Raw genomic sequence first — 144179 nt, forward strand, 5'->3', positions numbered from 1 at the left:
AAGTAACGTCCGGATTGAAACAAAATGAGGCTGGAAGGACGGAGAGCTGCAGGGAAAACTGCCAAAAAAAAGATGGATGGAGAGATTTAGCTTTAGGCATGCATGAAGGATAGGAGGAGAAAAAAGTGCCACAAGGATGCCAGAGGCATGCCGGATCAATATGATCAATTTTATTCAATGTCAGTTCCAAAAACCTTTTATCCTTTATTTACCCAGGGTTGTTTCAAAGCAAGAAAGGCTCTCTGTTGTTTAGTAATGCTGTCATTACTAAACTAACATTTTTGTAATTAATCTACAAACTGATACTATGACTTTAAACGTTTATTTTACTGTGGATCAGAATTTAAAAAAGGTAATACAGCTTCTTCAGGAATTGCAGTTTTTGAACATGAGGAAGGGCTACGCTTGGAAAACCATATGCACCATAGCATTGAAATAAAAATGTAATTTTGTTTTGTCTTTTGATGTTTTTGCTGGTCTTATTAGAGACTTGTATGTAATTGAAGCTCATAAAGGAGCTTGAATCTATGGTTTTTGAATTATTGGACAAAAACTAGTGTATATGTGGACTTAGTCACCATAATCCAACTATACTCATTTTTAAATTTTTACACACTGTGTAGTATAGATGTCCAGAAGGTCATCATGGCCACTAAACCCATGTCTCAGTTTTATAATACATATTAATAAGTAGTTTTTATACGCCACATTAGTCCAATATACAGAAAAAACAATCACATAATTTACACTATAAAAAACTGTATGGCACTTTATTTAACGTTTTATGTGTGTCACAAATATACTGACTAAATGAGTTCATCTACTACTGTTTACACTTGAGAGAGTTCCTACTTACAGTTGCACTAATGCACTCATCCACTGCTTCACAACTGTCTGATAGCACGCCTGTCTCATAATTACGACTTAATCATCGACACTGTAACAAGACAACAGTGACGAGTAAACAGACTCGTTGGCAGGTTGTTTAAACTCAGAAGTGATTAAAAGGAAGTGCACACCTGCCGTCTGTCTGCCTTACTCATCGCTGTCAGTGTTTGTTTTCAGTTTGGTGAGACAGGATCCTTTCTGAATGCCGATTATGCAGCTGGATCTATTTCCTTCTTGTTTTACCTCTCCGACAGCCATTTAGGACACATGACATCAAATAATTTTGCCAATATTAAGTAACACAAATTGTAATGACACAGTCCTTTATAACGCTTAACAGATGAAAAAAAAACAGGTGATACATACTCTACATCACTGGATTCTTTTAAACAAGTATGTACAACAAATTGTGTGTAGCTGTGAAATGTGTTACATTTGGGTATTTGTTACTAGTATGAAAAGTGGAGCAGTGGAGCACCTCCTCCATTCCCAATTATTTCTTCCCTAAAGGTTCCTAAATCTTACACGCTGCTGTGTAGTAAGTGCAAATGTGCTTATGTATATCTGGTGTGATACACACGTGTGTGTTCGCCTAACAAATTACCGCGGTGGGGTGCTGTTACTATCAAGCTCTCTCTAAGTGCCATTTCCTGGAAGAACAGTCTTTTATATATGTATATAAAACACATTGTCGTTATTCCACATTCTCCAGAGACAGATGCCTGGAGCCAGAAGAAACTGGATCCTCCGTTCTCCTGGCAGTCAGCGAGCTGTGCCCAGAATCAAAATGGCTGAGCTTAAGTTTCAGGTCTCTCCGCTGGCTCCCTGAACGCCTGTCGTTTTTTGTTGGAGACAGACTGGCAGGCACAAAGCCACGCTTAAAGTCCCTGGGCAGGCTGCAACAGACACTGGGCAGGCTTGGGCCTCAAATCCAAGTCTCAGTAAACTATGATTTCAAACACTAGATGGTTTCCGTTCCAAACATAAAGCAGCTACATCCCTTTACAGCAGCTGGCTTTGCCAACTCGACGGAGGATTTCCTCTCAATGAGTTTAAAGTGCCTTAAAGGGTTTTGCCCGGCAGGTAAGCTTTGCCTCTAGGTACAGATCCCAGATTAGTATGGACAACATCTGTAATATAATGTGTCATTAATGGTTAAACAGACATTAAAGCAGTTTCCATCCCGGCCACAAACGCATTCGTACCTGCTGATAGTAGTTCATGGTTTTAGGCAACTGCAGAAACATGATGCAGTTAGACCAAGGCTGGTGGGGAAAAATACTGTCCTTAGAATGAGAGGTTTAAAGGGGCTGTGACAGGCTTCAGTTCCCTTGTTGGTTTCTAGGATGAGAAAATGTTTAAGGGTAAAAATCCCCAAAACCAGCGCCATTGATATCCTCAGGTATCCTTTGGCTAGTATATGCTGATGTGGAAATATTCGGCTGAAACCTTCCAGTTTGATTATATCCAGGAGAATAACACTCTCATCTCCTGTAGATCAAATCCACTGTGTGATGATTACAGGTTTCCAGTAAGCATTCCATGCTGGTTCAGTTCCTGCTATTTTACCTTACAGTACTTTGATATTTCCATGTCCCTTCAGTCTGTCAGTTTATGTACATAGTTGACAGGAAAGGTCCCACTCCTGCTTGGGTCCCCCTCTATGTGACCAAGCTGTTAGGATACAGAGTGGTGCAGTATTAATGATGTGAACGCATATGAAAAGTCAGATATTTTACCTCATGTTAAACCTCTTAAATTGCTACCCAAGAGGAACAGCCACGGCACTGTAATGAAATCAAGATGATGTAGTTGCACTTACCCACCAGTGGAGGTCATTAGTGGCCGTGACCACAATGATCTCATCTTTAAAGAAGGCGAGCTGCTCGGAACTGACTGCTCTGCAGTCAACTAAGGCCTTGACACGCTTCTGATGTGGCCTGCTGCCAGAGACCTGGAGGAGACATATGATATATATCTAAGTCCACCAGCAAATTTATACTGACTGTGAAATCTCACAGGCTTTTTAAGATTTTCCTAAAAGTTGAAGAATGTGAATAAAGAAAGGTGGATAAAATTGAAAGAGGTTTCTCTGTGATTGTACCATGGCGTTCCTGCGGGGTCGTGGGGCACAGGTCACAGTAGGTGAGGATGATGGAGCCGGTGCTGGAGCTGGGGTGAGCAACGGACTATTCCCCACTAAGCTGCAGTACAGCTCCTCCTGGCTGCCCACACAGTTTGAAGACAACACACCACACTTCCCCTGGCTGCCTCCTCCACTGCTGGTTCGACGATAAGATGTGGTCTTCTCTGAACTGGAGGGCGGAGAAGTCACATGAAATAACGCTGATCGAACATGGCCCCAGTCACATGAAGTTATTTCTGAACAAATTGAAACTGGGGACATTTTCATCTGTGTAAAATTAAAAACTGTCCTATGGATAGTTTTAGGAAAAGTGCTATTTATTTTTTTATTTTCAGACACAGCATTGCATTGCATCCAATCGCCCAATTTGCACCTGACACAATCATGTTGACAGAAGTGTGTTAAACAAAATGTGTTATCACATTATAACAGTGCTGTCTCACCTGACAGGCCCTATGTGATTCTGAGAGGATGTGGGTGCGACACTGCTTTGAGACCCAGAACTGGCGCCAGGTTGGCCCTCCCAGGTCTGCTTCTGTCCCCTGTGCGCACCTCCCTGCCCATGGGGAGACCTGGGGGGTCTCCCCCCTTGGCCTTGGCTTTCTGTGTTGGGTAAAGGTGAGCTGTGTCTCGCTTGTGTCTGGGGACTGGAGTGGGAGTGGGAGGCCGGGTTGGAGTAGCGTCGTGGAAGGGGGTTTCCTTCCTGTGTTATGACCAAAATCTGGGGGTCTGAGCGACCCGTGGAGGGGAAGAAAATTAAGACAAAAATGTAAACAAGAGCAACACTGTGCATTGTGTCTGTTTATAAAACTAAAAATGTATTTACTTAAGATATTCATTCATTCATTCAAAAACATGTGTGGTGTCAATGTATTATAAAGACCTGGAGTGAAACTTTGAGTGTGCTATTTGAACTAGTGCAATGTGAAAGATATGACTTGTCATATATACCCCTTTAATTTGGTGTATTGCAACCAGACTGTGCCTGTGAGATGAAAAGCCTGAAATATCTGCATTGTTGAAACCTGACTCAAAATACTGACTCAACGTAACAAATGTGACAGAGTGGTTATTTTGGCATTTTGTGCTTTTCACACTTCAGTAAGCTCACCTCTCTGGATGGATTTAGCTGGCAGTGGTGGAGGTGCTGATGCTCCAGGGGGGGTGCTGTTGGCTGGAGGATTTCTGTATAGGAAGTCTAGATTCTCATATGTCTGACAAGGCCTGCTTGCCGCATTACCATTGCCACCATTCGCCGCACTCCCGCGGGCAAAGGAAGCTCCACCACCTCCGTTTGAGGACAGAGGATTGCGGTTTTTGGGTAATGGGCTCACCTGGAAGTGGAAATAAGCGCAAAGTTAATTGCTAGTTTCTCTACAACTTTAATTTTTTTAATTTATTTGTACTGCCCGTTGCTCATTAGTGGAGGAAATTGCAGTGGAAAAGCTCGATAGTGTCCTTCTCCGAACTTTGTAAAGGCTGCTTTGGCAGAGACAAAGTTAGTAATGAGACTGGCTGTGTGTGCTTGTTTTGTTTACCCTCTCATCCAGGTCATCCTCACTGTCATAAAACTCCTGAGACTGTGTCTCCCACATGAACTCCACATGGATCTGAGAGTTAAACTTCCCACTCTGGGCCAACTCCAACTAAAACACAGACACAGGAGCACAAACATGCAAGTCTTTTAAGATACACATCATTTTAGGAATCAGCTAAGATGCAGTAATTGTGTGCTTGGCTCTATCAAACAAACTACATTGCCACTGGCTTGCTGGAGTAGTTTGGCTTTTTGGTGTTCTTGAGTTTTGGGGTTTTAAATACAGATAAGTACAAACATCTTAATGATATGAAAAGGGCAGCATTATATGTGATATCAGCATAAGCCATCACACATCTCTATGCAATTTTGGAAAATCTATAAACTAAAAACTCTGACCAACTGACAACTGACTGCAATAGTCACCCATATCAGAGTGATCTTGAGTTCATCAGATGTTTCAAAAAATGAAATCAAAAACAATTAGTAAATGAAAGAAAAAAGTCCAGAGCCACACACATGGGCCCACATCTCATCGCAGCTTCCAGATCTAAAAAAAGATCGATGCAAAATATAATTAATTCAGCCAATACGGAAACAGAATGAGCTATAAAGGTTGCTTACTTGTGTAACCTTTTGCAATCTCAACACAACAAGCCTGTGACAGCAAGCATCTAACAGGATATTACACAAAGCAGGTCAGGTTCAGCTGGGCAGATGGCCGGTAACAAAATAAAACCAGTTTGTAAATGATACACAATGGGACCTGGTGAGGATAACATTGCTTGCCCTGGGAGTGAGTTCTTAGCCGAGCTTTGCTGCATAGGGAGTTATTTCAAGGTAGTATTTCCAGCTGTGGAAGTTGTCTTGTTTTGTTTCTGGCATTGGCTTTGTGGTAGGCATTTTAATGTTGCAACTTGATTCCTCAGTTGAACCACCTGACTGTGTGTGTCCTTACGATGTCAGAATTAAAAAACGCAAAAGTTGAATTTATGAGAGATGAGCTGGGTCTCACCAGCTCGACACACTGTATGTGCTGCAGCCTCCGTGCAACATCAAGGGCCGTCTCTCCAGCAGAGTTCACTAAAGGAGAGTAGAAGAAGAAATGGTTTGCTGTTGATTTATTGTTTGCACTGGGTAAAAGAGAAATATAAGAAATTGATTTTACGGTACCTGTGTGTAGGGCTGCCTTTGCTTTAAGCAGTAACTTGAGAGACTCTGGCTTGCAATGAAGGACGCTGTAGTGAAGAGCTGTGTTTCCTTCTGCTGTTCTCTTCTCCAGACAGTTGCTGTAGAGTGAACATACAGTACAGGCAGATGGTGTTAAATGTTACCAACTTTCCAAATGACTCAATTAATATTGATCAAAACTTTATTCCTCTTCATTTAAAAAGGAAGTATGAATCATGTTTGACTAGTTGTCAGTGTCTGACCTGTTCTGGCAGAGGAAATCCACAAGCGCCAGAGAGCTTCTTTCCTCCAGACGCACAGCAAGATGGAGAGCTGTCTCTTTGATCCCCTTAAACAGGAAGACAAGAGTACAAATTTGGCCAAATCCTTGACAATGGCCTCAAGTGGCTGACAAAGCCGGTCGAAAAACATGCCACTAGAATACAAGTGATGCTAATGTCAAAGGTTGATGTTTAACTCATTTGTGTTTGTGCATTAAAGATTGCACAACAGCTTTAAGCATTATCTGTTTATGTGAAGTGCAAAAGGAGGGGCAGAGGAAAGTGCCTGCGTAATTCAATGAGCTTGTCTCACTTGTTCTCCAGAGACGTGAGCCCTGACCTAAAAGCTGAAATAATAAATGAGGGCTATCCAACACAAACAAACACACACGTGCACACACACACACACACACACACACACACACACACACACAGTGAAGTCAGCGGTGTTACACATGCTGCTTATGCTGAGCAGGAAGTGTATGACGGGAGGGCAGAGTGTGATTCAAGACGAGAAGACGAGGCGTAGAAGGGAGACAACAGAGGTGGGGAAACTAAGATGAGACGGATGAGGGGAGAAAAAAGGAGGGAAAGCTTGGATTAGAGGCCAGAAGAGATGGGAGGGCCACCAACTATCCGCCCACATGAACCATGAACACAAGAGGACAATTAACACATACTTCACATACTGTAACTATCCGTACAACTCCTACATACTGTATGTGGCATGTTTTTAAGGACTAGAAGGGCTTTATTTAATTTTAGCCATTTAAGTCACAGTGCTTCAGTGGCAAGAACAAGGTAATCAAGTTATGAAATAGCTTTAAACAAGCTGGATGGTTGTCAGGATGTAGCTGTCATCCAACCTAAATGCATGACGTCTGTGGGAATATTTGAGTTTCCATTTGTCACGATATGAAGTGGGTTGATTACACGCATTTCCACCCTAACAGGACACATTTCAGAAAGAGAAGTCCATGTGGAAATCCACTTGTGGCAATGAATTATCGTCACCTGTCCATCGGGCAATGTGAGTGGTTTGGCCAGGTCAGCTCCCTCAGCATAGAGCTGTAGAAGAGAATGGACATCACGGCTCCTCACAGCGTCAAACAGCCGGCCAGGATCTGCTTCTTCTCTACGCAGGACATAGCGACGCTCAGCGTATTTCGCCACAATGTACTCCTTTCTGGCATTCCTGGTTGTTAAGTAAACACAATTTAATGATAAAAAAAAAACATTAAGTATGATAAATACAATCAAACACTTGCTTAATTCTTCTTCTCCTTCTAACTTCTTAAAAAGGAATCAGAGACTCACATGTCACTTTGTGGCAATGGTTTCACAGAGTCATTTGGAAGGCCTGCCTCCATGATGTCATTGAATCTGGTGTTTCCAATACTGACAGCCAGCTGAAGTTACACATAACGCAGCCACAAAGACATGACATAAAAGCATTTCAGTGGAAAGGTAGATGGTTACATAACGTTTGTAATTAGGAATTCCTGACAATACAAAATTCAAAGGAAATGTGTCTGGTTTTGTGTGTCTCCATGTCTTTATTCAGTACCAGAAGCTCAGAGGTGCTTAGTAAGTCCAGAGTGAGTGACTGGATCCTGGAGTAGTGGACACCCAGCTCTCTGTGGATGCCAGAGCACTCTATACAGGTCAGGATGCCCAAATTGGTTGACAGCCATGTAGGATCTGAGATACAGAGAGCAAATAAAGACACCAGGCTGTTAGAAAAACAAGACTCTTTCAAACAGCTGGAATTAATAAATGTTGTTTGTTATGAATCATAAAATAAATCAAACTGGTAAGAAAATATTAGAGTATTATCTCCTGATGCGTTTCCACATTTAATTCTGCAATGATCAGCTATGACTGGCTGACCTGGAGCTCCACAGTCAGCGCAGGCCTCATTGCCAGGCATGTGCCGAAGTTCAGTAATGATGGTTCTGGAGAGTTCTTGGAGCCCGCTGTCCTGGAGGTGGAGCTGGTCTCCTCCCAGTGCTGTGTTCAGGGCCTCCTCTTTACTGTTCTGTAGCACTGACACCCAACTACAGATACCGGTACACATACATACAATCAATAATAGAGGCAAAACATTTCTGGTGTCAGGAGAAAGATGATTGATCTTTTCAGTCTTTTACCCAGAAGATCAAAAGTAATATACCATGTGTTTCCCATGTGTTTGTGTTCAGTTGAGTGCAATGAGTAATAAGTCATCATCACTCTCACTTTCTCAGTTTCATGACTTCTCTACCACCCAGACAACTCATACTGAACCTCACATCTGTCATTTCTGAAGATCTGGTACTTTTCTTTGCAAACCATTTCCACCTCTCTGTGTCCCGATACTGACACAGCACATCTGCCTCAAGGCCCACACACAAAGGAGGCGTAAAGGACAGAAAACTCCATATGCACTCCCCTCAGTCCCCACATCACAAAGCACAAAGTTCCCTTGCTTGCCGTCTGTGGCTAGAAGCAGATGTCCCACCCAACACCAGCTGGACCAGGGGGCTCCTCGAGGACAGCTTTTCCTCTCTGCAGCCTTTAGTTTCTCTCCAATTTTTTCCCCATTGTCAGTCCTGCTTGCTCTTCAGTCTATACATCATCAGTTATATGATCTTCCATTTTACTGCAAAGTGTTTATCTTTCTATTTGATCATCTTTAGTACACCTCTCTTCATTCTGAATGCAGTTGTAGCTGCTTTTAAAACTGTACAGCTTCTTCCCCATACAGATGGAAGCTCAAATAAAGGTGCATGACATGTAACAACTTGCTCCCACAAAGAGAAAATACAAGAGCCTACAGTCGTTTCAACACTTACATCATGCATTCCTGCTTGTCTTCTGCCTGGAAATGATATGTCCGATTGTCTATGGAGATGGAGAATGGTGGTTGGACATTGTCTTTCATCCTGACAAAATGAATAACTCAATAAAGGATGGAGTGAGGAGGGTTTTAACATTAACATGATGGTGGCAATTAAGACGTAGAAATGTCGTAAAGCAAGCATGACGCACACAATCACCCCTTCATGTCACAACAGTTTAGATTAATTATGAGGCATTCATCCAAAGTAAAATGTGCCTGATTCTAATTTGTATTAATGTCGGGACCGAACAGGCGAGCCTCCACACAGCTGCACTGCAGATGACTCTTTAGAGAGGTTAATGATCATATGTGGAGGGTAAAGCATTAAGGGTCAAAAGTTAGGAATGAACCTACGAGTGACCAGGTCAAAGGTCCTCCTGTCCTCTGGGTTTGGCCGCACCTGACAGGTCAGTAGGTTCAACTTGGCTGGTGGTCGATTGATCTATAGACAGATACACACACTAATGTGAGTATGTATTGGAGAATTTGGACAGATTTCAGCTGATGGATGCACTTTGATCTGAATTTGAATGCTTGGTGACAGCTGAGCCCATGTATCCTCACCGTACTGTGCGAAATGGTCAGGCAGCCAAATTTCACTCCACACTTTCTCTTCTGCCACACCTTCCTGATCCTGTGGTACAAAATGTCAACAGGACAACACAAAAAAAATCAATTGAAAAAAAAAAAATACAGATTTTTATACATATTCTATTGGCATTATTTTACTATCATCGACCTGGATGATTGTTAACATGTGTGACAGTGTTAACATGTAGCCTTTGGACTGAGAAATGGAGATCAACATACTGTGCTGGCCCACTCTTGTTTCCAGTATCTTCATTGAATCAGGTAAAATGCCTGAAAACGTGCTCTGTTTTGTGTCAGTGGCCTGAGGGAAGTTTGCTCCCCTCCCTTCTCTCATTTACCCTACTGAACCACATCCCCTCTCCTTATCACACTGTAATCTAGCTCTGTGTGTGTGTGTGTGTGTGTGTGTGTGTGTGTGTGTGTGTGTGTGTGTGTGTGTGTGTGTGTGTGTGTGTGTGTGTGTGTATGACGCCACAGTTGGATCCGCTCAGTTAGCTGCTCTAAGTTCCACAAGAGGGGCCCCTGCTTGAATCTTCATGTCACAATAATGAGGACCAGGTGGGATAGACAAAGTGAGTTTGAGTTCTCCTTCTCTCTCCATGCATTACTTGCTTACTCTTCATCGAGCCCTGATAACTACTGCCCTTAACAGTGAGCAGTATTTATCACTTTGAAAACATTGGAATTTGTTAAACACATGACAAAATTGTGTTGTGACAAAATCTATTGATTTTGCTAAACTATGACATGTTGAATTCCTGGCCACATTTTGATGTTCAAAGCATGTTGTTCACACATTGTATTCTTGCGTAACTAATGCTTTTACACACCCGTCACTCTTCTTGAGTAGGAAGCCAGATTTTTCCGTCCCATACTGCTTGTTGCCCTGTGGCTGGTGGATGCTATACCCATTGCCAGAGTTCTTCCTGTTCAGATACTCCTGGGATAAAAACAGATTTAGGACTGTATTTCAGCTTCAAGCCAACTCTGTAGACCATGGAAATCTTAAAACAATATAGAACAACTGTGCCAAGACAAAGTAATGTGATAGTGTCAACTAGCAATTAAAGCTATCTGCTGCTAGACTTTTCAGAGAACGCACTGATGCAGTATGACTGAAGATCTAAAGTCATCTCAAGGTACATTATATGTAATAAGTATGATAATTATGTAACATGAAAGCACACCTCTTTCCCCTCCATTTGCAGAAGTAATCTGAGAGAATCCCTCAACTGAGTAAGTTGTTTTACCTCCTCGTCCTGGTCCAGACGCACCTACAACACACAAAACACACACCATAAACTTCACTCAACAGCAACAATAAAAGAAAAAATAATTAGTTGAAAGGACGGCATGTTTTGTGTTCTCCCATGTTCATTTGGTGATATGTAATGTTCCTTTTTGATTTGTGCCAAGAATTGGGTGTGGAAAGACAATACATCAGAGTTTTGTGTAATGGCCTAAATAATGCAGAACAGAGCTCAGCACTGGGGTGTGTCATCCTCTGAGGCTGAGCATTTTGTATTAAAGCAGCAGAATGACAAGAGTCTTGCATGCATATTATAAGTAAGACTATCAGAAATATTTCAGCATTTTTCCTCAGAACCACTGCACCAATTTCGTCTGCAGTTCCTTCTTCAGGCTGAGGTCTGGCATGTCTGAGCAGTTCTCCGTTATGCCCATGCAGAACCAGAAAAACCTCTAACGTTTCCAGTGTCACAGTTAACAGTCTGTTTCCAGTGTTCTATCCAGAAAAGGGAAGAAGGCAAATTTTGTGCAGACTGGAAACCAGTCGAAGCGGTTGGAGAAATAGGTGTGCACCAGGGAAGGAACGCTAATGAGGGATTCTTTCAGTTCCATCTTTTGAAATAGGTGGAAGCATTTCTCGGAATAGACTCTTGTAAGTCTCTGTCTGTGGGTCCAGCTGAGGGAAAGTTTCACAGGAGGGAGGAGAGACTGAGGTTTTGGCTGTTGTGAAAGAGTAACTGAGAAAAAGTGCTATAGGATGTGTGATTTTTACTATGGATGCCTTCTTAGACACAGATTTAAATATTGTTGGGACTGAACATTGGTTGATAAATGAAGAAAAAGAGTGTGCTCGTGTGTGGCTCTTTTGATTGAGGGTATGATTATATCAATATGTATGTGTGTGCGTTTGGTGATAACATCAGTTTGAGTCAGTCAGGACAACAGCAGCTAGCACAGAACCTACACCATGACAAATATCCTTCTGAAATCATAACAAAGCTGAATAAGACATAAGATGACTAACATTTACCCCTATGAACAAATGTACTGACTGACTGATGTAATGCAGGTCAACAGACAAACCAACTTCTGTGCATTTACCGTGTGAACAGAAGTGGCAAGCTTCTCAATAAAGGGAGCGAGATTCTCTGCGGCTTTCAGCCCATCCTGAAAAAAACTGAGATCAGAAAAAAGAACCAATGCTGAGTCATGATTGAACTTCAGTCCAAACATCCGAATTCACACCAACCAAAACATCACATGCTGAAGCTGTATAAGCAACTCTGTTCCCACATAAAACCCTCAGTATGATTAAAATGGGTAAATGGTTAACAACAGTAATAATAGCTTATAAAAGGAAAGTGAAGACCAGAGAACCACAACTATTATGCACAATCCTTCGCTGAAACCCTGAGGTAGAAATCAAATCCATATGCTTTTTCAGCCAGGAAAAAGTCAACTCTTTAACTTGTTATTTCACATCTGAAACAAAATGGCAACAAGGCAAAAAAATAGGAAAGGTGTTGTCGGCTGAGACTGACCTGAGCTGTGCCTGGAAATATTTGATGAGGCTCTGGAGAAGATCAGGGCCCTGACGCACCTTGAGCTCCTGGATCTTCAAAAGATACTGAAAGCATAAACACAGAGTTAAAAAAAGCTTCAGAAATGGCAGCTCTCCATGGAAAAGCAAGATGGATCCAAAACAACATGAAGCCTGAATGTGAAAATAGGGCATCAAATAGAGCCACCATTTTTCGTAGCCCATGGTTAGGTCTCGTCCTTAACTGCACATCTTTAATAACCTGTTTTGTGCATGCTTTTTAGTGTGTGGCTCCTTACTCTCTACACCGCTTTATATTGTTTCAAAGGTCATACACCTTATTTCAACACTCCAGCCAGTCAGTGAACCTTGCAAACTGGAAAAAGACTTCATTCAAAAAATATGAATAACACAGACACGGTGAAAGCTTTATCGTGAATAATTTCCATCCTGCCCAGAGTCTAAATTAATTTTTTAAAAAGGGTGAAAAAAATGCTCTTGAAGGTAAGGTATAAGGGTTTTTTGGCTCTGTGTGGAAGGAATGACTACATTGTCTTTGCTCCATAAAACCCAAGTCTGAATCCATCTGTCTCTCTGTAGCTGAAGCAGAGACAGGCTCACTGAAGTGTTTCTGCTCTGTGTATATTTGTGCGAGTTTGTGTGTGCAGCGAGAAAAAAAATATAAGAAAGACAGACAGAGAGACGAAGGGGTGGAACAGCTTGCAACAAGTGGAAATTTCATTTTCCCTGCCTCTCCTCTTTGCCTCAACAGCTGGTCTTAGTCAGGATTAGACCATTTTTTCACAGGGTTTTCTCCAGCTACATGTGTATTAACATTCTTAGCTGAGACTACACCACCTGTATGTAACAGCATTGCCAGTGCATTTAACAAGAATTTCCCCCAGTTTGGCTTTCAGGTGTGGTTCATAATAAAGCTGCCTTTGAACTGCACTTTCTAATACATATGACCTGGCTCTGCTGCAACTCTGCAAAGCTCATGTTTGTCTAAATGCATATTTTCTCCATTATAGGAATCATTGGAGAGAAACAAAAGGGATAGACCCTGGACTGTGAAAATGGAATCCATGAGGTAGACCACCCATGTGAACAAAATCAAGCCAACCTCAGGTATGTGAAAGGTGTCTGGGTCTGATATTTTAACTGGCACTAATCCCCCACCTCACACATTTGCAGCTGGAAGGTCCGTCTCTCTCTCTCCATGTCCTCCAATCCATCTGATCCCTCTGTCCTGATCTGCCCCAGCTGCCTGGTCTTCTCCTTTCTCTCCTTCTCTAGCTTCCCTCTGATGTATCAGGAAGGGAAAGAAAAGAAGAGTGAACGTAAGAAAGCAAGGGCTCATAATTTACTTGCACAATGTACTTCACAATTCCTTAATTTGTCTCATCCACTCTTTTTGTAAAGGTTAACTTTTTGAGCATTTCAAGTGAGCTGCTTATTTCCACACACATCACAACATCAGAATGAGATCAATTGATGGCTGCAAAGTGCAATGGTTCACTTTTATTTCACAGCAATGTAACAGAAAAAGGCCCAGGGGAATGAATATTTATCCTATTAACCTCTGCTGTTACACCAACTTCTGTGACCCAGTAAAAGACTAGCAAGAACTGTAAATGTGCAGCATGACTCTTTCCTTAAGCAATAACATCTGTCTCAGGCTTCAGATTCTTTTCTTTCATGAAGCAGTAAGGCTGAAAGATGAAGAACAGGACTATAATCACACAGTATGCAGCCATATGAATGAGAAGTAACAAGCTAAGTGTAAGAGTGTGGTTGATTACATCTTTATGTCATACTCCTTCCAACTCTTCTCCATTTGTTTCTTGAGCTCCTGTAGAGAAGAGAAGAGAAGAGAAGAGAAGAGAAGTTTCAGTGGGTTTTACATGATATAGTTAATAATTGTCCACATACAGTCAGGTGAAACAGTATATTACAGTACTGCCTTATTCAATGGCTATTACCTGCGTAGATCTGAGTAGAGCCAGACAGTTAATGCACAGAGACACGATTACTCACAGTATGATAACTAGTTCACTATCTGGCTGAACAGGATTTCAGTAGCGCTTTGCCTTCCCTCACAGTTTAAGTGAAGCAATGTTCATCTGTTAAATCAGCTCTTTCAAAGACAGGGCAGTGACAAGGGCTTACAGAAGCATTAGCCTGTTATTACTCACTAGTCTGTTGGCATGACAAATTAAAAGGCCAAACACTGGGCAAGACAGATCGGTTCAGTTTTGGAACATAGCTCAGCTTTACTCATTAATCTGCATAAACAGCCTCATCTTATCCAATATCTTGGTAAGCTCAGCTGCATCTGCGACACAGACAGACAGCATTATCTGCTTAGAGAGGAAATCCATCCAAAAACCGGTTTTACCTTGTGATAGTTTTCTACAAAAGCCCCAACTTCAAATAAACTCAACATGGGTACTTCCTTAAAGGCTGTTCCTTTGGTCTGTGGAGCTTGACAATACCTTGATATAATATATGGTAATAAAAGACCAGATATGGTTATTGATCTACCATCAGTGTTACCTACTCTCATCCTACCTTCTACGTTAAAGATAGCTGAAACAGTGTAAGGCTTAACACAAGACACTGTAAACTAGTCATCATCATGTGTCCACCAGTTTAGCCAGGGGTTTTTATTAGTATCAAAGTAAACTGTGAGAAAATCTAGACTCACTAGTCTGCTGTCGCGGAGTTCTGACTTCAGCACATTTTCCAAAGGAAACGCCATGATGTTGTTGAGGTTTTGCACCTGAAACGTGTAAGAGCAGAGAAAATGAGTAAAGAGGTTAAAAACATTCCACATAATGTTACAGGTGGCTCTTACCTCTTGCAGTATGAGCAAACACTCACACAGTCACATTGTTCTACACACTCCTATCTCCCTATGGACTTACATTTCTGGGAATGAGTGCAAATAAACCAAAAACATGGTGATTAAGTCATTTTGAACAGGTGACTCATCAAAAGAAAACACTGGGCAATGATCTGCTCCATCAAGATTTTTTGATCTAAGGGGGAGCATGACGCAATATTGTACAGAAAAGTGGAAGTTGAGATTAATTTGAGGTTTGGATGGAAATGAAATGAGTCTATGGTGTATCTGGGGAGAATGAGTCATATAACACTGAGCATAACCTCAACTGGTTGTGCTTTACAGTAATACATAATTAGCACAAATTCCAAAACATACATCTCATCTTTATTTAAGCATGCAGCATGGCTACATGCATTATCTTTCATTTCCTATTGACAATCCACCAGTTGAGCAATGTCAGAATTTACAAAGTGTGTAAATGTGACTGCAGCCTTTCCATGAATTAAGTGAGTTACAACCAAGCTGCATCTGACTGTTAACATAAAAAATGTCTAACTGATTCCGTGAGCTGACCTTTATATATTGACACAGAGGCCTGGAGACAGGTAAGATTGTTTTGGTTGGCATCCAAAAGCCGAGTTAACTAATAGATAATACATAGTTCTGATACAGGGAAATACCTACTCCCGAAGTGTCAACATGTGACACGAATCACTGAATGCCTGCCTTGTAAGCACACTGAGACAGTGGGACAAGCACGCAAACACACACACACACACACACAGGGCATTAAGGGAGGCGCTCAGGTTGATTTTGCAGTACAACTCCTTAAATCACCCTCCTGTTGGTCCACTTCCTATTCACATGTGTAAGGCCTAGTGTCCCCTGTGAGGCATTGATTGACACATGGGAGGGAGTGTGTGAGGTGGTGTGTGTTGACTTACACATGGAGGTCTGGGATGAATTATCATCGCCATAGAAACTATCAGTGGGAGGGTTCCGGACTGCCCCAGATTTTGGAACCAAGAAACGCGAACATGCAGCTGTTGAAAAGCCCTTTCCTCCATACATGCACGAATGTACGCCGGTGCACACACTCATACACACACCAAACATCTTATGGGGACAGATTGGGGCTTCTTTCAGCTCCTACTGTTTTGAATAAACTTGTTTTACAAAATTTTGCTGATTTACTTTGTTACTTCTTAAGACATTCTGCTTAATACCTCATTTGAGTATTTTAGAGCCAAGTAATGGACCAGCTTCTCTTCTAGTTTTGTCTTTCTTACCACCCCCTTTGTGTGTGCGGTTTGAACTCTCTAGTAAAAACAACTAACTTGAGGAAACCTCTCTTTTCCCTTCCCCTTTTTCTCCACACTCTTCTACTGTTTCCTCACCAGATTTTTGAAGAGCGCCGTGACCTCTCTGGTGAACACAGCTAGGTTGAGGAAGCCTGTGGAGACTTCGTTGTTGTCCTGTGTAAGGTGGCTATTCCCCAGGTTCTCCAGCACCTCAATATACTGCTCCTTGTTGTCCGCATGGGCTGAAAAACAACACAGATGCGCACACAGTGAGTATAGACATAAACAGTTAAAGATGACTCAGACTTGACTTACATGTGCAGAAAATCTGAAGAGAGCAGATTGACTTGCCCTGTGGCAGCGAGAGTATTTTAACAAGACAAGCATGTGGGATAAATTAGTACTGGTTTCCACTGATCCTGGAAAGGGAGACAGGCAAACACATAGAGACCCATGTTTCTCTGGGGCTTACGGGTCACTTTCCCAAGGGTCATGACATTAGTGGGCTCCAAGTCTGCTGAATTTATGTGGAAAAAGGCTGATGGAAAAGAATATGAGCTCCAACTGGCACCACGTTGGTTTGCATTACACTAACTGAGGTTTTACCCTACAGCTATTTTAAAGTGAGGCTTAGATGAGGACATCAAATAAACACAAGTTACAATTCAAACCAGAAGTCATCATTTTCAATCAACAAAGATGGGCACCTGCTGAACATTTACAGCCAAATTCACCACAGTCCCGTGGAGCAACTTAGCTGACTTTAGGTAACCAAACATTAAGGTAAAAATGAAAAACAGTTTGAGGAAACAGTAAAGGAACATATGGACCAGACATCTACAGAAGTTCCTAAAGCAGAAATAAGCGGAGTACACTAAGTTTGTCTCTTCTGCTCTAGTTTGCACTTCAAGACAAACATAAAATGGTAAATTGACTGTAGCTGGAGATACAATTGCTTGAACTGAATGGAAAGCAAAAGTGAAAGTTTGTATGACAGCAGAATTGTGAATTTAGGGAAAGAACACAGACTCACTGCCGGATGGAGATGACAAAGTCAAGGGGAACAAGAAAACTGAGCCACTGTGGCTGCATGATCATTAAAAATGGCATTATAACAAACAACATGCATGCATCTACTAAACAACAAACAGCTGAGTCAGAGAAGGGCTCAGTAGATGATTTCACAGTTGACCTTTAACTACTCAGTACCAGCAGAGCAACCCAACTCTCTAAGCCCTCTGCCAGAACACACACAGACTCGCAGGCCATAGCATCCTGGCAGAAAAGTGGTCTTCAGCGGGTTTATGGGAAGGGAGAATGAAAGAAGAGAACATCTCACCATGTGTGTGTGTTTTTGCATGTGTGACACAGTAATGGACCATCAGCCTGCGTGGGGGAGGAGTGGGCGTACAAATATATTCGAATGTGTGGTGAGTCAGACTGTCGATAAACATCAGGACTGATTAAGGGGTTCAACATCATAATGAAAGAAGTGGTGGCCTCCTGTTGTCATGTTACTAGAAGTAACCCATGTGATTGTACTTGGGTAGAGGAAAGACAGAAGAAGAAATAAAGAAGTGGTGTGAACAAGTATGGAGAATAATCAAGGAGCACTTCTCTGCTGATACAGTATTGCTGCTGACCGTATGTGCTTGCCTAATTCTGGACAGCTGGATTCGTGACTCACTTTTACTAAAAGCTATGAGTTGAAACCTTGAAATGGGAAGCAGGCTTGTAAGCGAGCACAGAAAAACAACTTCAGGATATGTTTTGCAGTTTCTCTGTTTCACCCGCGCATTTTTGAGGTGAACACTCACAGCTTACGCATGTTCATTTCTGTTGGATCCACGGTGACGTACTGTAGGCCCACATGACACATATACACTCACAAAACATTAACTCTGTGACCCGGTGGATCTGTTAGCTGTGTAGCACCTTGTTGTTGCTGAAAGTGCACATACAGTTTACTTTAACACACACGCACACACACACCACAAAACCATACACTCTGTATGGATATAAATACAATCATCTAACATCCCACGCACCCTGGTCCCATAACAAGGGGCCTCACTCATAAACACCACTGCCCACATGAGCTTGATGAGGTCATCTCAGCCAGGCTTCTACAATGACTTATGTGGAGGCTCTCCTATGCACTGAAGAGCTCATCCTGCCATAACAGACACTGACCTTTATTTTTAAAATAGATACCAAGTTGATATATTTTTTTGTGAGTTTTGCAAATTGTCCAAAGTTGTAGTGAAGTAATGTATTAGTACACTAAAACTTTTGTACTCCATTACAAGACGAAAGTTAATTGTTGACCCGGTAAATAGTAATTTGATAAAATAACCCCATAACCCCTTTTATGGTGTCTTCTTCCGTGCCATCTGATTTGTAAACTGACCAAAGTTATGAAAAAGCTAATAAGTAGAGTTTTGTCACACTACTATTCTCAAGGTCAAGAATGAACTTTCATGCATAGTTTTAAGTCAACACAGATAAGAAGTCCTCAAAGTGCTATCTGTCATAGATTTTGGATTGTTTTCTTCATCTGGAAATGTTTTGTGTGAATGAGATTATTTTATGCACTGCACTGCCACTTACCCAGTCCAGAAGTGTGTATAGCTTTGATCATCTTCCTCATCCTCTGTAGAGTTGTGTGGTCCATCTCCAGAGACTGCAATTAAAACGGTGAGACAAAAATAGGAAATTAAAAATCTGGGTGTGTGTGTGCCGTTCAGTTATGTTTGATTTTCTCACAGAGAGTGACTAAAGTTAACAGGTGAATCAGCATTCACCAGCAGCACAACAGTCTGTCTTGCATTGTCATGTTCAACCTCAAATGATGTCACAGCATTTGTCTGACTGGTCTGACTGACTCTCACTTTTCAGGTTGAAACACTCTCTGCAGAAAAAAAAAAGGCCTTCCGATAAACATGATACACGATGTAACAAGTTGCAAACAGGCTTCATTGTATTTGGATAATCAGTCTCTTGCAAACCAGCATGGTTTAAAACTGCATCCTGTTTATTCTCCTCACACAGGCCTCTTGTTTCACCGAGCTAGACAAACTGCACTCCACCTATGTGTCACCAGAAATAACTTTAATGAGCCAGTAATCTAGACTTAACAGAGACTCTGCCTTGTTAGATGGTGTTGTTTACATGCCCCAGTCCTTCACGGTCAAGTCCACTCCCTAAGTGTTAGTTTGCTAATTAAAAGGCAGTGTGGGTGTTGAGTAATGCGACTCCGCAGACAAAGAATGGGAAAGTGATTTTGTGGCGTCTGGAGATGGGGGTTGCCCGCTGATGCTGCTGCTCTAGTTTCTTCTGCTTGGTAAGTTAGTTGGCAGGCAAGGAAACGAGCTAGTGCAGGTCAGCTGAACAGGTTGTGTTTTGGGCATGAGGACACACAAACAGACGAGCCATCCTTCAGTCAAGACAGCCGAATTGCAGACAAGAAACTAGCTTTCACTGTCTCTTACGGTGTCTTTCTGTACCTGTAAACACAATTTTGCACACCTGCTGTCAGGGTGTGCATGCCACTGCTGGCAGCAGAGCTTAGTATTTCATAACTAACAGACATGTGATCCTGCATTAACAGGGCATGATGAGACACTTAGTTGCAAGAAAACCTACAGTATTTCATTTCAAAGTGTTACCCATAGGGGAAAACTTCACAGCTGGTCTTAAAAGAAGTTTTTTGGAAATGACATAAAGCCCATTATAGCTATAGGGAAAAGAAACCATTCCTTATCTGTCTGTCTTTCTCCCTTTATCGTTGCCTCTAATCAGAAGCAATAAGTAACAAGCAGCCGGGTGTGTGTGGTTAAATGGTGTCTCTGTCTTCCTGCCTGCCGCCGTAAACCACACACATGCCCACACATTGCCCTAGCCATTAATCAAGCTTGCCCCAACTGAGCAGACTAAACATAATAACCATAGATCTCGCTATAAAAGGGACTATTGCATTTACATCTGTGTGCACGCGTCGGTCTGTCTCTGTCTGTCCGTCTGTGTGTGCACACGTGTGGGATTCCAGCATGTCCCTCCCCTGAGCAGCAATTCCAGCTATGTATTTTCCAGTATGTCATGGCCATAAATAAGGACATTAGTCCAAGATAAATACATCAGACAGCTGTCTAAAACTGTTCTCTTTTTAAACCCTGGATTCTGCTGTCTCTGTGTCTGCTCAGCAGTCAGATTCTAGCCAGCAAAGTCTTAATGACCACCTTTCATCTTCTCTCACAGATTTTCTAAGACTCTTGTCATTACTGGGTGATGGATCAATTAAATTGCATCCTGAAATATCAGGAAATCTTGACTATAGAACAAATGAGTGATTTAGTAATTGACATCTGTTTTCAATTTGTAACAGAAAAACTATGGTGATTCAAACAGCGGACCGTGCTGCTGCGTCACAAGGAAGAGAGACAAGGAAGGATCATCTTGTGTGCACACTTGGTTTATTTGTTTTGTGATAGAGTTCATGGCAGCCTGTCTCTGTTTCCTCCTTTGCCCGCGGAGTTTTGGGAGAACAGATTTCAAACAAACAGAAACACACACACACAGACTTCAACCCGGCCTTGAGCCAAACACCAGTTCAAACAGACAAAACGCTCAAACTGGCCTTCACAGACATGCTTGCAAGCACGAACAAACATATGCGTGCCCGCCAACACTCACAAAAACATTCTATTCTGTCAAAAGGGCCACAGTGTCTGCTGTGCCATGTGTGTGTTCAGTTTATGTCCCATCTCAGTGTGACTCCCATGAGACTGAAGACAAGGCCAAGTAAACTCTATGTGCTGCATTACCTCAAGTAACCTTTACTTTTCTGCTGAGCCAGGCCAGCCTGCACAAAATCAACCTGAGCGCTGATATACAGCCTTTCCTGTAGACAATTCAAGAGCTGCACCAACCACACAGAACACACACACACACATAGCTTTTCTAGCAGTACTTGAATGCATCATTTATCAGTTTTGGGAAAAAGTTTTGCAAAATAGTGCAAAAACTATTATGAAGTGTCAAATTGCCGAAATCAGAACCAGATTCTTAGTCCTAACAGGAGTTCAGAGCAGCAGGTCACCCAAAAATCAGCAAATCATCATCACAGATATGTTGCCCAAACATCAGTTTTGCAACTAAAAACACCTTTGTACCTCTGAGTGAATGGAAAATGCTATCCCGTTAGCATTAGCCAGTGCAGCTTTCAGGATTAAATGACCGCTTTGTCAAACCCAGGAGCAAAGTCTCAGTGTTTATTTCAGCCAGCTGTGTTCAGCTGGTAACAACTTCAAAGACACCGTTCAACAACTTCCAATGTTTCATCTTCACAGTGCTGTAAAACCCCTAAAGCTACCACCAAAAGAAAAGCAAGCTAGCCTACAGGTGAGAGTGCATCCCTTCCCCTTCAGAGCTACGTATGTGCTACCTCCACAGGTAAACAACACACGAAGGTGCATGTCTGTCAGTCAGTCTAGTCTGTCTGTCTGTCTGCACCCCCCCCCCCCCCCCCCCCCCACCTGTCTCACCTCCTCCACGGTAGAAACTGTGTTCCGACAGTCGCTCATTTTGGACTGAAAGCTTGAAGTCCCCGGCGAAGACAAATCCTCGTTTGTCAGGACCACAAAGTCCGAAATGCTGATTCTCTCCGGCATGTTTCGAGGGAAACGGGTCTGACAGTCACTGAGGGGAAAAGTGAGCCAAAGTTTCACGAGTGCATGTCATTCCCATTTGAAGAAAGAGAAATAGTTTACTCCCCCATTGTGCACCATGCGGCAGGTGAAAAAACACTGTATTCCTAAGTGTGTTGGTGCCTGAAAGCGTCTTTAAGATGGACAGAGAGAAGCGGACCAGCGTCCTGACCGACTTCTTGTCTCAACTCTGGGAATGTGTGCGCATGGAGGTGTGCCACAGCGCTTCAGTCCGCCCAATGAGGGAGGGAGCAAACTCCTTCATCACGTGGGAATGTTAGTGCTGCTGGCACACTGCAGAGAGAGAAAAGTGTGTGTGTGTGTGTGTGTGTGTCCCAGCCTGTGTCTCTTTCATTCTTACTTCTCATTTCTATGCAAACTCTGAGGAGTGTGCACTGTGGTCACCATGGATATGCAGAATGCCGCATTCACAGTCCAAACTGAAAGAGGGGAATTTCATTGGATGAGGTGATGGTGGGGAAAATCAGTGCAGTGAGGCATAGGCATGCTTTAAGTATCACTGAATAATGGTATAACTCAAAGCCCTGATGTTGTGGCAAAAAAAAACTTGTTATAGTTGTTAGAGGTCTATTTTATGTTAAGTGCTCAGAATTAGGCTTTTGCGCAAAACACAACCGAAACACATGCAGCACTTGCACATATTCATCTCATCTCAAGCAAGGCTATTGTAGCTGTGAAGCTGCCCTTTAATCAGGTGTAACATCTCTTTTGGTCTTTTCAGATTGATCCATAGCTTAGGCTCCAAATCCTCTTCCTCTTCTTTCTCATCTCATGAAAAGATGTTTTTCATTGAGCGAGGATTTCTGAAGTCTCCTCCCATGAACCTTCTCCTGAAATCATCTGACAGAGTGAACAAAAAGGACAGAGTGCAACAGAGAGGTGGAAAAAAAAACTACAAGGGTTGTGTATAGAACATAACTCTTTCATGCCTCGCATTGTCAGGCCTGTCAACTTGAAGAAAAGAGGTGTATCACTGAACCTTGCCTCTGGCAGAGCAGAGATACAATACACCATGAAGTGCAGATGGGTGATTTTAGGAAGCTGCAAATATGTGGTTTTACCACAAAACCACATATTTGCCTACACTAACTTTATAAAGAGAAAATTAGTCCCAGCTCTATAGGCAAGATGAGGCTATTTCAATCATATTAATCCAAGAGAGAAACAGACTAGCTTTGTGGTAGAAGGGTTTTATCTGTTCTCTGTATCTACTTTCTGCTGCCTCTCAGTGAATAGTGCAGAATGGATGTTGTGTCTTAACTGTGTGTGCTCACAGTGGTGCTGTGTTTATATTCACAAAGTTAGACAAACTTGTTTTTGTGCCGCAAGTCTCTTCACTTTACACTTAACTCAGACACGCCAAATTGCACATTGCAAAGCATTTGGTATCTGTGTCGTGTAGTTCTTGCACACACGTGTGCGGAGCCGTTAAAGCGAAAGCTTAAAGGAGTGGTTATCAAACTGAAAGCACTGAGCGAAAATTCTCTGGAAGACCAAACAAATACCTCGCATGCTTTCCATTCAAGTTACGGAAATGCACCATTCAAAATGTGCACTAAAGTCTCAAGAGAGAGGCTGGAAAAGTCTCTCTAATATCCTATCAATCATCAAGAAAAAAACTCCCACTCTTGCAAGGAAGAGATGGCACGCGACAAAGTCCAAACAATGCAGAGCTACATTAATAGGTTTGCTGACCCAGTTTACCACGCAGGCCCTCATTCACTCATTGTTTCTGTTGCATGCCTGTGGTGAATGTGAGAACATCAGAGAAGCAAAGATAAAAAGATGTACCGATGGATAGAAACAGTTTGCATGGATACATATAGGTGTCTTTTGTTGTAATATATATGCAATATATCTGTGTGTCTGCATGCTCATTTTGCATGCACCCAGTTTTTGCTTGCATGTCTGGGCTGATGTAATGCAAAGGCCTTCTGTGCCTCAACAATACCCTCCTTCAGTTTCTTTGCAGCCCCTAGTAAAGAAGCAGAGCCTTTGTGTGCTTGCCAGCCTTCCAGCCTGGGTCCTATTGTAAAAGTGAGCAAACCGGTCTGCTCAGCCAACCCAACATATAGTGGAGAACACAAGTCCAAGGACAGGGAGGGGGGGAGTGAAGAAATGGGGAATCAACAGAGGCAAATAGTTTTGGAAGGTGAGGAGGGGTGGCCAAAGGTGGAATGACAGAGGAAAGGAGAGAGATAGAGAGAAACTTGATTGTCTTTGTACACAAACTGGAGTAACTCACTTAATGTTTTCCCTCCTTGTCTCCACCCTTATCCTTCCTAATCACCACATATCTTTTCGCTGTCATTTCCCATATCATTCTCTCCTGCTGCTGTTAATGGTAAATGGGAATTTTCTTTCTTTCTTTCTATCTTTCTTTCTTTCTTTCTTTCGTACACCAAATGCTGCCCCTCTCGTTCTCTGTGACGCACACAAGCAGCAGCATGGAGGTCGAGGCGACATCTTCCAGTAAAGATTACAGCTGCCAGGATTTCCGCGCTGCTTCCCAGCAGCCCAGTGGAGTAGCAGCACACGTTCTCCCATCTCCCTCCCACCCCCCAAAAAAAAATCTGTCTCTCCCTCTCCACTCGGCTTGTTGACTCAGCTCCACCAGTCCTGCTATCAATTTACTACCCCTGTCAAGTCAGGAGGCCCAGGCTTACCGTAAAATACCCCCTCTTCTGGTCGACACGGATGACTGAAAATGGGAGGACTGGGGAGAGTGAGAGAAAGAGAGAGAGGGGTTTGATTTATTGTTCAACACAGGTCTTCAGTTTCCCATTGGAATAAGCATATGAAGTGTCTTGAACAGGGAGGGGCCCCTACTGAAAACAATCCATCTCAAGAACCTGCACAGCTGCACCGAGATTAAGTACTGGGGAACACCTCTGCTGCAAAAAGCACTGTGACGTTCAGTGAGACATCATCCCTCATTCAACTGACTGAGCAGTATCAGTCTCAGCCTAGTGTCCTCTGTGGCATAGCTGGCAGCAGACTGTACCTGCCCATCAACCCCACCCTCAGACATGCCCCCGTCATCACAGTATGGAAACAAAAACTTTTCCACAGTGGGTATAGGTAGTCAAACTTGTTTGTGATTCATAATCCATTGTAAACGCAGTGTCAGTGTGTCAATAAGGACATTACAATAGAATTCTGAGAGCAGTTCAACTTTTCCTTTAACCATTGCCCCTACCTGTTGAATAACTTCTATCTACCCATTTAAAATCTGTTAAATGGATGATTAAGTCTGTTTTTATATATCTAAGGAGAGAACAGTGTGTGCAAAATCTTTATGAAAACCTACAAAAACAACCTGTTCAGACCTCTATAGCTGAGCTCAAGGCTTTCACTAACTCTACATGAGATTGTGTGGCCTTAAATGCACCAACCAGAGTAGCTAATGCTAATGAGTAGCTCCATGCTTCGTTTAGTGGCGAGCTGTCACTTCAGTATTGCCATGCCAATACCCAAAGGGGCTGTTTTCGGTTTTTGGCAATTGAAGCGCTGAGCTAATAATATTTACTTCAGCCCCTTGCTGTCACAGCTATTGGCCTCAAGGACCAGGACAGAAATGAGGTGGTCTGCTGTTTAGATAGCATGTAAACCACACGGTCAGAGGCTATGTGTGTGTATGTGGTGTCTGGCATTTCAGTTTATGACCTCTTGTTAAACACATGAGCTGTTGCATGCAACATCTGTTAATAGACACTTAGTGCTAATAGACACCTGATGTAGTTTCAAAAGCGAACAGACACAAGAGTTCGCAGAAAACCGCTGCGGTTGACAAGCTGCATGAGGGGACAGACTTTATTTGTGAGGGTTAAAAATGTATGCACACAAGCTCCCCTGTTTTCTTGCTCCCCACATCAGCTGTGTTGGCAGTATTTGATCACTGTGATGATTTTTTCACAGACAATTTGTTTCCTGTTGTCACACACAACCTTTATAATTCTGTAGACCATAAACTTTAGAGTCTATATAAAATGACTTCAGGAAGAAATAAGCTAACATGTTGAGCTCCTTTCTACAGGGAATTTAGAAGTTCCTCAGAAGGTGCATATGAGCTTTCCAAAATAGCAGCCAGTGAGCATTTAACCTTCCTCTTCACATTGTATTTCAACAGACTGATAGCTGGATGCAACATGAACAAAAACTTGCAAATCCATACATTTTCTTGCAAATGTCTTTCCCCCCAGAATGCATTAACACAGCTCCACAATGACCCACTGAACTTTGACCTCCTCTGTGTCCGTTCCCCTTTGTGAGCTGGTTTCTAAAGCAACCAACTCACAAAGAATGATGGGTAGTTTTTGTGTACCTGTCTGGTTGTGTTTATAGCTTTTTCAGCGTCATTGTCACTCCTCATGTCAGCCTATTTTCTCTCCTCTGGGAATGTCACTTCTTATTAGCGCAGCATCCTTAGTGACCTTACCCTTGGTGGATTTAGACAGAAAATACTCCAGATTTTGATTTCACCTCATGGGTTCCCTCTATAGGTTTTTAATACAAAAGCCCTTTTGTTGTTATGTTGTTATATGTCCATTTTCCAGTAAGGCTCTTGTAGAGGTAGTGGTTTAGATTTATTCATGTTAGTCTAGATGTATTTTCACTGCACATTTGTTGAAAATAATGTTTGCTGGGAATAACTAATTCAAAACATTTCTGCAGGAATCGCAGAGTACTGAAATGGTAAAGTAAGGAAAACAGAATTCCAAATGTAAACCATGGCTTCAGTATTTATTTGATTTCAAACAGACCACACAATATTACAAAATATTAAGTGCTGCATGTCATACAAAAACAGCCTTCTGTAAAAAGGCCAGTATCAACTTTCAAAAAATTCTGAAAAATAGGTATAAATACAAAACAAATTATGTACAAATACCAGAAAAATAATGCTCATTGAAAAAACTACAAATTCTGAACTCTCGTTCTCTAATCTACTCCATAAAAACTCGCACACAAACACACCACAACACCCAATTCCCAAGCTGTCAAACACACAGACACACATTTTCAAGTTTTGTTAGGACAGGACAGTTAGCTTATCTCTGTACTGTACAGGGAAAGCCAAAAATACATCTGCATGAAATTCAAATTTCCAAATGTCTAGAATGCTTCGAAAAAAAAAACTGATCACAGTCACAGCTGCTCTGATCTCGGGTGCATGTCTTTGACATTTTAAGGGTTGCACCACCACATATGGGAGCACAAATCTGAACAATAGAGATACAAATTCCTCAATGAATGAGTCCATTCATTTCAGCAACAGGATAAGAAATCACTACTCTAATTAAACCTTAATTACAACAATTAACCCCCCTTCCACTGCACCTGCAAAACAGATGCTGCATTTAATTTATTTTGGGTTATTTCCTCAGAAATACAATAGTAGTTTTACACCGCTAAATCAAAACTCCTCTCTTAAAATCAGCAAAATCACATCAATAAAGGAGCACCTGGATTTGAAATAAAGCTGCCAAACCAACACGAGTGAGCATGACCCCCTTGCAAGTTCACCCATTATCAGTCATTAACTCTGCATCTGGATCCAGTATCAGCTTTCAGAGGCTGCCTTTCCCATTTTGTCACAGAGCGCAGCACCAAACAGGTACAAAGCCAGACATGAGGGGCAGGCGAGAGCAAACCTGATCAGATTTCACACAATACTGTATGTTCTAGCTATAGACAACTTATTCACAGCGTAATTTAGTCAGTGTTGCACATACTAGGAGTCTTAAAAAAAACACATCCTGTGTATGGTTCTTGGTGGCTTTAACTCACTCCCATCCAGTGATTGAATCCTGTAAAGCTGCATGGCAGTTAAAGCTGACATAATACAAGGCTGCCCCCTATGGGCCAAAGAGTGGCACAAACATTTAGACTTTGGAAACAAGGAAGAAAAAAAATTCCTGAGTTGTCACACTGTAAACACCTTCTGATACCCAGTCTTTTTTGCTGGTGATGTGATCTGCATAATAATTCCTGTGTTTGTTTGAATTTATACATTTTGTAGAGCAGTCTAAAAATGTGACAAAAAGTCAATAAAAATGTTCAAAGTGTTTTTCTAATGGTCGAAGATCACTCACATCAGCATCAATCTCAGCCTCACCCAACACATTTATTTTACAATCATATGTACAAATTATTTTTAGTTCATTCCTCCTCCTCCTCCTTTGGAATCATTTACATTAAAACAGGCAAAAACAAAGAGAGATGGCTTCATAGTGTAATATTTCCTACCTCAAGAAGGCATTCAATTAAATACCCCCACCCCCCACCCCCATCTCTAAATTTCCTCCCCCTCCCATCATCTATCTCTCAGCTCCTCAACAGATCCCCAAGATCATATGTGTCGAAGAAATCTGACACTCCCTCGCTATCCTCCAGGCTCCACAGGTAATCGTCGTGGTCCAAAGGTGGAGAGAAGCTGACGAAGGGGGTGTTGGCGTCTGGAATGAAAGAAGTGCCAGGAAGCTGGTCCTCGGTGATCTGGAGCAGGCTGGGGGGTAAACCCAGCAGACCCTCGACGTCCAGCAGAGAGGAGGTGGACGCTGCCGCTGAACAGGTGGCTGGAGCTGCTGTAGACATGTCGGCTGTGTTTAAGGAGGAGGAGGAGGAGGAGAGAAGGGCAGGGGTCAGAGTTTGATTTCATGTGTTTGATTGTGCGTTCACACTGTACAACACTACACAACAAGGTCTTAAACATAAACATATAAATAGTCATTTAACTTTACATTTTTCTCATTTTATATTATTTTATTATTTTTAATATACAGACAGCCCGACTTACATTCAATAGGCTCCTCTTTGATGCTGCAGCTTGTTGGCACCACCGGAGTTGCAGCTGGAGGGCCGAGGGGTTGATGGAACTCCTTTTTAGGAGTGACAGCGCTTTTAACTGGGCTAGCATCTTCAAGACCTTCCTCTGGACACAGGTAGACTTCAATGGGGCCATTCTTACTTTTCAAATAGATCTGTAATGATCCCTGCTGTAAAGAGAAGAACATGGGAATTTAGATCAATGATTGAACTGCCTCAGACATACTCTATCTCTACCCAAATGTTAATGTTACAGAAAAAAAAACTTTAAAAAAGGGGCAGTAGTTTTTAAATATACATTTTCAGTGCTCATAGTTTCATTGCATAGAAACTGAAAGAAGATGAGAAGTCATTCTAAAATTCAAACATAGACGTGCTCTCACCCCTGCGGTGTCTGGCACTTCCAGTTTGGTGTCTGCAGGGGCTTTGACAGCAATGACCGTCTGATCTCGGAGGCTGCCGATGGAGCGGATGTCCTGGTAAGTCACATAGCCCAACGTACAGTGTGGAGTCAAGGGTAACAGCGGCAGAAATTAAGTGGTAATTTGCATGCGTAATCAGACCCAGAAGACCGGCAGAGATAGATGCAGATATACACACACGGCTGCAAGTAAAAAAAGGATATCTCTGATTATCTTCATATTCTGTCAGCTTTTTGAGCTGCGCCGTGCTGGAGTGGATCAGTTCATCCAGAGACCTCTCGACTCTCTCCAGGTCTCCAAGCTCTTTCCTCAGGGTGCAAGCCTTCTCTCCTCCACCTGCACCGCCCTCAAATACATCTCCAACCCTATGAGAATACACACACACACATATAAATAAACAAAAACCAAAAGGAGCAGTTATCTGAGTGCACTGAAATTTGTCTGTAGCTGTTGTAACGACTCAAAAGACACGAGAAAAAGTGTAACAGATAATAGGCACTCTGTATGGTTCAATAGAAGTTGTTGCAGTGCCCACTAACAGGCACTAGGGGGCAGATAAGCTAATTGTAAGCAAAAATAAATACAGGTAAGTAAAAAAGAGTTGTGTTTACAGGGCTGAATTGCAGCTGTCGTGTGTTCAGCGACCAAAAATGCCATAACTGCCCATAACTATTCCGTGGGTCTGAAAGGGCCTCTCACCAAAAATCAAATGTTAGCAAACATCTCATGTTGAGGAATTTTTATTAGTCACTCGTTACAGTGCCTAGTAACTTTTTAAGACAACACGTTCTGTGATCAAGTGCCGTTTACACTGTGAGTTTCTAAAACGTTTTCTTTCCACATATGTGTCTGCTGTTGAGGGTATTGCCATACCTCATGTTACATTTCCTCTACTGCATTAGTACTCACAGCCACTGGATGTTGTTCTTGGACTTCTTTCGGATGAGCTGGACTCCCTCTAGGACATTTGTGATGTCATAGATGCGTCTCTTCTGGACCTCCAGGACCTCAGTGGCCCAGTTCAGGTCAAGAACTCCATCAGGAGACTCAGCAATCAGACCCACAAATTTCTTGGTCAGCAGGCCCAAGGACGTGTCATACCGCGTCCGCTCGCCTGGAGACTTTGGAGCTGACAGTGAAGATGCAGAAAATAGCACGTGAGAGTTAGTAATAAGAGCAGGGTCAACAAAGGCTCTCTGCACTGCATTAGATTTATTTACATTAAAAAAAAATCAAATCTGTCCCACAGTTTGATTTTAAAAGAAAGAAAAAAGAAAATTGATTGTCAATAGTCAAGTGTTGACTATTTCTTTGCAAAAATTACATCTAAAACAAGCCATTGCTCTTTAATGTGTTACTCTATGGCCACGTCCCCCATACAATCTACCGAACTGCTCCACTGCCTTACCCTACCCTGTTGGTAAAGAACAATTATTCCACAACTTCCTGAGACTCTTTATACATCCAGCATTTTATTAGTCAGTTTGTTTTGCTCTTTTTTTTATATAAATTAATGTTACAACTTCCTGTTAATTTTTATGCAATTGCCATTTCTCTTTTTTAATGCACCTCCAGCTCCCCTTAGAGGAAGTTTCTCTCTTTGAATTGCCTCTTTTTAAAATTGATTTAACTTGAACAGAAGCACTTGAGAGATGTTTATCAGCACAGACACCGGTAATAGTATTGGGGCACCTCTGTTATCTACCCACAAAACCCACTACATTACACCACCTCTCTCACATGTGGCCTCTGATCTGTGGGGGTGTACTCACTCCTTGGACTTGGTATCCGGGCTGCGATGCTGCCTTTCCCTTTTGGTGTGCGGAACTCCGGCAGGTAAAGTGGGTCCTCAAGATCCAGCTTCCTTTTAGCCTGAAAAGAAAATGGTTTATGTGTTTTAGGAAAAAAATAGGAAAAAAATAGTCGCAGTGTTCACTATGACCCAATCACCACCATATAATGTGAATATATTCCCCATTGGTCTGTTGGATACAATCCTTTGTCCTTCCTGCTTGGCAAATCCTATTGTGCTTACATAATGGAAAGTTAAACATTTAATTATAAGAATGGAGTGTGTAGGGAAAGTCCTGCCCATCCATGAAAATGTGGCATCAATGCTGCTAAAAGTGCTAAACAGGGGGTTGTTGAAAAGTGCAGTGTCGTAAATGTGCCAACAGCCCTCAAGTGCAGGAACAAAGCAACCCCCTCACACTTTCCCAAGCACTTCAAGAGGGGCTGGTGTGTGTGTGTGTGTGTGTGTGTGTGTGTGTATGTGTGTGTGTGTGAGAGAGAGTGTGTGTGGGTGGCTAGGGAAGGGGGGTGATTGGCTTGTTCTCAACCCGCTGCCAACAAAACGCAAGGAAATCCCTGGAATCACTCGTTGACCTCTCCTCCCCCTCTCGGGCCTCCCCATGCCACCTTTTTCTAGAGCTTAACACACAGGCTCTCCACACAATCAGATGATTACTTCACTATAAAGCCCCTCTCACACATAGTACCCAGTCAGGTACTGGAATAACCTTTCAGGCTTTATGACTGGATTTTCACCATTCACATACGTGGCTACATTCAGGTACATTTCCGCCTTGTGCCTTTTCATTCATGCCATGCAAATGCTGGTTCAAGACCAACCGACATCTATGAGAGCACAGAGCTTGTCCCTGCAAAATCGCTGTTTTCATTTACAACAAAGCCTTACTGGTATTTTACCTAAACTTTTACCAAGGCTTGAGTTGGAAAAGTGGTGGTACATTGATCCCTGCTCTCATTCACACATGAACCCATAGAGTAAATGTTCCTGAATATGAAGATATGCTGCATGTGAGAAAGGCTGAACCCTGGTGCACCATACACTGAGACATGCAGCTTCAATCGAAAGCACTCGCACAACCTTTGGATCACATTATAAACTAAATATCCTCATGTGACCTACATAAGCCCATAGGAACAAAAGTGACAACAAAAGTCACATGAGCCCAGTCTCCCTCTCAGGATTGAGAAACGACCAACTGTCTGAAAAATGATATGTTGCACAAACTGGCGACACCCGAATAAGCAGAATTCCTGCCAGTTACTTGTTAACTTCAACAAATGTTCACGACTTACAGGAAAGTGTGCAGTCGATTTGTAATCCTTCCCCTTGTCACGCAGTATGCCCACACAAAACACTCTGGTGACTGAGCTAACGAGGCGTGGGATTGCAAGCTAGATGTCACTGAGGCTGCTGGGTAATTTGTAGCATCTGGGCTTAGGACTTCACCTCCGTCACCTATACCTTATCCTTTCAGCTCTGTAGTATTTCACAAACTCGCCTTTTCTCCATATTTTTTCACAAATAAATGGGTTTAGGCAACTGGCTTCTTCAGATATGGGAAAAGTGGTGACTTGACTTAACCATATATGGGTGTGCCTATGTGAGTGTGCAGATAATGAAGGCTGCCATTGTCCCAGTGTGCTCCCTGACATGTCCACCTGTTGACTGGCGACATCTGGAGCAGCAAGGCAAGTGTATGTGCTGTAGGCGGGTCAGTTTTAATCCCTACTGGCAGCCATACACAAACTTCAGCAGGACACAGAAATACAAAGGTCAGGGCAGTGCTCTTCGTGTACATTCATGAAGACCCATGTGGGATTAAGAGCTGTGGTTTTGTTGGCTCGGAGGCCTGACAGTAGCGGTTAAACACCAAGGGTCACAGAGAGGAATTAAATGACACTGGCTGGAGCGTCTACAAGCAGTGACAGCTGTTGTTTAAACAGAGGGAAGATCTGTCTGGTTTAACTTGTCTGTCCAATACCACCAATCCCAGCATAAGTATTGTGTAAAAAAAAAAACAGCCTTCACATAAGAATAGGGTTCATAACTTCCATGACCTAAATATGCAGATCAAGCTGCACCTTGTCTATATTTTTTCAGGCTTGTAGGTCTACCATGTGAGAGCCACAGCCACAAGCATGGTGACATGTTGCTGCTGAGGGGGGCCAACGGTTTCACCCTGCAGCTGTATGGGTTAGGGTGGGGGCTTGTGTGCTCCCTTTTTTGCATGAGGGATTTCTCTGATGAGTCAACCATAAAGTGCAAAAACCATTTCATCAGGCGGAAACTCAGCATGCTAACAAGCCCCAATGATTTATAAGCAAATCGTACATTTGTTGCTTGAGACAGAGATCAGGACACAAAGCATCCTGACAGACTACATCTGATCATTTGCATCAGTCTTACGCAGAAAGCTGGACTTTATAGTACATGTGTTACTCAAGTTGAAACTGAATTTTAAGTTGCTATGTTGTTACTATGCAGCAAGCTCCTGTTTAGGCTAATTGCTGTGAGAGGAAATAGGAAAGGCCTGAGCCAAAGTTCCTCCTACTAGCTCATGTGCTATAACCTCACTCTGCCTCTTTACACCCAAGCACCTCACGTGGCTTCTTCTGTTTGCTGTACATTCTTTGGCTGATTCCCATCTCCTCTGCTCTTGTGACGAAATCTCCACAGAGGCGTCTCACAGTCATGTGAAGTCACTTCTGCAGTCCGGCCTCTCTTCAAACCAACAAACCTTGTCTGTCAGGCTGAATGGGCCTCAGATTCCATCCAAGCCAAGGGCATGTTACAGTACGCCTGCAAATATCAACGCCTGCAAACACAAACCCCTCACTACCACACCCTTGGGTTGTTCTAAGAAAAACAATGCTTGCTTTGCTGGTGAGATTGTCAACGTGTTCTTCAAGAGGTAAAAGAGAAGGGTGGATCTGACCATTTGGCCTGGTGGTGGAGAGGGGGGAGCAGTCTGCTTTGAAATGCAAAACTTCCCCTATTGAGGACATTATGCTCCAGGGCCAGCGCTGGCCCGAGGCTGGGGCAAAACAAGGTGAATGAGAGGGAATAGAGACATAGAGGGAGATTCTGGCAATGTGGCCAATGTCACACCAGAGTGTCATCAGTCTGAATGGAGGCTCACCAGAGGGGCCCCAGTTCAACTCGGAAGTAATAAGAAAGCTCCTAGAAGAGGTTTGTTTTTGGCAGAAAGAGTAATTCGTAGAACTGATATCAATGCTGATGCGATATTAGCGGATTTCCGTGAAAATCTGGGAACACACACAAAAACTGAGAATAAGTGGAACATTGTTTCTGGTAAACATTATACAGATGCACCTAAAGATTGCTTGTTGTATCTGAAACAGACAGATTCATCATTTGTAGGGCCTCAGAGCACTGAGGATGAGATCTGATTGAAAGTAGCCGACAGAGAGAGAAAGGGCTTCCCTGGACTTTGGAGGGACACCTGATTCCTGTAACACATTTACGCCACTATCAACCTGAAACGAAACAGGAGTGACACATTATCAACAGTCCACACACCCCGGTTAAAACTCAAATAGCAATCACTGATACGCTGCCTTTTTACTACAGTTAGCATGATCAATAAGTAATGATGAGATCTCTGCTGCTGAAGTTAATTACATTCAGTCAAATATTAACTTTTTCTGAGTTTTTTTTCGAAAGCACGTGCCCCTTGAGCACACTTTCAAGTGTGGGATTATGCATGACTGTTGTATAGATTTGTCTAGTTTGTTTGTACTTAAAGGAGCTCAGGTGTTCATGCTGAGCCGAGCATCCTGTTACAGAAAGCTAACTAGACGGTGGTTATTATGTTGTTTAATTTGAAGGAAGTGTGCTGTACACGAGGAGGCAACACTTCCTGTAAACATAAGGCCCACGAGTGAACATGCAATGAAGCTGCGTCAGCAAGCACATAAAGAAGACACCGTGTGTCTACTATCTTCAAGTTTAGTGATCAAGCTCTCCTCACTTACGACAGCACATGAAACTGCAGAGCCAGATGATCTGCCAGCAGTCAGGCACACTTTACTTTCCCCTTTAAACAATTATAATAATGACACCCATGCATATATTATTGTGTCATGTTAAAGTACTATTACACAGCCTCTTTATGTCCAAATTAATAAAGTGACTTACTTATGTTTGGGTTATGTGTTGGCCTTTTATATTTTGTGAAGAAAAAGAAAGATGTGTCAACAGGTTGTATGAAAATGTATTTTTAGTCCATACCAGCTGCAGCAGTGATGCTGTGTGGCTGAAAACAGACGCTCATCCTAATTTTGACCCTGTTCTGTGGATCTAAATCTCTTTATTTAAGGAATATGGAGTGGACTCAATGTTTTAGCATTTAGGACGTGACCTTAAATGACTCAACACCACGTACAGAATTTCAGGTCTGTGCCAGAGACCATAAAGCTGCCAGAAAAACCCAGAAAACAGTGACTACTGACAAGTACTATCCAAGTATTTCTAGGAATAAATGCGTGGAAATTAAGTTAAAAGAGGAAGCAGTGAGATCATCACCTCTGAAGGAAGGAAAAAGCTTTAAGATCATTTCAAAGGTCATTTTTAGAAAAGAAAATTACATTAATAGGCTTAATGTTTCTTTAATTTCTAGAACTTGAACAAGACACAAGTTTTAATCTATCAGGTACACATACTTTGAACTGTAAGGTGTTTTTACCCCCTTGATTTGAAAGTTTACCTAATTTACTGAGCTGAACTGAGGAAGTTTCATAATCATGGGACTTTTGGACTTTTGAAACCCGCTCTGCAATTTCAAAAGTGCACCACTCTTTCACACCCCGATCAAGATCATTTTCATGGCAAGTTCCACATGTACACCTGTGACAGTGTGCAATAACTGACTTAGCTTTTTCAAGTCATTTATAAACAGAAGTTCATGTGGTCACAGCAAATCCAAACACATCTATGCAAAGTATATGTGGAAGAGAGAAAGAATGGGCGAAACCACTATCAGTGTGAAAACACACTCAGCATACTGCCTCCTTATCTGCAAGTTGTCACTATCTTCTGATGATAGCATTGCAGTATGCTGTATTATAAACCCAATAGGCACTTTATTTTGGTCTGGGCTAGCAACAGGCAACCTGTCACATGAACTGGTCTTAATGCTGGATTAAAAGAGGAAACCTACATTTCCAAGTCAGTAAACAAAATAGAGGATGTGATGTGTACAAACCCAAGAATGCACACAGACTTGTATTGTAATTACGTTCACCTTGGCATATGATAAGCCAGGTGGTAGCTTATTTCTCACTTTACTTATGTCCAACTAATCCTCTTGAAGGGCCTATTAGTGAATACAGGCTGCGGGGGCAGGGGGTTAACATGAGATTTGGAGACCCTGCGCACACTCTAACCCCTAACCCATTTAGCCTCACTGCAATTCACTAGATCTAAATGACTACAGGGCCGGCTGACTGGTAAAGAGGCGACCAAACTCAACGAGCAACAGCAGGTGTGGAGCACTAACACTTTGCTGAGTGCGATCCCGTCCTCTCCGATCATAGAGCTTTTCAGATAAGCCTTCAGGAATAGGAAGCACGCTGTTGATACGCGGCAGGAAAACAGCTCACATTGGATTTGTCTTTCATAAACGAATCTCCCTCCCTGAGAATGAACTTTTTGCTGTTTTTCAGGAGTTCTTTTCACCTGTGCGTACACACACACACACACACACACACACCAGTTGCCCAGATCTGACCTATGACCTCCACCTCCTTCCTACGGTGATGTGAACAGGTTACACAGGTCCTGAATTGCCTTAATGACAGGTGCAGTTGGAGCAGCTGTCATATGGGTGTAATGACAAAAAAAGCTGCTCATATACAAGTGGTGCTAGTGACTTGGGGACATTTCTAGTCAAAATTACAGCAGATTTTGAGCGCGTTAATAGAACAGATGAGAATAAAACGCTGTGTTGACATTAGTGTCTTCCATCAGGCTGTTATTGTTTGATTGTGTAAAAGCTACAATGTCCCACTGTGGGGGCCACTCATCCTTCTTTTTCACAGAGAGGGGCCTCAAACACTCTCCAAACACTATCAACGACCCCCGCACACCCCCCACCCACCCCCTTTACCAAAACCATCACACACTCTCCAAACACCATCAACTGTCTGGTCTCGTCTGGCTACAGCTGGACTGCGGGAAAAGATGTCACACAGCTTAACACGGCAGGCACAGGGAACACACGCCATTCACACACATCCAGCAGCAGCAGCCACAGTGGCTCCTCTGTGGCTTATCGCGTCAAAACATATTTGAATGTGCCCCAAACGTCGCTAAACATGCATACCAATGGAAATCAAGAATTATTCCGCCCACACAGACGCACATAACTTACTGTGCTGGACACTGGTGACATTGAGATATTAAAACAAGGTGTGTGTTTGTGGTGTGTGTGTGTGTTTGATTGTATACCGGCAGTCTCCCGGAGGATGATCTGATGGGTTTAGCCTCTGGTCCGTGGGGGGTTGAATACAGGCTGTTGGCTCTTTGTTCGGCCGCGGCGGTGTTGCAGATCTGAGTGAAATATCCGGCCGGTACCGTGTTCATCAGCGGGCTGGACAGTCCGGAGCTGAAGAACTCAGTCTTCACTCCTCCGGTGGACAAAACCTTCATCTTCTGCTGGGAGCAAGGCAGACCCACTGCTGGCCGACCCGATGCCGGAGAGACGCCTTTAGGCATCCGCATCATTTTCCTGAGTAAACTAAATTTAACCGGATTGGTCAAGCGAAGGGAGAAGTGTGCTGGCAGCTATAAGCACCCAATGCTCTGCTGTATTAGCGAGTTAACGCAGTATCTGCTGCTGCTGTAGGCTTTGTATGAAATATATACCCCCAGCCTACGGTTGGAATAAGAAAGGAGCCGGTAGCTACTCATGCAGCTGAGATTAGACTATTAAATGCAAGATGCATGAGATAAACAGCCAATTCAGATGTATTGTCTAATAATGCCACAGCACACTGGTCTTTGTCCGGTAACAAAGTGCAGAGGAAACTTGCCTTACAAGTTACAATAAGCACTGCTGGCTAAATAAATAAACGACTTCAAACATCCATTATTTTTAAGTCCAATACCAGAAGGTCTCCAGGTCTCACTGAGATCGGGCTCCTCCTTGAGAATTTAACTTATTGTGACTCCCTCTGATGCGGAATCCGACCTGGTCTGTGGCTCCTGTCCGTCCGCCTCAGAGCTCCGCTCTCCATACAAGGGGACAAGGGCTAAGGAGGAACAGCTTTTTTACCGCCAAACTTCGTCCCGCGAAATTTAGATCTCCCGCGGTTAGAACTCGCCTCTGATTGGCTGACGGCACGTTCGGCTTGTGACATTTGCATAAAACAGTTGCACGCGGATGGCGCTGCTCTTCTTAAAGGGACAGTAGCGTCATTTAGAGACAAAAAGTTCTTTTATTAACAGGCTGGAGTTGGAGACAATGGCCGGCTATTATTTTGAATATGAATGATTTTTCAGTTTATATATTCACACATACAATAAGAGAGTTGTAATTTTGTCGTTACCACACGTTTTGTCATTATTACACCGTACAAAAAGCAGTATTTGGACTATTTTGCATGAGCAAGCTTCAACCTATTTGCCTGTACATAAATACAAAACCCATGTTGTTTGAATCAACAGATCAAAGTATCATAAACTCTAGTCAAGACTTCAGAGTGAATATGGAAAATTACAGTATTATTCTGTCCATAGCATGTACAGTTATTTGATGTTATGGTGCATCTATGAAATTACAATGATTTTTGAAAATGTAACTTAATATTCATTTAGAATATCTATTAATAAAGAGTTAGGTCTTGCACAGTGAAGAAGTTGAACATTCAGATACAGTGTAGGCCCATACATTTTTATATATCTTTGAAAGAAAATGTTGTGAACAATAGTGATCAAGTGATTAGATATAGATTCATATAAATAATATGTAATTGTGTATATCCTGGATCATTTCCTTTGTAAAAAAAAAGGAAAAAAGGAGCCATTTTATTGCTTACATGGGAATCCATACTCCACTTGATGAAAGTGTATTGTGGCCTGGTGCAAGGTGCTAGTGGGGATAGTTTGTAGATGATAATTGGATTCACTCAGTACCACTCTTGCTTATTGGCTCAGAGGAGATATTGAAAGAAAACAACCCCTCCCCCAACCACAGCTACCAGACCCAAGCCATACGACTTGACCCCCATTGGCCAAGGCAAAGCAAGCTTATTGTCATGCCATGTTATGAGCTATATTTCAAATGAAATTGTAATATATGAGTATGATCTGAATGCAAGTTAAGTTAACTATGGCCTGTTCACTCAGGATAGTACCTTTGGTTTCTTATGCAGTATCTACAAAGGACTAAGGCTGAGGGAAAAGCTGACACAGTTGCCTCCTTATTACCCTGGATTAGTTAAGATTATTCTTAATTGTCCGTTGGTTGAGAAATTTGCTTTGTAGATCACATGATATTGCAACATTAAAGATGTTAGAGACTAGAAATACTAACAGAAATGACATTGTAATCTTCACATAGTGCAACTCATCATCTCCACCCTCTGTTTCTTCCTCTTTCAGAGCTAATTACAAAATACAATTTTACTCAATAGAGATGTTGAGTAGTCCACAGTCGTGGGAGTCCAGATTTATATGTGTTTTTTTTCAGATTGTGTGATCTCTTTTGTTGTTTAATATGGTTTGAAATATAACATTTTAATGAAATGTTAAGATAAATCTCTATCTATGCATTTTTCTCTACTTGTCACTGAAGACTGTTTTCCAAACTGAATAAAATCCCATCAAGTGCATCTGGAATTTAAAAGGTGCAATTACATTTGTCTTGTGTGTTTTATAGCCAACATTGCTCACGATGTGGACAGGCAAGCAGAAAGAAAGTCTTCAGTAAACATAATGTTCACAGTGGTGATGGGCTTTTGTTTGACACATGCCCAAGCTTGTTCATGACATTGCAGTTCTGATTCAGAGTTGGTTGTATGTCATTCATGGGAATGATGAATTCCCTGGATTAGGCCTGATTTGCTTTGTTCTTCGTGGATTAGGCCTAAATTGCTTTGTTCTTATGCTCAATAATCTCCGTCTGGTATCAAACCAATTTGGATTTGTTGCAGGGTCAAAGAGTTGCACTTTATTTCAAAGCTGCACTTGACCTGCAGAGGTTCTTTTTGACACCCAAAGCAACAGTTTATCTCTGTTTTGAGTGCTCACATTCTTGGGATGTCAAGAGGACACAAGTTGGTTCAACCTCATCCAACATCCCCATCTTGTGGTGTGGACTGAGACCTGATCTTTAGTACTGAAGCCTCAAGCAGTATTCCTGGTTTAACTTCTCTCAGAGTTGAGCAAAAGTCAACTGGACTTGTTAAAGGTACTTGAAGATATTTCGCCTCCCATCCAAGAGGCTCCTTCAGTTCTGAAGAAGTCCAGTTGACTTTTGCTCAACTCCTAAGGAATAACTATGACCTGGATGTCTTCACAGACATAGATACAATAATGTCTACTGCAGTCTTATACAGTAACAGTAAAACACCTTTGAGAAAGGTGTTTTTATTTTGACATGGTGTCATTTGTGTTGAAATCTACTCTCTGCTAATTTTTAGCCCATTGTTTAGAACTGTAATAGACATTAAGATGCTCATTGCATGGTGTAGCCTCATTTGCATACATAAGGTGAGGTACAAATGACACTAAAGCCTCACAGTATAATGCAAATGAATGCAACACCTAGTCTAACTACACCACTGAAATTATGAATGAGTTCAACACCTCTTTAACAGTCTTAACAATGGACAAATCAGAATTAGAGTGAGCTAATTGGCCAAGTGTGCGTACACATACAAGGAATTTTTCAATGCTCTAAATGTACTTATACACAGTTCCAGGAACAGTTTTCAGAGTTAGAAATAGACATACAGCTAAAAACAAGGACAACAAAGCAACACAAAGATGGGTAAACATAAACATTTGAATATAATGCAAATACAATTAGGTGAAAAAAAGCATACATGTAGTAAATGAATAACAACAACAATGTACTGTGTTTAATACAAGTCATAGACTATATAAAGTGTCTCTTTAGAATGTACACAAGGATATGAAATCACTAATGTAATAGATTATTCCATATACATCATGGTTACATGTATGTTTGACAATGATGATAATTATATGTATTAATGTAAAATGAATGTAAATCAATGTGGTCAAAACAAAAGAACTTGGAATACAAACAAAATCAAGTGGAACCCATAACATCCTCCCTTTCATACTAAATAGCCAGCCTGATCATTTAACAAAATCTTTATTCTTTGAGCCAAGGACCCACTTCTACCAGTAGATGGAGTCACATCCTCATTATTAACAGCATGAAGGAAACATATTGAGTGTCTGAGTGTTTTGTTCGTCGTCTCTGTGTAAGTTTGGTATGGCACATAACGAGATAAGCAATAAACTCACAAAACATTTCTTTATTTGCTGTTGATGTTCCAGATGAGGCATCGCTAGAATTTGCCAATATGTAATGCCTGAAATTCCAGACAAATCCACAAGGTAGAGTAGTTCGGTCAGATTTTGAAGACCACCAAGTGCAGTAACATGTATTTCCCAAGATGCCAATGTATCAGTAGACAGTTATCTCCACTCTCTGTAAGTGTAATTAATGTCACTCCATAAATTTAGCCTGAGAATAGTGGTAGGTAGAGTTGTATACATGCTGTATCAAAGACAATATTCCTCAGCCTCCAAGGTCATGGCAACATATTTATACACATGCTAAGCTGGTGTTATGGATGTTGATATAAATGCGGTAATCATGGCTTTCAAGAATTATGATTGACGGGAATAATTGGTTTATGATCTTGTTACATCCTCTCTTCTTCACCGCTTAGGAAGTTCAGCTTCTTTTAACTGGTGTTAACTCAGTCTTTGGAAAATTAGAAGCACTCGCAGGAAACTCCCTTCGTTTGATTTCCAACCACTCAACCTCAAGATTCATCTGAATACATCCTGTTGTATCAGCATTTCATTGTCATCCAGAGCAGCAAAGGCTCGTCAGCATCATCCATATCTTCTGAGTAACACAACCTGAAGATCAAAGTCATTCAGCATCATGAAGGCCAAACGGTTTCACATTTTTACTTTTTTTTTTATTTCATTACATAAGAACATACATACAAACAAACTTTAGAATAAAGAGTTTATGAAACTCACAGCACATTGTCTGTAGAAATAACACAATCCCTACAAACATTTACAATTAACTCTAGTATAGAGTTCTGATTATACCAAAGAAAACCCAAACTCCCATTCAGAAAAATTACCAACATCCAAATTGACTCACACCTCACATACCCACAGCAGATATGTACACATTCATATGAAGTTGTAACAGTCTCCAGATTGTTAGAAATCAGATTTTTTTTTTTTTTTGGGGGGGGTAATGCAAGGATAATTAAGTGAGATGATGTGAGACTTTGTGTAGAAAGGGTTCAGGTTGGGTGTGGATTTTAGCCCACAAATGTTTGGAATGCAACACAAAAAAGGAAAATAAAAGAACACTGTACCAATATTTCTACTTCTACCTAGAGGGGATCCCAGGTTGTTTTGGAGGGGGGCATATAAAGCCGGTCGCGTTCAGTTTCCATCCCTGGCTTCTGCTTTGGTGTGTTGATTTGTCTGTCCAGGGGCCAAAGAATGAGTCTCTGTTTTCTTGCTCATGCACTACTGTTGATCCCCACTCATCTAGGAAACAGTCCACTTTTTTCCTGTCTTTTCTTTCTTTAAACCTTCCGCCTCCCTCCTCCTCCTCCTTTTTCTTCTTCTCCTCCTCTCCCAAATACCTATCCCACCCTTTTTGCCCCTCTTGTCCTCTTGCCCGGAGTGAAGTGGAGACATGTGTTTCCCTGCACCTGCATGGAGAGAAAGGAAGAAAAGTGAAGTCAGATCTCTCCCTCTCACCCTCCCTCCCTCCCTGCAGAGGAGAGCAGACAGACTGGCGCCTAGCATGGAACTTTCATTAACCCCAGGCAGATAGCAATGAATCCGCTACACATTCACTGGCCTGTCTAATTGGCAACCATGGTGAATGTGGCGGGTAAGGAGACCTCCATGTCCCAGCACATCAATACTAACATTATACTCGCTGGTATTTAAAGTTTTATTAATGAGTTGTTTCTTTTTTTAACGTCAAAACAAGGCACTGTTGTAATTCTAAGCGAATTGTTGGGAGATGTGCTGTTCCTGAGCACATTTATCGCACTGTTATCCATTTAAGAAGATATGAAGATTGATTGTTAAATAATAAATACATACCTTAATATGTCACCATCATCCTAATGGCACAAACGTCCCTCTTCTTTGGAGAAATTGCGTGTGAGGTCCGCAGTCTGAATGGGGAGCAAACAGGGGAGAAGCAGTCTTTAGACGCTGACAATACCTTTAAATCTAATTGCATAGAATGAAGAAACTGTCTGTGCGGGGGTGTTACATGTGTACCACAACATCACATATCAGAGATCATCATCTGCTTCTGCACAACAACAGTCTAAAATACAGTATCAGCGCCATGCATGCACGCGGAGATGCGTAATGCGCTACAACACAGGGAATAAACTGTACAAAATCCACAGACGGAGGCGGTAAATGTAATTATCTTTTGCTTCTCTGGTCAATGCAGGGGTGCGTAGTGCAAGGAGCTCCACAAAAACAGCTGTGTGTGAATGTCAGTGTCTGCTGGTGTTGAAGGACAAGCATTAGTCCACCGTGCAGCCCGCATCTCCCCTCACCTTTATTGACAAAACCATCTCCGGGGCGGCCGTGTCCACCGCCTCCAGCGCGATCTGCAGGTCGAAGATGTAGTCAATGACGTGCTGCAGGATCTCCACCTGGCTGACGGACTTGTTCTGCGGGATGCTGGGCACCAACTCCTTCAGCTTGGAGTAGCAGTCGTTCATGTCGCACAGGGCGCCCACCGGCTCCTCCAGACACGAGTGTTTATTCCGGCTGATGGCGAGACTCTGCTCCGAAATACAGCACACGGCCTTGTAGCAGCTCCTCACCGAGCGGACGGGACTGATCGCTTTCATGGTGAAAACAGAGATGAAACGGTGACCCCAACGAGGTTTGAGCGTAAGCTTGTGACGGGTTTCTTCCTCTTGTGGTCTCCTTGTCACTGTCCTGGAAAGCTACAATGCTCTGACAGCGACGTACAGTTAGGGCTTTATACACTGCGCGCCCGCTACCGCCCCCTTACTCGCATCGCGCTCTGATTGGCCAGTATAAAGAGCAGGGCCGCTCTCATTGGCTGATATCACCTTGTGGAAGGGTTGGAAAGAATGAGGAAATTAGGCTGGGATGCCTAAAGGGGATTGTCAATCAATTAGTTACCTCTTTCAGGTGGTAGGATTTATTTGAAATAGGTAACAAAAGTTCTCAAAGTAGGGCACATTACAAGTTTAGAACAATCCCCAGTAAAAAAAAAAAGTTATACTTTTAGTTTGCAACTGCTTATCACCAAGGAGAGACATGGCTGTTTCTTTTATAGATATCACCAGTCATTTCACTTTTATAAACAGCTATACTTCCAGACCAGGTCAACGATGTAACTCTAATAGAGTCATATTTTTGTTGATTACTGTAAATCCTTCATGAAGTTTGACTGCACATCTGTGTCAAGACCTTGAAAACAAACTGTATTCAAAACTGTATAGATACACTGTGTATATATATAATAGCTTACTATTTTCATATTTAAGAAGAGTGTGTTCTTGTGTTTGGACACACTAGCTCCTAAAGTGTGGACACAAAAATAAAACGTTGGAAAAAGGATGTTCATAAAATATAGGTAAAAGGTCAGAGGAAGGCAGACTATTTTCTACTGAAGTTAATTGCTAGGATGATGTTATTCTGATGATCGATCATTGGATCTGGATTTATTGACTGATTATTTATGTTTTGACAGTTTATTGGGCTTCTCTTTTAGTCCTTTTGTACTTGCCTGGTATAATCAACAATAATTCAAACTTGCAAAGAATATTAAGGGTACACTTTATATGTCAAGTCACTTACAGTTAAAATTTAACCTTCTTTGGGTGAAAGGGTTTAATGAACATTATTTTTAACAATTCCAAATGTTGCTCCCTGTTAGTTTACATCAAAGCACGTCCCGTTCTGCTCCTATTTGGGTCTTATTTTCCCCTTTTCTCACAATCCTGTTTTGTGGAGGAATGCAGGCCTGAGCCAGCTGTGTGTCCTATCCCGGCCCAGCTGTGTTGATCTAACGCGCCAGTCCCAGACATGCTGGCGCCAGCCTCCCGACGTCATCCATTCACCCCGACGCGCACTCCCCTCTTTGGCAGACGGCCCGCCCTCCCCCGTCCACCACCAGAGGGGAGAGAAGCAGAGGCGCTCAAAAATCCGATTGGCTGACCAGGTTTGTCACTCACGGACGTGGCTCTACGCCCCCACGTCTCCCTCCTCCCGTCTGCAGGAGGATTCGGAGAAATTAAAGAGGAAAACCTCTCCAAATACTCCATAACTTGTGTAATGATGAATACGCCAACACGGATTGGAGACGAATCTCTTCATTAAAAGTGACAGGAAAGCAGCAGCATGTGATCATTATTAAAGCCAGGACAAATCCAAATCTAACCCCACACTGACAAGTAATGCAGTTTTAGCGTAGTGGTTAGATAATGTGGTTGGACATCAGTCCCTGGGTGCCAGAATTGGAGCCTGTGTGTGTTCACGAGATATTTTGCAACCATTGTGAAAATCTCACCCACACAGAACTGAGTGTTTGAATCATCCGTTTTAGATTAAATGGTTTTATAATAACACCCCACTCTCTTATCTTCATTCTGGACACATTTGTGCGTAAATGCGCACTGCTGGAGATATCCTCCGCATCATGCAGAGGTTTCACAGATGTTCGAGTCACTGCCTTCCTCCTGGCAATCAACCCCCCCACCCCCCAGTCACTCAGCTGCCTCACTTCAGAGCACCACAATATTGAACCGTGAGACAGGACCTAAGCCCTGTGCTATTTTGGAGATATATTGTGTGAGCGGTGCAGAGTATCCAAACAAGACTTTGACCTTAAATATCTTTCTTAAATATGTCAAGGGGAGGACAAATATCGCCCCAAACTTCCCAGGTCTGGTGGGAAAACAATTCTTTGTATTTGCTGATTGAGCAAACTGCTGGCAAACTAAATGAAGCGTTTGGGATTACAGGCCTCCGCGACGTGAACATGAATTTATCCTGGATTCGCTGTCGTTTTTTAGGAGCTATTTCTAGGAAATCAAAAAATGCCAGCAGAGTATTTTCCTCCCATGACAGCGCTTGTCTGCAGATTCCAGAGTTCTCAGAGCGTAAATCTGTGCCACATACACACACACACACACACACACACACACACACACACACACACACATACACACGCACTAGTGTGTCTGAGCAGGGATCAGGTGCTTGTCGGAAAGGCCCCGGACACAATCGGGTCTCTCTTTCAATGGATGGGAGAATTCCGAGCCTGGCGTCAGTGAGTCTGCCTCACTCCCCGCCCTCCCTCTCCCTCTCCCCGCTCCTCCGTGCAGCTGGACGCAGACAATCAAGCCATCAACAATCGCCATGCATAATTAGCAGCGCCTCCTCCTCTCTACTTCTCTCTCTCAATTAAATTTCAATCCACTATATTTTATTGACTGCAAAATACTACTCAGGAGGTAAAAAAAAAATACAATCACTTAATAATAAGCCTAAACATCAGTTCCATTGCAATGATTGAATGTGTGTTTCCATACCTGCAAGGTGTAACCCCCCCCCCCACACACACACACTCATCTTTACCCCTCAAAGCACCTTCTCTCAACAGAGACACTTGTGTTTCTTTTTACTTTTGGTAACAACAGAACAGAGTGCAGAGTACTGAGGGTCATCTTGTGAGAGGAGACAGAAGGAGGGAGGGAGATGTAGAGACAGAGGGGGTAAAACCACCATACTGTCACGTGGAGAGGCAGTGTTGTATACTGAAGGGTATCTTTTTCATCCACAAGTGCAGGCCCATCTTGGTGGAATAATTAAGTGGCAAGAAACACACTGAAACTTAATTCTTTGTATCCCTGGTGTGTGTCATGCAGGATTCCTCTGCTCCTCCTCTGCTTCCCGCTTTCACTCCGTCCTTCATCAAAGACGCTACAGTCTCCATCGGCTTTGAACAGCCCACAGATCCTAAGCTTTTGTCCCTGTAATGACCCAGGCAGTGACATGACATTTTATGCACATTGTTGATTTGTACTGGTCACGTGTTATTGATGTTTGAGTCTCTTGTTCAAGCTTGTGCGTAATGATCTTACTTGGTTATTACATGAGAGGGCACCCAGTGTATCAAGAAAGAAACTCACCCACGCATGTCATTCATTGATTCATCCACTCACCCACTAAGTGTCCAACTTTATGTCTATGATACTTTGGTTCTCTGGTTAATTCTAATATATATATATATATATATATATATATATATATATATATATATATATATATATATATATATATATATATATATATATATAGTAGCTGGTTATAAATTAAATATTGGACAAAATTGAAACATAATTAACACAAATTTGCTTCCCAATTTCCAATAACAGCTGGATATAGTAAAAAAAACAAAAAACAATCAGGGCAAGCAGGTTGTGCCACTGCATACCTTTAATGTGCCTGGATGTTTGAGCAAAAATGAGTAATTTTTCTTTGCAACAGTAACAAAATCCCTCAGCATGTGGTCACTTGTGCCACATGGTGAGTTAACTTGGCACAGGGAGCGCTACACGGTTGGTAAAAACAGTAGCATGACGTCTTCTGTGGCTGTCTGATGGAGTAACCCTGTCAATGTCATAGTGATGTCATCTGGGTTATCGTGACTTGGAGACGGCAAAGGTCTGCTTTACAAGTCCGGGGTGTGGCATTTGAAAGGTGTGGATGTTTACGGGGCAGGGAGCATACAACACTGAGGCACTGCAGAGTTGCATTATGGGAATCATAGGATTGAGCAGTTTTGGAGCTTGGCCCATACTAGTAAACATAAAATATATCTTGGATGTTGGATATCTTCTACCACTTTAATTTGGAAATCTAAAACATTTTGTCTCTTGCAGGCCCCAAAATTTATGGTAGTTGAATGTTTATGGTAGTTGAATATAAAATCACCAGAATATTCCTTTAGAATGCCTTTTGATCTCAGGTGTGAGCTAACGTCTATCTGAGATGTATTTTGAATACAATTTGGATATGGACAGAAAGTGTGCATACGTCTTCTGTATCTTTCACTTGAAAGTTTTCAGTACTGTGAGTACAAAGTCAACTGGTGGCGAAGTAGATGTTCCATTAAACATACTTTGACGGAAATCCTGGCGGTAGTCAAAATGTGGCAATGTGGTGATTGGAGATATAACTCACATTAAACCAGAATACAAGCAGAAGTCAGAAACATAAGGCAGTAGTTTTATACAACTGTGGCAGCCCATTGTGGGAACTTTGCTGTTGTCATTCTCATGTTGTCAGGTGGCCCCGTCTATGTCCTTGGGAGTGAATATTTGACTGGTCCATGCAAGAATGAATGGAGGCCATACAACTGTATTGCAGGTGGGACACAAGCCACAGAAGGCCATAAAGCCCATGGCCACCACAGAGGGCCAAAACAAGCTGACTGCGACGTTCAATGTGACTAGGTGGAGAGCCTGCCAGCTGTTGGTCACACTATTGTTTTGTCGTTTTCATCGTCCCTGACTGGAACGGTCCGTTTATTCTGCAGCCATCCAATGAGGATAAACATCTGGCTTTATGTAAGCACAGTTAAGGTCAGACTTTGTGATCATGGTTAGGGCCAGTTGGTGTTGGCAAGGGTGATCTGATTAGTCATAACGCCTTCCATCATTTCTCTTCAGCAACTTCAAACAGCTTCTGAATTCAAATTTAATATGGTGAATAAATTGACTTATTCAGAGGAGACGTCGCTACATTCTTCAGCCTGCCCAACAGGCTGTCAAGCAATCAGACTGAGAATGATTACTCACAGCCACTCTAGAGCTGACAGAGAACCTGCTGTTGTAGTCCTCCACTGGATGACCATTAATGGAAGCACGACAGGCCCTAATCTCTCTTCTAAAACCATTCCTTTTTTCAAAACTGCAAATAAACACCAGAATGAGTGTCTGCAGACAGACAGCACAGAGACAAACTGTCTGTGTCTGCTTGTTGTCTCCAAATTGCCAGGGAAGAATGAGTCTGATCCACATCCAGGACTCTCTCAGTGCAGAGCTACATCCCAAATGTAGTTACCCCAATCAGGACCTATGCAACGATTTGCAGATGACTACCAGATGATGACCATAATAATTACAAAACACCAATTGTGTAATTGCTGTATTTACTGTTGTTTTGCAAGTGGGACATTTGTGGTAAATACACTTTTAACTCAGTTGAACTTGAATTTTAACCTTGTAATTACGGACTGTCTGGGTCCATACTTTGTGAGACCGCACACAGAGTGTGGCTCTTGTACATGAGGACACAAAAGAGTGTTTTAGAATTGGATCCAAATCCATTCCTGCACTTACATGGCTCCAGTATACTCCAAACAAAGTCCATTTTGGCCGCTAAGATGCTCTATAATACTCTGGAGAAAAAGAAAAAGTATTGAGACTGCAACTTGATCATTCAAGCCTGCAAGGTGCAATGGAAAAAACTGAAACGGAAATAAACCAATCCCAACATTTTTTAATAATTACAATGAGCCATTAGGTCGCAGTAAATGAAGTTAGATGACTGGCCAGCCTGTGCACATCGAGGTGATCAAGGCCGAACACGGGCCTTCATTTTGTTCGCAGACCCCACACAACGAAAGTTCAAGCGTGCGGTTCTGTGAGGAGGCGACATGGACTGGAGGAGCGAGATGGAGAGATACAAACAGGAAATTTGTGTGGGGGATCAGGAAGGAGAGTCCAATGATCAGGAAAAAAAAGCTGAAAGAGGTGCAGACAATAGTGTGGAAAATGACTGCAGGAGAGACTTAAGGGTGGATGACAACAAGGAGAAAGAAACATTCAGATCGCAAGAGAAAGAGAGATACTGAGAGAAAGAATGACATAGAGAAGCTTGACTGCCGCTGCAGGGGTTCAGCTGGTCAGGCTTCACAGAGACACACAGACAGAGGCCATTAGGTCCCTGGTGGGTATCTCTGCACCTGTGTGTGTGTCATGTGTTTCTAGGTCAAGTAGGTCCCTGAAATCTAAGATGAGCTGCAGCAGTGACTTTCTCCTTCTGTCACTGGCATTGTCTTCTTTTAACACTTTCTCTGTCCTCTGTTCCCTACCCCCTACACACACACACACACACACACACACACTACTGTTCCCGCACATGTCCATGGACAAATGGATATATGTAAGCACACTTGCATGAGCACACACACATACACACTTGCCACTCCTCCTCATCTCTCATCTCTTCCTTGTTCTGCTAATGAATTGAAACAGTGGGGACTGAGACATGAAACACAGCTGATTCCCACCGCTCCCACAAACACACGCACACACACACGCACGCACACACACACACACACACACTTACCCTCTCATAATCTGGGTCAGTGGTGCCCCTCTTGGTCACCCCTGGCGGAGCCCTCCAGACAGAGGGGGCAGAGTGGGAGCAGAGAGGTCTGGACTCTCAGTGACCTGATTAAAAGCTCTTACAAGGACTACTGAGCTCTGTAACCAATCAAACACAGCACACACTCTGGCCCTGCTACTGGGCTGTCTCTCACTCTGTTTGGCTGTCACACACTCGTCTGATTATATGCTTATATGCTCAGAGTGAATTATATTCTTTTATATGTAATGGTGAGTTTTCAGTCCCCCCCCCTTTCCCAATCCCAAACACATACCCTCTTCCTCCCAAGTCGCTTTAATCATCGTGGTGTGACGTGCACAGCATCATGGGATAGACATAAGGACCGAGGATAAATGGCCACTCTGCCAGCTGGTCAGTTCTGCATTGCCGTGGTCATCTAGGCATTATGGAGCAAGACTTATTTGAGTTTTGTGTGTGACACCGTTACAAACACATCACTAAAATTGTAATTGGCCAGTGTTTGTCTTTCGCTGTGGGAGTTTTTCCAAACTGTTGCATTGCTGTTCTTAATCCATCTGTGAACCATTTCAGGCCATGACCCAAAGTTAAAAAGACCATCCACCCACTTTGTGACCCATTGCATTTCAGTTCTTGCAGTTTATGAACAGCAATAAGAAACAAAGTAACACAATCATGAGTCACCCCCTCCCAAATAGGGTAACAGTACCAGGAAATGCCTATATCTGTTTAACCATGTCTGGTCTGTGTGTATTGTTTTATGGACATTTCCTGCTAACATTCTCTGAGTACTCTGTAATTTACTGGAAATATCCTCACACCGCTAAGTTAAGAATCTGGCCAAAGTGGATGGTCAAACCCACTCAAGATTTCTAAAAATGTCGTTTCCTCCAGTTCCTCAGAATGGCCATACGAGGAATACGGTCTGCAGAAGCCAGTTCTCACAGACTGGAAGCATTTAGGGTTTAAAAAAAGAGAAGAATTATTCTATATACACAGAGCAACAGAAAAAAAGTCTTGAGAAATTGAATCTTCATAGAGATTGCTTTTGAAATGAAAACTGCTCAGATTGGAGATTCATCAGGACACTCTTAAACCTAACTTTTTTATACCACAAACAATTTTATTCGCCTCCACTGCACTGGATTGAATGCAATAATCATAAAAAAAGGGGTCCTGGTAGGTGAGCAGTTTGAGGCCATGTTCAGACAGACATTAGCGCTGCATTACAGGTACTTCATTCATTTCAGTGATAGCACTGTACTGATGCATTGGGGACGCCAATACACGGCTAAGTCGAAAAAAAGCAGTCTCACAGGATACGTAAGCTAACCAGTGGGCTGTGTTTCAGCGTCTGATAAGCTATCAGACTCACTATGTTAAATGTCATCGCCATATCTCTGTGTTTAAGGTTTTCTGTACATACAGTATGACATTAAAGGTGTAATCTCTTTTTTCCCTCTCACAGTCGGATATCTCAAAACCTTGTAAAATAAAACAAAAACGATCTGCATGGCAGCACACCAGAGAAATAGTGAAGGCAGAGATAGAAATCGCTGCGTCAAGCCGATGACCTCAACAGACTGATAAGCTTCACAGTGAAGGACGCAGAGGAGCTCTTTCGGCCAAAACAAGAGATAGGACAGACAAAGCCCAGTTTATCAGAGGCGAGAACTAGTGTGAAACTGATCACCATGTCTCTGTATTCACGACAGCACAAATGTAAAAGCAAGTTTTCTTTTTTTCCTATGCTGGTCTTATGTTGAGTGTTCGCAGAGTATAGAAGTGTGGAGGATTCTGTCAGATGGGACATTACCTTTATCTAATCAGTGTTAATACATTGGCATTTTGTAACTGAATAGGCCTCAGTCTAATGTGACAGACAAGCTATGACAGTGTTAGTGGTCAATCAAATGTGTGTGTGTGTTCATTCACACCACAGCAGCCCTATAATGACTGTTTAACAACCTGAGGAGTGCTCACCTGTGTCAACGCGTTGAGTGACTGAGTTAATTATTGTCCTCCAGACGTCTGCAAGGCCTCAGAGAGACAGAGAGATTACAGAGAACAAACTGAAGATTAGATAAACCGAGACGCTACCTTTCTTTTCAGCTGCAAGACTGATCGATCTCAAGATTTAATTTTCATGCTGCTGTTTGAATATCACAGATAAGCCAAACTGTCATTGCTGTTATTCGCGCTTGTTTAAGATAATGCTCATAAATGACTTCTCTGTTCACGCCAGATGTGTGCCCCCCCCTTGTCAGGGAGGCAGATGATTCCACCCTCCCCAACCAACAACAACACTCCAATGTTAGGCTAACCTCCTGGTGACTTTACCGCAGCATCTGGCAAACGTTAGGCTTCACCTGAACCCACCGTTTATGCTGTAATCTGAGCAGCATTCTTACAGATGCGGCTTCAGTAGGCAAAGCTGTGTGTGTGTGTGTGTGTGTGTGTGTGCAATCATGTATGTACTCTTGCATCTGTGTGCTCTCTGGGCTCAGCTCAGCTCGCACGGTTTAAAAAGACAATTGCTCGGTTCAGGATGGGAACCAAAGAAGCCGGTGCAGGCACAGCAGGGGAGCTCTTTTCACTGCGCGCACAATAACCACCCAGCCCCAGAGAACAGTGTCTGGCTTGCCTTGTGAACGCACAGCAGTGACAGTGTGCTGCGCACGTGGTCGTGACGGGTCTATGTGTCCTTTTGTTAGCAGCAACTGATAAGTGAAAAAAAAAAAAAAAAGCAAAAACAGACAAGACCTATGAGACAATAATACCACACTCCCTGCACAGCTGGCATATTTTCTGAGAAGCTATTTCCTGTAAAAAATTCTGACACGGGAATAATGATGGCTTTGATTGGGCCCCAGTTAACGGGAGGCACTTCCTGTTCCTTTGTATTGGTTTCATTGTGAGGCGATGGGGTGGGAGGGGGAAGAGGGGGTGAGGCAGGGTTTGAGGGAAACAGCTGCTGGAGATGACACAGTCAAGAACATCCCTGTGACCCCCCACCCCTGCACACACACACACACACACACACACTCTCACACACACTCACACACACTCACACACACTCACACACACACACACTCACACACACTCACACACACACACACACACACACACACACACACACACACACACACACACACACACTCACACACACACACACACACACACACTCACACTCACACTCACACTCACACAGTCACCTCTTTTGCGTTGGTAAACCTGCTGTAAATTTGGTTTCAACCTGATTTACCCACTACTGACCCAGTTAAATTTCCTCTAATCTTAACTATTAGTATGAGTTGAGCCGAAGTAACGGCATACCTGTGAAACATTTACCCTAAATTCTCAAGGATATATTACTCAGAGATCAGTCTTCAGGCCATAATGGCATCTCAGACACACTAACATCTGTCAGTGATGCCTGTCATCTCTGGTTTGTAGTCCTGGAAAATGAGAATATCTAAATTAGTGCGGCTCTGTTCATACAACAGAGGGATAATACCTTTTGCACCCAATTACAAGAAATCGCGGTCAAACTGAATTTCCAAGTAATACTGAGAATGCTTTTTAACCTGCTGAGAAGACCAGATGGATGGGGTTTATCAACAGCACCATTCAGAGTATTAGTCAAACTGTTACTTATCACACTGAGTACCTCCTGTGATAGTCCATCCAAACACATGCCACATTGCCCGATGTGCCTCCACAAAAGTATGTAACAACTATACTAAAACTTGTGAGCACAATATCACCCAGGTTTGATGAATATTGTCACAACTAAACTGTGAACGACTGCATGAAAAGAACAAAGCTTCAACGGCAGAGATGGTTTTTTTAAAACAAAAAAATCTGCAGTTAGACCAAAAATAACTCACCTTTTGAAAACAGGGTGGTATTTTCTGGTTAAAAAAAAAACAGTTTTTTGAAATACTGTGAAAAGGTTAGGGTTGGTCTTGTCTGTTGCGTTTTGCACATTTCTAAGGGAAGCCGCACTTGTTATCTTTAAAGGAAATTCTATGGTTCTTGAGTTAATTGCTGCAAAAGCAGATGTACATTGTCTTTATACAAACCTACACACATGCATACTCTTTGGAATAGTTATCATTTTGACAACTTGCAAGGCAAGACTCATATGCAGGTATTCGAATGCACGCACATAAACACACACACTTGTGCTTTTATGCATACACACCCACGTTTTCTATCTGAGTGAGGTTTTCCATTAGCGTTTTTGCAGAGATCACAGGTTGCTCTGTTTCCTGCCACACAGTGTTTCGCCACAGCAGCTAACCAGTGTTCATGCTCTCTCTGCTATGCATTGAAGACGATCACTGGAAAATCATCAGCACAAGACACACACACCTACCACAAACACAGATGCTGTTCAGCTCTATCTTGCATTTGAATTATATTGGAAGAGCACCTGTATGTAATATCTAAAAAAAACAAAACTAAACTAAATCTGGTCAGTTTTCATCATGTTTTCTCTCAACTTGTATTTTAACCTTTCTCATCTAATTTATTAGCTTTCTCTCATGTCCTTTCCTCTCCCCGCTACCCTTTTTTTTTTTTTTTTACCTCTGTACCTTTCCTCTACTTTTTTTTCTCTCTTTCCCTCCTCACTTCCCTCTCTCTAGCAGTGCCAGTCTCTAAGGAGGGGTGATGTGAGCTCCAGATGTTGAAGCAGACTGGCTGGAGACAGAGAGGGCAGAGGGCTTCCCTGTACCTCCTCCTCTTCTTCTTCTTCTTTCTCCTCTCGCTTATATTACTTGTACTTTCTGTTTTGTTGGATCCCTTTGGCCTCTGTGGCTTCACACAGTTTCTTATTTTTCCCCTTATCTTAAGAGCACTTCTGTTTATGAGAAATGATGTTTAAATACCAATCACTTAGCAAAAATATGCCTTTATCTTTTAAACTGTTACATCACTTCACAACCACATCTTTGCCTCATTAGCTCTCTCTCACTCAGTTTCATAACAAATGTTGAAGTTGTAGTCTTCACATAAGGCCTTATGGGTTGGGTCAGGGGTCATCTAGCCTCTGAAGATACTATCTATCTGTATGTGAGCATCCATCAATCACTGTGGATACAATGTCACCTTCCTCACCTCTTGTCCTATACTGCATCTCTCCTTCTGCTCCTCCTCCTCCTCCGCACTCCTACTCTCTGTCATCTATTCGGGGTCCTGTGTTCACTCACCCAGTCCCCTCCTTCGACCCCCTCGCTGGTGCTCCCTTCAAAGGACACATTGATCACCGGCGGACACAGATAGACATTTAAGGGAGTTGCACTGGTTTCTCTGTGTGAGTGTGTCTGTGCAGCAGCAGGGGTCACGCTGTGAAATTAGGCTGCATGCCGGGGCTAATTGAACTCAGGGGTCACTAACATGCATCGTTGACCATGCATGTTACTTAGCATATCTTAATCTACTGATAAGATCGTGTGCATGTGTGTGTGTTACAGGTAATTTGAAGTAAAAATAACAAACTAAACAACAAGGTAGCTGTTAGATAAGTGGAGGAAAGAGAGGAGTTAAGAGAAGCAAAGTGTTATTGCTTTAAGTTGTGGGAAAAAAATGCAGCTTTCACAGTTTGCTACCATAAAAACCACTGAAATATTGATTCCATGTAATTGGTCGAACCCATGATCGCCTTGCTGTTGTTGGTTTGAAGTTTGGACAATGCTGCTGTGTGTCATTAAATGACTTATATACATACAACCTATACAATTCAAATATGTAAAAATGGAAATGGCAAGTATGACTGAGTTCTTGTCGCAAGAATAAGCACAGAAGCTAGAAAACCCAAATGAAAAATTTCACACAGATCTCAAGGCTCCATTCAGGCAGTTTTCTCCCCCTTGATGTCACAGTTGTTTTCCTCATATACGAGACCACAAATCCTCTAATTCAATTTCATATACTAGTCACACTCAAAATAGACTGTTCACATTATATTTAGAACCACATGAAGAAACACCAATAACTAACCCTGAGTCCACTCTCCACACACACAAACCTCTATCTATTCAAAGGTCACATTAGGTAACGATTGGACATTTCGAAATAGCTGCTAAATCCACTTTGCTGTAATTAGAGCACTTACCAGCACACAAATGTGTAATGCATTAGTCTGGTCACTTCTAGGCAATTAAGATTTGTTTCATTTCACCTGCTGTGACCCGACATCTCCTGAATATTATTAAGAAGCAGCTATTCTGGATTTCCTGTGAGAATTAGAAAACAGAGAATAAGGCCACAGTTAGTAGTACAAACAGTTCTCATCAAGAGCTGAAAATGAGCTAAATGAGGCTATGTACCTTTCACTGAACAACAGTTAACGTGGCTACAAGTGACAAATGCAGGATAATGAGCTACAACGGGGTTTTGTTTTATTGATTATGAATGTAACTTTTACGTTCTTCTGTATATTTACAATTCAGTGATCAAACAGATAATCAGCAAAAAACATTAGCAGAAAAATAGAATAACTCTAAAATCTTGTTATTATATACTATACATTCTAAGGCAAAGGTTTGGTTTTAAATCTTTTACCTCCAAAGAATGAACAAAGGTGTATTGGGAACTTATCTACCCAGCTGCAGCTTTGATGCTGACCCATGCTGTCCTGACTGGCTTCTTATCAAATGACCACAACTCTGGCTGACACGCTGATGAACAGTCAGAATATGCATGTGTGTATTAACGTGTGTGTGTGTTTGTCTTTCTCTTTCTCTCCAGCTACAGACCAAACTGTCTCTACATGCAGACACAGACATTTTCTGCATCCCTTGCCCATCTGGAGCAAAGGCTCAAGAGTTGCAACAGTGTCGATGATGGCTTTAATACTTGTGTTTGTGAGGGTGAGTATGTGTGTGCATGGTGTGCTTGATGCCCTCGTGCTCCCCTTTCCTCTATTGCAGTTTTCTGTGGCCTGGCCTTTGACCTGGTCATTTGACCTTCCGAGTGCTGACTGCTCCTTGGTCGTCCAGCTGTGAAATAGACTGTGTGTGTGTGTGTGTGTGTGTGTGTGTGTGTGTGTGTGTGAGCACATCTGTGCTCTTTCTACATCCTGGAGCAGCTCTGTGCTCTTTGAATGAAAAAGACTGACACATTTGTTTGTGTGGGTTTCTACGTGGTTTCCTCCTATCGTTGTCCTATTTGCTCATACTTCAATCTGCACTGTAAAATCTGTGTGTCTCTGCTCTTCCATTCTTTTGGTCCCAGATTCCTTGCCCCCTCTGCAGAAGAAGAGGGGAACTGCATCCTGGTATGGACTGACACAATTTCCAGTTATGTATTTGGAACTCAGAATGAAAGAGGAGACTGGGCAGATAAAATACATTTGTCAGAAATATGTAAACCAGCTGAATGTAAACCACAGTGGAAGCATTTTAGTTTTAGGTGCAATATTTTGTAACACTGACTGGGTGAAACATTGTGCAAGTTCAGCTCACTGTTTTACGTGCACTTCATTTCCTCGCTCATGAGAGATGAATATCAACACTTGAGATCTTATTAATAGTATAAACACAGGGCTGAATTATAAGACTGGAGTGGATTGTTTAAGATTATTGTCAAACCTTTACCAGAGAAAAGAAACAGAGCACACTGATTTCCGTCACATGTGGCTAATGCTGAAACTTTGTCCTACAAACCTGCCTTTAACAGACTGATTCTTATAAACAGAACAACTACTTTTTAAAGGGCAGTTCCAGCTACTTTGAAGCCGGTGGATACTGTGTAAGCCCGTGCCTGCTAGGCTACTGTGCCCACAAATCATGTGCCTCTATTTCTCCCCACATCTTTCTTTCTTATTCCATTTGAACTCGTTGGGTCCCCAGTACAGCACACAGGGCCCCCTTTTCGTCTCCTCCCATCCCTCTCTCTTTCTCTCCTTCCTCTATCTCTCTCTTTCTCTCTCTCCCCCCTGCTAGGATCCCCACAGCTGCGCGGACCAGGTGCGTTCCGCCCCGACAAACACACATGCACACTGACACACACGCACACACACAGATACACGCACACACACACACGCGCGCACGCACACACACACACACACACACACACACACCCTTACACCCGCCAACGGACGCAGCAGGAAATGCCTAATACCAGTTTTAGAATGATGCCAGTATGCCAGCTTGACAGGGAGGCTGCAGAATCTGTCACCAGCGAAGGCAACAGAGAGAGAAAGTGAGACAGAGACTGAGAGTAGTATCTTTCAGCTGGAGAAAAAAATTGGAAACTGAAAGAATGAAAATATTGCTTTGTCTCTCTCTTTGTCTCCTTATGCTCTACTTTTAAGTCCAGACAGTTGACAAAACTTCCTAATCCTAAACAGCATCTACACATGGCCTATTTCACTCTACGTGGAGGTCAATTTCCAGCACTGGATATCAACACACACAATCTCCACTGGTATGGCCAAAATATATCCAACTACACCTCTCTCCAGGGATCCTCAAGTAAAAGGGACCTCTGTCTGTGTGTGTGAGAGTGTGTGTGTGACTGTGCACGCATGTGTGACTTCATGTGTGGGTGGATGCACATGTGTTTTTATAAAAAAGTACCAGTTATTTTGGTCTGTGGCTCACCACAACTCACACTCTCCCCTGTCTTGTACTCATCTCACACAGCCCCAAGAGAAGAAGGGGGAAAGAGTGTGACAGACGGAGAAGCGAGTGAGCAAGATAAAGACGAAGAAGATAAGTGTTGAGGAGAAGAAGAGGAGGCTGGAGAGGAAGATGTATTTGTCATCAAAGGTTATGACAATACAGGAGATTTCACAGAATATGTAGTGAGTAAGTAAGTATCACTGTACATCTCTAAAACATCTTGCCACGTATTTTCGTGATTGACTAATTTTTTTGTTTTTTACCTATAAAATGTCCAAAAATGGCACAAACGCCCATCACAGTTTTCTAAAACTCAAGGTGACTTCTTTGGATGCTTGTTTATCCCACCAACAGTCAGATGAGACATTACTATTGAGAGCCTTAAACTAGGTAATGTTTAGCATTCTCTCTAGAAAAGTGACACAATCTGTTTTCAAAATGATTTCTTTTCTGTTGATTGAGTAACTGACTCATTGTTTTGCTCTATTTTTGACATCAACCAATTTACAACCCTAACAGCAATGAATAGATTAGTGAGGTTTAGAATAGAATCAAAATATACTTAAAATAATAAAATATACATAAGGTCAAGTACATTTTACATTTATTTCTAACGTAAGTCTTTTTGGAACTGGTTTACTTTCTCAGGAATTAAAGGAAAAAAATGTGTGACTTTAATCTAAAATCACCAAAAAACTTCTGTTCTGTTCTGTAATTTGCCAAAACTCTAATTTCCTTCAATAATAGCAATCTAGTTTAAACTGGCACCACTGTAATGTAATAGTCTATCACACAGTTTTGGTGCTAAACACGTGCTGTTCCCCCGTCATTATGGAGTGTGAAGCAGATGTACTGTATCCTGCCTCAGCACCAGAAGCACTCACTTATGAAGGGGGGGGGGCTCCAGTCATCACAGTATCCCAGTCTACAATCTATAGGCAAATGTGGACACACAATTGACAATGTTATCTTAAAGACATATATGTGTTTAGTTTAGTTCAATAAAATTTGTTGACTTTATCGTGATGTGACTGTCTGACAAACTCTCCGCTTTCAGTCAATTTGCTCTTGGCCTGATCACATAGGAATTACATCACTGAGCAAATCCAAAACAAATCCAATTTAAACTGGCTTTAGTTTGTTATTGGTTAATGTTATTACATTACATGGGCAAAACGCAGTGCCATTAACAGTCTACAACACTGTTCATTTCATCATGTATTTGCTCAAGATTTTGTCATATTGTGAATAATATTTCTATTATGCAACTGCTCTTTTTTTAGTATTTAATATATTTAGTAAGTATTTAACAACTTGCTTTTGAAATAGAAGAAAAAGTTATTAAGGTGAAAGCTTGTACATGGGTGCATGATACTAAATGTTAAGGTAAAAAAATTTAACTGTACAAAGCACGCAGGTCAATCTTAACGTGTCATGTTAAAAACACAAATAAATGTGATTGACAAAAGATGTGTCACTGTTCATAAAAAGGTTTGGAAAACTTTGTAAAGACATGGACTGTCCATCCACCCCACGGTGCAATTGCCAGCCAACCTTGAAATGCTTGAAAAAACTGAAACCACAGCTGGATCCCTGCCAGTTTGCCCACAGGGACAAATGAGGGATGGAGGAAGCTGTGGCATGCCTCCTCCACTCCCTCCACCAACATCTGGAATCACCAGGCAACTTCGCTACAACCCTCTCTGTTGACTTCAGCTCCACCACCAGATGATCAAGAAACTCCACCACTTCAACATCCCTCCACTCCTCATTGACTGGATTCACAACTTCCTCAGCAACAGTCCACAGGCTGTTGGAATAGGCCCAGTATCATCATTATCTGTAAAGCCAACAACACCGGAGCTCCTTAGGAGTGTGTCTTCAGCCCCTGAGTAGTAGTAAAAGTAACTGTAACAGCCGCTCACCACATACACAAAATACCCCAACCACACTTCCATTCTTGGGCTACCCAATGACAACTCTGTTACAGCTTATCAAAACTCCATTACTCATTTCACACAATGGTGCACTGATATCTGCATTTGAATGAGGACCAAAAAAAAAAGGTCATTAGCACATCAAACACACCCCACATGAGACTGGACACCACCTCCATCCACAGGAAGACAGTCGAACACATCAGCAACTTTAAATATCTTGGACTCACTGTAGCAAATAAACTCAGTTCTGATCAACACATCACAGCTGCCCATTATCAGACCAAGCAAAGACACTGTTCTGTAAACTCAGACCACTGTCTGCTGCCACCAAGCTCCATCTGTTGATTTAGACAATATTGTGTGCTGGGATGTATGAACGTATTTATGGAAACTCTACAGCATGTACTGTCTTCATCAGTATGCTGTGGTCATATCTGTGTGAAAAACAAATCTCCCACTAGCACAATATAGTCTAAATCTAGGCTCAACCGAGAGAAATGTGCAGTAAACCCACCAGCCAGTTAGAACAGCAGTGTGGCTGATGAAAAAGCCCTTTGCGTTTTATTGTAATGGAAACTTAGAACGACCGCCACACACATGCACATAGATGCGTGTACAAACACACACAGTCAGACTGTCACAATCGCACACGCTGCTGACACCTCAGTGTGGCCACATTTTCACCTCAAACCTTTCCATTCACTGACTGTCAGGCCAGTGTTTCCACCAGCGGATGTTTTTTGAGGCCAGCGTTTCTTTGAAAAGACACAGAGGGCCTCAGCCAGGCAGGAGAAACCTACTTCAGCTATTTTAGATTGCGTCTTCTGTAGGATACCTGAAGTTTTTAATCTGTACCACTGAAGTCTTTTTGATCTTAGCCAGTTTTCTGTTTGATTGCAGATGACTGATCTGTCTTTAGAGCGGAAGATTTAAAATTTCATTCTATTTATATCAGAAATGCTTCACAAAGAGCAAAGCCACTGGCATAAAATGGCCTATATTCAAATATCCCTACATATATTCTTTAAAATGACTACATCAGCACTAAAGTCTGGAGAATATACTTTTATGTGTTGGAACAATACAGGTTCCTCTTTCCTTATGTGGAAGTAAGATATTAGACCTATATGCAAAAAGTGAACGAACACACACTCACACACTCCAACAGGAAGAGTGTGGGTGTTTGGGAGCAGCTGCATGGAGAAGCATCAGACCCGGCTTCCTCCTGGTGCAGCCAGCGACATCTCTCCTCCCATCTCCCCCTCTTTCTACTCATTTCCTTTACGTATTTAACCAGGCAGAAACATATATTCAGTCAGAATCAGACAATACAACCATCACCAACCAGCAACTCTTCCCCAGAAAACTGAACTCAAGATTCAATCTGCAAAGTTGGTAGAACTAAACTGTCTGTGGTAAGCTGACAGAGAGCATGGTTTGTACATGCTGGAATGCAATCAGTGTGTGTGTATGTGTGTGTGTGTGTGTGTGTGTGTGTGTGTGTGTGTGTGTGTGTGTCCTGTTTCTGTCCTCTTTCCTCAGAATGGTGACTAATTAGCACATCACCAACTGAAAGCCCAAAACACTTTCCTTTGCTGAGCTCTAATCGAGGGCGTGTTGGTTAAAACTTGACTCCACTCTCACACCTGTGCGAGGTGAGGCTCAGATGACTCAAGGCACAGATGGACAGGGCAGATAAAGCCAGAAAATGAGATGGAAATTTAACTGTTGCAGCAGTGCCTCAGCTGTAAAATGTCAATCTTCCATTGTTGTGCAATCATCTTTGTAGCGGCTTGATTACAAAAAACAAGATGATAAACAGGATACACTGCATGTGCAGGGGAATACGTAAATGCACCATATTAGTTGAACATGGTGTCTCTATCGAGGCCGGTGGAACCTTCCTCTAACACAAGATTGCACAGGTGCAAGTGCCTTAGCATCGCTGTTTCACTTTCCTTTCCAGTCCTCTATCGCCTTAATGCTATCACCCAGTTTCATTCCAACCAGTATTACTATGTCTTATACTCTGCTTTAACCCCTCTCCTCAACTCTTTTCTGTCAGCAGCACACCCCCGGCAAGTAGTTACTGTGCTAAAGACACTCAGCAGTTATTTCTGTGTTTCCTGTGTGTCATGTGGTGGTAGCTCAAGCTAGCTAGCATGGCTGACAACACACAGGCTCCCAGGTGCAGAGTGTCACAGTGTGGGCTGTCAGCCAGAAAGCCAGTGGGCCAGTTAGCAAGCCAACTGGGCCCTTCAGCACGTGCTGCCCTCCACCCCCACCCTTAACCCATTGCTATTCCCCACTGGAAAAGAGGAACGGGCCGGAGACATTCTCTCTATGGGAAAGGACGGGTGTATTTGTGAGCGTGTGAGAGCTTGCCTTTTCTTTTTTTTTTTTAAATCTGTTTTCAATGAGGGTGTTGCTTTACCAAACTAACTTAACTAAGCCGTTTGAGGACACAACTTGTCTACGTGTTTTAACTTGTTATCAACCTGTTCATGACTGAGACATACGAGCTTCTCTGGTTTATGCACCGATTTACTGTATTTGTAATAAGCGTGTGTTTCTCCCCCAGAGTTCAAGGGTCAGGCTCCGCTGACAGAGAAGACCTCGATTGAAACCAGCATGCAGGGGCAGCAGGGTTCGCCCTCTTCCCCCAGCTCGCCCCCAGGCTGCAGATGCACTGACCCAGACAAGGCTGCACTTCTCTGGGCAGCACAGAGAGACTGCTGTGCTCCGGTTCCTGGAGCCCTGATGCTCTGATTGAGACCCTGCGCCCATGCAGGAACCAGAGGGAGGGGAAGGGAGAGCAAGGGAGGGGACACAGACACATCTGGCATCTGCAAAACCCTGCACACAACTCTCATAACATCATGACAGAAATGTACAGGCCATATAGGAAAGCAAGCTTTGGTTTTCTTCTGCTGTTACAGGGGATACACAAACCCACACACATAACCAATTGTGTGCCTACTACCTCACCTCTACAATCTAGAAAAGTAATTATGTGAGGAAAAGGACAAGACAGCACAACAATTCTCCAGCTGGTAGGACATCACCAGAATAGACCACTCTCTGCCATTGTTCTATTTATATAGTTCACCAAACAATGCCGTGTTTAGGTCTCAAGAAACTAATTATTTAGAGACATAGCATCTAAAGAGGAAATGGTATAAGACAATGCTATCATCAATGATGTATACCTACACGATGCTGTATATACATATGGTAGGATCTATTAAAGCTGTCATGGGGAAGATAAATGAAAAGCTGTGAAAGGAGGACACAATAGAGAGCGTATCTGAGTGCAAGAAATTTGTGTGGGTGCACGTTTCTGCAAGGTGTCTTTTTGGTGTGTTTGTTTCTTTTGCGTGGGTGCTGCCTTTTGCATTAGGCGTCAGTACAGGACGGAGTTAGAGGTAGTGGTTGGGACGTGTGTTTATATGTGTGTGTGTGTGTGTACATGTGTGGGTAAGGGTGCAGAGTACTTCTGATAAACAAGCAGCACCTCTCTCTCTGTGTTTCAGCCCACTCTTCCACTGTGCCATTCCTTTTTCGTAAAACTATTCTTTTTTGTCAAATGATCAGGTGAAGATTTCTCTGCATTTCTGAGTTAAAGTTTTTAAACCATAAAAAACATTGACGAGATGGTAAGGAAAAGAAGCACATAACATGCTTTTAAGAGTATAATAGATTAAGACATCAAATGCATACACACTGTGGTGTTGGTGTGCCCCTGAGCTGCCTCCTCTCTTCAGGGTGACTGAGTATAGGCCAGTGAGAGGCATAGTAGTGAGCTGGAGCGGTATGCTCTTTGTGGCCAGCTGTGGGGCCATTAAAGGCCCATCTGCAAACAATAGGCTCTGTCTGAAGGGCACACACAGCCTGGTTCCTGTCCTGCCTCACTGTGTTTGTGTATGGATGCGTATATGAGAGTACCATGCATTTCTATGCCCCATTTTTATCTTCTACAAAAGGAATACACAGGAAACATACATTGAACTCATGCATCTACTCCTAAATGTCAGTCATCTGTGTCTGCATTAAACGTGGTAATTTTCCAATGTAAAAATCTCCTCCTATATATAATGGCCTCATAATCATAGTTTGTGATAACACCTTCTCTGTAATGTGGCAGAAATAAAAAGAATCGCGCCGTGGTTCACTGAGGCATCTCTTGTTGGTAGTCAGACATCATTGCAGATGGTGGAAAAACTGATTTCACTGTGCAATTAAAGCTTTCATGCTACCCTCTCTGCAAAACCGAGGAAATGAAGATCACTTTATTAAAAGGTTATCTCATCTCGCACACTTGAAAAAACACAACAGTATGCAAAAATATAGGCGGGCGCTGGAAAACAGCTAACTGGCCCAACCACATACCACTCAGTGCGATTCGATCAAGCAAGCCACAGCTTCACATGCCCCAACACACACACACACATTCACACACACATACGGCTGCTGCATGCAGACACATGCAAAAAATATCTGTCCCAATACTAAAATAGGCCCTGAGAGGTTGCACCTGCACCTGTGCCCTGGTCCACACCTACACACAGGTGTCAGGATGTGACACATACACACAGACAGAGAAAGAAAGATAGAAGAGAGGGAGGGGGAAAAACGAGAGCGGGGTGAATCACACTACTGCGGTCGACCAAAAAGCTTTTTCTAGATATCATCTCTGTATTTTGGTGTGCATGAGTGTGATTTTCATTTTTAAACATTCTCTCAGGTCGATGCGTTTGGTAATACAAAGTACAACACACAATGCTTATTCTGTAATTAATCAGTTTTCTATGCTTTGCAAATACATGCTGCATAATAAGACTTGAACACACAATTATGGGTTTGCGGGGCGTGAAGTGTGTATAATATTGCATACATGAGTGCCTCAAATGTCTCATTCTGCAATAAATGAGTGGTCTCTGAATGTGTATCTGTGTGTCATAGTGACTCACACACTTTTGTTCCTCATTGCTATGGTTTGTCCCCTTCTCAAATGGGGCAATGGAGGGGACAAATAATCTAAACAGTGGCTAATCTTTAAAACATATTTAGCTGCAGGGGCTGACACAAGCATGGTGAACACACCAACGCGTGCACACACACACACACACACACACACACAAACAGATGCATTAAAGGTTACAGTTGATAGATTTTTTTTTATTTCCAAAGTGAGACATTTTGAAAATAAAGGCAGCGCTCAGTCTGTCTTGATTGATGTAAATCCATTCACTCACTTATTAACAGTAAAACGAAAATGATAAAACTGCATTATATTAAAGATGGTGTTCTTGTGGTGGCTTTTTACTAAGACACTTATCACATTAAAATCTGCATCGAAGAAATCTGACAGTAAAGTCTGAGCTCTGACATCGTGTTCTGCATTTAAAATGGACATGAAAAAAGTTTCTGGATTTAAGTTGGTTAGTTGATTTTCACCCAATCAACCAATTCTGGAAGACATGTTTTATTTCTTAGCTGCAAAGTTTCACATTAAAAGTGATGAAATAAAAACGTTCTGCCAAACCTGTGCTATTTTTTTTTTTTTTTTAGAAACATCGCCATCTTGTGGAGGCTGACTGTTACTGCAGTCCAACAGAAACTACAACAGCTGCACTACAACTTAAGGTTTAATTGTAGTATTTTCGGTATTTTTCTTACTCTGTGTTCCTTCTCAAAGTCTTTTAAACACCGTTTTAATGCATTTTTATGTCTAATGTAAAGTTTATGTAAACTTTTAATTGCCTTTGTTTTTTCACAGGTGCTACAACTGGGGAAGTTTTTCCACTAACACTAAATTCACTCTATTCCCCAAATATAGACAAATATGTTCAAGTAACTGATACATAAAATTAAGACGCATATATTTTACCACTATATCGGATGGTTTTAAAATAGATTGATAAAAAGATTAAATGAAGACATAATAGCCTTTAGAAAGCATAATCTGTCACCTCATCCTCATCTTTCTCACCACACATACATCACAGTTCATCCTTCCCAGTGCCAATGGGACAAGAGACTCCGGTACCTTTGAGGCCACAATAGCCTTTAGGCACCTTCTTCAGGTACTGCTGGTGATAGTCCTCAGCGTAGTAAAACTGCTGCCCCTCCAGGATCTCTGTAGTGATCTGACTGTAGCCTTTATTATCCAGCTCCTAGGGACAAAACACAAACAAAATAGAAGCCCACAACAGTCACTTCACAGTTAGAAATATCCAAAACTAATGATGAGCAGCAGAGAAATAAAACGCCTGCTTCTGAGTAAGCGTATACTTCTACGATACTTAGAATCTATAGCCTAGAATCTTTTTCTTCTTTAAGTGGAGGCAATATTCAGTTAAGCTACTGGCCTCCTTAATCCACGACACTGCTGTTAAAAGGTTAGAATCACGAAAAACAGACCCAGGAAAACATTCCTAGTATGCAGCATCGTCATGTGCTCAGATTCTGTTTCCATCACCACAGTCCTGACATACATTCAGCGTGACTCTCTTTTTTCTCTGAAACTTCCCAAAAATGAACACACCTCTTGAATATTTGTTTTATTCTGTAGTGTATTGGATGTGAACTTTCAATACCTCTCACTAATACAGTAAAGAGCTTCTGGTCCTCAATGAGAACGATGGCTGATTGAGTGACAGAAGAAAGGAGCATCTTTTTCTCTTTTGTAGTGCAGCTTGCCTCTGTGGCTCTCTCAGTGGGACAAAAGCATCAAAGAGTATCCGCTACCTTAGAGAACTCCTAAAGACACTTTCAAACTCACACTTTTCTTAACACCTTGAAAGAAAGCTTCAAACACATTAAAAGCACACTCACAAACATAGAGAAAGACATACACACACTAAACACCTGACAGAGCTATCGAACACCTGCTGCGCCGAGTGTTTTTCTCTGTCTAATAATACAAGCACTCAGTCCTCTCTAGATCAGTGCTCCTGAGAGCTGACAAAACAACAAGTTCAAGGTGCACTGGGACTATCTGCAGGCAACAAGTAGCTTGCGTGTAGCACACTACACCTCAGAACTGGGTGCAGCACTGAGGAGCTTTGCTTTATCGGGGTGTCAACTGGCAGCGTTCAGAAAGCACCATGAAACAGAAGCTGAATGTATTCAGTCCTGGTGCAACCTGTTCCTCTGAGCGCCTGCACAGGTCCCGTCTCTCTGCATGATAATGTCATGAATACTGTTAGAGAGCGTTGGGCAGACGCCATTCTTCATGCGGTGATAAAACTAAAATTGGCTGTTAAAGTCTGTAGCTGAGTTTTTTGTGTATAAAATGGTCTTAATGCGATTTTTTTACATGAGTTTTATGGCTTGTTTTACACATCCAGGAGGAGTAGCTGCTTCCTTAGTGGTAAGTAATTTGGATTCAAATAAATAAAGAATAAAGCTACCTTTATGGAGGCTGTGGTCAACTTGAATTCCGGTAGGTTATGAAAGGAAAAAAAGCATCAAATATCTCATTAAAGCTTCTCATGAGACACTCCCTAGCATTACCTGATTTTCCATTGTCGACCTGGGATGCTTTTTGTGTTTCAAACATATCATATTCTTGCAGATATTTAGTGAAAGACACGGTGAGCTGGCACACATTCCCAGAATGGACTTTAAAACTACAATAACTACAGACTAATGTACTACTTTTCAACACTCAATAGCTCAAATGATGTGTAATGTAAAAGGTGCTGCTCATATCGATTAACTGACAGAGAATTATCACCCAACTTTTCAATCCTGTGGTGCAAGTTACAGCGTTCGATTTCATGGACCACAATGTTACTGCTTAGGCCCAGAAACACGACTCCTAATGAATCCAACTGTACTGCGTCCGATGAATTAGCTGCTTCGCTAACATGTTTGCAAATTTATAGAATGATAACTTAACAGTGTTGTGCTTAAATGTTGTTCTGCTGCCCTCACGTGGCCAAACAAATCAATTAATGAAGCTTTAAGGGGAAAATGTGCATAATAAATTAGCTGGAAATGAGGTATTCCCTCATTTGGTGTTTTGATGATGGCAGTGGAGAAAAATGTTTAACATGTCAGTTGAAAAACTCGCACTAGTGTTTAACTGGTTTGAGATCTGATGACTGTGAAGATAGTAGCTTGTTATTCACACTGTTTTCATACTCAAACAATCATTCAGAGACCCAATTGTGATTTGCTTCATCTTCATTTGTGATGTTTCTCCTACTCATTTATTCAAGATTTTACTTTATTATCTTGCCCAACTGTGACTTCTGTGAACCTTCACATTCTTTAAATCTCAACATGCTCAACTAATTTCGGGCTGCAACTAACGATTATTTTCATGCTCTACTAATCTAATATTTTGGATCGATTATCTGATTTAATTGCACTGATTAGTGTAAATTAGTCCATAAAATCAATCTTAAAGCAGTGTGAAACGGCCATCACAAATTTCTCACATTTGAGAAGTCGGGACCAAAGAATGTTTGTCATTTTTGTTTGCTTTCTTTGTTTGATTAATCCATTTTCAAAAGTGCTTTATTTGCAAATTTTCAGTTAATCAACTAATCAACAAATTTGCATGTTAAAAAAAAGACTGATTTGCTGTTTCTACCTCCCGAACTAAAACCAAACCAAGCCATGTTCACGCTAGAAATGAGATGAGACACATATTTTGCTGATGCTGTAACTGGACTGAAGTTTGGAACAGAACAAGTTCTAGTTTGTACTGTTGGATTTGTGCATGTGGGAGGAGGACAATGCATGTAAAAAAAAAAAAAAAGAAGTAACCACTAATTTGCAAGAGGGAATAAAGCCCGTCAAGAGCAGCAGGATAGAGTATAATGTTGTCCACATGGAGGCAGTGTGGTACCAGCTGTGTGTGTATGTGTGTGTGTGCTGGAGGTGATGCAGTGGAGTCAGTAAATCAAAGCTGTGCGCCCCACAGAGAGGCTGAGGCAGCAGCTGACCTCTAAGTCCTCAGTGGCTGCCGCTACAATGTGAGGGCTCTAATCTCCCTGCAGGAAGGACCCAATGTCCACAAACCAGACTACAGTGCAACGCAACCCTCAACATAGAACACCAACCTCACAAGCATGGACATATTTACCTTTGAAATGCACGCTCTGTTCAGTCCAACAGAGAAAAATCCATTTTCCCTGCCTATATCCAGCTGCATTGTAGTAAACCGACACAAGCATAGAGCTTTGTACATCATGGCCTAATTAATCAGTCATCATCACCAAACCACTGTAGTGGCAAACCCTCCAGGGCAGAGGACACATCATGTGAGGAGAACACAACGTCCAAGAAAAGGTCTGCTATTCTGGGCAAACATACACCCCCGCTCTGACACCCCCGCACAACTCCCTCGCTCTCCATCCAGCCATCTACAGCAGTCACAACACAGCGGCCATTTTAGATCTATAAATCAGAATGCATGGCGTCACGCCACTGTGTATAACCTTATGTGGCTTCGCTGTCTCTCTCTCTCTCTCTCTCACTGCAGCAGCGGCAGAGGAATGGAGGGAAGAACGTGGAAGGTAAAAACGCCAAAGATGGAGGAGAGAACAGTCAAAAGAGGAAGAGCAAATGAGATGTCCTCATCTGGGCTTTTTGATGCTGTTGATGGTGACGTTTAAATGACAGCTACACAGGGGGAGAGAAATTTGTGCATCTGCGTATGCATATTTTCTATATGTGTGTGTGAGGACTGAAACAGAGGGTCATGAGTACAAGACACGTCAGGTGTAGTTCAACGAGTGTTTTAGTTGCAACTGTAGGGACAAAAATCACGTCACACAGCCACATAATGAGGACTCACCTCCCATTTAATGACAAAAAGTGGGTCCCCGCAAGGTAAACCTTTATTGTTAACCTCATTAAGACTTAGTTTTGGTTAAGGTTATGATTAGGTTTGGGATTAGGACTGCACTGCTTATGGTTAATATTAAGTTAAATTGAATTTAAGTAAATTCAATGTCCTCCTTAGTGACAAAAACATGTTTGTGTGTGTGTATGTGTGTGTGTGTCAAGGGCTGAGCTCACTCAGCCCAGTCAGCCCTTCCTTTCTTCACGCCTGTCGGAAAGACTCCCCTGTCAAAGACATGGCTGAACGGGTGCATCTCTCTCCAGCTCCCTCCATTGCTGAGTCTCTCTCTCTCTGTCTCCCATGTGAGCACAGACCACCGCTTCGTGCTACCAAGTCCTCCCTCCTCTCCAGCCAAGCGAGAGAGCCCCTCTCGCCATCACCATCGCCAGAGAGACGGCCCCAGGACACAAATAGGACGTGACACCCCGAGAGAGGGTGGAGGTGGAGGAGGAGGAAAATGCACTCTCTCCTCTTTTCCTACCCCACTGTCTTGTCTCTCTGTTTTTTTGCTCGGAAGGCCTACGGCTGCAGAGTGGTGGGGAAGAGACGCGCATTGACATAGAGTTTGTGACACCCGATGACTCATGGTGAAGACATTTGAAGAGGGATTCGACCTCAATTCTGTGATTTATGTAATCATCTCTTAGTCCACTCCTGTTACTGGTGTGTGGTTACCACTCCTTTAGCTCCTCACCTCTGCCGTTTTATTAGTTTGTCCTGACGTCCTCGTCTCAGTCTTTATTTTAAAATTCCAAACTGCTTTATTGACGTAATTGTACTCATAAAAGTACAGTAGTGCCAAAGCATGTTTTACAAGGTTTACAATGTAAATCTAATCATTTAGAAGAGGAGGAGGAAATACTGAGATTTTTCACTTGTGAAAAATTGCAATGTCTCAATGTAAAAAATGCCGTATCACAAGCATTCCTAATTTTACTTCAGTAGAAGTACGAAAGTACTCTAATCAAAAGTAAATGTACTCATTAGGTACCTGAATGACACATATAAAGACATTATCGTACTGCATTATTAGGGATTATCATTACTGATGCATTACTGTGAAGGCAGGATTTAATGTTGTCGCTTGTGGAGATGAGGCAAGTTTTAACTACTTCATACACAGTTGGGCATTTTAATCTCTAATTTTGCTTTATACTTTATAACATGATCATATGTTTTGTATGCAAAATATTGATGCTTACCTAGTGATCACAGCTAGCAAACATGCAGTAAAAAAATACTTAAGCAAAGAACAAGTACCTCACAGTTTTACCTAAACAAAGCACTTTGGATAGAAATGTTCTTATTAGTTTCCAATTACTGTGATTCAGAATGTGAACACAAAAGGCAACAAATGGTTTATTGCTGCACACCTGAACGCCAGAGCACAAAAAGCCATCCACATCTTGAAAATGAAAATACACTTTGAGTACTGCAGAATGCGGGGCTGCTTCGCCGTACAGTGCTGGGAACAGATAGACCAAAGCTCTGCCTGCAAAACACACGAAATAGCCTGACATGATACTTATCGACTAGTCCGCGGCACCACGCTTGCCCTCAGTGACCTCAGGGAGAGAGAGAGAGAGAGAGAAAGAGCGGGAGTGATGGAGAGAGGACGAAGGGGAAAGACAGTCAGGGAGAGAAAGAGGCATAGAGATGGTGCAGAGACGCGCAGGGAGAGATGGAGTGAAGTAAAGAAGGAGAGCATGGGAGATTACCGAAAGGCTGACAGAACGAAAACGGACTGTAGTGAAGTGGTGAAAAAAAAGCAAACACAATAATCGAAAAGGAGAAAGGAGACACTTGAAGAGTAGTACATAATGTTTCTTGTTCCTCTGAGGTTCTATAAAATGCCATACATGTACAACATTCATGTTCATCACTGCGTCTGTATGTGTGTGTGTGTGTGTGAGAGAGGGGATGTGTATTCCCTGTGTGCGCACAAGAGGATGAAGAGTTTTTTTCCCTCTTGCCCTGCTCTGTTCATCTCTCTTTCTCTTCCTCAGCGCGGGTCAGGCATCCATTTTAGCTGGGCTCTAATCTTCAGCGAGCGCTCCTACATTTTGTGAGCGAGGAAGCCAACACTCCTACATTTTGAGAGGGAGAGAGGATGCACACACTTCAGTCTCGGAGCGAGGCGGAGTGTGCTCCTACGTTTTGTGTGTGTGTGTGTGTGTATGTGTGTGTGGGTTTTTTTTTTTTTCTATGGCAGACAACAAGTAGCTCAACATCTGAAGACCGAAAAAGCGCAGAAGATCATCCAGGCGTTCTTGTGAAAAGCGATCGCCTTTTAACATTTCAGCTACATTGTACTTGACAGTATCTCACTGAGGGATGGGCATTTAGCTTCTGGCAATTAAAAGTTATTTGTGAAAAACATAACAATTTTCTATCAAATGTTTTACCTAAACTCATCCAGTCTTTGTGGTTATATAAAAAAGACATCTTGCTGCTATCCATCAGTTAAGCACAAAGCAAAAACATCACGATTTCCATGTAAAGCACAGAGCAAAATGCGGGAATAGTTGGAAGGGTAAATCTGACTTTTGAAGACTTTCCAAAATGAGAGATGTGTGCTTGTGTGTCATGCTGTGCCCCGTTTTAACAACCCTCGGGCTTCTCCTCAAGACTCCTAGCCCCAAACGATCCCCCCCTTTTTTTCCTAACCATGATTCGAACCCCTGCGCACCCCCATGCTTCCCCTTTTCAAGCTCATTAAGTTAGGATGCCTTATCAGAGGGCACACTCACCCCTCCAAGGCCCTACACACATGCATGTGCGCGTACACACACAATATTCGAGCTGGCTTGATAAAACCTATTGTTCATACATGCACACACACACATGCACACACACATGTATATAACCCCCGTTATTCCATTTTTCTCTCCAAACCCTAACCCATCTCTAACCCACCCCCACCGCCCCACGCTCTCCTTCTAATCAACTCTTCCCATCCCTTCTCTCTCACCCTCCACTCAACCCCCCCCCCCACCCCCAACCCTCTCACCCAGCTCTGGGGAGACACATTTTTGCAGAGAGGGAGGGATAGAAAGAAAGAGAGAAGGGGAAAGAGAGAGAGAGAGACAGGGGAGACAGAGGGAGAGAAAGAGATGCACTCCTCCTCTCAGCTCTGCTGCCACAGTGGCTTGGCTACAGAAGCCTTTGATGTTCTGCAAATTTCAAATTTCATTATAGAGAACCCCCTTCTCCTCTCCGCTCTCTCCCTCTCCTCCCCCTCTCTGCTCTCGCGCTTAAACAAGCTTTTCTGCCTCACTCTCCTCACCCCCCCCACCCCCCACCCCAATGCTGAAGTTAAGAAACTGAAAGCCCTGCAGAAGAGACTCTTCGTATGGGTTAATTATTCATTGGACTGTGCGTGTATGTGCCAAATGTATGTCTGTGTGTGTGTGTGTGTGTGTGTGTGTGTGTGTGTGTGTGTCTGTACGTACATGCGAATGTGTGTGAGTCATGGGCTGGCAGTGGGGTGGAATCTGGATTTTGTGATGCCTGTCTTATCTCGTCTTAGATCGCCTCCACCCACTCTCTCGTCACTCTACCGAATACGCACCCACTTCTCCTGATAGAGAGCATTGGCCTTTTAGGATGTAACACACACTCACACAGACTAACACACACAACTTCTCGTGCACAGACAGACACACACAGCAAACCCTTCCTCTGTAGAGATGCCATTTTCAAGCCAGGCGTTCTTGAGACTCAGCATCAATGCGGCAAGGCAACCATTTCAGGGCAGGAAGCTGCCATTTTGGTTCAGAGCGTGTCAGCTGCTTTGAGAAGATATGTGTCCCAGTGGCCCTCAGATGAAACTGGGGTGCCACTGAAGTGGTTGACAGATCGGTGGTGTCAGCAGCGTTGTTGGGGAGAGAGAAGAGGAGAAGGGGAGAGAAGAATCTGAGTGCTGTATCTCCTGTGGATGTTAGTAAATGGGTGTGTTTTGTGAGTGTCTGCTGTAAACTGGGTTAAGGTCGTCAGGCTTTCTCTGGCTCGGAGGAGACACGATGATAATGCTCGATATGATAGCCATTTTTGTGCTGTAATGTTAACCCCATTAAATGCATGGCTGTTTTTGCTTGGTTTCACACTCTGTATTCACAGTTTAACGGCACAGTCATCACATGTCTTAGCTAGACATACCATATATTGTTATTTTCAGAAAAAGTTACTCATTAATACCATCAGTAGGGATGTCAGTGGTACTACACATATTCTAGGGCAGTTGTTTTATGAAATACTCAAAAAAAAATCTTTTCACAAAATTTGAATTTTTGCTAGAATATCTCAATGTTTCAGCACACCGTGTATATCTGTATTTTACATGAATAGATGGAAGAAGATTTAACAACTATATAGACAGGGCTGAGTAAAGATACCGTAATGAAAACTCAACTCAACACCAAGCAAACGCTCATGGATTTTGTTACTACTATTTTGTTTTTGTTTTTATTTTGACAAAACAATCTCGAACCATTCAGTTGATGCTGTGGCTTTCGGCCACATCACATCATCTTCAGCAGTAGATGGAGACTGCTCAGGTATGATGTTCAAATTTGAGTTTAGTTTCAAAGTTAAAAAGAATTGACAATTATGATTATCATATGTTTGATGATGCTAAAATTACTTCATTATATCATTAGAGCTGAGATTATTTTATTAACTGCTGCTCCTATGGTCAAGAAAAGAACAATTGCTGTTTCCAAAGTCAAGAATATATTTTATAGCTCAAAATTTATTTTTCTTAATTCAATTTGTAATGAATATAATTTTGCCTATCAAGCTTTGGTGATGCATGTATGAAATCTGTTAATTCACAATTCCTTGCATGTTGAACTCCTCATCCCACTGTGTCATGCAAGGGTTTCATGTAAGTCGACTGTGGTGGTGCACGACTTGTAAATCTGGGTGGTGTGTGTGTGTGTGTGTGTGTGTGCGCGTGTTTGGGGTCACCGTCAGTTGATAGACTGTCAGTCATGGCCCTCTGATCTGATTGCCTCCCCCCATTCACCACCATCCTGGTCCCAGCTGCCACTCTTCTCTCACCTCTGACCCCAGCCCAAGGCCAAGGTTGGGAGGTTGTTGCCGGGGCAACATTGCAGCTTTGTGGCCCGTGACTGCTGACCCCGGGAGCCCTAAGTAACCATGACGATGATAATTTGCACCCCCTGCAACCTTGTCCATGAATACCATTTAAAGAGGGAAGGGGGACGAACAAACCAAACTGACGCAAGTTCCAACGGATAGATGGACTAGTGGAGGGACGGACGGACGGACAGATGGATAAAAGAACAAAAGTGGGACGCGTGTGCCATTGAAAGGACAAGCTTTAGAAATTAGTTTTGATGACCTATCGACCCTCTTCCTCTCTTTCAGTTTAAGAGAAAGGGTGTCACAGATTAGATGTAGATGGGGATCATCCTAACAGAGGTGGCTTTGCTTGGCTAAACAGCATCAAACTCTAAGAGGTCACCACTCCAGAGACTCTAAAGTCTTTTAATTGTTATTCAAATAACTGGTACAACTCCAAACTACGGTTCAGCCCTGCTCAACGGCCAAAAAAGTTCTTTGAAATAATGACAACATGATGTTTAGTTCATCCTGATAATTCTCATTTTGCGACTAACATGATGCAAAAATAATAAATAAAAAAAAAACATGTACTAGTTATGGCACAATTGGCAAAGTGTCTATATTACATCTTTAAACTCTACAACAAATGACTAAAATTTTAACCATTATTCACACTTTCAACGGATGTTCTGCTGCGACTATCTTACTTCAATGGCATACTGAAACATTGGGATGTGTGTGTGGGTATTATACCTTCTGGAAGATCACTTTGCTCTTTAATGCGAACTCCTGTTGAGTGGGGTTGGATGTGTAAATGGCTGAACGATACTGAGTACCGCGGTCATTCTGCTGCCTCATACCTGCGTAAACACACACAAAGGGAAAATTAGACACCCCACAAATACGCCTAAGCACCACAATCACCACAGACACAATGTCATTTGCATGTAAAAGGTTTTCACAATTATGTCATCATCCTGCATTTTGAATTCATTAAGTCAAATGAATTCAAAGATCACAGCAGATTTGGGCTTTCATTAGGGAGGCCTGTGGTGTGTAGGTGTATGGGTTCATGTAGGTGGGTGCACCCCCCCCACTCTTTGTCATGTATGTGGTACTGTCAAAATTTTCATCAGCTTTACATCAGTATGTTTGGAGGAGGCCCAGGCCTAGTGTACCTTGATTAGGAGGCCAAACAGCTGCCATCACTTCTATGCTTTTCAGAGGCTGCAATCCTGAGCAGCTCTGGCATCCATGGACCACTCCATTGCAGGCTTCTCTCTGTTTTAATCTTTCACACACTCTCTCCCACAGCCTTTGTTGCTTTTCTTTACTAAAGGGCATTATTCTGTCTGCCATCTATCGTTCTAAATCCTTGTCTTTCTCGGTCTCTGGCCTTCTGTTATAGGCTGGGGTAAGAGGCATGTGTGTTTTATGGTTTTCCCTTTTCAGCCTGCAGACAGTGAACATTTCAGTTCATTTGAACAACGGATTATAAGTAACTAATGGTCAGTGATTACCCATAAAAATGAGGGGGCAAAGACCAATGGCATATAACACAGTCGAGGAGCTGATTTTGCTGCCGTCGAAGTAATCTGAACTCGTCGTGTCCATTTCTTCTCCTGATATGTGGACGTGTTAACAAACTGTTTATTATTTACATATCAGCCACGGGGCACCATTAGCATTCATTTGGAGTCATGTTTGGGGCCATTCAACAAATTTGAGCCTGGCTCTTTAGCAGCTAAATGCTCCACTGTGTTCATCAGCTAGTTGCTGACTTTATCTGCTGTTTGCTGTTAGTCAGGTAGTGTCCTTTTCTGCTGAAAGTTGTTGGCTGCAGCTGTTGAAGAGAGTGGTGAGATTGAACCAAAACATTAAAGTTGCAAGCTGTAAAACTAAAGCAATTAGCTGAAAGATGCTAAAACGCTTCATAGAGCTGAAGGGAACTGCTAATTCAAGCGATAATTCTCTGTGAGTTTGTCACTACAACAACCCACTTTCACGCTACACATGGTCATCTGATCAATTGTAAATATAAAATGTTGATTAGTGCAGCTTTAAAGTGCCCCTCTAAGTTGCAATGTGTACTAAAGGTAGTCAGTTTGTATGCATTGCACAATAACACTATATAAAATAAAAATGAAACATCAAGCCTATCTTTGAGGAGCTGAGATGACAAAAAAAAAAGAAAATTATCAATCAATCTGAAGTGGTCACTGTTATGCAACACTGTGTCCAATTTTGAAGTGCACACAGTGTATGTGTTTTATGAGACAAAGTCTGTTTAAGCCATATACACTTTAAAATGTTTAACATACTGTACTTTATACCTGTTCAATCTCAAATGTTGCTTTCTACTTTTTTCTACTATTGTGAGAGAAAACTGATTTTCATTGAATGTGCAGACAAGCAAGAGCTGCCATCTCCCTGACACAGTGATCTACATATCTTGTTCTCTATGGATTAAATGTTACTTTCCATCATAGTGTCACAACCTATCTGTGACACAGTCTGTACAGATATAATGGCTATAAGTACTGATCTGGTCCTCATTCAAATCAGAGCAGACAAGCAGACGTTGCCTGCTCTCCAACACCCACTGAATGCCTCAGAGAATTTGCTTCACTCAAAATTTCTTCAGCAATATTAAATGCTTGAGTTGTTCAAATATGATTTAGAAAGTGTGTTGTGGAAATTACCCCGTTGAACAAAATGTGTGCACATCAGTCTCTGTTCAGTACAGAGCTTATTCCCTTTATCATCTCTACCAAAAATGCCATGTAATTTACATTTTCCATATTTTCCATAGAAGCTCTGAGTAAAGCTAAGAGACATCTCTATCACCTAAAGTGGCACAGTTGGTGTTAGAGAGGAAAACACGGAGAATGTGTACCTTCCTCTTTGCAGGTGCTTTTAAGTAGTTTACTGTCAAAATGAGCAATTTTGCCACAACACAATCTCTGAACTGAAAGAAACACCAAGTTCAGTGCATCCAAGTAAGTTGAGCTCCTCTGTATTCATTTAAGGCTCGTACCCTTCCTCATTGTAGGCCACCGCCGGTATCCAGAGTATGTTGGTTGTGGTACAGCCATGAGGCTTAGTTTTAATTAGATCCCCCAGACTTAACAACAAATAATTTTACCAGTTCTATCTGTCTCTATCTGCCTGCAGCCATGACAAAATGACAAGGTTAACATGCTTATGTTTAGCAGTTATAATGTTTATCATCGCCACCATCTTAGTTAAGTGTGTTAGCATCCTAATATTGCTAATAAGCACCAAACAAAAAAAATAAAAGGAAATATCATTAGTTTTCAAGATATTTAGTCACAAAACTACTGAACACATTTTTGGTCTGATGAGAAGCCAGAATGGCCAAAATTAATACAATTCATTATGAGACAGACATTAACATGTGTGCCAATTTTCATGACAATCAATCCAACAGTTGTTGAGATAATTCAATAATAATAATTCAGTCTGGGCCTAAGTGGTAGATGGACCGACAGACCACCGCTGCCATCCCTGAAGCCGTGTGTCGCTAAAAACACCCCCGACTTTATATTCCATGATTTCAAAAACATTTATTTCCTAATTCAACTTCTTTTCACCAAGTTTGTCTTTGTTGTGTTATTTACAATTCAGCCCACCCTCTCGTTTGTCTCCCTCTGTCTTTGTATCCATCTCTACCCTCTTTCTCTCCATGTCTGCAGTGTTGGATGTCGGCCATCTTGCCCCCAGCGCTGTTGTTCAGTGACGAGGCTAATGGTTGCCCCTGCATCAAAGGCCACCAAGCCACTCTACCATTGGCTGTCCATTAGAGCTTTTGCTCTGATTGGCTGGCTGGCAGGGGTCTTGTAGCTTGGCTGTTCCCTCTGACCTTCCCTGGTGACCCTGAGGTTCTGACCAGCACAACGTCACACACATCCACAGACAGCTGTGCTTGCGTATACATGTGCATCTGCAAGATCATGTATGGATAAAATATGCATATTAATTATGAATATGAATATAAACATCACATATCATTAAACTACTGGTTTGACTGCTGTAATTTGAGTTATTTAAGTGAGTTATTTTACACTGAAACAAAGACTTTTTCTACCTCACCGGAAAGGATGACATTTAATATTTCACATAAAAAAGGCGATAAAGGGTTTTCATCACAAAGAAATAGCTAATGATGTGAAATATCAGAGAAAAGTCAAGAGACAAACACCCTGGAGTGGTAGTAGCTGCTTCCAACACAAAGACAATTAAGATTCATCACATCTTCAGAGATCCCTCCACCATCAGAAGAGCCTAATCAAAATATTAAAACCATCCAAAAACATCAGACTAGATTTTGACTATACTAACTCCAAATCCATCCCCATAAGCATTCAGCCCTCAAAGAACTACAGCTGCAACAAATACCACCCAAAAAAACTTCGATTCACCCCTCCTGCCTCCGCCGTCTCTCTCTTGCTCTCTCCATTTTTAACAGCCCCCTTCGTTATTTTCTCCATCCATCAAAGGCGGCAGTAATTATTAATGAGAGCCTCCCTGTTCCCTCTGCATTATGCATGAGAGCCTTGCCTCTGAAAGCACAGGGTAATGGGGGGTGGGCAGAAGGGGAGGGGCTACAGGTCACACACGCGCACACACACACACCCACCCACCCACACATACCCCCCCACCATCTCTCAGGGTCACTGACCTACGCCCACCGAGCCAAAAATATTAATTAATTGCTCCACCCTATTTGAGAAAATTTAAAAGTAGCCCTTTGAACACAAATGGAAGTCAAAATCAGACAAAGTGGGAGGGTGGTAGGGCATCTAAAGCATCAGAGGGAGTAGCTCTTTTCAACTTACATCCATGCACAAACCTGCATACACAAACGTACATGTATACACTTTTTGGGCTTGTTGTGTTTAAACCCGCTGAGATTCCTTGCAACTCTTTAAAATCACTTCCAGCGTTTACGCTTGCATGCAAAAAAAAAAAAAAAGAAAAGGCACCACTCAGCTTGTCCCTGCTGGCTGATGTGGATAAAAGCCTGCTATTTCTCCCACTTTTAACTTCACCTTCACTCCTTCATGCTCATTCACCTTTTGTCTTTTGCTCTTCCCCCCCCCCACACTCATTTCCTTCCAACATCCATTTCTTCTTTTCTCTAACGACACGTGGAAGTATGTTTGTGGGCATGCATGTGGTTGAGGGGTACAGAAAGAAGAGGTGGGGATGCACAAAGCAAATCTGTAACATGGTAACCAAATTAAAAGGAGGACTGGCAGCTATGAAAAACTAGTATGGAGGGAGGAGAAGATAAAAAGACAGAGGTAGAACGAGTGGGAGAGCCACACCGATGTGTGTCCTGCTTAAAATGTGTCCCTTTCTTCCTGCCCCTCTACAGAACTGGTGGTGTGAGCCCGGGTTATTCTCCCCTGGCGTCTTCTTACACGACGATCCTTCAACCGTTAACAACTGTAAGAGCTGAGATTGGTCTCACCTCTCCACCTCTTCACGTACTGTCCCTCCCTCCTCTCTTCTCTTTTTCAGCTCTGTCTGAATTTCAGGAAGGCAAACGCTCAAAAAAAAAAACCCCAATGAAAAAGATTGTAAATGAGGCAAAAAAAAAACCCAGAATAAACATTTCAGCAGTCAAGCTATTGTCAATGTCTGCAATTAAGACATGTTTCTGTATAATTGGTGACTTTTTGGATCTTTCTGAGCGTGGAGGAAAAGCATTTGAAGTGAATTTGGAGTTATTGCACTTGGCAGTGCGTACCAATTAGACTGCAGTAGAGTGAGCACTAATGAACAATCTAATGTAGTTTCTTTTTTTCCCCTTCTTTTACCTTTTTATTCCTACCACCTACCTGCATTTTCCTACACTGTCACACAGTATAATACGTGTTCACCCATTTCCAGTTTAGAGAGAGAATCCTAACCCTGCCCTGTGACCGAGCTGAAACATCAGCAGGGATTATTTGGTATTTTTCGCACTGATGGAGTCTGACCAGCTATCGTAATTTCGACTATTCTGTCAAAAAATACACCAGAAATGAAAAAAAAGGAAGTGTAATGCCTGATAACTGCAGTCTTCCCTCTGTGTGTGTGTGTGTGTGTGTGTGTGTGTGTGTGTGCGTGATAGTACTCAGGGTTGTGCCATGCCCCGCGGTCCCGTTACGACTGTGTGCGTGCCAGCAGAGCCCTCTCCTCCTCTCCTCTCTCAGCTGCTATTTTTGCCCTGTTCTTATGTAAGCCGTGCCTGACGCGCTGGAGACAGAGGCAGAGTACGGAGTTGGGATGGTGAGAGCATCCCCAGCGGACACACACTCACACACACATTCGCCTGCACGTGCAAACACACATAGACGCACAGACACACACAGAATATATAAACTAAGTGGAGTGAATATGTCACATATGCAAACATACGGAGCAAAACAGAAAGTGATGCTCTGCTGGCTGTCAGATGGTGACACTACACATATGGAGGCAACCTTAAAACAAGAGCCGAACTGTGTGTGCCTTGGCAACAGTACTGTGCATGTGTAGATGTGACTCTGAGGTGTTCAGACACATCATGTAGAATACCGCAGTCACTATCGTCATCTCTGTTAAAAATGTTTTTTTTGTTTGTTTTACAGCGCTCCTTAGCTTCCATTTTATTTTCTCTACTAGAGCAGTGCTCTCTAACATGATCACTTCATGGTTCTGGGCATGTTGTCAGAGCACTGTGATTCTGGCCCTTACGCTGTTTATTTTTAGCGGTATCTAAATCTAACAAGTAGAGCTTGTTCTACCGTTGTACTCAAATCAATCCGGATGAGAGCACGAGTTAAACTCTCCATATTTAAATCTGTGATATCATATGATGAAATAAAATTTTAAAAAAGTACCTCAACTGTACTTCAGATAGTATTCAGGCCAGCAGTTTCATCAAATGATGCAAATATATGTAGATAGTTTCTGTCAAAAGCTTCTATCACTCTCACAACTAACATCTTTTGGGAACAGTGAGTTTAATACCTATCAAATTTACATATATAACAATTACAAAATGAAGTAACTGCACATGTTATCCAGTGACCATTGCTTCAAATTACAATAATAATAACAATATTACATTCATTTATTAAATTTTGACTCAGTTTCACTTCCCAGGAGCCAATACATTCGTAAGAGTGTACTGACTCATATGTTGCACGTTATTTCAGAGCAAAAATCGTTTAATGCAGTTCATATGATTTTGTTTGATGTAGACTCAATTTTCCAACACTCAAAAGTGTTTTGTGTATTCTATGTCATCATTATGCAAAACACTGACGCTGAGGTGACTGTCTCTAATCAACAATCAAAGCTCAGATTGGGATGTAATGTTTTAATCTTTTTTTTTGTTTTGTTTTTTGAAGTTGAAACCATCTTTATTTTTTGGTTCTGTCTTACTTGTCAGCCCCTCAAACCCCTTCCATTTAATTTCTCCCATATTGTTTCGGTTAGGTTCTTATCTTATTTTTCATACAAGGGGAAAAAGTCGATTTGTCTGACGAAACTAAATAGACTAATAAAAAAAAAAAAAATGACTTTGTGGCTTTAAAACATATAACTTCAACATAATCAAATGGACACACATAACTCAGCCCCCACAGTGTGCACACACGTGCCGCAATCTCCATAAATCAGGGCTGTCAGTGTGAGAGGGTGCAATAACTGACACCTGGTAATGAGCAAGCCATTCTCAGCCAACCAGTGGAGAGGGAAGGGATTGGGTTAGATGTGTGGGGGTGGCAGAGGTGACAGGTCACAGGTCAAGGTCACCTCCTGTGGGGTTTGGCTTTAGATGGCTGGGGTATCCCTAAATTGAAGGATGTGGTGACACAGGGGGACATCGGGGTACCCCAACAGGGAATTGACGTGTGTCGCAGCCAGCTGGGGTGATGATATTATATAAAAGGAATATTCATGCTCATTTTAATTGTCAGAAAGCGTGACTTGGCAGATGGAGGGCAGCTTGATTTATGTCTATTTTGTGATCTGACCCTATCCATGTGCGTGTGTATGTGTGATAAGCCATTTTAATACTCCATGTGATACGGTATTTTTGTAACTTATACCATATAAAGTGACTACACAACACAGCTTACAAAATTAACAAAACAAACCGCTCGAGTAATTAAAGATGACCAACATAAATTATTTTTTGAATTGCACTTACCCATTCAATAAATCTGTAATATATCTCTTTTCTACCACAGTCTACCTGCAAGGGTGAGTGTGCATGTACGTGCGTACATTTCAAAATGAGGACAGCTGCCTCGGCCATCTTAGCTGTGCATTCGTGTTTCTGTGTCTATTGCAGTATGCCTGTGATGCCTGTTCACTGACGCAGCATCAGCAGCCCACACCATAAATACTGCATGGCCTCAAAAAATAACAAGGGAACAAGGGAAGAGGAAGGAAAGGAGAGGAAAAGAGATGAGGAGGAAACAAAGAAGAGGGGAAAAGCCTCGGTTGTTAAGATGAAGGGCGACGGGGGAGGGGTGGGGGTGTAGGAAGAGATGGGAGAATAGGGAAGTGGGGGAGGGAGGAAGAGGAGCAGGGAGGAGAGAGTGACTAAGAGATAAAAGTGGAGTGAGTGGATGTGAGTGTGTTTATATGATGAGCGGATGGCCTCGGGGAGCGGTCGACTCACTGCGCTGCTCTGCGGATGTGCTGACGGGCTCCAGGCCGTTTGCTCACTCACTCGCCCCTCTGCTCCGCTCACTGAAAAGAGGACAGGGTTGGGGGGGGCAGGTGAGACGGGTGAGGCGGGGGGGGTTGGGGTGGAGTGGGGGGTGAAACGGGAGAGAACGGGAAACTAGGAAAGAATGAGGAAATATGGATAGAAAGAGAAAGGAGGCATAAGAAATCGCAGAAAAAGGGAGAGCAGAGGTGACCTTATGTTTGCATAAAGGGCAAAAAGGGAAACTATGGGAGTGGTAGGACGGTAAAATAGAGGGTTGAGTTGACAAGTTGGTTGGGTAAAGAAGTGGCCAGAGAAGGTGCGTTTATACCCCGCTGGAAGCTAACGAGACAGGAATACAGGGACTAACACAGGGCCTACCTTCTGTAACAAGGAAGTACCCAGTAAGCCAAGTGACTTGCCACTCTCTGCACACACAGTGTATGTGTGTGTGTTCTGCTTGTTCGCATGCACGCACAAATGGAGTAAAGCTGTCTATGAGTGGGCATAATGAGCACTTGTGCATAATGTGAAGTGAACAGTATGCTTGTGTATGGAAATGTGTGCACAATTGATCTGCAGTGTGTGAAAGAACAGCGAGATGTGTTTGCATCTTAGCAGTGATCATTCTAAATACATCAAATCATGTTTTCAACCCCCATGATGAAGCAGTACTGCTGCTGCCCTCTGACATTCAGATGCCACCTTGACTGTCAAGAGTTGTCTCCTCTGTGCTTGAGTGTTTCCATGCACACACGTGCATGTATGTTACCGAGGGGTTGTCTGAACACAGAAATAAGAAACTTATAATTTGGGAGCGTGTTGAATGGGGGGTCTTTATGCAACATCCCAGGGAAGCCAGCAGATTGAGACTAGTGTTGCTGAATATGGAAAGAGGGCACACAGCAAAGGCTGCTGGGAGTTTCTGATTGGCTGCTAATGTTGCTATCCAGGCTGGGATTGGTGGAGCTAACGCAGCCCGACATCACGTTGTCGGGACTAAACCCTTTTGAACTGAGGCAAAGCAGAGAGGCACAGATCTCAAAACACACACACACACACACACGCACACACACATATGTGCATGCACATTTGCAGATACGCACTCACATGCACGCATTAAAAGGAAGCATTGCATGCAACTGAATATGCATGTGTACATGACAGTTCCACGTGCACTCCACCATAGTATGTATATATAAGCCAGGATGGGCTCAGTGTTGAATGTGTCAGGAGAAAACAGAATTCATAATGTTCCTGGGCTCGCCTCCATATATGATGATCTCTAGTGAATCTGTGCAGTTGAAAGGGAAAAGAGCAAACTTCCTTAATTTCTCCATTCTCTTTTAAGCACAGCTCTAAGGTGGACAGAATAAATTGGAGCTTAAGCATGCGTGAAGGCACAGCCAGCGGGCCCCTTTCCACCACTCCACGCCACATTTGTCAAATCAGAGGAATTTCTACTACACGTGAACCAAGAATCGGAGAAGAGAGAGAAACAGCAGGGATTCACATTTAAGTCACGTGCAAGGAGTAACACTCCTCGAAAAAACATGTATGTTTCAGTTTGTGATTATTTCGGAATATGTTGCCTGGTCTTAACTGTGACAAAAAAGAAGAAGAAGAAGAAGAAGAAAGAAAAAAACAACTAGCAGAGTGCATAGTCAATAAGCTGCATGCTATTAATAAAACATGAGATGAGACAAGGCAGTGAGTCAGGGGAAATGCATGACTACTCTTTTGGCCTCACTGCCTTTGCCCTGTGGCGTGTCGGCTCGACTGTGCTTGTGCCTTTGCCCGTAGTAAGACATGTCTCTGCCCTTAGCTACGGTGAACAGGAGAAGAATCGCATCTGATCGGGATGATGTGGTTCTCGAAAGAACCTCAACATAAACAGTTTCTTCTTCCACTGGCTGACTGTTTTTTTTCTTCTTTTTTTTTTTTAAAATCAACCCACCTCTGGCTAAACAGGTGAGGTGGAACGTGAAGAACATGTGAAAACGTACAGCTGATCTGTCAGCTTATGCAGGTATCTAGTTGGACAAACATGGCTGACATTTTTGTGTATTTAGGTCACACAGTGTAAAAACAACGATGACAGATGCAAAACGGAGACGGCAGAACTGACAGTGGCAACGTCACTGAGTGTGTGCTGTGCAGTATGCGTGTGTGTGTGTGTGCACAAGCCTGTTTTAAGGCTGAAGGTCGGGCCTATGAATCTTTGATCCATCTCTTCCCAACTTGTCATGCCCCTCCCTACATTCAATATGAGTGAGCAGAGTACCTCTTTGCCTGTCCTTTCCCTCTCACACATAACACACACACACTGCCTGTGTCCTCCCGGTGCGTTAATGTTCTTACATCACCTCCTCCAGTGAGCATAGAAAACAAGAGAGCAAGAGACTTGAGGAGATGGGTTTTGGGGGATGGGGTTCTTGCCATTGCTGGAGGGGGGATGAAAAATGGGTGGTGAAGAGGCGTGTGTCATTAAAGATGAGAGGAGATGAGGATTCAAATGGTATGAAGTTGAATACATGCGTCACTCTGTATGAAGTATGTTGTGTAAGAATATGGATCAGGACCCAACAAAAAGTAAGAGTCAAAAAGTATTCAGCAAATATTTACAAGTTTCTAGTAATTAACTTCAGAATTGCTGTCAAAGGATTAAGATCATCCAAGAAATGCTCTATAAACCAAAAAAAAAAAATCACAGACATCGTCCAACCCAGAAAAAAAAAGTATTTTTGTATATTGCAGCAGTCAGAAGCACAAATGTGAAGTGTCTGACAAAAAGTGGTTTATACTGGATAAAGCACATGCCATGCACATGCTCCAACACAGAGGGGTTCTAGCAGTTTGGGCTTAAACATGCACCACACTGGTAAGTATCTCCATGGATGGCTGGATCTCAGACACATTAACACTGTCTGGCGTTGACTTACACCCATGAGACCTCCCCCCACAACGCACACGCAGGCACACGTCTGGGCATCATCCTTCTGCTCTAATACACCCTGTGCCCCTCGGGACGGGTCTCATTTGAGGGCGACTTTTTGGGTTCGTGTGTACGTGCGTGTTGCTACCTTGTGTAGGATCGTGGCTCTCCCAAAAACATCTGAGGAGCTCCTCGAGGCTGATGTCTTTAGGGGAAAAGACCACCCTCACCACCTCAGTGTGACCTGTCAGACCTAAAGGAGAATCAAAGATGTACAATCAAAATCAAGTTATATGACATTTTTCACTTAGGTCAGTTTGACTCAATGCTACCTCCTCGTTCTACTCTTTCCCTCTAAATGCTGCAAATTGTTGGGCACAACAGAAGTCAAAATCATGATGCCTGCATGTCTTGTCAAACTGTAAAAAACTGCCTGTTGAAAATCGCTAAGGAGAGACTATGAATATTATCCTTGTGTATTGGGTGTACGTGTCATCGAGAGCATGTGCCACGGGTAGAGGACATTCAGGTTGAATCCACACAGAGCCACGTTATTGCTCATGGCATAATGGAGGGGGGGGAGAGTGTGGCAGAGAGAGGTGCAGATACAGTGAAAGAAAAAGACAGAGAAAGCACAGTTAAGGTTGGAGCTTATGGTGAAAGTTGCCAAAAGCACACAGACACTCGCTCCCGACTGCAGCTGCCAAGACCCTAAAGCTTCAACATGCTGCCTGCAGGCATTCTCAGACTGGGGGATGCTTAAGGTCCAACATGCAGGCACATTTACACACACACATTGGCAAAGGTATACCAACACACCTCAGTGCAAACATATACCTTTGCTATATATAAATACAAACGTGTTAGCTTAGGACTGTATCAACAGTGGCAATATCCATCTCTTGTTCACACATAACTCAGACACATGATATTCCCCTCATGAAGGTTATAATGCTCAGTTTTTGTTGAAACAGAGAGGTGTAGATTTATCGGTATGATCGTTACAGATTTTTCTCAAAGAATGCAACAAGAAGAGAGTCCACACGAGGGTTATATTTGGAAAAAAAATTTAATTTATTAAAACTGAGGATGGCATAAATGTGTGTGTGTAAGTCAGCGATGTTAGGCATGACAGCAAAGCATGGATGTGTTTCATGTTTGGTGTGGAGGTGTTGAATGTGCAAGTGCAAAAAAAAAAAAAGGAAGAAAAAAGACTGCAGGGTGGACTTCAACTGTAGGAAGGGAGTAGACAGTAAGCACATGGGCCTCCTTATATAGTCAAAGGCCAAGGTAAGCTTAATTAGCTGACAAATTTTAAGCCTCCAAGACTGTGGGACGGGGTTTGCAATATATTCTTGCCTCATGTATACATTTGCTGTGGTCACAGCCAGCAGTGACCGAAGTCTTAGGCTTGCAGCCATTGAGCAGTTTAGAACAATAACTGTGGGGGAAAAAAGCAGGTGAATATGCACCACGATTTTCCATGCTTGTCCCATCTGAAGGGGGTGAAAAGGCAGAGGAGTGATGCAGACCAGATCCACTGAAGCTGCTAGAGATTCAATGTTTCGCTGAAGGACACTTAAACAGCGTGAATAGTGTTCTGGGTGAGAATGGCCTCCCAAATCACCATGCCACCGTGCTGCCCTTTTGTTTAATTGTCCTCTGCTGTTGGATGCAGTAAAACTTGATTTCATGAAGAGAATGTCCTCGCCAGAAATAAGACAGCAACAGTTTCTTGTTCAAACATTTGAATTGACCTTCAGTGTGTTTATGTTTCCCTTACAATCCTCTTCTTGTGGTTGTGACAGTAATTACTTCTCTAAGTAGGTGTGGCGGAAGTAGCATGGTGTTACGCCTTTTTGAAATGTCTCAGGGAGGAGGTGACAGCGGATGGTCGGGTCAACAAAACAGGTGACACTGACGAAGTAGACTGACAAAGTTCATTCCTTGTCCTGTACCAACACTGCTTTCTGTTAACCATGAGCAACTGCAGTCTTTCCCTAACCTTATCTAGTAGTTTTAGGTGCCTAAACTTTGGCAAAGCAGACATCATTGATGAGAAGATGATCATAAGGGTTGTTTTGGAGGACACTGTCAACCTCTGCAAACTTTTTTGGCAATTAGTTATGATGATTATTCACAGTGTTACAGCATCATGATTCTGTATTGCAAACATACTGCAAATTGGACGATGCTGTGAATTAGTTTAGATAAAATATGCTGATTGGTAATAACATCTCGTTCTATCCATCTGTCAGCTGTCTGCATCGTCTGTCCTCCCAAGACAAATTTGACTGCCCCTCAACCTCTCCTATTTCTGTCCGTCAGACCGTCCACCTATCCGCCTGTCCTTCCATCCTTCCCTGGCTCTGCTGACAGTTCCATCAGCCCCTTCTTTCTGTCTGTCTGTCTGTCCAGCTGTCTGTCCTGCCCTGGCTGTGTTGACAGCTCTTCGGGTCTCATGCCGTCGCAGTGCTCTGCTCCGTCATGGCCACTGGAGCGACGCCTGCACTCTCTCAGCCGATGGACAGGCAACCATGCTTTCTCACACTTTTTGCTCAAATTTTCTTTCCCCTCAAAAGTTTATTTTACCCTTTCCCTCGCTGCAGCTCTCAATCTCTCTTTTTTCTGTCATCTGTCTCCATCTCCGTCCCTCTTCATAGGTGACCATCTTGTTGCTGGGAAGCTGGCAGAAAGACAGAATGGGAGAGGCAGACAGATAGGAAACATGCAATCCCTTGAAGGGCTTTGCTCAGAAAATCTGCCAGCCAAGCCCAAAGCATCTTTCCCCTCCTCTCCATGTCCCCCATGCTGCGCCTACACCTAGACTCCATGCCTGCCTGTAATGATGTGCCCTCGGAAATGGAGAAACCGAAAAAGTAACCGCTCACGACTCCTAAAATGCAAAAGAGGCACACGGAATAAGACAGAGGCAGACATCCTCATTTGAATTATACATTAATGCCTTACATGAATCTGTTTGAATCTCACAATGAAGAAAACAGAAAGAAAAAATTCGGACGTAGACCAGTAGCCAAACATTTTCAAGGGCTTTGATAGCAAATGCACAGAATTCAAGCTTGTATCTCCTTCATGTTTGCCAAATTAAGTCTCGGGGAAAGAAGCCCATTTACGGCGCTTCATACACAGTAACCTCTGTTGGCAAAAAACGCCGCAGTACAGCACAGTACAGAGCCCAATCCTTACAAGTAGGTCATGGGGGGGTGGGGACGGGGGGTGCAGCCCATCTGGAGCAGTGCATTCTGAGTAGTTGACTGCAGATGAAGGCAAGGCGGCAAGAGGATGAGAGCGCTGTACTTAAAAAACCCTTTCAGACTCCGTATCTTTTTCAGTTTCCTTTGCATTTTTTGATCTCTTGAACCCTGGTTGATCAAACAAAGATGTCCAGCCAACCCTCAACAAAATCAAGTAACATATATCAAAGTGTTGAAGGTATGCATATGTGAAAATGTGCAAAGATATACGAGAGGCACAGAGTGTATTACCTGAGCAGACCTCATGGTAAGTGGGGTTTGGCGTAAAGCCGCCAGCGTAGCCAACTTGTGTGGAGAAGACTCCTGGAAGACGCCAGAAAAGTCTCTCGGCTCCCCAGAAACAGCCCAAACCTGGACATAAAGACAGCATGCAAACACACGCAAACACACTTCTGTACTACCATACCATCACACCAGAGGGATGCTAAAATGTTCAGTCATTTACAATCACTACAAACTGGAAACAGAGGGTTCCATATTGAGTTGATTCTGATTACAAAAATGTGTGATTGTGCAGTCTCACCAAACATGATGGTCTCCATGCCCTCTGGAAAAGGCTCCACAGTGGGATTCCCATTGACTGCATGTTTGTCTGTGAAAGGGAACACAGTGCAAATATGAAATCAGATCCTAACACAGTACAAATTAAAGCATGTGAGTAAAGAGGCGCTTTAGCTGCCTCAACTAGGCCTCGTAGGTCTGCACTTTGTTACAGGCTGACCCAGGCCAGCGGATCAGAGGCAGAGGCTTCTGAACTGGAAGACATTTAAGAGATTAAACGGCTTTGACCGCCATTCTATCCCTGCTGTCCTCTCCTCAATACCCACAATTAAACACAATCACGCAGTTATTTTCGGATCTATCTTTTACTCTACTATACGTCTTTGAGTGTGAGTGTATTAAGTGCTAAGTTTGGCACCATTGGATATCCACAAAGCGAACCAATGGGCGACACTTCAGGGGCACGTGCTTGTATAACCTCACGAGCACTGAATGGTGTCCTAATCTTCAGCATGTTAAAAATACTCAATAAGTAAAACAAACTGGAGTGCTGAGAAGTGGCAGGGGGGTGGCACTCTACTGCCAACTGTGCTGTGTGGAATTAGAGCGCTAAAAAGGAAGTGTGTGTGTGTGTGTGTGTGTGTGTGTGTGTGTGTGTGTGTATCCCACAGATGTGTGAGGAGGATTAGGGTTTAAGAAGACTGAGGTGACTTAGCGTGCAAATCTCCACTAAGCAAGGCTGGTTTGTACTGCAACCACTAATATTAGTCTACAGATAAACAGGCCACAGGGTACACTAAAAGCTTAGACACATAACAATAATGGATGCTTGCTCTAAGTTCAATGTGTGATTGCTCTCTGGCCGCGGAGAGATGAGATGCGTGACATTGACCTGAATACAAACAATCTCTAATCTGATACGGACATAACAGTTCATTTCCTAGATAGGCCCGGGATGATCTCCAACTGTGACAACAGGCCAGAGACCAGTTACCTGCAGTTAATTTCAGACTGAGTGATTACAGTAAAGCCAGATAGTTCAGAAGCACTGAAAAGAAACAGTGCTGTGTCTGGACTCTACAGATTAACAAGTGTTTTGAAGAATATAGGAAGCAAAAGAAGCACCGCGGCACTTGGTCTGATAACACCTGTCGTGGCGTGCCCCCTTAAGGGCACTTTTTGATACTAGGCAAACTTGTTTGGTTTTCCTATGCGCTAACAGATTACAGAAGCATAAAGGACTCCTAAAATGTCACTGAGGCCTGGCTGCCTTCAGGCAGTACCTTCCTTCCCTCCTGTTGTGCGACAGTTCTGTCTTTTAGCAGCAGGTTGGTTGGCACTGCCAGGTCATATTCACAGGCACAGTCAGCTGCAATCAGAGTATATCTGTGTCATTGACTACACTGGCTAAATATTCTCAGTCTATGGGGGTGACTTAAGACGGTGGGAGGACAGGAAAAATCTTCATCGTTTTCGTCTCTATCCTGTGCTCATTCTCATCCTCTTGTCCTGTGTTTCTGGCCACAGAGATAAAAAGTAGTGAAGTTGCCAAATGACAGAGAGACAAAATGAGAGAATGAGAGAGAGACAAGTGTGCGATAGAGGAGGAGGAGTGGGAGGAGGAGAGATCAGCCTGCCAAAACAATAATAGGAGTAAATAGCCAGTGAGAAGCAACAGATGAGGGTAGCAGAAAGGCAGTAAAGGATTCTTTTGGCTTTCAGACCACCATGCCTTTGGGCGCTATATAAAAAGACCAAGTACTTCATCCAAGAGAGAACACAGAGAAAACAAACAAGCAAACAAATAAACAAACAAAAAAGGAGGTAAAAATGAAGACAGCCAAGAACACGCCGACACAGCACTGTCCAGAGAAGCCAACTCCAAGCCAAACCTCCCCGCCCTCTCGTCTCTCTCAGCTGCTCTCCATCTTCACTTCACACTCGCTTCCTCACACCACCTTCCCATCATCCCTCACTCTCCTCTTACAAACACGCGCACACACCCGCCTGTACGCACACGAGCACGCAATCAGCCGCACAATCACTCACACACCAACCTCTGCTGTGGGTATTTCTCCCATGGAGCAGCTGGCAGAGGTCCAGGTGGTGCCAGGCTGGCTCCTTTCACAGTGCCTAGCCCAGCATTCCCCCCTGCCAGCCCAGCGCCCACACCCCATTCTGCCAGAATTACCCCACCTAACACACACAGGCACAGAGAAAGAACTGGCTGAATACCCTCACTACGCTGCCTCACAACGCCAGCAAAAGAAAGAACAGAGGACGACAAAAAACAAGCAGGGAGGGTGACTGACTGAGCTTACAAAAGAAGAAAACAGGCTGAATATGGGGGAAGGATTCATGAAAAGGATTTTTTTCCAACTTGGATGAGATATGGGCGTGATTTCTTTTATGCGCTTTTGTTTTTGAGGATATCTGAAAAGCGCAGTGCAGGCTATACAGTACAGCGGGACTGAAGCGGAATACTTTGGTCACCTTTTGTTGCTTTTAGCCTGGTGGTTGTAGGCGGCTGGACCAGAACCAAAACATCGGACCCGATGCCCTGCCATTTTGCTTGTATCATGGTTACCATCAGTCAAGGACACAACAATCTGTTGCTTAGCGGATAATATTGTCCAGTTTGACTTGTTTCGGTGGGTATTTAGTCTTTGTTACCCTTCGATTTTACCCATGGTCCCGTGTTTCTCACCCGTAAAACTGAAGTCCAAGCGCTGCTGCCCCCTCATGCAGAGACACCCGAGAGGTACTATCCCTGGATGCCAAAACTGGTGACGGAAAGGTCGATTTCCAGGCTGCTCTGTTTATTTCCTTCCAAAAATCCTTTCTCTCTCTTTCCCTCTCCCTCTTCCTCTTCCCTCCCTCTCGCTACTCCTCTTTCTAGCTTCACACAGGTTGGCAGAGAGTCAGGCACGAGTCGTCGGAGGAGGCTGATGCTTTATACTGGTGCCAACTACCCTCTGCTGTATGGGAGGATGAGTAGGGGAAGAAAGAGTGGGGCAAAGGAGGGGAGGGGAGGGGAGGAAAGAGGCAAGACTGGTGGGAGGTGGTCGATTTTTAAGAACAGCAAGAGTTAAGTAAAAGAAATGCTGCTGTGGCCTTAAAACAATCAACCAAACTTGGTACTGTGTCACTCACATGCATTTAAAGGTGCCTCTGCTCGGAGTCGGACAAACTGTCTAGACTCTGAAGCCATCCATGCATTCCATACATACTGTATCCTAGCAACGGAAACAGTTGCTATGGAGAAGACTACTTCTGCTATAGACCTGGCTCCATTAGCTCCTTCCAACAAGATGGAGGCACATCCTGTTGGGGCCTGCACAAATATCTTTAATGACACACCCATCTGATGAGGAAAGAAGAGGATTAACTTCATCGGCAGAAAACAATCATTGTTTCTAACTTTGCAGTAAAGGGACATTTCCCAAAAACAAAATATAACTTTACACTCTCACTCTGCCGATTTACCACAGCAAATCCACCCATTTTCTATAACGCTTATATTCTTCACAGGGGGCTAGAGTCAATCCCAGCATGCATTGGGCAAGATGCAGGGTACACTATTCAGGGTCTCCAATTCAACTAGACTGACTGAGGAATGGAAACCAGAGCACAGGAAGGAAAGCCATGCAGATATGGGGAAAACATACATGCTCCACATTACAGTTTGAGCAGAACACAGGATGTTCTTGGGCTCAGGCGATGGGCCTAATCAGTGAGCCACAGCGCTGCCCATGAGCAAACCTCTCTCACTTATTCACCTACTGTTTGTATACTTAATTTGCATGTTTTCTCATTTACTTACATATTTTTTCTTCACCCCTCTGAGTTTTATTGCAAAGGTAAAAAAAAAAAAGGCAAGGGCAACGGGAGACAGTAGAGATGAAAAAACAACTGAGAAATAATGCCAGAAATATATCTTCGCCATGAACCTGCTATAAAGAGTTATAGTGAAGCATGTAACAGAGATTGATTTTGGTCAGCTGACCTCCCCCATCCTGTTTGGAAGAAATATTGGCAGTCTATCCTGCACTGACTCAAAATAATAGCTACTGTGCCCCTACCATGTAGCAATCTGCCACTGGATCATTCTCGCCAAGGTCACAGAGTACATTATACAGACTGGAGCAAAGGAGGGAACACAGGACACTAGGATGTCTGAGCAAGGAGCTTCGGGCTGGAGGGGTAGAAGCAACTTTCAAAATTAGCGATCTTCATTGTGGAGAGAGGACAAATGCAAACACCCACACACAAGGCTGGGACTGTACAGGGCATATGTGAAGACAGTCCTTGCAGTCCCTAAATTACTCATGCTTATTGGCCCACACCGACAAACACAGGAGCGTGCTATTCCAACACACATACACACGCTAGAGCAACCCCGTCCCCACCTAAGCTGCCCCCCACGGTGAAAGGGGAGGAACAGATTTCTGCCATGCGGTGTCTCCGAGCTGCTTCGACAGACGGAGCAGGAACTTACGACGGGGCGGAGCTTTCATGCGCATAATGCCCAGATGGGCCCCTGGACGCTGCGGCACCACTTCATCCTATGCACTCACACCCAGGTCCCACAATGCACTTTGTGGACGCCTCAGTGTGCGTAGGCGAAGACAGGAAGACAGCGACCAGGTTCGAATCGTGCCACGTTTCGTCTTTGTCACATACTCCTACGAGCCCTCTTGTCCCAAAATAGCCTGATGAAAAGCTGAATGAAATTAAACCAACTGAGACAAGAGAGAAGGTTTGACTTGGCACTCAACAGCAAGAATGGATAAAATTACATTAAGGAGGCAAATAAAGGTTCAAGTATGTTTACGTGCACTGAAACTGAGAAAAAAAAATACATTTCTGAGAACTTGATCCACACAGCTCTGATTTCATCATCACCTTTTTGCAACATCACAACAGGCTTTTGCTGCCTCTTCAGATTTCTTGGTTGACTCAGAGATTTCACTCCTGTCCAAAAACTAAATTGCAAAACACCAAACAGGCTAAAAAGTATTACAGTAAATCTACCAAGGGCGTACTTGCATGAACAAGTTTGTTAGATTATGTATGGTCACGATTCAAAGGAAGAAATGGCTGCTGATAAGGGAAGTGAACTGTGTGAAAACACTCTGTTGAGAATCATGTGTTCCTGTTACTTAATCCAGAGTCTGGTAACACTATCAGCAGGTATCAGTGTACTTCATCCACTATTCACAGCTTAGATTGACTTTTCCCCATTAAGAGTCATAAGATCTCACAGCTGGTAGGACGTGCTGCAATGTAAACACACACTAGGTTTGATCATATTTTTGCCAGCTTTTTCTTTAAGTTTTAAAAGACATATCCTGTGATTCTCATCTGAATGTGATGTTTTGACCCTGTTGCTGTGTGTCTTTTTTGCCTAAAAGTGTTCAGATCTGTAAAATGAGCCATTTCCAGCTCAAACTCCACTTTTAACCAACACACACACACTTTGCTGAGGAGGCGTAGGCGGAAGCCTTCAGCACATGACACCTTGCAGAATAAGTTAGTAAAAAACCCAACAGATGTTTGGAGGAAAGTTGAGTCATCCACATTAGCAGCAACTGTTGTGTCTACCTGCCATTTGAGTGTCTGCACACTGACATCTTTACTTTAATCAAATGGGTCTTTAATTAGAACAACAACAAGGTAACAACTGAGCAGAAGCACGTAAATACTGACGTCCATCAGTTATTCCTGAATAAAGCAGCAAGTGGACATTTTTTCTACGTGAACTACTCCGAGGTCATTCACGTGCGTTCATGGCACGTAATTCACCCACGTGGACAGTTTTTCAGGTGTCAGCCCGAGCCATCTTTGGGGATACAGCTTGTCACCGTGTGTTATTTACCTGCCACGACCATTTTGTCCTCCCTTCCCTTCAGAGCGCGGTCTCTGCTCGGCAGCTGAGTCTTATCTGCCATTGAGTCAGCGGCAGCGAGCGACACAGAAACCAGAAGGAGCCAAACGGTGTGTGTTTGTGTTTGGGAGGACAACTGTGAAGATGGCACCGTCTTCCGGGATGCTTCCATTGCACGACGCCGTAGCGTTTTACAGCGCGGAGGGGAGGAGAGGGGAGGAGACACGGCGGCGAAAACGCCATCAGTATGAATATTCATCGCGCGTGGGCACCGTCGTGCACTGCATATTAACTAATCAAGGGGTTAATGTGACTTTGGCACAAAAGCCTACAGTGCACCGTGTGCGGGAACGAAATTAAATTTAAATAAATATCCACGCCGTTCTGCATGCAAATGAGCTCTCGCCAATTATCAGCTCACATTCTGTGGGAGGCGCTCCTGGTGGATGTGGATGTATGGAAGAGGAGCTGTCCTTTGGTGGACCATTTTACATGCCAGGTCTGAGTTAGTCCAGCAAGAACTTCACCGTCAGCAAAGATCTGCACGTATTCTACAGATGTTAAAGAACATCTGTGGAGAAAACAGGAGTCACACTGCTGTGTCTGTATACTCACCGCTGACCATGTGATGATTCCTCTACAAAGAGATTAAAGTGTACTTCCCATTTAGCATAAACTGTCCCATTAGTGATTTTAGCACATCTTACAATATTCTGCCAATTTAATACCATTTAATGTACATCTGACCCTACAGCACTCCATGTTGGGCCTCTCCATCTGTCTTTTGATTTCAGAAAAATATTTATTGTAATATGATATCTAACCACATTTGTATGATGGGGTGTGGAAACAGTATAACAACAGTATAAACATGCACATTTATAATGTTGAGAGAGACTCTCAATTTCTGCTCTTTACAAGGGATCGTCGGGTCGGTCACTTCATAAAACGTATAAATCTCATAAAACCTTCAAACCTACCTGGCTACTCGACGCTATTTCTGAGACATACCAACGACACTAAGGTCATAAATGAGAACACTAGGCGCTATGTCATCTTTGCTGTAGTTTAGACTGCAGAAAGTTAGAAATTGCAGGGCAATGTCTTCAAGCAAGTCATATCAATTGTCTGGACAACTGTGCAACGCTGAATGTTAATGACCAGGATGTGTCTCAGCCTTAGACTGAAAGAAGCAAGAAAAAACTCCAGGGTAAGGATTTGCTGCTTTTGTCATTGTAAACTGAACATATTTGGGTTCAGGACTCTTGGTCGGCAAAACAAGACATTTAAAAAAGTCACAGAAGACTTAAGGAAACTTTTTTTTTTCTTTTTTTTTTTTTTTTACCATTTTCTGATGTTTTGTATTCCAAACAATTAATCCCTAATGAAATAAATCATCAGTTACAGCTTGAGACAAGAGGCACCAAGAGTTTGGAATCTTGGTGGCATAGTTGTCAAAGATGTATAACACATAACATAACAACATCGTTGGCTGAGGAAATGACATGATGCTTCATTGCGTTTGATCTCACTCTGTCAGCACATTTCCTGTCTGATTCTCTACTGTAACTATACCTGTACCTATCAAGTAAAGGCAAATTGCCCTAAAATGATGTAAAAAGTCACAGGCCTGCCCTGGTCAGGCCACTCACAGAGGTGATTTTACTACTTTTTGATTTTTTTTAAATTTCACTTTCACTACGGCCAGATCAGTAATGTGATAGCAATGAGGATGGATTATCATTCTTGTGCTCGCTCTGAACCAGCCAATTTACCAGTTACAAAGAATCCAGGGCATTGTTCCTATATTCTGCAAGCCAGAATAACATCACACCCTGCTGCAATCCCCCTTTCCTCTCTCTCTTCCTCTCTCTTCCCCTGACTCTCTCTCTTATCTGCCGGGGAAATGAAGCTCAATCACCTGCGGAGGAGCTGAGGGCGGCACAGGGGACTTTGCAATGCAAATGCCAGGTAATTACCCGAAAGCTAGGAGAGTGGAAGCACACAGATGAAAATAGAGCAGGCAGAGAGAGTGAGTGAGAGAGAGAGAGAGAGATGAACCGAACACTGGGTTCACATGCCTGTTGATGCAGGATGATTGGGGTGTTTTGGGGGTGTGTGGCGATGTAGGAAGCAGAAAGGGGAGAGGGGAGGAGGGGACAAAAAGGTGATGAGATGAACAGGGATGGATGGGAACCACATGAATTCATACAGGGAGCCTGTGGTGTGTGTGAATTTCATCCCTGCACGTACATCTGCACCTGTGAATATATGTGTGCATTGCTTTAACAAATGATCAATAAATTAAGTATTTTCCCCCGAGTCTCTTCTCTGCTCTGTGATGAAGGGAGGCTCTACTTTTAATTCACAGGACTATCTGCGGTGAATAAAACCAGTTTTTTGCATGAGTGCTGTAGCAGTTGAGTAGAAGTGTGTGCGTGTATGTGTGTGTGCACTTGCATGCATAAGTGTTTGCGCCTGGGTGCTTGTGTGCACGTGGGCATGTGTGTGTATATGAGCTTGTGTGCACCATTGTGTGTGTGCTCTCTAATGGGCACTTGAATATGTTGTGTGCATGTGTGTGTGTGTGTGTGTGTGTGTGTGTGTTGTTTGTGTGCCGTACTGGAGGATTTAGCGAGTATGCCAGCTTGCAGCTGTTTGATTGTCAGTGAGTGAGAGCGAAGAGATGTGCAGATGTGAGTGACTATCAAAGAGATTATGAAATGACCTGGAATTAAACGCCGCAGTAGATTTTAGCTGGGTATCGTGGCACGTTAAGTCCTTTGCGTTTGATTGAGAGGTGGTTGGAAAGCTGCATGTTCCTGTTTATGTTTACCTGGTTTAGACAGTTCAATGCAATTTCATTTAATGAGCCAAAATGCATGTTCATATTTCACTACAGGACTCTAGCGTTTGTTTGTTTGATTGTTTGTGTGCTTTTTGAAGATATTACCAAGCAATAGTGTGAGTTTGCACCTTGACTCAATAGCTACCTCTGATTAACATCTGAACAGAACAGGAGCCAGCCAACCAGAAAACTGTTTTGGCGATTTAGTGTAATTGTGGCTTTGCTAAAGTCTCACATCGCCTAATTAGAATAATAAATCATGCCGCCTCGTTGTTTTCAAAGGGCCCTCCATCGTCTCGCCGAAGCAGGTGGGATTGTGGGATGGTGTGAAAAACAAAAGCTTTGATTGCTCTGCTGAAGCTATAGTCAGTTAAAAGCAACGTGGAGCTCTCTGGGGATTCATATTCAAAACTAAGCTGTATCAGTTCACAGACGTGAGTGGGAAAAGCCAACTTGACAAATTTTGATTCATACGCTGGCCCATGCTTGACTTCACTTGACATAAATCACTTGGCTCATTGGAAACTGGAGAGAAGAGATGGGGGTTTGTTTGAGTGACATGAAAGGCGTTGGGGAGATTGCATGGTGGTATCTTTCCAAGATGGTTGTTGTGTCTTTCAGTTGCAGAAAGTACATACACAGGTAAACACACATTCTGCTGAGGCCATGATATGTTATACCGGGCGATCATGCAACGTAAAATCCTCTTGCTCCTTTCTCTCTCTTTTCAATTAACTTTACTGACATAAATGAATGAACTTTATTGATGTGTAAAATGTGTTTAGTTGGGATGTGTTTCTCTCTGAACAGATAATATGCCAATTGTTGCTGTGTAGTTTATCATGTTATTGTGTTACTTGTATGTATTACTTCAGTGGTTTAAAGAATTAGATTTAATTTGTTTTGTGATTTTGGCTCATTGTAAAATTTTATTGTGTAAGTGGTGCTTATTTTGTAAACCTTGAGGGCTTCTGCGTCTGAAGGGCTTCATACGGAATTGTGGGGAATGTTACGGACTACATTTTAAGTTTAATAGCTCTTATTTGTTGATCATGAGTGGGAAGAGAGGCTCTGCTCTACATGAATTGTTTGGGACTCTTTCTCGTGAGCCCTTCAGACTGTATTATTTTGGATCTCTGTTGGATGTTTGTCCCTTTTAATAAAATTGAAGTGGTTGAGCCCTGCACTTCAGGTGCACACAGGTTACATTGTTGTGGGAAATTACATGGTCTTAATTTCACTTCAAACTTTTGTATTACCCAATTATCTCTAATTTAGTCAAATATCTTACATGTATTGTCAATGGGAGCATTTATTTTCAGACCAATTTTCTCTACAAATGTTCTGATGATGAGGTTCAGCAGACAGATGGAAGAAATGTCATTTTATCATTTAATTTTTTATTTACTTAGATAAAAGTGGCAATACCACACTGAGAAAACACTCTATTACAAGTAAAATCTCTGGAGAATTGGCAATAAAGTGTGCTTAAGTAAAGAAAAAAGTACTCATTATCTGTCAGTGTTACAATACTATATTATTGGCCCACTATCATTAATACATAACACGTATGCAACCATTTAAAAGTTGAGTAGGTCAAGATGGAGCAAATTTGAACTGATTTATATGCTGTTGGGTTATTTAACATATAATGATTCAGTATTATCAATAAACTGGTGAATTGCATGTAAAATCTTATTTTGAAAAGTAACTGGTAACTTCAAAATGAATGTAGTAGAGTTAAAAGTAAAATATCTATCTATTAAATGTAGGAGTGTAAAAGTACAAAGTTGCATAAAATGAAAATTCTCAAGTGAAAGTACCTAAATAAACTTAAGTATAGTATTTTCTGACTGAAGGCTGTATTCATTGTATGTATTTGTGGCCCTTTAAAAGATTTTTTGTTGAACACTGTATTAATTTTACAAATATATACAATAGATTTATCTCCATCACAACTTTTTAGCAATTTGTAAAATAACCTTTGTCTTTCTTTGTGCTTCTAGTCCCTCCAAATCATTTCTCCTTTGCACATTTTAGTTGTTGCATTTTGATACATTTCAGCATGGCTGGTAGAACTTTTGATATCATATGACACTATATGCAAGTAGAGCGAGATGAAAGATAGACAAAAAGAGAAAACAAGAGGTGATTTGATTTGAGAGTGCAGCTATATAACGCCAGTCCACTTCCTCTCCCTCTCCCTCTCGCGCTCCACCCGTGCTAAGAGTGGCTGGGCTAAGCCACTCTTGCCCTACATACAGCCTAAACAGCAGATTACTGACTGTCCCTCTAATCCCATGCACCAGGGCATGTGCCACTGTCACCATGTACCAACCACCCAATCACCCTGCAGCCACCGTCACAGTGCCTGCTGTTCTCCTCACTGTGCAACCCCCCACCCCGATCCCTAACATCTTCTCTGTTCCTGTTTTTGGTCAGTCATTTTGGATTTTCGGTTTTATTTCTATCCGAATAAAGCACGCTGGAAGCTGAGATATCGAAATTCTTAATTCCGCTTGCATCTCTTTCTACCTCTGTCTCTCTCTCTTTCTCTCTCTCTCCTCTCTGTCTTCCCTAGCAACACCCTGTCCCATCCTCATCCACCCAGTGCCTCCAACCGTCTCCCAGTTTTAACCTCCTCATGACCACCTGCCATGGGATAGCTTCCTCCAGTCCCTCAGCCTTACCTAAACCACCAGGCCTGAGATTAGGGTTAATCTGGACCTTGTGTCATCCTGTATCTATCCACCACCCCCACAGCCCCATTCTTTCCTCCCTCCCTCTCCCCCTCCCTCCTCTTTACCAAAGAGGCTTTGGTTTAAAATCCTTTATTGTGAACCCCCGCTCCCCTTGCAGTGTCTTTCTACCTGCTGCCAACTGCAACTTTTCCACCCCCAACACATCCTCAGCGAATCCTTAAACAGATACTGGTAGAACCTGTCCCCAAGCTATGTTGGTTAAGAGATGTGAGCAAAGGATTTTTGCATTGTCTCTCTCTGTAGAATACATTTGGAATAAAGCGAGCACATGCACTATTCTATAATGAAATGCTCGCTTGTATATGTGTGCATACGAGCATGCGGTAATGCATGACTACTTAGCAAGTGTGCATACAGTATGACGTGCTGTACTTGCCGTAATGGTATGCACGCAGTGGTGTAATGGTGTATGTGAGCATTTTCGTGCATGTCCGTGACTGTCTGAAAGTGCTTCCTCAATTCAGATGGACCAGGAATTTAGATGAGAGAGTTCATCGTTCACTCTACTGTCCCAATCGTCCAGCCCCGAGTGCATTTAGCCAGCCAAGCTATCCTGGTCCTCTCACCCTGAGGACAGAGTGCATGGAGGCACGAGTTGGATGAAGAGAGTCCACAATGGTGCAGAGAGCAAAAATGCATAGAGAATGAAGACAAAAAGGGGAAAAGATATAGAGTGCTAAAGCCCCTTTTCATTTTTTTGTCTCCGGAAATAAATGGCGAATTCTCCCTCAAGCAAAATCTCCTTTCTTGAGTTGAAAAGCCAGCAGAAAGCACTTGGCAGACAGAAACTGGTAGAATGGAGAGTGAGAGGTAGACAGGCAGCGAGAGATATAGGCCAGCAAAGTGTCTCATCGTAAGGGGCAGAGAAAAAGACACTTGAGCTTGAGAACCTGCATGAGTTGGATGCTTTAAGGAGAAAACGGCATGGAGGATCGGCTGAAATGATCACAAGATGCTGAGTTTGTAAAATTAATGTCACATTCCTTGTGTAATCATAATCACCCAGTTTGTTGGGCACTGTTTAATTTGTTCTGATTACACAGATAGTCTGTTATTAAAAAGCCTAAGTACATGTAACATAATGAGTATTTATAGGGTTCACTCATATGATTCCCAGCCAGCCAGAGGTTCCTGATGCCCCCAAGAGACACAAACACACACACGTAATACGAACTTGATGACATTATCGTTTGTGTAGCAGATGTTAATGCACAGAGTTAGGACAGGATGCTAAAGGTCTTCTAAACGGATTAGGAATACGGAATGTGGGTACGTTGAGGAAAACGAGCAGTGAGATGCGAGAGTGACTGGTAGAGTGAGAGTGTCTGATTAAAGGGGAGAGAGCGACAGAACATGCTGAGAAAGGAAAAAGTCGGTGAGTGAGGAGCGAAACGAAGAATGTTCGAAGTGATTGTGCAAGAGTGCAAAATGTCCACAGAGAGCAAGAAAGAGAGAGCGTTGTAGTTAATGGATGTAAATTAATTGCTGTCATGTGGATTCTGATCCCAATAAATCAGGGTCAGTGTGGTCTCTGATACCATCCTTGCATGGTTGGGAAAATTCAGGAGGGAGCCTTGATCTGATACACACACACACACACACACGCACACACACACACACACACACACACACACACACATATACAGTATATACACAATCATGCAAATATACACACACACTGTTATTCAAATGTTATGAAGCATGAATCCTAAAATGCTGAACGAGAAATATGAAACCTTTTAAGGAATGTTCTGATCCTTTAACGGTTTGTGAAGGACTTCATATAGGACTGTGTATGAATATGTACAAATGTAATGTATCTACTAAATTCTGATTATATAAATGTAATTCAAAATTATGATTAATGCTGAAATTGAATGTGAACACACAAAAACAAAGTCATGTAACACATGAAAAAACGGCATGTCTATAAATGATCAGCAACAAAATTACTCCCAACGCTTGCCGCTGCACAATCTGCGTACACGCGATATTTGGGATCCAGCATGTCATGCCACAAGATCCCCTTCATCGTGAGGAGCTTTTTAAAAATGCACCTCAAGTCCAAACAGAATACTGGATGCCAACTAGTGCAGACCTAACTGGGTTATAAATGCAATGTGGTCCAATGAATTAGCCATGCTTATTACTGAAAATTACCACTGTGCTTTCTGCTTAACTAGGCTGCAAAATTGATTTACCTTATTTCCCCAGTCTATGACCATCACAAAGACATCCTGTTATTATGAGGGCTACGAGTATTATTGTATGTGTTAATCAGAAAATACGTGAACCATGTATTTTAATTACAAATCATACAAGGACAATTTTAAAAACAAAAGCCTTTTTAAAAAATGCCATAACGTGTTGCCCACACATTAAAAGAAGCTGCCACGCTGTAACAACACCAAATCACAATTGGAAAAAAACAACAAAAAAAAACTGTCCATATTTTTTAAAATGCATTTCAGTCATTACACTTTACAGTACAATATGCCCCATATTATACACACCGTGTTTTCTTTGATACTGTATGCCCCAAAGCAAATCACTCATGTTCAAACAGTAATATCTGAACATGACAGAAATGGTGCAAAATGGGAAGTAGGTCACATAGCAATTTATTTGACAAAAAGGGATGGGGGTGGGGAACTGGGGCATGGTGTATGCAGAGGCAGCAGCAAAAGGGAAGGTTTTTGGGAACATAGATCAGATAGTGTGTTTGTGTGTGTGTGTGGGAGAGTGATTTTGAGTGCATGGCTCGACCTGGAAGTAAAGTGACAAGTGGTTGTGACTAATTCAAGAACTGCTGGGTCAGTATGGAATTGGAAAACATGTCTTCTTGCTGACACATGATCCTAAATAATATTGTATAAATATTACAAACCACCCCCATACACTAACACTAACACACACACACACACACACACACACACACACACACACACACACACACACACACACACACTCATCAGAGGGTCCATTGCCCACTCTAGAGAAATTGAAACTGATATTGCGGTCACTGGACCATATCAGCACATCTGACACAGAGTGTGTCAGCAGCATTGATCTGCTGTCAATGAACTGCCCAGCTACCCCCAACCCCTGACACAACTGCACACACACACACACACACACACACACACACAGTTGAGCTGTGTGTATTACGGCCGATATTTACAGAGTAAATACCCAAAATCCACATAACATACTGTAAATACATGTATTCCCCTGCACAGACACCCACACACTCGTAAGCTCTCTGGCTTCCTCCTGATCCTGGGTAAATCCCATCATCACTGAACATCACAGCTGTATGATTTGCAAGTGCATGAAGACCATATACCTCGGTATTCTCCACTGACCTACAGCGCCAAATTCAACAGCTTATCTAGCTCTACAGATAGAGTGCTGAGGCATTTTCTCAGAAACTCATTTGTCTTCAGGTTCACCTGCCTCAAGGCCAGAGTTTGTGTGTCATTGCTTTGCTTGGATGATGTTATTTTTTTTTTAGAGGAATAAAAAAAAAAAGCTTTCAGTAAAAATGCTGAGTAATGTTATACATGAAAATATATTCCGATGATAGGTGTTGAATTGCAAATTTTGAAATCAAAAATAAAAAGAAAATAGCGCTTCTCCTGGAATAAACATATAAACACGAAGTGGGAATTCAACAACAACAAAAAACTGACTACATTGATTAGTTTCACTGTCATATAGGAGACATTTACGTGTGATACACTTCAAACAGTTTTAAAGCATTGCAGCGTGGGACTTCCTCACCCAAGAAAAAAAATCTATAAATACAAACGCATCTATCTATCTATCTATCTATCTATCTATCTATCTATCAATGCAAATATTTTCTTCTTTTAGTTAAAACAATTTAAAGAATTTTTAAAAAATAATAAAGGTTGGTGTATTCTTTATGGCAGCAAAACAACAAATATACAAACAGATCAATGGGGCATTAGGTTCATGTGGCCCTATTTACATATTGAAAGACTATCTACTGTATATACTCTCAACACAATCTAGACAATCTGCGCAGACTGAGGATCTGTAAAGCCACATTAACACATGAGAGAGGCTCTGGAGCACCAGTCTTTTCTAATGACTCGATAATCCGACCCAAATGCTGCCTGCTTGCTAATCTCTCCATCGGATTACCAAACTAGGGACGAGCACGGTCTATTTGTCTCGGCCTGTCTCTCTGTCTTCCTGCCTGTCTGTCCTTCCCGGCTTGTCTCTTTGTATAACTGCTTGCCGTAGTATTTTCCCGTGTATTTCTCTGTATGATAAAAATTCTTTGCTTGCCTCCCTGTGATCTTCCTAGCTGTCTGCTAGCAGGATTGCATGTCTGTTCGCCCGCTCTCATCCTTACATGTACATGCTTTTAAAAAGGAAAACGGGGTAGCAGGACATCAAAATGCAGTCGCAAATCTCCTTCTTTTCTTCATGCCAACATGCACGAGGGTAAACAAGCCAAAGATACACATGTAAAGATATATAGTATCGAAGGCGTGAAATTTATGGCATGTAATTTATGCCCATAAATAATAAGGTTCCAGACATCTAAGAAATAGACAAAACACTTTACACAAATTGAGAGTATATTCTACAAAAACAAATAAAGGAAAAATCCTTTTTGTTCTTGCTCCCATTTAAACTGCCTTCACTCACATTCGCTCCTAAAATCCAGCTCTCTGTCCCTCAGAAATTGAAGGCCATGCTGTCTCTATCATTCCTCCCCAAAGCTTTGCTGCAATGTTACTGTGGATTTCATGTAAGTAGATCTAAACTAATGTCTTATTGGTCACACGTCAACCATGCCTGATTCTATATATTTACTATAAAATACTGTTGCTGTTTTCTGCCTGCGAGGCCATGCAAAATGTCTCTTTGATTTAACAGAAATCACTCTACGTCTGCCTGTGTGTGTGTGTGTGCATGTGTGTCATTGGAGTGTTTGCATGTTTGTGTTTGTGCGTCTTTGGACTGAGCCGTGTCTCTGTCTTATATAGTGTAGCTCAAACTCCTGTTGACAGTCTGCAAAAACTTTTGACGTTTAGCTTTTCACAAATAAATAACACTTGACGCAACTAATACTAAGCGAACACGTCTCTGAATTATCCTTCTGTACCTGGCAGTTTTTTTGCAGATTCTGTGACAGACGAGAGACAGATCGTATTTTCCATGAGAAATAATACATCAAATTCTAGGATATTTTATCCCGTCAAGGTATGTAATTCTGAATGATATTGAAATAGATATTTTATGCTTTTACTAAAATGGAGATCAAAGGGTGTGAAGTAAATGTGTGTAAAATTGCTACTGGGCAGATATGCAGCCGTTTAGCCTGCATGGTTTTGGTAATGCCTGACAAATCTCACACTACCAGCAGTGACTGAACTAGACGATTCAAACTTGCAACATTGCTCGTAACTCACAATTATAGATATAGTCACAATCAGGCTGTATAGAACACAAACACCAAAGTGATACTAGTCGATTTGACAAGACTAAAAAAGGGCAGCTGGTGTGTTTTCCCAAAAATGTGTTATGTTCATATAACAATTACTGCACAAATTTTTCTAATGCTTCAAGCACAAAAATCTATTTGAAAGAGAGTGTTTCATTTGATTTCATTTTTAAAAAATGTCATCGTCTTAACTCCTACATGTAGAACCACAGATGTAAAATGGAAGCACTGTGGTATGGGTCGAAACAGTTCTGGAAAAAATGGTAAGACAAATACTGGCGGTCAATATAAGCAAAACAATGAACATGAACACAGAAAATTATACTTATACAGAATAGATCTCTTTCTGCATAGATATGACAGTTCTAGATGTTGAAACATTTCAGAATAATGAGAAAGGTTAGGAGCAGGGATATCGGGATGAGCTAAGTGGTGAAGTGAGGCATGAGACGGCAAAGAGCAATGGAGGGCTAGAGGGAGCAAGAAATGGAAAAAAAAAGAGGTGAGGTGGGCCCTGGTAAATTCAGCGCTGTTAGTGCACGAGTGTGTACGTGCATATGTGCATGTGTGTATGAGAGGTAAAGAGAAAAAGGGGGGGGTTGTTACTGCGGCTGTCCATTTCCCGGAATCAGCTGATGGCTGTGGATGATGGAGCAGAGAAGGGTCAAGGGTCAAAACCTTGCATTGTCAGCCTAGCTCCGCTCTCCCGTGGGGTTCCTCCCTCTCTCTGCCCCCTTCGCCATCCATCCCCCGCTGCCTGCTGCACATTTACATACATTTATCAACACTGTGCGTCGCCGTGGCTCGCCAGGCGAGAAGATGCACCGCATGCATTACTGGCTGGCTACCCCTGCAGTCTGCTCCGCTGCAGCTTGTGCAAGCCATATTTGTAAGCATTTCATATTGTGTTCAGGCACCAGTGCATGATGCATATGTGCATCTTCATGAAATGTGTATGTGAACGCATTTGTGTGAGTGTGTGCATGCACATCTGTGTGTGTGTTTGTGTGTATGTGTGTGTGTGTGTGCGTGCAGGACAAGACGAGGCCTCCCATCCCCCCCAGTATTAGGACTACCCTCCTCAGCCCTCGCCCCCCCCTTCCATTCCCACCCCCCACACACACACACCTCCCCCACTTTGCCTGTGTAATCCCTGCCAGCTGGCCCCGTTGGCTAATCCCTCTGCACTGATCAGCTGGGCCACGCATCCAGTACGGGACAGGACAGGGACAGGGGCAGATAGGGGCGGGACGCTGTGTATATGTGTGTGTGCGTGTGTCTGCATGTGTGTGTGTGTGCATGTGAGGTGGGGGGTGGTGTCGACCAGAAAGCATAAATTGAAGCCCGTGCCTTCGCCTCGGCGCAGTGTGTCTGTGTGAGAGCCAGTTGCCTGTTCCTCCTCGTCCGTCCATCCCTTATCTCTGTCCTTCTCCTCCTTCTCCCTTGGATCCTTATACATATATACCTACCTGGCTTATATATGTATATTTTACATCTTGGGCTTTTTTGTCTTCCTTTTTGGTTTTGTCTTGAGCAGATCCAAATGGATTTTTCTAATGGGGGTAGAATTTAGCTGAGTTTTTTTTTCCTGCTACCCTCTCTCCTCCTTCCCCTGACTGCATGCGTGACACCTGCCTGCCTCCCGTCCCTTCAGCCCCCTTGTCCGCCATCCCACCACCCCCTGTGTGCCTGCTCCCCTGCTCTTCCCAACCCACAAGGACCTTCACAGGATGGAGCTGCGCAGTCACAGCTACAACTACAGCAACAACAATAACAAAACCAGGACCAAGGACCTGAAGGAGGAAATACTCTGCAGTTCCTCTGCTATTTTTTGCCTCGTCTTTAGGGAGGAAGGATGCATTTGATCTGAGCAAACCTTATTCTGCTTGTGCTACAGTAGTATTCAATAGGCAAATATAGAAAGGAATTGAGCGCAGTGGTCAACAGCTTAGAAAAGAACAAGATTTTAAATGTAACAGTTGCAGTTTTTCAGCATGTGAGAGTATGGTGTAATGGCAAAGAAGCTAAATTCCTCCTCTTGTGTTCTTGCTTTTTGTTATCAGTATTTACTCTTTGCTAAATTATCCCTTTGTGTATGTAGCTATTAATCAGAGGATGGAGACTGTTGTTATTTAGATCCTGTTTTCCAGTCTGTACATGGCTATAGTTACATGCGCAGAGTGCACGGAAAGAGAGAGAGAGAGGAGAGAGATGGAGAGTAGGAGGGAGGGAGAGAGGGAGGGAAAGGGGGAGATAACGACACAGCTTTACCAACTGTAATGAAGAACTGCTTGGTCTGATTAAACCGCACCAAGCTCTTAACCAGGAAAAGCGGAGACAGTGCTATGGTAAGGATAAGGCATAGCGGCGCATCACAGTGTGTACTCTATAAATATCTCTTCGTCATCCTTTGTTTTGCTCTGAGGGGAAGATGGTCTGCAGGAATGGTAGCAATCAGGTAGCTGGGCTGCCGCTCTCTTTATGGTGCAACAAAGGTAGCTTTGCTCGCTCGCGCTATCTCACTCCTTGTTTCTCTGTGCTCTCCTCTCTATGTGGTGCTTTTTAATGATGTGCTGTAGCATGTGTATACAGAAAATGCCTTAATGCTGCAACCGCTGCTTTGATGATCACTACATGTATTTTTTTTGTTCACATTTTGTTGCTGGAAACCCTTTCTTGCACATCAACAAATGCATGCATGCATTCACACACTCGGGGCTGCTCAGTCAGAGGAACCACAATGTCTTTGGCTTGTATCATGTGTGTGTTTTTTTCCCCCTGTATTGTCTGTATAGGAAACCTGTTATCATTGCAAAGAGTGAATGCACGTTGGTGTGGGATTAGCATGCAATGTATCTCGACGTGTGAAAGGACCGCGTAGCCGCCTCTGAGCCCACAGGGGGGGAAGAGATCACAGGTGAGGAGAGAGGAATGAGAAAGTCAAACAGGGATGGACTGGCGAAATACAACAATAGGATGTACTTTTAAGAAAGTGACAGCATTTAGCAAATAGTGCTCATGTTGAAAATCGCTGTATAACATTGAATACAAAGGAGGGAAAGTGTTGCTTAAAAGCAGGGTAAGTGACAGAGGAGAACAGGACATGAGAAGGAAATAAGAACATTTTGGAAGTTTGGGTTTGAGCTCTTTGTGTTCACAGTGGACCTTGATTTAATTTCAATACAATTAAGGCACGCGGTGAATGCCAAGAGAGAAGCCACAGTCTTCGCTCACCTGAGAGACCAGCATAACGCCACTACAGGACAGGAGAGTGGCACTGATAACCACACAGTTGGATGTTCACTACAATCCCACTAGATTAACAAGCTGTGACATTAATAGTGGCAGAGAAGCAGGAGAAGAAGCATTAGGCAAAGAGGTTACAGAGCAGTGACCTAAGACAGGTGCACAGATCAGTTAATGCAAGCCAGGCAAATCCCACAGAGGTATTATTGGGACGCACAGGAAACACAGAGAGAAATCCAACATAATCAGAGGGCACCAATCTAAGTAATATACTGGTTTCCATAATGACAGAACAGACAGAGCTGTAGGCAGCCTACCAGTGTCGGTCCTGTGGCCAAATGGACAGAGGGATCACACCAGGGGGATTTGCCATGTGGTGACAGAGGGCCACTTCAAAGGTCTGTGGGTTTACGCATGAGCGTTCACTCGCCCTGTCTGGGAGGAAGATGGAAAAACAGGGTGAGAATATTACAGGAGCATCATTGCTTTTACTCATCAAAGGCAAAAACCTCTCGAATCATCCTCATGCATGCTAATTTTTTTTTTTTTTTTTACCTCAACTGAGCACATTTCCATGACCACCCACACTCTGAAAATACGACTTTATTTCCACTTTTAAGTTTTATTAAAGCAGTTGTTTTGTTTGTGAGTTTCGATATCACGCCTGTGTTTGTGTTTTTGTTCTGCAAAAAGTCTCAATAAAGACGTCATTTCATGGACAGCATTTCTATTTGTACTATCTAGTATTTCTTTTCAAAGTAAAAAGGCCCAAAGCACATCAAGTAATTTAAATAATGAGCTTCATTTCAACTCCTATAATCACATCGCTGCATCAGATGATTCAAGCTGTATATCGCTGTTGGCAATAGAGATGTGAGTTGACCTACATCTCAGATGGTGGAGGCGGAATATGCAAAAAAAAAATAAAATGGTGCATGTTTGTACAGATTCCTTTCTATCTATTTCACTTACTGCCATAGCTTTAAAGAATTATTAATTTTTTTTTTTTTTTAAAGGTGGGACTATTCAAAATATTACTTAAGAGTTTATTGTAGTGAGACCAGATGAAATTATCACAAAAAACGATCATAGCATCATAGTGAGTACAAAATCTAGGCTTGAGAAATTTTACGATTTTTTTTTCCTAGAATACATCCTGCATCTATTAGCTCTATATGCTTCTTTATGTTTTGATACACCAGCGGACGACATTTCATTATTGCCTGTCATCTACATACAATTAGAGCATGCAGAGGGCAAGTGTGCCACATATGTTGAGACAGAGGTCATCAACTGTTTTCAGGCCCCTTAGCTTGTCTGCACATTATGCATTTTCAAAACTCTCAGTAGAATTGGGACACTAGGAGGAATGAAATGAGGGGGTAATGCTCAATACGTCAACAGTGCGGGACCCCTGGCGATGGTGAGCAGGTGACCCCATGCAGGCCCCCCTCAAGTGCTAAAGACATTCATCATCATGACACATTTGTATTCCTAAATAGGCTACTTTTTCAGATCCAACCACTTTCATTTGCGAAGCCAAATAAAAATCGGTAGCATGTGTGTATTTATAGGAATGACATTTTTGTCCATGTTAAAAAAAGTAAAATCACTTGCTTTAAATTGCATAGCCTGTTGGAAAAAAATACTGCAACGTATAGAGAACTTTTAACAGCTTTTATTTGTAAAAATACAACTAAAATATGATATAGTGGCTTAACATGTAGTTTTTCTTTTTTTTTTTTTAAATAAAAATATTCAAAAGCTATTGTCCTATAATGCAGCGATTTTCCCCCTTCTTTTAATATTAGAGACAGGCTTTCCGAAGCAAAACACACGAAGAGGGAGGAAAAAAAAAAAATCTAATTTAGTCATGTAAATAGAGGTCGAGTTGGCGACATGGTGAAGCGTCACTAATGGAAGAAAGAGATGGATGCCTTATGATAATGAAGGGAAAATAAAGCAGAACCATGACCTTGCAGTGCAATATGAACCCACAGACACAACGCACCTAATACGCAGCTCTGACTGAACAATACTTCCTATAACATACAATGGACAAATATGGTCAAAGCTCTCTCTCTATATGATGCAGGGTCGCGCAGTCTAGTATTTGAAATGTGACTTTCAAAAGTAATGATCAGTCAAAAATAGGAAACCCCGTGAGGTGTCAGTAGTCGTTTTCTATTGTTTTCACATGTGTAGTCTACTTAACTATGTCGCATTAATTGTGCCTGCAGAAGTCATACTGATAATAATTCAAGTGCCCATTATGTGTTCAGTCAATGAAGTCGAGATTCTGCACATGGAAAAAAAAAGCAAGTCCTCCACTGACACACACACACACACACACACACACACACTAGTGAGGAATTTCTCCTTTCACCTCTGCAGGGCAACTTATTTTGTTCCTCCATCTCTTCTATGCATTTAGCCTGATGTACGCTCTGAGATGTGAGCGCTGACCTCCTCCCATCCTCTTCTTCACCATCAACCCCCTTCCTCCTCCTCCTCCTCCTCCTCCTCCACTTTCTCCCCGTGGACCCGTTTCCCTTTCTTCTCCTCCATCGTCTCGGTGGCTGTATCTGCCTCTCTTCTATGGCCGTTCATTTGCATCCCAGGGGGGGCTAAAAGGCGTCCCCAGAGACGCGCAGATAAGGGTCACAGGAGATCCCCTCGAGGCAGCGTGTTTGCCACGCACCCTCAACGCAGACACGACACGTGCCGTCGACCCTTACCCCTCCCCCCGACAACCGCACAGCACACACACACACACACACACACGTGCGCGCGCAGTTTTAACCAAAAGCTGCACTTCAGCCACAAAAGCAGCTGAGTTGTCGCCTCAGATTTTCTTCTCCCAGTTCAAACACTAGTGTCTCACCAGCCAAAGTTTTGCAGCTAAATACGTTTCCTTTTAAAAGAGGCTCTTCTTTATGAGCGCACGCTCTGTCGTGAAAAGATATTAAGATCTTTAAAGCGCTCATTAAGGCCGTGGGTATATGCAGCGAAAATACATGAGCTATATATGAGCATAAAAAAGAATAATAATAATAATATAAACTACTGGGGTCTAATGAAACCACCTTTTGGGGCAGTGCTTCAGCTGTTCATGCTTTGCAAAAAATCATGTGAATTTAAGTCACCAGGGTTCATTATTATAAGCCTGAAATCATGGCTCAATTCAGAGGCTGGAAAATAGACTTTTATATGAAGAGCAAAGGTGGGGTTATTGTATATGATGTGACATGTGTAGCTTAATATTTGCAAACACGCCAGTGTACAAATGTGTAATTTCCTGTTTAAAAAAAAACTTGTGATCTACATGCTTGACTTAACTTGGAAAATTGCATTTTGCCTGTCACTTATGGGCTGTGATTTATGCCGCAGGTGAATTTCAGATGTATCTGTGTTGCTGCTGGCGGTGTTTTAACTGCTTCTGCACTTGGAGGTCACATAAACCCACCACACGGCACTGATACGTTTAAAGACTATAGCCTTAAAAATATGTTAGACCGTTCCTACCGTCGGTGAGGCAGTGCTAAGAGTAACTGAGGAAGTAAAATAAGAGAAAACAGATACCGGATGAATCCCACAGAAGGCCTTGATGCTGGGGCCGTTCCAGCTGGAGTCTGTCCCCTGGTCTGGGAGGAAAATAAGTGGCAGTAAATGATGCTGTGTCTCCCCCTTGTGGCAGCTGCCTTCAGCACAGCTGCACTGACGAGGAGAGAAAATGGCGGATTGCAGATAATTTTCTGAACATTCAGTTGCGGACATGTACGCATGGAACATATGATAGGAATGTATATATTTTCACATTTAAAAAGAACTTGGCTATATATTACTGTAAATCACATACTGACGTCCCATATGCACAGATAAAATCCAGAGGGAGTTATAGTGGACCATCACAACACAAATACAGCACAGATTTTACTCAGGACATCCAGATATTGTTCCACCTGCTATAAAGAAAAGGACAAAACTCAGGAAGTACAGCAGAGCACCCAGGTGACAGAACACTGGAAAGCTAATAAGGAGAAAAACCCACACACCACTTTGTGGAGCATCTTTATTATGCCACAAATAAAAGCCAGTAGTTCAGAAAGAGGACCTTGCGTTTTTTTTTTAAACTCACCAACAATGACATTCTGAAAATGGTGGAAGCTGATTGTGATATTATAGTATGTATAGTTGGCTGAGCAGTCAGAAATGGGAGTGTGGAGGACAGGGCGGGTTAGGAAAGTAGAGGTAAGAAATGCAGGGGACAGCGGTGAAAACTGGTCGGAATAGGGAGTGGACGGGTTGAGTATGAAGGTTAGCAGAAAAACATTCATTCATATACCCATCTGGGAGAAGAGGAACAGATGAAAAGAATGCACAGACACACTGCATGACAAAGTTGCTTTACAGTCAAACAAGGGGAATGCACACCAGTTCTGCTGAATATACCACATTTATTACTTTTGAACTGATTAATAGAAAGAGTGGGGGCAAGGCCACTCGCATCACTGTCTTTAGAAAACTGAGGAAGGAGAAAAAAAAACAAAAAAAACAAGGAAGCAGCCCAAAGCAACGATGACTTAACTTGTCCAAGAGACAGAAAAAGAGGGTAAATTAAGTCCGGTGAAGAATGTCAACAGGGGCCCCAATTTTTTTAGACCATAAAATTATACACTGAGCAAGGCTCATCAACTTAACATTTCTTCTGCTTTCAAACTCTTGACCCCCGCTTCCCTACTATTCCTCCCCAGATCCTCCAGACCTCACCTTCCCCACACACACTCTGTCCAACACATGCAAAAACAGTACAGGAGGGCCTTTCTGAACATACGCAGTCCTCTCAAACAAAAACATGGCGAGCATGTATGAAACAGATTCTGGAGTGAGCGCAGTTGACACCCGCCTGTGATGAAAATCCACTGAGGAGGAAACTCCACTGGGTCCTGGTTGAAGATGTGAGCATCCTCAGGAGATGGGAGGGTGTGAGGGGTTGGGGGTTTACAAAGAAAATGAGACAAACTGCCCATTCTTACTTTGGGACACTACCATAAGCCAACACTACAAACTTCTATTGGATTTATGTGTTTGTGTGAGAATTACAGACTTGCTCTTGGACCATAAAAACAGAGGATGATCCTTTCATTTTAAAAAAGGAAAAAGCAGCATACAAGGGGAAAAAGCATATGTAGTGGAATGGGGTGGGGCAAAAAAGATTTCACCTAATGATGCTATGCATTTAGTTGTAGTCCTATGAATAATCGTTTCCTTTTCTTTTTACTACAAGTTCGAAGTAAGTCTTTAAAGTCAAAAGAAATCAAGAAAGTCTTCATTTAGTTTTTTTGTCCTTGGTTAATTCTTCACCCCTATTAGAATTTCTTAGAGATCTGGATGTAATGATGTAATGGGGTGGCGACAGGGCTTTAGGGGGGGGTCATTGCAGTCTTTTGACCAAAGCACCAACTGTTACTTGACTCGTCCCTGGCGCTCCTAGAAGACAATACAAAAGACAGTAAGTCAGACACATTATACACAATATTTAAGTCTTATATACGTTATATAGAACTACAGGTGACCCAGATGCCCACTATTCCTTCTGGTTCATTCTTTGATCAAACCACATTTTATTTACATTTGCTCATTAGGAAACGGGCCAAACCCTAAAAAGGACAGTTCAGATACAGCAACAGATGCAAGCTTTAGATGCTTGATTTCTGTTCTACACAGAGTTTCCAACATCATTCATCTGAAATGGTTTCAAGCAGTAATTATCAACGATTAAAAAACATGTAAACTGCTCCTGCACATGGTGGCGGATGCAGCAAGTTACCTGAAGCCTGTAATGACTCCTGTTGCTTGGGTTGCTGGGATATGGCTCACTGCCTTGGACCTCCACCTGTCACACAGAGGAGTGAAAACTGAGCGTAACCGAAACAGACAGGTCATTATACCTAGATCACATGTTCGTCACACATTTGACCAAAAAGATTACTTTGATACCAGTGTGGCTTTTGGAGTCTGGCTACTTTGCATTAACCTCACCAGGTCATGGTTAAAATATTGATGACAACGCTGCCTACAGATGTCACAGGCATTCGATTAAGGTGCAAATGTCCCACATGCTAAATCCAAAACCTGACTTTTGCATTACACATCAGCCAATTATTGACCCAAAACCACCAAGTTAAAGTTTCATATACTAACAGAGCTCATTTCTTGTATCCATCACTATGCTGCCAATAACATGGTCGCATGTTACATAAGGTTCTTAAGTCTAGATGTTGATAAGAAAACAGCTTTTAAGATACATAAGTAAGCAGTTTTGGAAACTGCTCATCAGGCATATTAAGATTCTAAAATGTGATGTAAATCACAGTATTTCACATTTCTTGAATGAATACCTAAAAAGCACATTGAATCAAACAATTGCAAAAAAATAAAAATGTGAAGCTACTGACTGTACAATATTTTCTACATTCATTTATGCATGTTGTGCTGTGTTTGCTTGCCATTAAGTGCGGGAAAGTAAGCAATTGATAAAGATGACGTTCAACAAAATCTGACAAACTACATATTTTAAAATACAGATACTGGCCAACTCACTTGTTTTCAGAGCTCATGTATTCCTGGCTTTTGGGCATGGTAACATTTGAGCAACACATTTTGTGGCTTTAACAAGCTATATACGATGCTTCTACAGCATACCTCAAATATACAGAGATGCCATGGAGTAAATATATGAAGATCCAACTCAAACAACAGTGCTTCGTATGAACCAACTAAAATCACAACACACTGGAAGATAAACTTTTCTATATCTGCAAAATAAAATAAGCTTTTCCACATCCAATAGAAAGCAGGTAAATAATGGCAGTTTGCAAAAACGTTAATGAGCTGCTGAGTTAAGGAAGGTCAGCTAATATGGTTTTCTTGGCATACACCTCCCTGAATTTGCCCGCGTCTAGTAAAATGGTCATAAACGTGTGATACAGCTGTGCAGGAAATCAAAACTCTAGTATTAAATGGTACCCTTTCCACAGTAAGAAATGCAAACAAGTATCACTCAACTAGGGAATGCACATTTGCTCTATTTTTGTTCCTTGGTATAGGGCTCAATAACACATTTCATCAAATGCCAAAGTGTGTGTTCAGACATAAGGTATAAAAAAATACATTTCATATATCTTCAGGAGGCTGCACAACTTGTAAGAATGTTTTGGAAATAGTCTTTATCAGGGGCTCCTTTTCCTATCAAAATGAAATTATACCATAATACATAACAATCAGTTTAGATATGTTCTCATGTAAGCCACTGAATATTTTCATTTCATAATATTAGCTCCGAGTCAATACCACCACGTTTTTTCTGATGTTCAGACTTCTGTGTCTGTTATTCTATTTTAAAGTGCAGCGATACATAAGAGTAATAAAACAAGTAGAGCACATAACACCACAGTGAAAAACTGAGAAAAAAGAAAAATCACAAAATATCCATCTGTGCACAATCACATTGAATTCTGACAGATCTCGACCCAGCTGTAAATCCTTGAGATGTTCCCGTATTCCTTTGTAATGAAAAACATGCACACACCCACATCCAACCTGGCTTCATATATTGCTCCTACATGAAATGCAAAACTTTTTTCAACATAAGTTAAAGCAGGGCACTCTTTTCATTCATCTGTTTTATCACTCATTTTATTCAACAGTAATTTTGTTACCTTTTTCACACACTCTTCCTCCTCCTGACGCTTCTCGTAGTGAGAAAAGTCATCAAAGATGGAAGTGGTGTGTTTATATCCAGCGATGATCTTTAGCACCTGCCTGGCCTTGTCCAGTGGTACCTCCTGTGTGTCCCGAGAGTTGGTCACTGGCTTGTTTTCGTTGTTCTCCAACCGAATGTGCCTTAGCTGACTGTTGGGAACGTCCTTAACAAAGATCCAGCGCACATCAAAACGACCCTTCCACTTGTCCTGTGACCACACGCCAGCAGACGTGTTGTAGTCCACGGGTGAGCGCATCTCTGCTACGCCACAGAAGTGACCACTCCCATTGACACTGAACAGAAGATAAAGCGGCCCTTTGCCACCCAATGAACGGTAAGCTGCGTCAAGCCTCTTGTTGCCATGCTCAGTGCTGCACCAGATGTTATACTTGATGGAGCGGTGGATGTCATCCTCGGAGTAGCTCTTGATGATAAACACCCTGCCCTGCTTGGGATTCCAGTCAAAGTCCTTGGGGTTATAATTGTTGACCATGCGCAACTTCTCCAAGACTGGGTGAGGCTCAGAGGGGACCCCAGGAACCACACCCACACCAGAAGAGGTGGGAGGTGACTGCCCTGTACCACTCCCACTAGCATCCCCAAATCCATTGGCCCGGTTCCTTGGAGGGACCCAACGAGTGGGTTGAGAGGGTTGCTGCTGTTGGCTTGGGGGAGGAGGAGGACCCTGGGAGAGGGGAGGCTGGGGCATCTGAGCCATACCTGGTTGTCCACTGGGTGGAAGCTGATGCTGCCCCATCTGGGAAACAGGCGGTACCAGCTGTCCATTGCTGAGGGGCATTTGTGGGTTCCCTGCAGCAGTAGCTCCAGGCTGTGGGGAAGCCTGATTGGGCGGCTGCCCATTGCTGGGAATAGGGGGCACCTGCTGTGGGGTGGCAGCTTTAGGCATGGTGCCCTTGTTGTCCCAAGTGCCGATGTCCATGTTGTGTTTAATGGGCGGAGGAGGCAAATTGGCACCTGCCATGCCACCCTTGGTTTTCAGCTTGGGTTGAGGCTTGGCTGGTTTGCTGGCGATATCGGCCCAGGAGGCGGGCTTGGCAGGGGCAATTGAGACGGGTGGCATGCTGGGAGGTCCTACAGATGACACAGGGCCAAGGGGACCCCCACCAGGTAATCCAGAGCCAACCACCTTAGGAGCCATGTCCCCATTACCACCAGGAGTGGCACCGCCGATCTTAAGCCCTGCCATGCCCTGGTCAAGGCTGTTCATACCAGGCGCCTTGTTAAGGGGCTCGTTGGCAGCAGGTGCAAACGGGGACTGTCCATCGATCATGGCACCCCCAAGCGAACTGGGAGCATAGGCATAGCTGCTGCTGTAGCCAGAGCTCTGTGGTGTCCCCGACTGTCCCTGAGAGCTGCTATTGCCCCATGCTGAGAAGTCGATGCCACTGGGGAAGAAGTTGAAACCGTGCTGGCCAAGGAAAGGGTTGCTCCCCAGGGGGCCTGGCTGGCCAAACATAGCGTCCGGGAGGTAGTGGGGCTCCCCATTGCTCAACTGTCCATAGGAGGCCAGGTAAGGCATAGGAGGGTCCCCACCTGTGGACCATGCTGCCTCATTTAGGGAGTAGGAAAATCCTATGGAGGGGCTGTAGTAGCTGGGCATGTACGAATCCGACATGGCCGTATAGGCATTGCTCTAAATAGAAAAACAAGTTGTTTTAGTGACAATATTTAATAAAATTTCATTAGAAACAACATACTAAAACCTACTTGATAACAATGTTAACAATACCATTAACAATCTAAAGTTTTGCATGTGTACTCCTTCATTTTGTAGATTCAAAAAGTCAGACCAAGATAAAAGATGAGCAATAATCATCATCATCACAATTAATATCCTTATTCTTTGTTACTAACAATCAAGGATTCACAATAAAGCAATGAAACTTTCTTTCCTCTGAAGTGTAAATACAAAGCACTGAACTAGACAATAAGGAAATGATAAAGTATAACTATGACAAAAAGACAGTACATTCTTTTAAGTGGAGGAAAATAGTGTCCGCTTTCTTCTTCTTTTATCTACAGCTACAATAAAAATCCAAGGCCACTGACAATTAAATAATCAACATCAGCGCTCATTCCAGCTGCATGTCCTTAGTCTTTCTGTATTCCTCAGTAATGCAAACAGCAAGAATATGCACACATAAAGAGGCATCAAGGTCACTCAAACAAGGCAGTCTAAATGTACACATATTAATCTTCTGGTAGAAAAATGTATTGGAGTTGTACCAGAAAGAGTCACAGCAATGAATCTCTTCACCTTGTGGTTTAATATTGAGAGTGTAAAAAAAGTTCTGAAACTAATCAACAAATTAGAGGTATTTCTAATACACTGACTCTAGCAATCAGTGCTTTGCTACATGTACGACACTCATTGTTACCTGGATAATCCCACATCTCAAACACATCTACCAAAAACACATTATATCAGAGCAGCATGTAATGTGTCAATATTAGGGGTGTTCTGAGCCAAATTGCAAGGTCAGTATTTGGATCCATCAAGGCATCTATAAATTTATCTAGGTGATCTGACTGTCATTACTGTAAACTGCTTCTTAGTTATTTTAGGAAACTACCTTTTTCTTAGATGAACATAGAATGACTGTCCAAAGATTAAAAAAAAGAGTAATCTACTGAAGTCCAGGTGGAAGTTATAACCTGTTGATTTTACTACGGTCATTAAAAAGACAAAGCAAAAGATCTAGGACTAGCCAACAACAAAAACTAACTTGAAGGTACACCATTTGATTAAAAAAAAAAAAAAAAGGATTCAATGAAAAAGCACTGGTAAATAAAAGCTTACCTGTCTGGCCTGAGTATTCAGGTAAGGCTCAAACTCATCGTCATTCAAAGTATCCTTTTGGGTCACAGCTCCGTTTTGCACTGAAAAGAAAGCAACACTGATGTAAACAGAGTGCGCAGGTTTGTGTGACTACAGACATGAGAGCAGTGACATACATTACATTATCTGGTCATTTTCACATCAGCACCATCGCCACTTGTTACATAACAAAACCACTCCTTGCAATTATTTATGAGTTTCACAGCAACAAGCCACTAAGCGGAGCATGATAAGACAATACACACTATGACTGCTAAATAAGCTTCAGATTACACAGCATAAGCTTGCATGAGGTGAATCAGGCCCTGTGAAATATTGTATGCACTTGACACTGGCACAAAATAACACACAAGACATTCAGATCACCCCATTAAATCAGATAACTTCAAATTAGGACTGTTCATGTCATTGGTGACATTTCCTAAAAAGAATTAAAGTATGCTTAATGGAAGTAGACCAGTCCCCCCGGTTTGTTTTCACAAGTTGTGGAGTGTTATAGCTGGCGTTACTGTGTTGGCTGACATGGGATTCTTTGAGCGCTTTACAAGACACAGAAAAGTTAAATCAATACACGATCAGGTGAGCAATTACACGTTACCTAACATTACAGTATGAGCACCATAATGACGGGAAGGAGCGAGGCCCATTTGGACACAGGAAAAGCATGTCGGAAGACGTGTCAGTTTGGGTTAACTTAGCAACCAGCTAATGTTAGCACGCTAGCTGTGTGGTTAGCTGCATGCAGTGCGCAGCGTCTCCATGTTAACGAGCGCCAAGAGTCCTTTCAACATGACGGAGTTGGCTAGCGTTAGCCGAGTGGCCAGCGTGATGGGATGGCACCTGTAGCTTAATACTGCATAAATGTCTTACAGTGACCGATAAAGAGAGAGACCGGGGAGTAAGAGTGTTTCCTCGCACCTGTCAGTGCAATAAAAGCGCTGCAAGCACAACCAGGAAAAGGATGCTGATGTGTATCATGTTGCCATTTAACGTTAGCTAGCCAAGATGTAGCTAATGCTAACTGTGAGAACATTTCAAGTGCCATTTCAGGGGTGTAAAAGACACTAACGAATGGTCAGTAAAAGGCCCGAAGGCACTCTTATGAAACACAGAGTATTTTGGCGTTTCATGTGAGTGGCAAATTAAAGGCAAAAATCTTTAAAACTCACAGACAGGCCTGTTTGCCATGCAGCTAGGAGACAGGCTATCGCATCCGCGCACGCAAGATTTTCAAAGCGCACCGCACGTAAAAGATCCGCATTCACTCAAACCCAAGTCGATAATGTTAGACAATATTTGTTCTTACCTTTATTAGCTTGGCCTTTCGGTCTCTGGATTGGGTCCAGGTGATTCATGAAGGTTTGATTTATGAGAAGAGAGGAAGGGGAAAAATAGATGAAGAGATATATTTTCAGCAGTCAGTTCCTTTAGCAGGTGGTCAGGCCTACTGCACTACTGAGCCACAGCCGCTGCCTCTGAGCTAAGCTATCCTCGCTAGCCGTCGCGATGTTGAGAAATTTGGCCCTCGTAAATGTTCAGAAAATACCTCTCTTTACCTGTTCAAGAAGGCTGCTGGCTGACATGTCTTTCCCCCCCGGAGCCTGTGTAACTGTATTTACTCCTAAATAAAAGCGGCAGGGTGCAGAATCGGTCTAGCTATTGAAGAGTTTCAGCCAAGCGCCCCTATCTCTCTACAGAGCCTGGTTTCTACACAATGGCGGGCTGCAGTTTGCTTGACAGACTCCTCAACATGGCTGGGCGGCCCTCGTCAACCCACGATGGCATTTATTTACAGCGGACAAGCGCCCCCCAACGGCGCGGAGGAGCCAGGTTCAACCCAATAGCTGTCACACTGATATCTACTCTTAGGACAGTAACAGGGAACTCAAAAGTATTTCCTACTGAACAGAAAAAACAAAGAATTAAATAGATAAATATTGAAGTAGTTAAGTAGCTTATTTCAGCTCAACTCATTATTATAACATATTATTGGTTTTAGTCGAACAGTTAAGCATCTCATTGAATCATCTGAGGTGACGACAGCCATGTAAAAGATATCATCCATACAGAATAAACAGAAATAACAGTAGTAAAATTACAATGTGGAATTTCACAATGACTAGGTAACCTATGTCATAAAACTCGTACAAATACTATATTCATCCTGTAGTTTGATTTACACAATATCAAAAACCAATACACGCTTTATGTTCAACAACAGTTGCCTGTCATATAGTCAATGGTTCCTGATGGATTTATGTTGAATTTGGCATCTTCAATCGGAGCTTCATATGTTAACCTGGATGTTAGGCTCTCATTAGGGGTTGTTATGCAAATAGGTGGGATCATGGGGTAATTTATGAGGTAGAAAGATACATAAGCACATATGCACGTACATAGTGTGTATGTATATGTGTGTAATTGGGGGCCTTATGCCGCCGTGATGACAGGGTGCCAAGTGGGCATGATGTAACTTTAAACAGCACAAGCTAAAAGGTTCACACTAGACTTTAATCTTTGCCGTAGGTTGTATGAATTCTGATGTCCAATAAATGTTGCGAAATAATACTGTTAACAGTCCTTAATAAGAAAAGGTAATCACAATCCCATCTTCCATCCTTTTCCTTGTTTTTTTTCTATTGGGGCTCTTGCATCAGTGAGGCTTCACAAATCAGTGAGTGAACAAACTCATTCATAGTTACAGTCACAGTTTTTACGACCACAAAATTAAAGTATTTCCCATTTTACAAAGAGAAGTTGTTTTAAGACAGCATTTTGGTGTTCTCGCAATTTGCTTCCTTTTTTAAACTTTCATCGTCCACCGTGGTTGTTTCACACAATAATGCTCTCTGAAAAATGAGCTTTACTTGCCATTTCAAGTCCCCGCCACAAGGTGGACTCCTCGTCACAGTCATTAATTTATGACTGTAAGTGAGACACTATGGTCTAGAGTGGCCTCAGAGTGGTGTGCAACTGTCACAAATTACTATTCGGAGCCAGTCTTAGACTCAAAATCTCCTCCTATGAATCACACTAAAAGGTATACAACTCACTCATATACACATTAAAGACAACTCATCCGCAGATCCTTTCATGGGTGCTAAACTTTGGTTTACAGGCTATTCATTCTTGAAGGGCTCTTGTTGATGTCCATCCAAGCTCACGCGATTATAACACTAATTAGTGTTTCTATATTATATTGCCTCAGCATGTGAGACGCCCTTTATAAATGCAGCAAGCCTACTCATTCAAAGACCCTCACAAACATTGAAATAGAATATATTAGACTCTCAATCTCATTCATTTTTGATCCTGAGACCTTTATATGGTTCTTTAAGTATGGCAATAATGCCAGTTTTCCTTAATAGTCTTTTGATAGCATCTTTTTCATCTGAGGATTTTGACAACTTTATGGGCAACAGTGTATTTAAATGTGTTCTTCAAACACATTGAAACACATGTTTTACAGTCATTCTTTACCTTTAATCAGAATCAGAATCTTTAATTGTCATCGCACAGGAGGACAACGAAATTGTGTGCAGTTTACAGCTCTTCTAACCAGCTTTTGATAAAAGTTGACAATGTGTAAGGCAGTGGGGTTATATGATAAACCCCCAGCTACTGTACTTATCATTTTTCAGGGTCAGAGGTTGGGTAGATGGCATGTGACTAAATAGCACCTAAGAACACACAATACAAGTCCAGGAATAACCCCACCCTCGGAGTCACACACATGTCTAAACCCTACGGGGGAGAACATGGGAGCACAACATGGTATAGATCACAAGTCTACCTCAACAGATTGGTGTTTTATTTAAAATTCACATGCAAAACTCAAAAAAATGTATGCTGAGTGAAACAGAAAAAGGCTTTACACTGGGCAGCTATGTGCATAAGGACACTGTACTCAGTGTATGAATAACAGAAGTAAATAGCAAACCAGTAGCAGTGACAAGACATTTGACTTGTGAAACATGCCTAGGACAGTAGCATGGCATGCATGTATCATATTCCGCCTTTCAACTCTCAATCATTTTTGGGTGGTTGACTTGTATTCCCAGGAGCTTGTTGACTTGTGCAGATTGGACAGGTGGCATAGCATGGAGAAGATTTGGCCATTTACCAGCCAATAAAAATAGCTGTGGTCTCCATGATGTCACCGGTGAGTAAATCATAGCACTTGACTGTAGAGGGAGATATTAAAAAAGAAGAGAGGGGCTGCTGTATTTTCTAACAGTTTCTCATTTCTCTTTACCTGTCTGCATGTCTCTTTTAGTAGTTAAACAAATTTCCACTCTCCTTTTGTTGCTTGTTTTCACTCCAAACCTGTACCCGTTTTCTGCACGTCTTTCTCCGCATGTGCTCCCTCCTATTTTGTTATGTCTGCATGTTCAGAGGTATGTCAATCTATACAGCCAGGAACATGTTAAAAGACCAGACAAGGAAAGACCACATTCCCCACATCAAACTCCAATAACACCGCCATCTTAAGCCAGTCATACTCGCTGCAGTTGCCAGAAAGGGTGTACAAACTAAAGCCGGAGTCTGATCTCACTCTCATACCTGGCATTCTGAAGCCACAACACCATGCTGCCGATGTGGAACCTGATCAGTTGTAAATCATCTCTGTTTGACCATGTGACACGCCAAATTTGTGCTTCTGCCCCCCGTCCACCCTCTGCATCTCTTTTCCTCCACCCATAGTGCCCTTCTAACTGCAGGCCCCTCTGGCACACTGAAGCAGGAATGTCAGGCAGGAAGGTGACAATCCCACATGCCCAGATTAGTGTTTCTGAGTGCAACTTTCATGTGTTTGTATGCGTTCCTTTGATTTTATATGTACATGTGTGTGTTTGCATGTGAGTGTGTGAATTTGTGATTGCGCATAACTCCAGGGACCCGGTGGCAGCGTGGTGGCAGGGTAGCCTACCCTCAGTAATAGGATGTTAGGAATGTAGCACTTGTCAGCCTCTCCGAGGATGCTGTTAATTCACATTCTGTCCGTTTCAGAGGGTTAGCCTTTAATAAACAGTGAACACTGAGTGCATTTACCTGTGTAGAGGCTCTCTCTGTATGAGTGTGGGTTTGTTGATGAAGTGAAGTTTGCAAACTGCTTCCTTACATTAACGTTATTTGTGATATTTGGTTCTATTGATGTGCTGCAGCTATGTAACCTGATGCTAGAGATGGTTTAATACGCAGATGTCGATCAATCCATAAATCCATTTGCCTGGTCTGGTTAGCAGCTCAGTTTATTATCCATTTTCCTAGACAACTTGCACCCTCTAAAGCTACCACACAGGACTGATAATCAATATAGCACAGTAATCACAGGACCAAACCATGTTTACATGCAATCACATATAATACTGCAGACATCTTCTCGTTGCATACTAGTTTTTAGATATATGAAAGTATTTTCACAGTCATCTACAGTACTTTTAATGTCTGTATAGCACGGAAATCAACTAGCATAGATTTGAAACTTGCTTGAGTTTAAGGTAAATCAATCAAACATGGATCTCATAAAACTGTGACAGAATGACATGAATACTGATACGATGAGAAAACATTTGATTTTAGGTATTTTCTAAATATATTTCAAGAAATATTTGACTCAAGAAAAATGCTACATCAACTGAATTGTAATGTAACATTGAAGACCTGGAAAAAGACAGTCACAATCTATATAATATACACATGTATTTTCCCTGAATGTTGGTTGCCAAACTGTGTTGCCATGAACTGAGACTAATCACTGCCCGGAAGGCAGTAAAAATGCATTAATCAATGTAAAAACTAAGACCTTGCAATGCTATGGAAAATTGTTCGCTGTAATGCACATCATTTCTAATGAATGCGCTAAAACAAATATGGCCCTTAAAATTCTTTATTTATTTTTAACTGACTTTCTTGACTTGGAGCCCTGGTATCCAGGTCCTGGTGGTCTGTGTGGACAATGAGGGAGTTGTTTTAGGGAGAAAATAGCTGCACACTTGCACATTCTATCACAGTAGATTTATCACCAACATTTGTGTAGAAGGATGAATGAGCCAAACCTGTCCATATGTGGCCCTTTGTGTGTGTGTGTGTGTGTGTGTGTGTGTGTGTGTGTGAGTGTGTGTGCGTGTTTCCAATGGCACTTAGTGATGATTTTGAACAGCTGAGATGAGTTTGTGTGCAACTGGACAACGGGGCAGCTGTACATCTCTGTCTTGGACACACACACACACACACACACAGACACAGACACACACACACACACACACACACACACACACACACACACACACATGCACACATTAAGGCATATAAACAACAGTGGAATTCTGAGGTCCGACCCCCTTGGGACCAAGCCAGACTGAGACCTTAATAAAGGCCTTGTTGTTTCAGGAGGTAGCATATATGGTTTCAGGTCCATATCTCAACAAGCCCCATTTTACAGACCACCATTATAAGCTTAGTGAACGCATTGTCCAGAATTGTATGCACATACACGATTCTTCAGTTTTCTTTTACACATTACGACACTTATAAGATCATGTTGATTGATTAAAGTACATGCGTGCACAAATTTCTTTACTGTAGTCAGGTATTTGTAACAGAGTATAAACTATTAATGGTGGTGTTGCAATGTGAATAGTGGTCTAAATAAAACCAGGTTGCCATTACTACCTCAACTGGCCCTGCAACATCTCAGCCAATGAGATACTTTGCCTGGTCAGACCTCTTTTAAAGAGAGGTGTGGCCATGCTGTGCAGCAGGGTCACAAGGAGTGATGTAACCTGTGTTTATTTTCAGCATATACACGTAAATGTAGACACACAGACACCTCCACACACACTTGCACGCAGCCACACACACACACACACACACACACACACACACACACACACAAGAGCAACTGTAGACCCTTGCACATACTGTTCTTTACATGCAAAGGTTTCAGCATGCACAGTTCACTATGACAAACACAAATGTGCCGGCTTAGTTTTTGGGATCTCTGCCATGATCCTACAAGCTGTCTATCTCTCTTGCCTTCTTCCTAGTTTGGTCAGTCTGTGACAAGTGTTGCAGCATGTAAATGCACGCGCACACATAATTGACAGGGGGTGGCTGTTCTAGGGGGAACACAGGGCGATCAAATAGAGAAAAGGTGTATGTATCACTGGGGAAGACAAGTGGGCGGGAGAGGCAGGGACAGAAAGAGAGACAGAGACACAGAGATACATTTAGTCATGGCCATTAATACTAATAGTGGCCTCCCTTCCCTTCTGTCAGCTGCAGCTGTTGATCACGCTGGTGTAACAGTGAGCTTTCTAGCATTGCATCACTCTCTTTCTCTGACTTCAGTCATGTCCCACACTACCCTGCATGTATATGGATCTACTAGCTCATATTGCACATCATGCTGTAAGATTACTGGCCCAATATCGTTAAGATTGATTGTTTTAATCGATATGTTCTTACTTTGTTTAAGGAACAGACACACTGTTGATGATCTGCTGAGGCTATATGCAATATAATACAGTGCAGTTTACAGTATTATATTGCAGAGCTATGCTGTAAATTCATTTTATCAAAACAGTGATGCAAAACAAAGTCAAAGTGAGAACCACAGTGTTGCATGTCAGCTTTATCCACCCCTATTTAGGAGCATATGCGATTCATTAGCATGCCAATAACCTGCCACTAGTTATTCATGCCATGTGTGATGTATGCGTAGCGAGATGTTGGTCATGTTCTCCATCTAGAGAACGCAGAAGAGGGACGATGTAACTTCCCGAGGAGCTCGTCCACTCGCATACATCAGAGACATTCCACCTCATCTGACACTCGTCCATGGAATTCTGCAAATTTTCCACACTATTCTCCCAGGCATTCTGAAGTGCCTGTCAAAAAGACTGGCATGCCCAAACAGTAGGCACCTGTAAACTCTTAAAACAAGAGAAATGGGCTTCACGTTCTGGAGAATATATCTAACTTGTTGTTTATCTTGTTTAATGTTTTTAAGATGCATTTTCTTTATCATTTTGTACGGAGCTGTGTGACAAATTGTGTGCTCTTGTGGTGTTTGTGATTGTCATCAGGCATGTTTGTGTATGTGTGTGAAAATATCTTTTGTTTGCACTGTTGATAGGTGATAATTTGTCATAGATTTGTGCAGAGTCCCTTTCTCCTCTATGCTGGTATGACCAGTGTATGCAACCTATAGTTGACACCTATGTGTCATTCTGGGAACACACTAAATACTTCAGATGACTTGAGGGTTTACTTGGCAACCAATGGCTGTTTTAAGACCATGGATACACTTTCAGCTTGGACTGAGCACAAAGTTTTCAAGTATCCACAGTACATGGAAAGAAATAAAAACTCACAGAATCGCATGCATCATGTGCTCATTGTCGTGTGTCTAGTTATAAAGCTCAATGACTTCATCTGATCTATTTGTGTAACTGGATGACATTCTATTTAAACTTTATCTTACACCAGGATTAAATAATAATTGTGATGCTATAATTAGGCATGGGTTGTTCACAGCTTTTCTAGAAAACACTTTGGTCTATGGTGGAAATTTTGCAATCCCAGGCTTTTACATGATTTAAACTTGTATTTTCATAGCTTTCTATTATGACAGCTTTTAGCGAATCCATTTTTAAAATCAAAGGAAACAACCAGTTTCCTCATGTCTATGCAGTCAATAATCGATTATAGATGCTGTGTAATGGTGCTAGTATCGGTGTTGGTGGTGGTGATGTGGGGGCTGATAAAGGTGGGAGGGGTTGACACAGAGATGTACAGGACAGGACACCCTCATGCTCGCTTCAAAAACCTCACCACATTTTGCTGCCGCGGCTGTTGTGGCGCACAGAGGGAGCGGAGAGGTGCGCTCCTACAGGGGGTGACTATGTGGAGTCTGGCAAGGGCTTTTTCACACTGATCAGCGATCATCGAGCCCTTTTGTCTTCGGCGAAAAAGCGGAATGTTGTCATTCTCTCTCTCAACAAGGTCGGTTTCCACAGAACAGTGAAGACCCCGCTCATTTACCATGAGCTGTTTGGATGTTATGTACCCAGCCTATGGACATTACGCACCGTACACACCGACTGCTCCTGCTTTTATCAATAGCTTACAGGTAGGAAGTCAGCAAAGATCAAAATTTTCCTTTCTTCCTTTCTTTCCTCTTATATCTCCTCGTGTCTTCTTATGGAGATGGGGGTCGTTGACGTGATGAGCAACTCTTGGGCTCGTTTATGTATCTAGTGCGTAAAAGCAAATAACCGATTGGAAAAATCGTTTAGTAGCTAAGTTTTCTTGTCATGAGCTTGTTATGTCAGGATTTGTTTTATTTAATTAGCCATGGAAGAACATCTATATTTGCAATGCCGCTGTTTATGTCTTACTAAAAACTGCACCCACAAAACTCATTTCTTGACTCCCGCACGCACACACATGCCAGTGCTGCCACACACAAAGAAAAACATTATGTCAAAATGTCTCATGGAGAGCTCCAGAACTGTCCCCTGCAACACCTGTCTTAACCCTCTCCCTCCATCCCCCCTCCCCTCCTGTCCTCTAACCCCCCACATCCCCCTGGCAGGCTCCCACAGGTCTGAGCAGAACTTCTCACTGCCGGGATTTTATGGACACTCCCAGGGGTCCTGAAGGGATGTCTGGGGGCCCAGGCACTGGAGGATCGACTTCCTCTTCATCCAGCTCTTCCTCTTCCTCCTACACACCTGCGGCTTTAAGGCCAGAGGAGGGCCCCAAGGAGAAGCAGGAGGCCCCTGAGGCAGAGTACCTGACTTCTCGCTGTGTCCTCTTCACCTACTACCAGGGAGACATCAGCAGCGTGGTGGACGAGCACTTCTCCAGGGCGCTCAGCACCTACATGGATGGAGAGGGCAAACGGCGGCCATCAGACCAACAGGGCACAGGTACACCACAATGTCCACACCAAAGACTATTTATACAAATAAAGGTGCTCACCCATCCTTGTGTGAGCAGTGCAAACTTACCAACTTACCAACCTAAGTGGTTGTAAGAGATTGAACAGAAGAGGAAACAACAGATCTGAGTTGGTCGCACTCCACGGAAAAATTAATGATAAACACAAACTCCATTAAATCCCACTGTAGCCAGTGGGGCTGTGTCCAGTACGGGAACATAAAGAAAACAACCACCATTGTATTTTGTAAAATCATTAGTCAATTCTTTTTGTCATACAATTAAGGGACCCAATTTGTGTAAGTGACTGCAATCTTCACAGCACAGACTGAGTTTAGGTTGGTTTTGCCCTTCACTCTACATCCCTGCAATGTCATAATTCCCATTTATTTATGTGAGCACATGTGCCACAGATGTCTGTGTGGTATCTTGCTAGTTTTTTAGACCACACAGGGTGAGTTGGCAGTTCTGCAGAGCACAGCAGAGTGCCAGACAGGTGATGTGATCAGGTAACGGGACTGAAGAACTGCTTGTTGGGACTGTTGTCCCTGGAGAGGTCAATGAATAGGGTTCAGAGGCCGTGAAGGTCAGGGGCTGTTAGGCGTCAAAAGGCACTTCTCTCACTCTGGTTAGGACAAAGATTTAAAGAAAAGCAAGAGGAAGCATGTGCACATGTGAAAATCAGGATTCCAAAAATGATTATAGGCAGATTCCAAATACCAGGTTTGAAGTTTAAGCATTGCGTTGTCTTGTGTGGTATGCATTGGTAACTTTGCTACTATAGACACTGCTGGAATATATAAACTATTATGACTTATGATAAAACCTTTGGACAAGAAATAAAACATACATACTCTGATAAGCAACATTATTAGAGTTTTATGTGCCATATTCAAATCTTTGAGAGAAACCGAGGTCCCTATCTACCAGCAGCCTGCAGATGTCCCCTGGATAGCCATGTAGGGCCTATAGCCTCTACTCTGTCCCTCTCTCCACTGTGCCTGTTAGTCTCTTTCCTAGTTCAGTTGGACGTCTTCATTTCGGCACTAACACACGCTTCCTGCCTCACAACAGATGCTATGTTTATACATGGCCGTAAGCGCACAGCCTCGCCGGCGTATCCCCTTCAAACGTCTCTGCGGCTGCCATTCTGACTCTCGCTCCAGCTCTTGCCCCACAATGGTTGCTCGGTCAGTTGTCTGTCTGCCTGTCAGATTTATATATGCTGCGGTCTATGTGATAGGGGCAGAGGGAAACACTACCTCTCAGGGTGCCGCATGGTGTCTTTTTTCAGACGAATATCTAAATATAAAAGTATACTGCTAAAAACATATAATGGCTCACTGACATTCTGTCAAGGGCGAGGAGAGGGGGGAGCAGAGAAAACAACAGGTGGGGGTGCAGGAGACAGAAGAGAGGGGTGGTGGGTGCTTGCACAGGGCCAGAGTTGAGTATGTGTGTGTGTGTGTGCATGAGTGTGTTGTGAGACTTTCAGAAGTACTGGGCTGACATGAGAGTGAGAGATGTCACCACAGCAAGTGATTTAAGGCTCTGAGAGCCTTGGGCTCCCTCCAGGTCAGAGCGTCTACCTTATATAGAATTCTAGGATATAGGGACGTCTCTCTTTCTACCTTCCTCTATGTCACTCTTCCTCTCTCTCTCTCTCCCTCTGTCTGCTAGAACGTAGTTGTGTTTATTTCTGTGTCTTGTTGGGGCTAGGGCTGTGTGACAGTATGATCCAATGGGGAAGATATCTGGGCCAGAGGGTGTAGCAGTCATGTGAGTGACATCTACGTTTTAGCACGAGTTGCTCCTCTTGCACAGCTCCAGCCTTTCCATTTGTCTCTATAAATCAAGTGATTCATTACGCAGTTGTGCAACGATTTGTGATATGACCTGAATTTGATTGTGGTTAATCCTCTTTCCCCCCTCTCCATCCCTCTTCCACTAGATACCCCTTCACCAAGTAGCCGACGAAGCTTCCCCCCATCCTTTTGGGACAGTAACTACTCCTCACCTCAGACCCGCTCCCACTGTGAGACGGGTGCGCCTTCCTATTCCATGGACCCATACGCATCAGGGTTGCACCCAGGCCTGCCACACCCACACGCCCATCCTCACCCACACGCTCATCCTCACTCCCACCCTCACCCACCAGAGAGCTGGGGATATCCACAGGCCCAAGCCTACGGGCACCCACGGCCGCTCCACGAACTGTATTCACCGTCGGCTTTGGAGCCCCACTACGGGCCCCTGCTCATGCCCACGGTCAGGCCACCTCATCTCCCTACCTTGCCAAGCCACTATGAAGTGAGCAAGTTGGAGCCCACTGCCGCTTGGCCCAGCCTGCTTCCACCAGGAGATGTCAGTCAGACGCTGGCGCTCAACATGGATGCAGGTACCCACACAACCAAGGCAGGCTTTTACTAATACTGTATGGGCATTACGATTATTTACAGTTTATGAAATGACTCTAATTAGACCAGATAGGAGGATCAGAAAATGCAAAGAAAGGCACCTAACGTAGACAGATGCAGATAGCAAGTTCAGATTATTTATGGTTACAAACAGGAGAAACATCAGTATCTTTTCTATACTGTACATTTATAGCACTTGTCAAGCATAGAACATAACAAGAACCTGAAATTCTGCAGTGTGCCCATTTTGTTTTTTTGTGTGATTAATTGCAAAAGAAAATAATTCTGAATTATGCATATTTATATTATTTGATCAGACATAGAAGAGCATGTGCCTTCTGACAGCCGTTTGCCACAAACAAATACACTTGCACACACATCAACTTTCAATTACCCACTGTAGAAAACTCATGCACAGATGCATACACTTGTGATGCTGAACACCCTACGGCTGGTCATACACACACACACACACACACACATACACACCATAATTATCACAGCTCTCCCCTAAAAAAAACAGGATGTTTGGCGAAAGTAGGCTCCATGGAAACCTATGTTCTGTTGTTCGCCGTTGTCCTCCTCATTGTTTTCTTGTCCTTTTTTCTCAGGCCTCCAGCAGCACAAGAAAGGCAAGGAGCTGTACTGGTTCTAACGAGCCCCTCAGTCACATTGACCAGCCATTACCAGATCCAATTAGTCCCTGGACCTGCTCCGCTATTGAAGCAGCGTGTCCCTTTATCCCCCCCACAGACTCCATCCCCATCCATCCACCCCCTTCTCTCTGCTCCTGGCCTCCCCTGCCAGTATACAGCCTTGCTCCAGGTCGACGTGTGTGCACCATGGAGATAAAGCAGAGCGAGGGAGGGAGAGGAAGGGGGAGAGAGTGTCACTGTCTTTAATCTGTGCTGTTGCTCTCTCTTTCGCATCTCTCTTCCACTCTCTCTCCTGTCGCTGCCGGTAGAGCACAGACCTTGGCAAGGTGTGAGCCACAGTGACCTGTTTGGACTGAGAACGACAGGATCACAACAGACTTTCGCAAAGGACAGAGAGATAGAGGGATGAATGGAGGGACAGAGGGATGAATAGTGGCAAGCAGGGATTCCCTCCAATGTCCCTGGTTATCTCTGTCTCATGTTCTTTGTTGGTACAGTGGTTGTCATCATCCACTTATCTGCATTTCACAAATGCAACATGCAGCGATAAACAGGAGCAGCAATTATGGCGGTTTTTGCTTTGTGACTGTCATCATCATGCCTTTTCTGGTTGTTATTATATAATTTTGTTCTCTGAAATAAAGTGTTTCTATTTATTGGTGTTTATGTGCATTTCTAAAATGTTTGGTTAGGCCAGTGTTCTGAAATTATTGTGACTCAGTTGATTGTGTTTTCTAGAGACAGTGGAGATGGAGATGACCATACCATGTGTTTTTGGTGGAGTTTGTCATCTATCAGTGAAGGAATCTTTTTGTGGAGAATTACGTGTAATTTCTCAAAAACATATCAAAAATATACTCAGTTCAAGAAGTATTTGTTTGCTCTGAACAGACTCAAAGATTTTGTTCTTTCAATAATGATGTTCCATTTTAGTTCTTTATTTCTCTGCGTCATTCTTGGGTGTTTTGAATTTGGACTTTCTAAATATTTTGGGGATTTTTGTTTCGTGTGTCATTTCTCATTTTTGTGTCCAAAAAGATTGTGATGTCAATAAATATTTTTATGGTAAATCGCCAGATCTCCTAAATGTTTACCTTGCATGATAATAATAGTGACAGTATGTGAGGTACTGCTAATTTAAAGGACATCGTAAATTGGACTGAGAGAACATTTGTCGCTGGACAGAGAGATAAATACTTCCAGAGGATAAATACTAATAGTTGCCTCAAGAAATGTGTCTCAATATCTGTCAGAACACACTTAATAGAGCTTGATAAAGGCTTTTAGATCAGATTCTGATCCTACACATGAATATAAAGAGTGTGTTGATATTTTAGTAGCTGTGACAGCACTAGAGACAGTAGCACAGCCAGATGTGATCAAGGTTACACTGTGCAATTCGTCTTATTTAAAAGGCCTTCCATTTGAATTCCTGCTTGCATTCACACTTTGTCACCTATAAAGTGGGAATGAGTGGTGAATGCCAGCAATGTGTAACCAGAGAGGAAGCCAGCCATCCCAGCTATGCACCAAATGTTGCTGTGTTATTGATCCGATAATCAGATTATGTACTAAGGTATGCCAGTCTGGGCCACTGTCACAATTTAGCGGCTGTTATGTGTGAACCCCACTTGAGAGCAGCCAACTATGTGATTGGCTCTAAGCTGAGGAAACATGTAGAGTAATGAAATTAGAAGAGTTTACCAGGGATAGCGTTCCTCTCAGTTTCCCATGCCAAGCATCTTACTGCCTTTTCACACTAGTATTGTCACTGGGCCTGAGGTTTCCTTTTCATACTGGATCCTCCAGGACGTCCTCCACAGTTAGTGTGCACCCACAGCTATTGTCACATTATATAGATGTGAAAAAACTCTACATAGAATGAATATTAGTCATGCTAACCATCATACTGTAATAATTTTTATAGAGGAAACTCACAGTTACACAAATTGAGGAATTATGGATGCTGATTGTTACAGTAACATGAACTGAATGAAAAAACTCAACTGAATGATCCAGCGTGTTTCAGAGAAAGCACCTCAAAAAATTACTGTAGCTTAACTTAATTCATGGCATGGCAAGTGTGGGAGCTCATTTTACTCATGAACAGAAAATACTATGTAAGCAAAGCCCGAGGAAGTGCTGCCCTCTCCTGGTGTGTCTATAACACAACAAAAGCCAGATAAAAAATTATTAAGAGTTTTCCAGAACTCACAAAATCGACACGTGGGGATTTTAACTCTTGAATCTGTGAGAGCTATTGTTTAAAACCAAACATCTGACCATGTTACACTTATAAGATGATAATATAATGATAGAATTATTGATAATTAGTGTGTTGTAGGCCAATCCCGGGTAAATAGCATGTGCTTAGCTCACACATGTATCATCAGACTGTGCTGAGATTTTGGAAATGTTGAAATGCATGTGAATGCGTGACTTTTATGAGTCTCCAACATTATCTGGCACTTTCTGAGAACAGCTGATTTACTCAGCTGTGGTGTCCACGCATTGAGTCAAACCCTAAGTTTATTCACGTTCACCCTCAGAAACAGTGGGTCATATGATTGGTCATCAGCTCAAGCCACATGATACAGGATTCATATTTTTCTGATCATAACAAGGAATCTAAACAAAATTAAAGTTTACTATGTCTGAAATGGATGTGATCCAAATGTTATATTTTTCTTTATTGCTCAAATAATTTAATCATGTTGAAATCTTCCATCGTCACTAAATGATAAACACTGTTAACTGACTGTATAAAACAGTACACATAGGTCTGTATGACTCACCTTAATTAAAGCAGATTGCATAACGGTGTATCTTCTGCAATTTCAGATGGTTAATGTGTAATTTCCAGAGCTATAACTTAACTGTCACATGCAAGCTGAAAGAGACAAATAAAGCACAATCACATGCAAACATGCAATATGGAAGTGGTGGTGGAAATTACTGAAAACTTTTTTGTGTTAGTTGGTTTCTGTTTTTCCTTCATGCCAATCATGTCAGCCACTTTACAGTCACTTTACATACATCACTTCAAGCTCTTCCTCAAGGTCACACATACATAAAGCCTCATCTATGAACACTGCCGCATTTGTATTGTGCTGACTGAAGACCCGATCATGTCATGACTTGACTGTTGTTGTAAATGTTTTACAACATAAACTTTATGCCTGTATAAAGTTGCACTTGACATCTTAGTTGCACAATAAAACTGACTATTATCTGCTTTTTTTCATACTATATGCCAGCATTTCCCAACCTTTTTCTTCACTATTTGTGCATCACTAAATTTTCCTTATGCCACACACTTAAAAACAGGCTCACACACATACTCAACTTTGTTCATGTGGCTTAAAAACATAGAATCATTTGTTTCAGAATGAGACATCAGTGAACATAATGTGTTTACTTGCAATTTTTACTTCCCTGGGTATGTCTATTTTTATTCTATTTTGTTCTTCCATTCCACTACTTGTTACAGTTCAGATTAAGATGTTCCATTAGAAAGACATACCATAATCTTATGATGTGGCCCCATAAAAAAGCAATGCCTAGTTTTAGATGTCTGTGTTGTTAGTAGCTCCACCAAAGAGTGATTTACCCTCTGAACATTTCATTGTTCAAATAATTGTTCGAGGCTCAAAACAACTTTTACTTAAACTTAGACAATAGAGTATTTATACATTGTGACAGTCTGCCATCGCTGGTCAGTAGTTTTTAGTTGTTCTATGTTTTCGATTTTTATGAGCAAGTCTTGGAAAACTACAGTATATCGCGGGCATAGGGGAAGTTAGCAGCAGTTCTGTCTCTGTTGTCTTCTATGATGTCACTATGATGTGTCTTATTAGCTGGCACTATTTGCACTGTTTTTACAGGAAAAAACCCAAGCAACACTACTGACAGCACCCGCTGTATATCAGAGAAACTGGGCACAAACAGACAGAGACATGAGACAAGCTGACATTTGAGTTCAATGACATCTGTAAACTTTTAGCTTAGCTCTGTTTTTCCTCATTTCACAGCGTCTTTATGGTCTTAAGTGTTGTCATGGCACAAAAGCCTTGTGACAGACGGACTTACAAACAGAGAGATAAGAGGCTAGCAGGAGCGCAGGCAGAGAGAAACAGCCAGACAGCAATTACAACATCAGTAACTGCAGTGAAGTACCATGGAAAAATGTGAGAATACATCATGTACAAAATATGTAAAAAGAGCTTAAAAAAGTCCAAGAATTCACACTTTGGTTGTTTCCAGTAATTTCCAAGCATTGGTCTCTGCTTGTTCGTTGTTACTCAGTCTCAATTCGTGTATTTGATTGCTAAATAAATTCTGTTCCTGACAATGACGGATAGGTAAAATTCACAGAACAAACAGAACCTTACGGTGAAGCTGAAAACAGGATGTGTGAATGCAAACTGAAAGTCTTGAACAAGTATCAGTGGAAACACTCACGAATCATTAATCAAACAATATCAAATGCAGAGAAGAGCTTAATCTATCAGAAGGCAAATGTGTATACATTTGTTTTTCTTCACAGTTTTTCTAAACTTCCAAAATTTCTTAAATCCTTTCAGTTTGAGGCTAAAAGTTCAGTGTGTTTGTGGGAATGTGTGGAATGTGTGTCAATTTATTTGTGTTTCTAATTTAAAAAAAAAAAGAGAAAATAAAGACGGAAAGATGTGGTGACACAACTTCAAATAAATTCCTATCGTTCAAATCATGAATCACACAAAAATTCAGTAGGTGAGTGCCACCTACATATCCGAGAAATAAGAATGTCTCCATGTACTATGTACACATTTTCCAGCGTGGCATGATTTAGTCGGTAAAGTTGAAACCAGAACAAGTGGGAGATGGCACATGTTAGTACACAGCTAGTTTTCCTTTTATTTTTTCAGAGGAATCCCCGTCACTCTGTGACTGGAATGAGAAAGCACCGGAGAAAAAAACAAAATCTCAACAGTGATTGTTCACATGAAGGCATCCTGCTAACACAGTCGGACTGTGTGCACTCTTTATGTGAGTGATTCTTGACCGAGACACTGCTGAGTAACTGATCATGTCTACAGAATTCAGTGGTTTAAAGAGTAATTCTTGACCCCAGCGTTCCTTGTTTTGCAGAGGTTGACATATCTGTTTCCCAAAACAGTGTCATCACGCAAACTTCCCTATTTGAATGACTGGCTTGTTTTCTCTCACTTTATTAGTTGCTGACAGCCACCTGACTGGACATACTGCAAGTCATAATTGTAGATAGCTATATAAGAGAGCGTCTTTGACACAGCCCTGTATCCTCCACAGGTGGTTATACCTCAAACTTCACTGAACACACCAAGAGGTAGGTAAGCCGCTACAGCACAGATAACAAGACACACACAAACAGTCAGACAAGCTCACACGTTTCCTGTGCTGTAGGTGCACTGATGCAAAGAAGAAACAGAGACTCATAAAGATGAGACAGAGCTTGAGGGAGTGATGAAACAGAGATTCAAAGAAACCGGGAAATAGAGCTGATACAGTGGTGGCGTGCAACGTCAACACAGAAGCAAAGCTGAAGTGAAAAGAGTTCAGTCTCAACCTGTGTGGTTTCCTGCAAGTCACAAGGGATCTCTCTGCTTTTTGTTTTGCATGTGTGTTAGTCAGGATGAAGCTGCTGCTGGTTGCTGCTGCTGTTCTGGCCGTGGCCAGCTGTGCCACCATCTCTCTGGAAGACCTCGAGTTCCACGCCTGGAAGCTCAAGTTTGGTGAGTTTTATAAGACTTATAAGAGTTATTTTTTACTGTGGTCTGTGGTCAAATACAGTAAACCTTGTCCAGTTTCCTGTCAAGATACTGTCTGTGTGCTCAGTGTGAGCTCACTGACACACAAAACGCATCTAGAGTGAAGTGACTTGTAATCCGCCTACATGTAAAACTTAACATCATATATTTTGTTTGTCAGCTAATAAAGGGAAATCTTTTATTTGGAAAAAAGATTTAATTGATCAATAATGTATCAATTTTCACCATCTTTAATTTCTGATTATTTCTTTCTCTGGCTGGCAGGAAGGTCCTACAGCTCACCATCAGAGGAGGCTCACCGCAGGCAAATCTGGCTCAACAACCGCAGAGTGGTGCTGGTGCACAACATGATGGCCGATGAGGGCATCAAGTCTTACCGCCTTGGCATGACATACTTTGCTGACATTGTATGTACACAAACAGAGAGAAGAACAGTGTGGCTTTTCTGTCATCATTTAACTTTTAACTTTCATCATTTGTGAACACCTGTCATCCGCGCCATTTGGTCATGCTACAGTGAATGACATTTTGGATGAACATCCTATTGAGCGACTTTCTGACTTTTGTCTCTTGTCATCAGGAAAATGAAGAGTATAAACGTCTGATTTCCCGTGGCTGCCTGGGCTCCTTCAACGCTTCTCTTCCTCGCCGCGGCTCTACTTTCTTCCAGCTGCCTGAAGGAACTGATCTGCCCAGCACTGTTGACTGGAGGGACAAGGGATACGTCACTGATGTCAAGGATCAGAAGGAGTGTGGCTCCTGCTGGGCCTTCAGTGCAGTATGTACAACAATATCCTGTGTTTCCTCTTTTGGTAATGTAGAAAACGTTATACAACCGTTTTAAATACGTTTATATTGTTTTCAGACTGGATCACTGGAGGGTCAGCACTTCAGGAAGACGGGGAAGCTGGTGTCTCTGAGTGAGCAACAGCTGGTCGACTGTTCTGGCGACTTTGGAAACATGGGTTGCATGGGAGGCCTGATGGACAACGCATTCCGGTACATCCAAGCCAACGGAGGGATAGACACAGAGGAGTCCTACCCTTATGAAGCTGAGGTAAACAGAAAATAATTTGGTCAAAAAAGTTATAATCTTTTAATATACAGCATCCAGTGTCAGACAGCCATTTGCAACTTTTTTTGCAAGTCCTCTCACTCAGACAGTCATGGCCTTCCGTGTAAGAGATGTACAATACTGCCATCTTGTGGCCAAAATCTATACTGACCAAAAACTCTGAAACAGCCTTCTTCTCTCAAAGTCCTTCTATCAAAATCTTCTAATATCAGTATGGTAAACAATTGCTGAATCATTAAATATTTTCTCTCAACCAGGATGGTCAGTGCCGTTTCAACTCTGCCACTATTGGTGCCACATGCACAGGCTACGTTGATGTGAGTCAAGGTGATGAACAGGCCCTGAAGGAGGCTGTGGCCACCATCGGACCTGTGTCTGTGGCCATCGATGCTTCTCACATGTCCTTCCAGCTCTATGAGTCAGGTGAACAGTTTTAAACACTTGCTTGTGCTCGAAAACTTTCTTATGAAATGCAAGAAGAAATACTCTTCTTTTTAAAAATCTATCCACATGTCCGTCTAATCTGTGTTTGTGTGTTTCTAGGATTGTATGATGAGCCAGATTGCAGCAGCACGGAGCTGGACCATGGTGTGCTGGCTGTGGGTTATGGCAGTGACAACAAAAAAGATTACTGGCTGGTCAAGAACAGGTGAATCTGTTGCTCTTGTTTTAAAATATGTACTGTTCTCCTGCTGGCAGTCAGTCAGTAGTATTACAATGGAGAGAGAAAGATAAGTTTCAGTTTTCACAGATAGAAGTAGTAAGGTGCCTTATTTATAGCTGCCAAGCTGAAGTGAAACTCACTCAGTATGTTATTGAGATACCCATTACCATTATTTCACTTGTCTCTACATGCGGTTGTAACTAATTTATGTGATCATGACTCTGTTTTATGAAAACCAGCTGAATATTATTGGTGATGTATGTCTCCGTAGCTGGGGTCTAGGATGGGGGAACAAGGGATACATCATGATGAGCAGGAACAAACACAACCAGTGTGGCATTGCTACTGCATCCAGCTACCCCCTGGTTTGAGCAGGTAACGATACACTCCTTCCTTCCTTCCTTCCTTCCTTTCTTCCTTGTGACCATATGCTATTTAAAACGCACTTTCACCAAGTTTAACATCCGGATGTTTGCACAGTTGCACCTGCAAGAATGTGTGTGTGCGTTCTGCAGTTTATTTTCCATTAACTGGTCCCTCATGCTTATTTGATTTTCAGGTCCAGCACTTTCCTCAGTGAGGAGGAGAACAGTGACATATGATTTACTTTAATTTCATAAAGAATCTGAGTCATACAACAAAATGTTGTCTTCTTGTTAATAGAGTACAGAGTGCAGCAGAGCCTGTGCTGTGGTGCACTTTTAATACAATATCATTTTTATGAAGATTGCAAATAAATGTAAAAAAATGAACTTTTTACATTGAGAGATGAAAATAAACACTTATTTGTTCATATTTTATTGCTTTTCATTGTCCACCATCATATCACTGGGATTGTGCAAATATCATGCAGCTTATCAACAGGATTTTTATTTGGCTCCAGAGATGACAATGTCCATCTGT

General features: G+C 42.5%; 7 protein-coding genes across 9 annotated transcripts; 2 read left to right on the forward strand and 5 right to left on the reverse strand.

Moving 5' to 3' along the window:
* Nucleotides 1-225: 225 nt before the first annotated feature.
* Nucleotides 226-22316, reverse strand: asap3 (ArfGAP with SH3 domain, ankyrin repeat and PH domain 3). The gene is made up of 26 exons (XM_070842128.1): nucleotides 21975-22316; nucleotides 19042-19114; nucleotides 16528-16673; nucleotides 14990-15064; nucleotides 14085-14134; nucleotides 13462-13585; nucleotides 12284-12369; nucleotides 11844-11919; nucleotides 10682-10768; nucleotides 10325-10434; nucleotides 9468-9537; nucleotides 9258-9345; nucleotides 8857-8905; nucleotides 7913-8079; nucleotides 7590-7723; nucleotides 7340-7431; nucleotides 7037-7217; nucleotides 6005-6090; nucleotides 5745-5860; nucleotides 5587-5654; nucleotides 4573-4680; nucleotides 4146-4368; nucleotides 3478-3763; nucleotides 2993-3203; nucleotides 2711-2842; nucleotides 226-2562 (listed from the first exon to the last, which is right to left on the reverse strand). Exons 1-26 carry the CDS (start codon nucleotides 22098-22100, stop codon nucleotides 2488-2490), a joined length of 3039 nt encoding a protein of 1012 aa, XP_070698229.1. The 5' UTR covers nucleotides 22101-22316; the 3' UTR covers nucleotides 226-2487.
* A 6156-nt stretch (nucleotides 22317-28472) lies between these two features.
* Nucleotides 28473-38200, reverse strand: e2f2 (E2F transcription factor 2). Of its 2 annotated transcripts, none has more exons than XM_070842663.1 (7): nucleotides 37689-38200; nucleotides 31180-31279; nucleotides 30317-30536; nucleotides 29611-29772; nucleotides 29369-29483; nucleotides 28957-29152; nucleotides 28473-28759 (listed from the first exon to the last, which is right to left on the reverse strand). In XM_070842663.1, the coding sequence occupies exons 1-7, from the start codon at nucleotides 37962-37964 to the stop codon at nucleotides 28485-28487; spliced, it is 1344 nt and encodes a 447-aa protein (XP_070698764.1). In that variant the 5' UTR covers nucleotides 37965-38200; the 3' UTR covers nucleotides 28473-28484. The 2 variants fall into 2 exon arrangements, with proteins under 2 accessions (XP_070698764.1, XP_070698762.1); XM_070842661.1 differs by having other exon boundaries at nucleotides 28957-29155.
* Nucleotides 38201-42414: 4214 nt separating this feature from the next.
* On the reverse strand, nucleotides 42415-44459 carry id3 (inhibitor of DNA binding 3). The gene is made up of 3 exons (XM_070842068.1): nucleotides 44066-44459; nucleotides 43593-43666; nucleotides 42415-43189 (listed from the first exon to the last, which is right to left on the reverse strand). Exons 1-2 carry the CDS (start codon nucleotides 44363-44365, stop codon nucleotides 43613-43615), a joined length of 354 nt encoding a protein of 117 aa, XP_070698169.1. The 5' UTR covers nucleotides 44366-44459; the 3' UTR covers nucleotides 42415-43189; nucleotides 43593-43612.
* A 22216-nt stretch (nucleotides 44460-66675) lies between these two features.
* msrab (methionine sulfoxide reductase Ab) lies at nucleotides 66676-97933 on the reverse strand. Its single transcript, XM_070842291.1, has 6 exons — nucleotides 97756-97933; nucleotides 91900-91968; nucleotides 91608-91727; nucleotides 88250-88354; nucleotides 77204-77310; nucleotides 66676-67676 (listed from the first exon to the last, which is right to left on the reverse strand). The coding sequence occupies exons 1-6, from the start codon at nucleotides 97826-97828 to the stop codon at nucleotides 67503-67505; spliced, it is 648 nt and encodes a 215-aa protein (XP_070698392.1). The 5' UTR covers nucleotides 97829-97933; the 3' UTR covers nucleotides 66676-67502.
* An 18241-nt stretch (nucleotides 97934-116174) lies between these two features.
* ythdf2 (YTH N6-methyladenosine RNA binding protein F2) lies at nucleotides 116175-124449 on the reverse strand. Its single transcript, XM_070842375.1, has 6 exons — nucleotides 124284-124449; nucleotides 124034-124058; nucleotides 122689-122768; nucleotides 119824-121521; nucleotides 117933-117998; nucleotides 116175-117592 (listed from the first exon to the last, which is right to left on the reverse strand). The coding sequence occupies exons 1-6, from the start codon at nucleotides 124308-124310 to the stop codon at nucleotides 117569-117571; spliced, it is 1920 nt and encodes a 639-aa protein (XP_070698476.1). The 5' UTR covers nucleotides 124311-124449; the 3' UTR covers nucleotides 116175-117568.
* Nucleotides 124450-131596: 7147 nt separating this feature from the next.
* vgll2b (vestigial-like family member 2b) lies at nucleotides 131597-136818 on the forward strand. Its single transcript, XM_070842526.1, has 4 exons — nucleotides 131597-131863; nucleotides 132329-132665; nucleotides 134627-135073; nucleotides 135704-136818. The coding sequence occupies exons 1-4, from the start codon at nucleotides 131777-131779 to the stop codon at nucleotides 135745-135747; spliced, it is 915 nt and encodes a 304-aa protein (XP_070698627.1). The 5' UTR covers nucleotides 131597-131776; the 3' UTR covers nucleotides 135748-136818.
* A 4177-nt stretch (nucleotides 136819-140995) lies between these two features.
* On the forward strand, nucleotides 140996-144071 carry ctsl.1 (cathepsin L.1). 2 transcript variants are annotated; one of them, XM_070841826.1, is made up of 9 exons: nucleotides 140996-141095; nucleotides 141397-141501; nucleotides 141802-141944; nucleotides 142118-142315; nucleotides 142403-142594; nucleotides 142870-143035; nucleotides 143156-143261; nucleotides 143548-143651; nucleotides 143836-144071. In XM_070841826.1, the coding sequence occupies exons 2-8, from the start codon at nucleotides 141402-141404 to the stop codon at nucleotides 143645-143647; spliced, it is 1005 nt and encodes a 334-aa protein (XP_070697927.1). In that variant the 5' UTR covers nucleotides 140996-141095; nucleotides 141397-141401; the 3' UTR covers nucleotides 143648-143651; nucleotides 143836-144071. The 2 variants fall into 2 exon arrangements, with proteins under 2 accessions (XP_070697927.1, XP_070697928.1); XM_070841827.1 differs by having other exon boundaries at nucleotides 141046-141099.
* The last annotated feature ends 108 nt before the right edge of the window (nucleotides 144072-144179 follow it).

This window comes from Pempheris klunzingeri, chromosome 13, assembly GCF_042242105.1.
Source record: "Pempheris klunzingeri isolate RE-2024b chromosome 13, fPemKlu1.hap1, whole genome shotgun sequence".
In the NCBI taxonomy this organism is placed as follows: domain Eukaryota; kingdom Metazoa; phylum Chordata; class Actinopteri; order Acropomatiformes; family Pempheridae; genus Pempheris; species Pempheris klunzingeri.

What these genes read in the sequence shown, in the direction of transcription:
- asap3 (XM_070842128.1), bottom strand. Translation starts at nt 22,100, where the DNA reads ATGCCGGAGAGAATCAGCATTTCGGACTTTGTGGTCCTGACAAACGAG. An exon ending in AGGATGACCTGGATGAGAGG is followed by an intron (nt 4,369 to 4,572) that starts GTAAACAAAACA and finishes TTCCACTTCCAG; the next exon opens with GTGAGCCCATTACCCAAAAA. An exon ending in AGCTAAATCCATCCAGAGAG is followed by an intron (nt 3,764 to 4,145) that starts GTGAGCTTACTG and finishes CGGGTCGCTCAG; the next exon opens with ACCCCCAGATTTTGGTCATA.
- e2f2 (XM_070842661.1), bottom strand. Translation starts at nt 37,964, where the DNA reads ATGATGCGGATGCCTAAAGGCGTCTCTCCGGCATCGGGTCGGCCAGCA. An exon ending in GAATATGAAGATAATCAGAG is followed by an intron (nt 29,484 to 29,610) that starts ATATCCTTTTTT and finishes TCCACACTGTAC; the next exon opens with GTTGGGCTATGTGACTTACC. An exon ending in AAGTGCCAGACACCGCAGGG is followed by an intron (nt 29,156 to 29,368) that starts GTGAGAGCACGT and finishes TTCTCTTTACAG; the next exon opens with CAGGGATCATTACAGATCTA.
- id3 (XM_070842068.1), bottom strand. Translation starts at nt 44,365, where the DNA reads ATGAAAGCGATCAGTCCCGTCCGCTCGGTGAGGAGCTGCTACAAGGCC. An exon ending in AGATGGTTTTGTCAATAAAG is followed by an intron (nt 43,667 to 44,065) that starts GTGAGGGGAGAT and finishes CTCCCCATTCAG; the next exon opens with ACTGCGGACCTCACACGCAA.
- msrab (XM_070842291.1), bottom strand. Translation starts at nt 97,828, where the DNA reads ATGGCAGATAAGACTCAGCTGCCGAGCAGAGACCGCGCTCTGAAGGGA. An exon ending in CATGGAGACCATCATGTTTG is followed by an intron (nt 91,728 to 91,899) that starts GTGAGACTGCAC and finishes CTTTATGTCCAG; the next exon opens with GTTTGGGCTGTTTCTGGGGA. An exon ending in GCAAAGTGATCTTCCAGAAG is followed by an intron (nt 67,677 to 77,203) that starts GTATAATACCCA and finishes TTTTGTCCCTAG; the next exon opens with GAGCTGGATAATAAAGGCTA.
- ythdf2 (XM_070842375.1), bottom strand. Translation starts at nt 124,310, where the DNA reads ATGTCAGCCAGCAGCCTTCTTGAACAG. An exon ending in CCAGCAGCCTTCTTGAACAG is followed by an intron (nt 124,059 to 124,283) that starts GTAAAGAGAGGT and finishes GACCCAATCCAG; the next exon opens with AGACCGAAAGGCCAAGCTAA. An exon ending in GGAGTCATTACAGGCTTCAG is followed by an intron (nt 117,593 to 117,932) that starts GTAACTTGCTGC and finishes ATTGTCTTCTAG; the next exon opens with GAGCGCCAGGGACGAGTCAA.
- vgll2b (XM_070842526.1), top strand. Translation starts at nt 131,777, where the DNA reads ATGAGCTGTTTGGATGTTATGTACCCAGCCTATGGACATTACGCACCG. An exon ending in CTTTTATCAATAGCTTACAG is followed by an intron (nt 131,864 to 132,328) that starts GTAGGAAGTCAG and finishes TCCCCCTGGCAG; the next exon opens with GCTCCCACAGGTCTGAGCAG. An exon ending in ATCAGACCAACAGGGCACAG is followed by an intron (nt 132,666 to 134,626) that starts GTACACCACAAT and finishes CTCTTCCACTAG; the next exon opens with ATACCCCTTCACCAAGTAGC.
- ctsl.1 (XM_070841826.1), top strand. Translation starts at nt 141,402, where the DNA reads ATGAAGCTGCTGCTGGTTGCTGCTGCTGTTCTGGCCGTGGCCAGCTGT. An exon ending in TGACATACTTTGCTGACATT is followed by an intron (nt 141,945 to 142,117) that starts GTATGTACACAA and finishes TCTTGTCATCAG; the next exon opens with GAAAATGAAGAGTATAAACG. An exon ending in CTTCCAGCTCTATGAGTCAG is followed by an intron (nt 143,036 to 143,155) that starts GTGAACAGTTTT and finishes GTGTGTTTCTAG; the next exon opens with GATTGTATGATGAGCCAGAT.